Below are 111,729 nucleotides of genomic sequence, written 5' to 3' on the forward strand. Positions count from 1 at the left end.
ATGGACTCCATTGGGACCCTCCCTTCAATTCTGAATATTCGTGCTGCATTGCTTTCCTTAGTTTGGTAGAGGCTTATTAACTTTACTCATGAACATAGTGGAGCATGTGTCCTTATTGCATGCTGGGGAATCCTCTGGGTATATGCCCAGGAGTGGTATAGCAGGGTCCTCAGGAAGTGTCATGCTCAGTTTTCTGAGGAACTGCCAGACTGATTTCCAAAGTGGTTGCACCATCTTGCAATCCTACCAGCAGTGGAGGAGTGTTCCTCTTTCTCCACATCCTCGCCAACACCTGCTGTCTCCTGAGTTTTTGACCTTAGCCATTCTGACTGGTGTGAGGTGAAATCTCAGGGTTGTTTTGATTTGCATTTCCCTAATGATTAATGATGTTGGACATTTCTTAAGGTGTTTCTCAGCTCTCCGAAGTTCTTCATGTGAAAATTCTTTTTTAGCTCCATACCCCACTTTTTAATGGGGTTATTTGGTTCTCTGGGTTCTACTTTCTTGAGTTCTTTGTATATATTAGATATTAGCCCTCTGTCGGATTTAGGGTTGGTGAAGATCCTTTCCCAGTCTGTTGGTTGACATTTTGTCCTTTTGATGGTGTCCTTTGCCTTACAGAAACTTTGTAGTTTTATGAGGTCCCATTTGTCAATTCTTGATCTTAGAGCATAAGCTATTGGTGTTCTATTCAGGAACTTTTCCCCCTGTGCCCATGCCCTCAAGGGTCTTCCCCAGTTTCTTTTCGATTAGTTTCAGTGTGTCAGGTTTTATGTGGAGGTCCTTGAGCCATTTGGAGTTGAGCTTGGTACAAGGAGATAAGAATGGATCAATTCACATTCTTCTGCATGCTGACCTCCAATTGAACCAGCACCATTTGTTGAAAAGACTATCTTTTTCCACTGGATGCTTTCAGCTTCTTTGTCGAAGACCAAGTGACCATAGGTGTGTTGGTTCATTTCTGTGTCTTCAATCCTATTCCATTGATCCGCTTGCCTGATATTGTAACAATACCATGCAGTTTTTATCACTATTGCTCTGTAGTAAAGTTTAAAGTCTGGGATACTGAATCCCCCTGAAGTTCTTTTACTGTTGAGAATAGTTTTAGCTATCCTGGGTTTTTTGTTATTCCAGATGAATTTGAGAATTGCTCTTTCTAGCTCTATGAAGAACTGGGTTGGGATTTTTATGGGGATAGCATTGAATCTGTAGATTGCCTTTGGCAAGATGGCCATTTTAACTATATTAATCCTGCCAATCCACGAGCATGGAAGATTTTTCCATTTTCTGAGATCTTCTTCAATTTCCTTCTTTAGAGATCTGAAGTTCTTGTCATATAGGTCTTTCACTTGTTTGGTTAGAGTCACCCCAAGATACTTTATGCTGTTTGTAGCTATTATAGCAGCCCTATTTGTAGTAGCCAGAAGCTGGAAAGAACCTAGGTGTCCTTCAATGGAGGAATGGATACAAAAAATGTGGTATATTTACACAATGGAGTAGTATTCAGCCATTAGAAACAATGAATTCATGAAATTCTTAGACAAATGGATGGAGCTGGAGAACATCATACTAAGTGAGGTAACCCAGTCTCAAAAGATCAATCATGGTATGCACTCACTGATAAGTGGATATTAGCCTAGAAACTTTTAATACCCAGGACATAATCCACAAATTAAATGATGTCCAAAAAGAATGGAGGAGTGGCCCCTGGTTCTGGAAAGACTCAGTGCAAGAGTATAGGGGAACTCAAGCAAGCCAGTAAGAAACATCCCTCCATGGCCTCTGCATCAGCTCCTGCTTCCTGACCTGCTTGAGTTCCAGTCCTGACTTCCTTTAGTGATGAACTGCAACGTGGAAGTGTAAGCTCAATAAACCCTTTCCTCCCCAACTTGCTTCTTGGTCATGATGTTTGTGCAGGAATAGAAACCCTGACTAAGACAAATTGCTACCAGCATAGTGGTGTATTCCTGTGACAACCTGACCATGATTTGGGGAGGACAGTGGAAGGATTTTGGAACTTTGAGCTAGAAAAGCCATTAGAATATTAAGAGCTTGGTGGGAAGTTCTGTAGGAGCTTGGAAGACAATGTTAAGAACAGTGCAAAAGATGGAGGCCTGGCTTGTGAAATTTCAGAGGGAAGATTAAAAACTCTTACAGTGGCCATGTTTCGATTGTGAAGATTCTGTGGATTTTGTTAGCTGGGGCTGAAGAATCAGCTGGGAGTAACAAGATACCAGAACCACTAAAGCAAACCTTTGTGTTACTAGGACTATTGATGTTGGTTAGCTGGAGCTAAGAAATTAGCAGTGATGAAGAAGAGACCAGCATCACTGAGATGAAATCTTCTTGGAAGTGTTTTCTGAGAGCACAGAGAGTGTGTTCCAGAGATAGCCACAGTTTTATTTTGTGCTGTGGCTGGACTTGGTACTGTGTAAGAGTCACCCAGATGGTACTCTGGTTTTGAAGGCATGAAGGGGTCATGAAGAGCAGCTGAGGCTCTTGGCATAGTGAGAGGCCACGAAAGGTGAAGGTGCAGCCTCAGTTGCAATTGATGGCCCAGGACTTGAAGGGGTCATGCATAGGAGCAGAGGCTTGTCACCCTGATGAGATCCTATGAGCGGCTTTGGTGAAGCCTAATTACAGTGGAAGATAGCAGCGTTTTGGAGATGCCAGTACTATGTGATGACCACCATGAACAGCAGCAGCAGTGGAGTACAAGCAGCTGGAGCATAGAAGACAAGCTGTGTGCTACAAAGGGCAGAGCTGGAGAAGTGACCCAAGCCTTGGAGGAGCCCAGAAGATTGTGAGTTGGATCCCAGACATTGAACCATTGGAGTTTTGAGTTTTGCTTTTGGTTGTGACTGTGCCCTGATATGTTTCCCTCTTGAAGGAAGAAAGTATTTTAGTGGAGCCCACAGTTGAGAGACTTTGAATTTTTAAAAGACTTTGAATTTTAAAGATATTGGACATTTTAAGGTGATTGAACTTTTAATATGTAAAGACTGTGGGACTTTCAAAGTAATTTAGATCTTGGGGATGAATAAGAAAGTAAGGGTTGAGGCTTAATAGTGATGTGTTTGTGTGTCAAGTTGACAAGGGGTCAATTGTTCTGGCTGGTTTTGAGTGTCAACTTGACACAGGCTGGAGTTATCACAGAGAAAGGAGTTTCAGTTGGGGAAGTGCCTCCATGAGATCCAACTGTGAGGCATTTTCTCAATTAGTGATCAGGGGGGAGAGCCCCTTGTGAGTGGTACCATCTCTGGGCTGTATTCTTGGGTTCTATAAGAGAGCAGGCCGAGCAAGCCAGGGGAAGCAAGCCAGTAAGAAACATCCTTCCATGGCCTCTGCATCAGCTCCTGCTTCCTGACCTGCTTGAGTTCCAGTCCTGACTTCTTTAGTGATGAACTGCAACGTGGAAGTGTAAGCTTAAGAAACCCTTTCCTCCCCAACTTGCTTCTTGGTCATGATGTTTGTGCAGGAATAGAAACCCTGACTAAGACACCGCCCTACACCACTTTTTTACCTTTAGTTTGTTTGCTCGTTTGTTTGTTTTAAGACTGAGTCACTTTATGTATCTCTGGGTGTCCTAGAATTGACTGCATTGTACTTTTAACTTCTCCTAGCATATTTTAAGTTTCTGAGATATATGTTTGCCATGTGTACATGTGTATGAATGTGTACATGTGTGCATGTACACACATGCGGGGAAGCCAGCAGTTAATGTTAAGAGTCTCCCACGATTGCTCTCCACTTAAATTTATTGGGGCAAGTTCTCTCAATCAAACCCAGAGCTTGCCAATACTGCTAGTCTATAGCTAGCTTTCTATGCAAGCAAAGGGAAACAACTCCAGGCCCAGCCCTGGCTCAGTGGTTGTGTGTTTCCAATGAAATATAACTGTTAGTTTTGAAACATCACTAAAAGGATAACAATAAGGACTTCTCAGATAATCAGCAGTTTTAAAGTTCATGTTGTATTCTAATAAATTACAAAACAAGCTGGTATCTTCATTTTGTCTCTAGTGCAACCTTAATGTGTTAAAAATGTTTATTCTTTTTTAAAGGAGCTCTTGTAAAGTCATTATTATACACAATTGAATTAATGTCTGCATGGTTAAACAGTACATAAAATAAATATTATACCACAAAAATTCCCCATAATTTTCCATTAGAGAACTACAAAATGTAGAGCCTAATTCCATGCCTTTTCAAATTTTTTAAAATTCATTTTTAAAATTTTGAACATGGGTTCTAGAACTTCAAACCATAGAACCAAAAATCCTGACCCCAGACAGGTTTGTGGAGATGGCGTGGGCTGACGGAAGGCACGTTGTATCACCAGCTTCCCCCACGCTGCTTGGATGTTAACAACACCATCACTGTTTTAATCCAATACCTCCTTGGCCTGTGCTTGGACCTCATTTGTGTATAGATGCTCTTCCAACCTTGTACCTTAACACTGAAGGGCAGAGATTCACTGAATACAAGAATCAAATAATGACTGTCCTTCAGAGCCAAGCATCCCACCTGCAGCTGTGGTGGGGCTCTCTCTATTGTTCTGCCTTCATTTAAGGATAGACTCTAAGATACAATGGTGTCCGATGTGGAATAATTATCCCGACTCTTGGAGAGGACGCTGGGTTGTCCACAGTTGCTGAGAGGCCAAAGCTTGTTTTTCAGGGCAGGCACAAGGCGTGCTGTGTGGTAAAGGGGGTTAGAAAACACACTTAAGAGCTACAGCGACTAAGACCCATTGACTTCCCTCATCAAATCAATCATTTTAAAAATGCTAATGTAAGCAGAATGTGAGACATTAAATATTTTCAAAAGAATATAAACAGGTCTTGCTTAAGTTAACTGAGTTAACTCAGAATACTAGTATCTGAACATACTGTTGCGTGATCACAGATAATCCATATTGTCTCTGACTCAGCCACACACGATATCTTCCTCCCAAGCAGTTACTTTTTGCAGCAGCAGAATAAAGAACCAGGGGGGTCATCTTCTAGTCTGTATTTTCCAGAGTTGGGGAGGTCTTTGCATTCCGCTATAAACTTGCGAAGTTCCGTCTCTGGGAAGCCATCTTGCTGGTAGTGCTACACAGAAGAATGGGAACGTCCTGGTTACCAAGGCCCTCTCCAGACACTTTCCAGACTCAGAGTGGGGCATTTGGCAGTGGGGGGGGGGGATGTCTCCAGCGAGAGCTTGGCACTCCAAGCATTTCCGGGTCGTGCCACTCTGAAGCCACCCAGGCTAGATGGGCCTGGGACTCGGCGGTAGTCCTTCTGTGCTCCGTCCTCCCAGTCTGCCTGTACCCACAGAGCCATGTGGATCTTGTCCGTAACGCTCTCATGGGAAATACTTGGCCAAGATGCATCTTAAATCCTACAGTGTCTGCTCCCAGTCTGCCTATAACCCCATGATTCCCAGACACTGTGAAGGAAGCTCCTTGGGCAAAACTGGTTCAGGCAGACAGAATCCCATGCGATTTAGAACAGCAGAGCCTGGCTGGGATCTAAGCAGTAAGCATTCCTCATCTCCCATAGGTGCTCAGTGAGCATCCCTCATCCCTCATCTCCCACAGGTGCTCAGTGAGCATCCCTCATCCCTCATCTCCCACAGGTGCTCAGTGAGCATCCCTCATCCCTCATCTCCCATAGGTGCTCTCAGTGAGCATCCTTCATCCCTCATTTCCCACAGGTGCTCAGTGAGCATCCTTCATCCCTCATCTCCCACAGGTGCTCAGTGAGCATCCCTCATCCCTCATCTCCCACAGGTGCTCAGTGAGTGTTCCTCTTCCCTCTTCTCCCACAGGTGCTCTCAGTGAGCATCCCTCATCCCTCATCTCCCACAGGTGCTCAGTGAGCATCCCTCATCCCTCATCTCCCACAGGTGCTCAGTGAGTGTTCCTCTTCCCTCTTCTCCCACAGGTGCTCTCAGTGAGCATCCCTCATCCCTCATCTCCCACAGGTGCTCAGTGAGCATCCCTCATCCCTCATCTCCTACAGGTGCTCAGTGAGTGTTCCTCTTCCCTCATCTCCCACAGGTGCTCTCACAGAACTTTGCCTCTCTCAAATGTCATCTACTTTATACACCCAATACCAACTGACAGGTATTAGTCTAATAAGAGATTTTAAAAAATGTACTTGGGGCTGGAGAGATGACTCAGCAGTTAAGGGCACTGATTGCTCTTCTGGAGGTCCTCAGTTCAGATCCCAGCACCCACATGGTGGCTCACAACCATCTGTAATGAGATTTGATGCCCTCTTCTGGAGTGTCTGAAGACAGATACACTGTACTCACATATAACAAACAAATAAATAAATAAATAAATAAATACATCTTTAAAAGAACATGTACTTAATGGTTAAGGATATAGAGTTCAAAGGCTCAGGGATTGCCTGGCAAATGCCAGGCCCTGGGATTGATCCTTAGTACAACTAGCAATGAATAAAAAAGAACACAAATACTGAGAAACAAGACGCTCAACATTCTAGAAATTCCACTTCTCCCTCCCTCTTTTCTTTTCCCAATTATTATAATTTAGTTGTGTGTCTCTACCTCATCAGTGTCCTCAGAACTCAGCTGTGCTGCTGTCACACACTCGTTCTACATGGGCGGTGCCTCCGGCTGCTGACAAACCTACCTTAATTGTTTCGTACGTGTCTGTGATCAGCGCGATGAAAAGGCTCAGAATCATGTATATGAAGAGGCTAATGAATGAGTACAGGTAGACTCGGCTGAACAGCCAGACCAGGTAACTTTTCTGCTGCATTTTCGCAAATGTGGAAAACATGTCATCTCCGTTTATCAGCGAGAATAGGCACTCGGAGACCCTGTTCAGAGAACGGAACTGGGGGAGGGTAGAGAAAAGTTCATTTTCTTCTGTGTTCCTTCATGTGGGAGACTGTCATTCATGACATCACCCTGACCTGGTATGCCAGGTGCCCCTTTCCCAGCAACCAACCCCAGAGAGCCACCAGCCTCTGCTTTGGGGCATACGCCATGTCTGGTCTGCTGCTTTGTCAAGTAGCTCTTGTCATGCCTCTGAGCTGCAGCAACCTGAGCTAGAGCAGAAAGGACGGTTCTGCTCTCTCAGGGCTCTCAGAGTCAAGCGTCCCCTTCCCTCCCCTCCCTCCTCCCCTCCCCCCTTCCCTTCCCTCCCCTTCCCCCTCCCCTCCCAGCCCTTTGTCTCTTTCCCTTCCACAGAAAGAGCCCCTTGAAATGATCTGAAGGCTTCCGCAGAGACACCCAGGATCCAGACGCAAATGGTCCTTCATCTCATCTTGAAGCTCATCCAACTCAAGATAACGTCTAGCAGTCAAGATGGTTCTCACAGCAAACTTTTCAAATATTCCAACAGGTTTTTTTTTTTATAGTTTTACAGATATATATGGGTGAATTTAAATGGACTGAATAACTTCACTGGTGATAAAAGGAACATACTTATCTAATATATTCCAAACAGGATGTCAGGCAATGGAGCAGATTAATAATTCTCACAAGGTGTTCACACTTGACTGATTATAAATAGAGATATACTTGTTATTGGATCTATACGTGGATATAGATATGTTCCATATTTTAAGGCTGAATTAACAGATCAAAGGAGTTCATGTAAGAAGAATAAACACTGCGTTTGATGGCTGCTGGGTGGAGGTAGTCAGAGTTGACCACACTCCACTGGATGGCCCCCCACCTGTGTGGATATGGGCAGCATTAACTACACCCAATGGGTTACAAGAAAAGAGAACATGAAGTTAAGGGGATGTAAGGGAGGATATGGAAGGAGATGGAGTAATAGTGAATAATTTTGAACATGAAAATGATCAAAATATGTGCATGTGTAAAATTCTCAAAGAATAAATAAAAGTATTAATATTTTACAAAGGGTAAAACATCGAATTAGGCGTGTTAGCACACCTGCTATCCCAGCACTTGGGCGATAGAAGCAAGAGGGACCAGGACTTCAAGGTCATCCTTCACTACAGACATGAGTTCAAGGCCAACCTGAACACAAAATTATAAATGAATAAATAATAGTAGTCATAAAAATAGAAGCCACTGGCCTTGTCATATGAGCCTAGTAATGTCAGGAAGTGAGTTGGCTCTCAGTATCTATGGCAGTTTGACTAGGAATGGCCCCCATTCACACAAGTGTCTGAATGATTGGCCATAGGGAGTGGCACTATTAAGAGGTGTGGCCTTGCCGGTTGGTGGTGGTGCACGCCTTTAATCCTAGCACTTGGGAGGCAGAGGCAGATGGATTTCTGAGTTCAAGGCTAGCCTGGTCTACAAAGTGAGTTTAGGACAGCCAGGGCTACACAGAGAGACCCTGTCTCGAAAAAACAAACCAAAAAAAACCCAACAACAACAAAAAAGGAGGTGTGGCCTTGATGGAGGAGGTGTGGCCCTTTGGAGTGGGTGTGGCCCTTTGGAGTGGGTGTGGCCTTATTGGGTGGGTGTGGCCCTATTAGAGTGGGTGTGGCCCTGTTTGTTAAAAGGGTATGACCTTGTTGGAGGAAGTGTGTCACTGTCAGGACAGACTTTGAAGTCTCAGAGGCTCAAGCCCAGGCTCAGTGGTACACAATTCTTGCTGCCTATGGGTATAGAACTCTCAGCTCCTTCTCCAGCACCATGTCTGCCTGCACACTGCCCTGCTTCCCGCCATGACAATAATAGACTGAACCTCTGAAACTGTAAGCCAGTCCCAGTTCAATGTTTTCCTTTGTAAGAGTTGCCATAGTTATGGTATCTCTCCACAGAAACAGAAACCTGACACAGTACCTTCTCATGGTAAGGGCCCAGCACAATCCATCCGCAAAAGCAGTATCCTAGATAGATCATAGCAGCGCAGCAACAGAACCGCATGACGTTGGGCAGCGCAGCCTGAAGGGTCAGAATGAGGAGCTGCGGGAAGAAGAGAGGGTGTTAGGCCCCTCCGCCCTTTAGTCAAAGTGGTGAATAGAATAGTTCAAGTGGACTCTGTGCGATTCCTTACGTTGTACTTCGCAAAGAAACCCAGGTATCGGATAACGCCAAGCCACACGAGCATGGTCGAAGTCCCAAGAAGTATGCTACAAACATCGTAGCTTGTGAGACTCTAGATAGAATAGGAAAAGCTGGTTACATTGCAATATGTCAGTTCGGCAAGAAATAGTAAATAGCTGTATGCCTGGAGCTGTTCTAGGTGTGAAGAATAAAGCAAGGGAGAAATAGCTTGTTTTCATAAAGCTTACACTCTAGTGGGATATATGGAGCAAAAACCAGCGATGGATTAATGCAGCCTTCCGTACTCTCACTGATGGCAAATGCTGAGGAGGAAGGCCACTGGTGTGGGGAGAGGTCAGCAGTGGGTGTGAGCTTGCGATTTGGAATAGGATGAGCAGGGAAAATCTCAATGAATAAGCGACATTCAGGAGGCAAAGACCTGAAGCAAGGACATCAGGAAGAACGGTAGCCAGAAACCTAGAAGAGCCTTGGGCACTAGAGCAGCAGAGACAAAGGACTAGAGGACCAGGGAGCCTGGCAGGAAGGAGCAGAGGCTAGAGTAGGGGGAGGGGAGGGGGTAGTGCAAGGCCTCATGGGTACTTAGCATTGTTTTTGTCAGAAAGGGTCAGGGAAGTTTGAGAGCCTTGAAGAGGAGCAGTGTGAGCACCTGTTGGGGGCGAGGCTGACAGGCTGACAGCAGAGGGCTGGGGGAATATGAGGGTCACTGTGAGAGCCCGTGAGGACTGGGTCCAGGCTGGAACTGTAAAGGTGGCTGGCTCCTTCTCAAAAGCACAACACATAAATTCCCTCTAGGATTAGGCATAGGAGAGGGGAGTTTTTAAAAGGGGAGAGTTTCGTTGGGCGCATTGTTTGAGGCATGCACACACAGAGAGGTGCCTTTCAAGGACCGGAAAGGCAGTGGGAGAGGAGGACTTGAATTGAGGAGGGCTGGGGAGTTCTGAGTTAGGTATGTTATCCCTGAGAAGATGAGGAGACAGTCAAGATGTAAGGTTGACACTTGGCTGGGCAGCCTGAAGCACAGAGATTTCTAAGGTGCAGATTTGACACATGTTGGTACAGAGGCACCAAGATATCTATTTGGGTCAGGATGGCAATACCAAGGCAGTGACAGAAAAAAGCTGCCCAAACAGGATGCCTCAAAACATCCTCACACTGCTTCGCTTAAAAGCAAAGCAGCAAGGAAAACTCTGACAGATCTGGAAGAAACCTGGTAAGAGTCACCTCAGCAGAAAGGCAACACACGCTAACCAGACCGACAGTGGCAAACTACCAATGCGTCAGGACACAGAGTAAGGATCGAAGGACAACAGCAGACAGGGATTTCCATGGCAACATGACACAGCCAGATTGGAAGACATACTGGAAGAACAGGTAGTAGGGGATCAGACTTATCAGCAAGGTTAGGCACTACTTCGATATCTTGTATCCTATAAACTGGAGCGGAGGCTTGGGGAAATAGTTGGATAAAGGACCTGGAAATTTAATTTTGCAGGCATGAAAATATAGTATGGGGGACTTACAGGAGACAGAGTTGCCAGAGAGAAGAAAGAACCTGCGGCCAGCTCCTGAGAAGCAAGCGAAGGAGCTGGCTTTGGACAGCAGCCTAAATCATTCACAGAATCAGAATGGACAGACACTGGAGCCAAGTAAGGGGTCTCTTTTACTGCTGTGAAACAGGAAGTGAGGTGAGGCAGGAGGTAAGCGCCAGTGGTTTCAGAAGGGAAGAGGGTGTCCAGAAAAATGAAGACAATGCTGGATACTGTGAAGGCTCACTGAAGGAAATGATAGCTGATTAAAAGAAAAAAAAATGTCATGCATGGAGAGTCCCTGTAACCCCAGAATAGGAGACGTGGAGGCAGGAAGATGGGAGTTCAAGGCCAGCCTCAGCTACATGGAGAGTTTGAAAAGAACCCAGGCTGCATGCGATACTCTCTTAAAACTAATAAATAAATATTAACTATAAATCCACCATAATTATTTTTTTTGGTTCCCTAAAGCTAAACTACACAAAAATACAGCCACATTATGGTAGCAGCTAGCCCATGGTGGGTACTGTCTGGCCCCTGACTTCCTCTCAGCCATCTGTCCTTCTTCCCCACAGCTCCTTGCAGGTGGGTTTGACTAATGTCACTCTAGAGCATGTGAACAGGAATGAAATCTGCTACTCCTGAGCCGTGACCACGTGACACCTGAAAGCAGCCACCATCTGGTATTTTCACTTCCCACAGGCTGGAACCAGTTCATGAGGCAACCCTGTGTCAATCGTGAAGTCAGGATGAGCCCTTAGCATCTGGCAAGGAACAAGATACAGAGATCTTAGATCCCCAAAGGACCTGCAACCTAGAGCCCCACCCTGACTGCTTCAGATGAGACAAGCAAGCTGCCCTTTGACCCAGCCCCTGTGTTTGGAGACAGCCTCAGTTTATAACCAGGGTCCTGGATGATGTGTAGTTCATTATGACAAGACTAGGAAAGTATAAAGCTTTCAAGATTCATTTGAACACTGTTAATTTTTTTTTTCATTTTTGTTTGGCTAGAAAGACTAGTTCTAGACTAGATTAATCTTATTTCAGGAGAATATCATCAATGGGAAAATAAAATTAATATATTTTTACATTGAAAGAACAGAGGAAGCAAAGGTAGAATTGTACAAGGTAGTACCTTGACCTCATTCCCCTCCTCCCACCCTCCTCCTCCCACCCTCTTCCTCCCACCCTCCTCCTCCTCCTCTTCTCTTTTTCTTATGTTTTGGTTGGATATTTTAACTTTAACATTTTCTGTGAGAACTCTTGACCACTCTTAACATAATTTCCTTGGTGTGTATACAACTTTTGATGTATGTGGTCTGGAGACTTTGAACTCTCTCAATCTAGCTCACAGCATTTTCTGGCCACTCGGATAAACTAACCTATCAGTTTGTGGATTATGCTTTTTAAAACTCTGCTTGGGAGACTTCTAGTAGCTGAGCGGTGGTAGTGTACACTTTAATCCTCTGCAGAGGCAGGCAGAGCTGTGAGAAAGAGTTCCGAGACGGTCAAGGCTCCATAGAGACCCTGTCTCAAAAACCAAGAGAGTGAAAGAGAGAGAGAGAGAGAGAGAGAGAGACAGACAGACAGACAGACAGACAGACAGACAGACTTCTAGATTCAAGACTTAACTACAGTTAAGAAACCACTGTTGTCACTTTCAAGTTAACTGAATACAAACCCAAAAGAAAGCATTTTTTTCACAGTCTGGAAAAATACATTTTACCATTGTGATATTTTATCATTGTGATTGCACAGTTGGGAAGAACAGTTTTACCTTGGCTTGGATTTCCATTTTCAGAATTGATCCAATGATTGTCAATATGTCACTAATGATAATCATAATGTACCACCCGTTGATGAACTCCATCTGATCAGAGGCCGGAACTTCCTTCTTGTAGTGAAGAAGGAAAAAGCTGACAAACTCCTTTTGGGGAGAGGAGAGGCACTGTGAGCTTCGGGGTGACTGAGTGCATCAGCAGGGTCTTGGGGAGCAGCGCTTACCTGCTGAAGCTGAAGACCCCTAATCACAGACCTGGCACAGAGCACCAGTGAGGCCAAGCAGGTCAGAATGACAAAGGCATCAAAGATCATCATGTAGTGGGTGTTCTTCTGAACTGGACGACAGAGGACCAGGGAAGTGTTAATATGATGATGGGACTTCTTTCTCAACTAAGTCAGGTAATTCAAACATTTCAGAATGACAAAGACAGGAAGTCCTGAGAGCATTCTTTCCATTAGTGTTTTTTAAAAGGCTAAAGGTCCTTCTAAAAAAACCCAAAAACAAATCAAACAAATCAAAGATCTTTCATTAAGGTTTTCCTTGTGGGTGTGATATGCACACACATTATCCCAGCAGCCAGGAACAAGAAGCAGAAGGACTAACCATGAGGTCTAGGCTAACTTGGATTAAATACTAAGTTTGATGGCAACCTGGACTACATATAGTGAAATCCTCTCAAAAAAAAAAAAAAAAAAAAAAGTCAATCAATCAGTAAACAAGCCTTCCATCTTGTATGTTGCTTGATAACATACTTAGCTGGGTATAAAATGCCCACTCAGCATCCTCATGTACCTGGCACTTTTCCAGATGCTGGAACACAGTGGTAAACAAAACAGATAAGGTCCTTGAACTAACAGGAGCATCTGTGACCATGAGACAAGCAAAGGAGTGAGCAGGTACATGGGCAACAGGCCCAGATGGAGAGATAAAAGAGGCAGTAAGTCACAAGCACACTTCCTGCCTGACTCCGTCCCCCACACTCTGTGTGTACAGGGTTCTCACAACAGCCTCTGTGAAGCTGTCATGCTTACCCTCACTTTGAACTTGAGAAAACTGAAACACAAGGAGGCCACACTGGGGATAAACAGCATGGTTGGCATTCAAACATTCACAGCCTGCTTCTAGGACCATCATTCTGCACCAGGTTGTCCTGTTCTGTTTGTTTTCAGTCTTGTTAGAGGATGTCCTCAGCTCTTGCCATAAAACTACTGAATCAGAAGTCATGTGTCCCTGAACCCTCCAGACAAGGCTACATTTCAGAGCCATCACTCCCCACTGGAGAAGGTAGCCAGGAAAGAGACCTCACCGGGGCTTTAACTGAGCCCTAGGTGACAAGAAATGAGCAGTTTCTGCCAGGTGTAGTAGCTCACACTTAAAGTCCCAGCACTTGTAGACCAAGGTAGGAAGATCGTGAGTTTGAGGATAGCCTAGGCAATATAGAGAGACCCTGTCTAAGCAATGGAAGAGGAAGAGAAAAGAGGAAAAGAAGAGAAAGTAAGAAAAGAAAGAAGAAAGGAATAGAAAAAGAGAGAAAATGGAGGAGGAAGAGGAATTGGGGGAGGAGGGGAGACCATATTTTTCAGCCATATTGAAATCCTGGAGAGTCCTAAATGCCATCGTGGCCCGCATGCTAGTGCCATTAAAAGAAGGCAGAGGCAGCAGCCACAGAGTCCACCGAGTTTATCTCTACCAGGCTGCTGTGAGGAGGTAATTTCAGAAATAGCTGTAATAAAGCATGCTGTTTTGCCTGGAGGCTTCTAATGGCTGCCCAAACATCTAACACTGCCTTAGAAAGACTTAAAAAACCAAAAGTAAGTGTTTGAGATGCAGCCTCTGTGCTGGGCACTGTGGACACTCTGTGCTGGGCACTGTGGACACTCTGTGCTGGGCACTGTGGATACTCTGTGCTGGGCACTCTAGACACCACCATTTTCCCTATGTGCAATGCTGCTTACCAGGGGCAAAACAAGTTTGCACTCCACATAGGTAAGTCCGTGACAACAGTGAGGCTTGTGATTCCAGAGCCCCCATACACTCATACACAAACCACCCTCACACTGGTGTGACACCTTCACAGTCCAGACCCAGCTCAGATCTACCAGCTCTCTGGCATCAAGCAGAGGAAAGCATGTCTTAGCAGGTGTCAGAGATTCTTCCTCTTCTCAGCAGAACCCGTGTAATCTCTTGCGTTGTGCAATCATGAGCAAAGTGCAGAACAGCCCACCATCTGGGCTACTAAAGAGGACCTAGATAACGGCTCAGGGAAATTCTTTCCTGGCAGTGTTTTCCCCTTCCGGACAGGACTCGTTCTAATCTGAATTTTTGTTTGTGTTTCTAGAACAGATTTTTCTTCCCATATCACTCCGCTTCTTAAGCCAGATGAAAGACCTCTACAACATGTCATAGATTCAAGGTCAAATCCTCGCTTCTCCTTCAATGTAAGACCATAAGTCACTACACATTGCTCCTGAGCCTCAGTTTCTTCATCTGTGAACATACCGATTCTGCTGCTCGTTGAGATATTGGAAGATATTAAAATGAGGAAAATAGGTATGTGTATGCTTCGAGTGCAGAACTGTGAGTATACAGTTGGTAAGGAGGAGGCAGGTAAGGACTGTGGAGAAGGTAAGGAGCTGTTGGATGCTACCAGACATCTACAGCAATCCAATTTGCCTTCAGAATGTCAAGGGCTTGGGACTAGGCTGTCTTTTACTTAGTGGTCACTACATCCTGTGGGCAGTAATGTATGCCTAATGATTTAATTACCATCCTGAGAATGAGGAGAGCTTATGGCTTACTTGATCCAGACACGTGCCAATCTTTGCATTCTCTGATAGAAATGTCATTGTCTAAGCTGATTTTGATTCTTCCACTGTGAGCCTTGTTGTCGAATGTTATCTGTAAAGACAGGAAAAGAGGTCTGGGATGTGTGACTGGGTTTGGGAGTCAACATAGGTGTCTAAATCCACCGGGAGGCAGTTCATCAAAGGATACAAGACATGCTGATTCTCACTTCTGACCAGCTAGTTCTGGTCTCTGTTAATCCCTGAGGAGTGCCCCTTCATTTCTCTGTGAGGTGATAACATTGAATTAGATCTGCTGTAGAGAGATTTTAGCATGTAAACCCTATGTTTCTAGGATACATCCTAGCCTTGGACACCTGAGCTAACAAGAGTGTTCTCCCCCCTGTTCTAGGTACTTGACTTGTGCGCTGAATTTGTACAGGTTTCCTCTGCCCACCTTCCATCAGACCTTAGCAACAGATAGCATTTGGTGTTCAGGCAAATCATATAAACAGAGAAACGCAAGCACAGGGACACATCACTCCTGTCCTTAGACACCAGGGGGTGAGGGTGAGGTGGGGGGTGTTTTTGCTTTATTTTTCTCCATCACTCTGACATCCCAGGTATTACAAAGGGCTTGGTGACAGAGTTGCTAGCACGACTTGCTTCTGAGATAACCAGCTGAAGATGCTCCGAGCAAGCAGCTCAAAGCTACAGAGCAACGCTTTGTGTGATCCTCCTGTGTCTCTGTCTAACTCTCTTGCTTCTTCCATGCAGAGAGAAGGAAGGAAAGGCAAGAAAATCCACTTATATTTTTCTACCCCTTTTCCCACCCAAAAATGGGCAATGTTCACTGAAAGTCCTTCATTTATAGCTTAGTCCTGCATGAATATCTACCTTACTCCACTCCAGCCCTCTGCTCAGGGAATATCACAGAAGGGGCAGAGCAGCAAGACTGTAAGTCAGAGAGGGTGGCGAGGACTGCTGCAAGTGGAGTCTTCTGGACATAACAGGGTGACTGCACCCACGAACTCACAGCAGCACAGATCAAGTCAGCTGACTTTACAGCGTCGAAGGACAAAAATATGAGACTACACTCTTAGCTAAGGAGCTTTTGGCATCTAATGTCTACTGGAAGAGGAAACCATTTTTTGTTCTGATGTGTGGCCTCTGATAAGTTGTTCATGCCCTGGGGAACCACTCCTACCTGTGCATACTCAGACAGCCTCAACTGGACTAAGTGGGAAGGTTATAGAACAGGGTCGGGGAAGAGTTGGAGGTGGGCAGTGCTGATGAATATGATCGAAATACATTTATTATACTCATCTATGAAATTCTTGAAGGACTTTTAAGAATGCTCAAAATCCCCTGCTGTTGGGTTTCATTGAAGTTTCTCTACACAGAGAAGGCAGGCGGAACTTCATGTATGAGATTCTAAGTGACTTCGAAGAGTCCAGTCACTGCGTCCCTTTGAGATGCCGTATCACCTTCTTTCCCTGCACGAGCCACTGCCATTGCCTGTCTTCCTCGCTGTAGCTGAGAACACAGCCTACACCTCACACAAGGAGAGGCCAGTGTCATTTGATGGGGTGAAAGTCCTTACAAATAAGAAATTATTCTTTTCCACATAAAGAGCCTCGAGGCCTGAGGGGGACTCAGCAGATATCTTGGGTTCTATTTCAATAAGCTTCAGCAGATGCTGATTCCCCCTGAGAAGCAAGCATGCTAGATGGTATTTTATAAGAGTGTCATGGAGGAGGAAAAAAGGTTACTATATTTGAAGACCTGTGCACTCATTATGCAAGCATGAGAGCGCCCCAGGATCTGTGTGAAAGCCAGGCACACATGGTGGCCGCCTCTAACACTTGAGAAGCTGAGACAAGGGATCTCCTAGGCAAGTGGGCAGCCAGAGTGGCCAGAACTGGTGAGCTGTGGGTTCAGTGAGGGGCCTCTCTCAATGCACAAAGGGATAAGCAATCAAGGAAGCCCGTCAATGTTAACTGTGGGCTGGTATACAGATGTGCATGTGCATACACACACACACACACACACGCACACACATGCACACGTGCATGCATACATATACTCAAACATGTACAAACACACAAATATAAGTATACACACTATACACATCATGTGTCATACACATGTGAACATAGGGAAGTTGAGGGCAATGATCCAAAGGCTGGAACCATCCATGATGAGGGAGCTCAACAAAGACCCCTTGGAAACTATGGAATGTAACTATCTATCTATCTATCTATCTATCTATCTATCTATCTATCTATCATCTATCTATCTATCTATCTATCTATCATCTATCTATCTATCATCTATCTATCTATCTGTATATCTATCTATCATCTATCTATCTATATATCTATCTATGTATCTATCTATCATCTATCTATCATCTATCTATCTATCTGTGTATCTATCATCTATCTATCTATCTATCATCTATCTATCTGTGTATCTATCTATCTATCATCTATCTATCTATCTGTGTATCTATCTATCTATCATCTATCTATCATCTATCTATCTGTGTATCTATCTATCTATCATCTATCTGTGTATCTATCTATCTATCATCTATCTATCTATCATCTATCTATCTGTGTATCTATCTATCTATCATCTATCTATCTATGTATCTATCTGTGTATCTATCTATCTCTCTATCACCTATCTATCATCTATCTATCTATCTATCATCTATCTATCTGTGTATCTATCTATCTCTCTATCATCTATCTATGTATCTATCTGTGTATCTATCATCTATCTATCTATCATCTATCATCTATCTATCATTTATCTATCTATCTATCATCTATCTGTCTATCCTATCTACCCATCTACCTATCTACAAGTATGTATCTATGTGTCTATGTATCTAACTATGTATCTGTCTATGTATCTACATATGTATGTATGTATCTATCTATCTATCTTTATTTCCCTATCTATCTGTCTATCTATCATTTATCTATCTATCTATCTATCTATCTATCTATCTATCTATCTATCTATCATTTATCTATCTATCATCTATCTATCTATCATCTATTTATCTATCTATGTATCTGTGTATCTATCATCTATCTATGTATCTATCTGTGTATCCATGTATCTATGTATCTATATATCTATGTATCTATCCCATCTACCCCTCTACCTATGTATGTATCTATGTATCTATGTATGTATGTATGTATGTATGTATGTATGTATGTATCTATCTATCTATCTATCTATCTATCTATCTATCTGTCTATCCTATCTACCCATCTACCTATCTACATATGTATCTATGTGTCTATATATCTAACTATGTATCTGTCTATGTATCTACATATGTATGTATGTATGTATGTATGTATGTATCTATCTATCTATCTATCTATCTATCTATCTATCTTTATTTCCCTCTCCCTCTCCCTCTGCCCCTCATCATACTGATCCTTTGGTACTTGGTCATCCGCTGTGCACCAGGCTCCATACTGGAGACAGTAACACACAGGTGAGTCCCTGCCTTACAGAACATGCACCAAGGTACAGAAGACAAAGAGCAAGTTAGCCACAAGCAGAGAATAGAGCTGGTCGGAGCAATGCCCCCGGGCACACTCGGGTGGAGCATCCTGTATTTCTGACAGTGCCTTAGCACCAGTATATGAAGCATACAGCTAGTTAAAATAATTTTTCTCTAGGCAGGAGCCACATCGAGCACAACACACACTTACAGTCAGAGTAAAGTCGTAACAGTCAGGAAGTTCCTGGTGGCGAACTGTCTGCAGATTGATGGCTTTGAGCTTAAACTGGAGCTCTACCGTCAGGAGTCTGGAAAGCAGAGTATGCTTCGGATGAGGGTCACATGCTGGGCGGTGGTGGCGCACGCCTGTAATCCCAGCACTTGGGAGGCAGAGGCAGGCGGATTTCTGAATTTGAGGCCAGCCTGGTCTACAGAGTGAGTTCCAGGACAGCAAGGGCTACACAGAGAAACCCTGTCTCGAGAAAACAAAAAACAAAAACAAAAAAACCGGTGGGGTCACAAACTGGGCTGAGTTGTGTGCCTCTCCAGAGGGTGCTTCAGTTGAGGGTCACACACTGTGCTGAGCTGTGTGCCTCTCCATTTTCCTCACCTGTGGAAGTCCAGGCTCAGGTTGAGTTTTTTTTCTCCAGGCATTCCGATGTGGAAAGCTTCATCTGGCTCTATAAGGAAACATTCTGCCACAGAAAGGAACAAAGCCATAAATAAAACTGCATTTCCAAAGGACGGTGGTTAAGATATGTTGTTAATGTTGATTTGAGAATCAAGATTATAAAAACTCAATATCGACGCCCTTGTCCTGTGTCTCCTGTCTTTAAGACGGTGAGACATTTCTGGAGTGGTCGATGGTTTAGAAAGACTCAAACTCCGTCTCAGAATGTCATTGCTCACACACACACACACAGTTCCCCAATGCTTTACCTGCTTGCTTTCCTTTTGAATTCATGAGTTTTATAACAAAGAGTTCACAATAGTTCACTATACTTCTGTATAGTTCTTCTTATGCCACAAGGGCACCGCCCACCAATGTTTACAGAGATGAAGTTATCCCGGGGCTTAGGTATACATCAAGGAGTTAAAAACAGAAGTTGGAGGTTATAGGGGATCATCACCTGTTTCGACTTCTGGGTCGATGTCAAAGGTATCGTTGCCGGGGCAGATGGTTCCTTGCCTGTAGAAGTACTGACAGATCGCCATAGCCGACTGCTTCGCCCCCTTGTTCTCATAGGCATGGTTGCCGACAGAGATGTTTCGAAGCTGCGAATACTTCATCCAAAAAGAGAGACAGGAATGGAACACCAACCAGGGCCAAAGGGATGCCAGCCAGGGCAGAAGCAAAGTCATGGTAACCTTTCCTGGCCATGTCTCCCCTGGGGGTGCAGACATTCAGGAAACACACTCTTGGATGCTGCATCTGAGAGACGGGCTCTAAAGAAGAGTAGTGGAAGTCAGAAGGGGCAGCTGCTGAGTTCAGTGAAATGCCCGCAGAGGCCTTGAGTGCTCGAATGCTTTGTACAGTCTACCCAGGAATTCTCTGGGGCAGCTGCCTCTCTACCCACAGTCTTGCCCACACTCCTGCTCCAGAATCTTCTGGTTTGGTTAGAGCCTCTCACCCAGATGCAGCGTGCCAGGTCATTCTTTGACTGGTAAAGTAAAAACAAATGAAAGATTTGCAGCCGAACGCTGCAGCTACAAGAAGTAAAGCAATTACATATTGCTCGTTTGTGGTGGTCCTTCCCTGCCTTCAGACCACACACGATAAGGATTTTGAACCGATTAACAAACCTTTCTGTGTCTGTCTGATATTTCTGTCTTCATGGAGTAATTACATCAAATGCTATGGCCGTGAACGCCGACAGGGTTTAGATGCATTTGTGGGCACTGACAGAATACGAGTCTCTGTTAGATGTATGCACGGACGTGGACAGAACATGCGTCTCTCTATCGCGTAATATGAGCTGTAATTTTTGGTGGATTCTTTAGAAAGCAGAGGTGCTGAGGTCACTGAGTGGGGAATAGGAGAAAACAGCCAGATGCAGGAATGAACCCCCTATGTCTGATCTGTTAGACCAACCAGCGCCAACATAACAGGGCTGGAGAGACTAGGTGAGCCCTTTGCCCATCTGCATCCCTTTCGTGATGGAGGCCACAGCAAGGAGCTACAAGAGCTGAGCGTGTAGACCTTGACCTTAGCCTCTCAGAACTGTGAGAAGGAAGAGGCTTTCACTTATCGTCCTGCAGATATTTTCCTATAGTAGCAGAAAGAGATGTGGCAGCTTAGATAAGGACTCCCCGTGGAAAGAACACAGAGACCTGGCAAGCTCCAGTACCAGGTACAGCTCTTGAAGATTGAGGTTAGTCCTACTGATAGAGGTAATGATGTTTTACAAAGAATTTACCAGTCCTTTAGTCAGGCAGAGTGATTGCTTTCCAGCGGTGGAGGCAGCAGGGTCAAGAGACCTCTGCTTCAGAGTGTTTGAAGTCACCTCGGGTTACGTGAGGCTCCCGTCTCAAAACAACAAAATGCAATGGATTGTTTACTTCCTGCCTCTATGTGCCCATTAAGACACATACGCATCTAGCACAATGTTTTACAGATACTTAATACATTTAAAAGTTAAATCTAAGGAATCGCCAGACTGATTTCCAAAGTGGTTGTGCCATCTTACACTCCCACCAGCAGTGGAGGAATGTTCCTCTTTCCCCACATCCTCGCCAACACCTGCTGTCTCCTAAGTTTTTAACCTTAGCCATTCTGACTGGTGTGAGGTGAAATCTCAGGGTTGTTTTGATTTGCATTTCCCTAATGACTAGTGATGTTGAGCATTTCTGGTGATTCCTCAGAAAACTGGACATGACACTTCCAGAGGACCTGGCTATACCACTCCTGGGCATCTACCCAGAGGACTCCCCTGCATGCAAAAGGACACATGCTCCACTATGTTCATAGCAGTCCTATTTGTAATAGCCAGAAGCTGGAAAGAACCCAGATGTCCCTCAATGGAGGAATGGATACAGAAAATGTGGTATATTTACACAATGGAATACTACTCAGCAATTAAAAACAATGAATTCATGAAATTTTTAGGCAAATGGTTGGAACTGGAAAATATCATCCTAAGTGAGGTAACCCAATCACAAAAGAATACACACGGAATGCATTCACTGATAAGTGGATATTAATTAGCCCAGAAGCCCTGAATACCCAAGACACAGTTAGCATATCAAATTACTCCCATGAAGAAGTAAGGAGAGGCCCCTGATCCTAGATAGGCTTGATCCAGCATTGTAGGGGAGTACCAGGACAGAGAAAAGGGAGGGGGATGATTGGAGAATGGGTGGAGAGAAGAGGACCTATGGGACATATGGGGAGGGGGAAACCAGGAAAGGGGAAAGCATTTGGAATGTAAACAAAGAATTTAGAAAATAAATTTAAAAAAAAAAAGTTAAATCTAGGGTGGAGAGATGGCTGAGTGTGTAAAGTGCTTACCATCAAATCCATGAGGACTTGAGTTCTAATCCCCTAAACCCATGGAAAGCCAGGCACAGTAGCATGCATCTGTAAGTCTAGCATCCCTCTGATAAGACAGGGGCAGAGACAGGAGCATTCCCTAGAAGCTCACAGGCCATCCAGCTTAGGATGTGTAATGATGACCAAGGTGGAGGCTGAGGACAGCCAACCAAGGCTGTCCTCTGGGCTTCACACAAATGCCACATCAAGTCCTGCACAAACATCAAACCCTCTCTCCCTCTCTCCCTCTCCCTCCCTCCCTCTCTCCCTCCCTCTCTCCCTCTCCCTTACCCTCTCCCTCCCTCCCTCCTCTCTCTCTCTCTCTCTCTCTCTCTCTCTCTCTCTCTCTCTCTCTCACACACACACACACACACACACATACTGTGATGGTTTGCATGTTTGGCCCAGGAAGTAGTACTGCCTGTTGGAGTGGGTGTGTCACTGTGGGAATGGACTTTAAGACCCTCATCCTAGCTCCCTGGAAGCCAGTATTCTGCTAGCAGCTTCCAGATAAGGGTGTAGAACTCTCAGCTCCTCCCCTACCAGGCCTGCCTGCACGCTGCCATGCTCCCACCTTGATGATAATGGACTGAATCTCTGAACTTATTAGCCTGCCTGTAGAGAGCCTTATTGGGGTGCCGTGCTGCCTGACAGGAACTTGACATTGGCCAAGGATGAGGGCTTTAAGCAGGAATCTGACTTTAGGGCAGAATAGGGAAGTAGGAATTTTTATCTTAGGCTAGAATGAGAGAAGCAAGCTTCAGGGAAGATTCTGGGCTTGGACAAGGAAACAGGCTCAGGTATTTTGGTCATCCTTACACACCCTTGGAAACAACTGTCACTGAAGTGATTGTGGGACTTTGCTTATTGCCTTGACAATTTTGTGTTTACTGTCTTACTTGTTCCTCATTGTACTGCTATTGATCTTAATCCCTGCATGTAATTAAATTGGTATAAAAATGGATTGGAAGCTATTAAACCCGCCTTCAGTCTCAGGATTGACTGGGGTCGTGCTGCAGTTTTGTCTAATTGTCTCTTTCTTTTCAATCCTCACTCCTGTGCTGGAGAACCCGTTGACTGACTGAGTGGGCTTGGTCACGTGCCCCAGTTAAATGTTGTCCTAATAAGAGTTGCCTTGGTCATGGGTGTCTGTTCACAGCAGTAAAAAACCCTAACTAAGAAACATACTCTATCTCTCACATGCGTAGGATCATACACACACCAAATGTACTCTCTCTCTTATATACACACACATATAGTCATACATACACACATACTCCCTCACATATACACATAAACACACACACATACCACACACATACATTCATACATGCACACACATACTCTCTCACACACACTCATACACACAAACACACACTCATACACATACTCACACACATACTCACACATATACACATCCACACATGCACACACACACTCTCACTCACACACACCCTCACACATGCACACACACACTCTCACTCACACACACCCTCACACATGCACACACACCTTTTTTTAACGTCTCTAAACTTATCTTTATCAATGAGCTACTTGCTATTTTCCCTCTAAAATCATGCAGTGTGATTCTGTTTATCAACCCCAGGCAGCGGCTGTCTCTGACTAGGCTTCCTATTCGCGTGGCTCGCCAGGATCCTGGCTCCATCCTGGCCGCTCATGGCCTCTGTCTGAATAAGCTGCCTCCAGAAATGAGGAGTCCTGGCGACTCGGGGCCGTATTTAAAGAAGGGATTTCATGGCTTTGAAATGTGGTCTGTAGCTAACCTGGGTCAAAAATGCTGACCTCAAAAGCACTTTTATGTAACCCCTTCAAAAGAAGTGACTTGGGACCTTGAGAAAGCACTAATTATAGCAGGAATAACCCAGAATGAAAACTTGAGCCTTGAAGATAAAAACAAGCTTATTTTCAGTCAGGCAGATGTCAGCGTTACAGAGTAATCACCAGCATGGCATAAAAGCCTTGCTTTTACATGAGCTTGAGGACCTTGCTTGTTACACAAACTGCAAAATTAATATTCTTGTTGCTTATTATGAGTCTCCAAGAGCATGAGCTTTGAAGACTTAATGACTACCTTATGTTAGTAATTTCGAATATTGAAGCTTTCACATCAAGTCCTATCCCTGATTCTTTTAAATGAGTCATTGAAATTCTACCTTTCTGTTGATGGGAAACATAAGCTTTCTTATCAATATTTACTTGTATATGAGCATAGCAATATTTTTCAAATGATTTTTAAATATTTGTTTTTACGTGTGTGTGTGTGTGTGTGTGTGTGTGTGTGTGTGTGTGTGTTTGTGTATGTGAAGGGTTACCTGTGGAAGCCAGAAAGACAATAGATTGTCCTGAAGTTGGAGTTACAGGTGGTTTTGAGCTGCCCAATAAGGATGCCAGGAAGCAAACTCAAGTCCTCTGAAAGAGTAACAATGCTCCTAACTGCTGAGCCACCTCTTCAGCCCTTAAACTATATTTAAATAGTTTATTCATAAGTCATCTCGAAGCAGAACTGTTCAATTCTTGAGTGTTGGTTTCTACATAATCCATTGCTACCATTTCTCCAGCCCGTTCTGTCTCCCAAGAATGCACACACCGTCTGGGTATCTCACTATTAGAATACTTGCCTAGCTTGTGCAAGGCACAGAGTTCGACCCCTGATACCTAAGACAAACGGACAAGATCAACACCTGCTGCACACAGTTGCCCTACCTGGGTCACTGCAAAGATGATCTGGTCATACACATCATCCTGTGTGTACACTGCATAGGTGTCATCCATTCGATCCATGTATCCTTTTAGGAAGAGGTGTTTGAAGGCTATGGTGTTCTCCTCTTTGAAAGCTACAACCATCTGGTTACTTAGTCCAAACAGGACCAGCTTTAAAGAAGAAAAGAAACACCATGAGGATGAAAAATCTGAACGGAAAAGAGACAGAGGCGTGTGGTTTAGGGGCTTGACTAGCAAGGATCTAAGAGGGATTCCACAGGATATCCAGAGGGCTCTCAGCGTGGGGGCTGGGAGATGGCTCCACTGATGAGAGCACTTTTCTTACAAGTGTGAGGACCTGAGTTTGAATCCCCAGAGCCAAGCTCATGAGCCAGGTAGCCTGGTGTACACCGTGGGAAACAACAGATTCTATTAGAAGGTAAAGGAGTGAGACTTGGATGTTCTCAGAGCATTACATGTATGTCATGTGCACGTGCACACATACACACACACACACACCACATAGACAAAGACAGACACACACAAAGCGATACAGAGGGAGGGGAAGGGGGAGGGGTGTGAAAGCTCCTGCCTCTAATTCCAGCACTTAGAAGTCTAAGGTAGTAGGACTGCACTGAATTTGCAGCCAGTCTAGCCTCCATGATTTCCAAACTAGCCAGGGTAATGGATTGAGACCTCATCTCAAAAACAAACAAACCATATGTTCCTTTTAAAACACTTACTTAAACACTTTTGTGTGTTTCTTATTAAAGGGCTTAAACCACTGACTAACTTTCCTCTGGACCACTCTAGTAATTATTGGGAGATCAGATGAATCCTCTAAAAGACAAGTTGTAATTCAGGACATGAACTGAGAGTGTGCAGCTCTGAGGGTGTACAGCTCTGCGGGTGTGCAACTCTGAGCATGTGCAGCTCTGAGCCTGTGCAGCTCTGAGTGTGCAGCTCTGAGAGTGTGCAGCTCCAAGTGTGCAGCTCCGAGAGTGTGCAGCTCTGAGCCTGTGCATCACTTTCTCTGCTCCGGTCTCCTGTGTCCCACAGGGATGCACACTAAGCCTGCTCACTGTCCCTGAGGCAGAGATGCACGCTCAGGTCTAGTTAAGACTTGAGCATGAACACACACGTATACAGCACTGAGCTTGGCACCCAGTCACCACCCAAACGTAGCTGGTATTACTCTAAACAAATAGCGTTCTTGCCCAGCTGGTACAGGCTCTGCCACTGAAATGGCACAAATAAGCTTTTCAGTGCTGTGACATATTGCATTATCACTTGGAAATTAAGAATTTCAAGTGCAAGTTGCCAAGTATTATACTGAGAACTGAGCATGTTTTCATGGTGATTTATTCAAGTGAAACTGTGCCTGCTTCCATGGGATAACATATGAACTACATGGCCTTTTAAACCTGTAAGCATCAATATCCTTCTCTGTAAGGCAGAGACTGGGATTCCCCCAATAGGAGGGTGGTGACAATGACATGAACTGCTGGGCCAGGAAGCGGGGGTCACCCAAGTCCAGATAAGAATTCCGCCAAACTGTCTTGGTCTACTAGTCCTAAGAACTTGCTTCCAATACACAATTAAGATTAGCAATCTCAATATTAAAAAACATGAAATCAAAAAAACCCTTTCAATAGCAGGTGTTCACCAAGCACTGAAAATAAAAATGCAAACCTAAACGTTGCCTTCATTTTTTTCTTTCTGCTTTTAACAAGAGACTTCCTCTCACCAGCTGGAAAAACCACCTCCTTTTTTCTTTCTTTCTTTCTTTCTTTCTTTCTTTCTTTCTTTCTTTCTTTCTTTCTTTCTTTCTTTCTTTCTTTCTTTCTTTCTTTCGACATTTTTTCCTTTGTGAGCACACCCGTGTATGGAGGTCAGAGGACAGTTGGCAAGAGTCAGCTCACATCTTCTACCGCTTGGGTTCTAGAAATCAAGTACTGGTTGCCAGGCTTGGTGACAACAAGCACCTTACCAGCAGAGGCACCCCCCACCCCACGCCACCCCCACCCCCCTCACCCCAGATATGTTTTAATAATAAACCACACCTGCATATGCAACTATCACAAAAACATGATTCCTCAAAAAAATTTAAAGAAGTTATGGAAAATAGATTGACATTTTCCTTTCTAACAAAAATGAAGGCACAGGTTTCACAGGCCAACCTGCTGCCAACGGCTACACAGCCTTCCTGACTCGGGCCTGTAGGAATCCAAGAGATCGACCACAGCAAAACTCCATGCAGTTTCTAGAGAAAGAAATGTTCACAATATTAGGAATAAAAGAAAACCTCGTGTTGGGACTCAGCTAATATCTGTGCAAGATGTAGATACCTCTTAAGATAGGTCTTCATTAGGACCCAAATGCTAAAAAAAAAAAAAAATGTTTGTTCCTGAAAAATATTGTGGCATTAAAATTATAATAATGAAAAAATTAGAAAGAGCCAGGTGTCCTGGCACACACTTTACCAACACTGAAAAGGCAGAGGTAAGTTGGTCTCTGTGAGTTCGAGACCAGCCTGGTCTACATAGGGAGTTCAAGGCCAATTTAACCTAAATAGTGAGCCTGTCTCAAAAAAAAATTTTTTTTTGAAAAGAATCAAGAGGGAGAAAGAAAGGAGAAACAAACAAAGAAACAAAGTCGAAGGGAGAAGGGTTTAAGTTTGTATCTTTATTTATTGTCCATCCTTACAGGTGCAGTTAAAAGTTGTTTGATGAACCAGTCCCGCCTTCTCTGATAAGCAAAGAGGCTCCACCTAACTCGTGCGGGCAGATGCTTACCTGGATAGTCACCATGGCGATTTTCAGAATCTGTATGGCAAGTTTCCATGGCTTCCTACCCCGAGCCCAGAACTTCTCACAAGGATTCATAAAAAAGAATTTGAGTTTCCGCCTCATCTGGTCTTCTAAGAGAAGCTGCTTGGACGGGGACGAGCTCGGGTGGAAAGTGCAGGGACTTTCATCCTGGCGCGAGCTGCAGCTGCTCACCACCACCACCTCGGGAGCTGCCATCTCTAGGGAAGGAAGCAAACACCTCCACTCAGCTGGGAGAAGCACAGCCCAGGGTGTTTGCTACTGCAGACTCACGGAAGCCTGAACAAAAGGTCACAGTCCGGGGTGGCGGGGTAGAGTAGAAAGACAGGGGGAGGGGGGGGATGGGGGCGGGGCGCGGGGATGAGGGGCGGGGCAAGAGAAAGGAATGTGATCCACTCCTCACGCTGTGCGGTGTCCAGTTCAAGCCTCTCATTAGCAGAGTCAAACATTCAGCCATTAAGGAATGCTTAAGGCTTTTCTCCCTTTCTGACCGTAAACCTGCCGTTTTCCACAAGGCTAACTAGGAGGTACTTCTAGGACAATGCCATGTCATGAGCCCCTTGGGCAACCGCGGTGGCTGTCGGTTTTCCTTTGTTAGATTATAATTCCATTAAAGATATCGCTGCAGGCTTCTAGCACCATCCTTTATCAGAAGGAGAGAAAGAAAAGAAGTTTCTTAGCAGCGCTTTGCGGTGTGACTTGAAATCCACCAAGCTGGTACCTGCAGCTAACGCTAAGGCACTTGGCGGGCACGCGTGACCCTCTCTTGAGAAGTCCATGCCCACGCATGGACTTAGTCTTCCTTCTGGGGCCCCTCTCCCTTTTTACCCACATGCTCAAAAAAAAAAAAAAAAAAACTGTGTTAATATGTCCTTAATGAACTTCGCCTCTGCCTCATGTTGGCTTGTCTGGGATTTTTTTTTTTTTTCCATATTAATGTCTACGGACCTGGGTTTTACCCAAATGGAAGTCCCTGAAAAATTATGAGTGCTTAGGCTGCTGCAGGTGACAGTGGCAGAGCTGTGCTCCCCAGACATAAAATCTACTTTTATGGGGCTGTTAGTTACTTTGTCCAAGGAATCCTGCATGGCTGCCCCAGTGTCCATAGGTGCGGCTGTCCTGGATGCCTATTAGGTAGGCACTAGCACAGAGGATCGCCAGAGAAACCAGTTCACCACTGGTTTCAACTGCTTAAGTGAATTCTTGCCTGGGTGAAAGTTAGTAAGTTCAAGGACTGCCACGATCAGTTTAAAAAATTACATGTTTACACATATGGCTGTATACCATATAAGTGTGGTGACTTATCTGTGACTGTATCTTCCCAGCTCAATGGGTAACAGATACAGTCACGGCCAAGATTGGACGCCTGAGAGGCTGAGAAAGGACCTTAGAGAGTAAACAGACCCTGAAATGATGCACAGATTTTTTTTTTTAGGTGGATATGGTCACTCATTACCCTCTGTTGGGAGAAACAAAAACATCCGTAGATTTTACACAGAGCCAAGAACCAGTTTGGGTCTTGATACGTCTGTGACTTGAGTCAGCCCCCTCAGCCTACATCGGGCCTCAGTCCTGCAAAATGGTCATGATTTTGCATGGACTATCCTCCTAAGATTGTAGGACACGTTAAATGAAGGCCTTTATGTAGAGGGTAAGCAGGCAGCCTACCCTCTGCCTTCATTGGTCAGACATGCTTTCTAATACCAGTGTTACGTCGAGGGGCAGTGACAGCCTCCAGAACTGTGCTCTGCTACACCAGGGAGGGCAGTTCTCAACTGCAGTCCAGTTCCCAAGTGACCCACCACTTGAACTTCCTTATATTTACCAACACACTTTACCCTTTGAAGCGCGAGTGCCTACCCTTTGGTATACCTCTTTGAAAGGGGTATACCCAATAGTAGGCTTTTTCAGACTGAGGAAGAAGTTTCTCCAGAGAATGGGAATTATCCAGGATTTTCCCCTTAGGCTAGCATTGATACCATGGAAACCCATTCAAATAAAATAACCCCACACTCAACCAAGACAATAGAGTCCTTCCACACAGAACAGAAAGCCCTTCTGAGTTTTCATAAAGTTTTCATAAAGATTTACACTGAGCAACAAAAGAAGAATTTAGCCTACAATTATACGACATCTGAGAGATCGTGTCTACAGCTTTCCAAGCCTGGAATCACACATTTGAAATGGATTACGACATTCTCGGCAAACCCAGCATTCCTGAAATGTAGATTTGGGCTATAAAAACCAGCCATGAGGGACAGTCTAAATTCCTGATTAATAAAAAGATTAATAAGACCACTGCTGAGTGAAGAAAATAATGCACAACGCACGTTAGTATGCAAAAAATGCACTGGGTTCCTTCCAAATAAAACCACAATGGCAGACATTAAAGTCCGGCTCTGTCCTGGTGCCACAGCGCATCTCAAAGCATGAGTATATATAATCTCCTTGGGGAAAGGCATAAAGGCGCGCGGGGGGGGGGGGGGGGGGGCATTAATCCTTAGGGGGTTGCTCAATGTCTCAGTCCCTCCCAGAGTAGAGCCTGAAGGGCTGGGCATATGACTGAGGAAAAGAGAGCTGGTCTTATGAACAAAGCTGTGGTCTCTCTCCTCAGCATGGCAAAAATGAAAATGTGGGATATTTTAGACAGCATTGGAGGAGACTGTGTGTGCGACTGTGTGCTGGTTGGTTTTTTTGTTTGTCAACCAACTTGACACAAACTAGACATACCTTGGAAGAGGGGATCTTAACTGAGAAAAGATCTCTGTAAGGTTGACCAGTAGGCAAAATTGTAGGTGTTTCCTTTGATTAATATTAATATGGGAGGGCTCAGCCCACTGCGGGTGGTGGCGCCATCCCTGGGTGGGTGGACTTAACTGGTGTAAGAAAGCAAGCTGAGGAAGACCTAATGCGCAAGTCAGTCCTGTGTCCCTGTCCTGACTTCTAGTGATGGACTGTGACCTGAACATTGCAAGCTGATATAAACTTTCCTGCCCAGTTACTTTTGTTCACATGTTTTATCACAGCAATAGAAACCCTCACGAAGACGGACTTAAAGCAAGTTCTGTTGGTTACTACATTATGGATTACTGCAATGTTGATTTTGTTAAGAGTAAAGTGTTTGTGAATTACTGATTTGAAATCCCACCGACCCCTTTTCCATTATATTACAGAGAAAATTAAACTTTAAGCACACTAGATAGACATGCACTATGTAACTGTAACCTAGAGGAACAAAGAGAAAACAGCCAGCTACCGTTAATTTATTCAAAACGCTGCTCAAGTTGTCCTGGAAGGCCAGCCCTCAGTCCTGAGCTGACAGCAGAAATTTTCAGAGAGCCTCACGGGGCTGACCAGGTACTGACAGCTGCTCTTTGAAGTCAAGGCATGCAGGGGTTCAGCAGAAGTCTACCTCAGGTGTCAGGGTGCCGGCCCTAGACAGACAGTTACTTAAAGCAGCCAGAAGTTAAACTGGGTTGAGCTGCAGAAAGGGACCAATAGAGAGGGAAGGAGTAATTGGAGAGAGCGCGACAAACTACCACAAGGCCTCTTCAGCCTAGTCTCCCCTCACCAGACAATACTTAAGCCCCTCCTTTCTATCCTCCCTTCCTCCCTAGTCTCCTCTGCAATTTGATAAATCTTTGACTTCAGGCAACCCACTGGGCCCACATGGAACCTCCATCTTTGCTCCTGCAAAATGAGAACAGTGCTATTCTCTCTGCAAGGCGCGCCTCCTTCCTCTTCCTCTCCCACGCCCTGGGACTACCTCTATGGTGATGGCTCCTAGCCAGAAAGCAAGGTCTGGCCTGCTGCTGGAGTCTGACAAGCGCAGAACCCAGGCTGCCGCCCCCATCTCTACCCCTGACCAAGGGCCTGTAATAAAGATTGGGAGTCCAAGTTTAGAGCAAACAGAGAGCCGTCGAGGGTTATCTCTGAGACGCTAGTGGGATGCAGCCCAGTTAGACGCCTATATATGCAACCTCCGGGATCAAAGGCTTCCCAGAGAGAACGAACACTCGGGGTTGAGGGTGGCATCCGGCAGTGTATTCTTACAGCCTGGGAAACAAAACTGGCATAGACGGTAGGACTCTGCCGTCACCTCCAAACCTTGCCGAGTGACAGAGTGTTCCCACCCCATCAGGCGCCCCACTGACCTGTGGTCCGTGGCGGAGCCCCGGTTGTGCCAAACCGGTGCATCTCGCACTCCTCTCCCCTCTGCATGCCCTCCATAGCTCAGAGGTCCTGGGTCCCTCCCCTGCTTCTTTGTGTCACCCACCGCTGGAGACACAAGGCTCCCTCCCCGAGCGAGCGCAACAGGCGACGTTCCCAGGACACCTGATGCCCCGGGGCGGCGCCCGGCTAGGCTCACCTGAGGCCCAAGTCACACCGACGGGGCACCGGCGGGAACAGCGGGGACCTGTGGGGAGGCTGCAGGTCCTGCTAGCCGCCGAGGGACAGGACACATCAGAGCCAAGCCCCACAGACTCCGGCCATCCTCCTTCCTCCCGGGCTCAGCCTCGTGACCCTCCTCCCCAAGGCTCGGGTTCCCTGCCACGCCCTTTGTAGGGCGGCCTTTCTCAGAGACAGGTGGGGAGGGGAGGCCATCTGAAGGAGTGTGGCTGTGGCTTTGTCTTCTATCTCCCACACTCCCAACAGGCCATTCCCTGCGCTTCCACAGAACGTCCCCACTGGCTTTCTCTGCGCTGGAAAACGACTGGTGAGGTGGACCACTCAGGGGCCGTTCCAACGGAAGGACGGCATGGAGTTGTAAACTCGATGTCAGATACACAGTGCAGCTCACCCACGAGCGAGCATTTACTTGGCTCCCAGGATTGCCACGCTGATCTTTGCAGACAAGGTGAACTCAGAAAAAACATAAGAGCCTTGGACCATCAGTCAAAGGATGGGAAATGAGTGCTGTTGACTCTCCCGGGACTAGGGCACAGGTAGAGAAAGCCCTCGGGAGTCCTGTGATACAATGAAACTAAGTATGTCAGGCAGGGCTACAAGGGTGCTTAGTCAGAAAAACACTTGCCTTGTACACTTGAGGAACGGAGTTAATCCCTCAAATCCATGTGGCACCCACAATCTGAGTCCTGGGGGAGGTCAGAAAGAGGGGGATCTCTGAGTTCATCGGCCAGCATTCCTAGTCTGATTGGTGACGCTGTCTCACTGGATTCTTGTGAATGGCACACCATAGGGCATCCTGTGGATCTCACAGCCACGCATGCGCACCAGCTTGGCGGTACATATGTGCATCTCCTCACACAAACTGGCACACACTTGCACATGCTATTTCTAAGTGCCTGGCTGGAGGAATGGATCAGCCACTAGGAGCACTGACTGCTCTGGCAGAGGACCCAAGTTTGGTTCCTAGAATCCAGTAGTAGCTTACAACATCTGTAACTCCAGTTCCAGGGTACTAGGTGCTGTATTCTGGCCTCTGAGGACATCAGGTAGACACTCGGGTGAACATCCAAACAGAAAGTCAAAGCACTTACACGTGTAAAGTAAAATTAAATCCTTAATACAAATGCTTGGGAACAGACTTTTAAACCAACTCCTTTTCTTCACGAATTCTCTTGAAATGTAGAAGACTGGGTCTACTACACACCAGGAACAGCAAGAACTTTAGCTAATTTTAATTACAAACATTTGAGATTTGTTTTAATTTATTGTTTTGTTTTTATTTATCTTGGGGCATGAATACTTACTTGGAAGGGAAGACACCATAACCAAGAAGGAGGTCTTCCCAGGGTGAGGCTTATCCACTGTATGTCAGATATCCTGATCCTCGTGACTTCCCCAAATGTGGGAAAATGCATAATTTGTGGTAGTTGGCAATTGTGCTCAAGCCTTCCTCTAAAAATCATAAATGATTTTTTTATTGTAAAATAAGTAGAATTTTCTAATGGAATATTCTACAAAATATATCCAGAGCAGACAGACCACTTTGCAAACTTGTTTTTTCAACTCCTAGATCAGTTCACACAGGCAATTTCTAAATGGAACCATCCTCTTCTGTGTCTTTTTTAGTATGGAAGTGTTTTTAGACTTGTTTTGTGATGGAGTACAAGAAGTTTGTTCTGTTCATTAACCTGAATCCCAAGGGTGATGTACAGACAAGTTAGATACTCGGAGGATATAATTGGCACACTCTATTCTCAAGTGAAATTTGGAAGAATAATTTAATCTCTAATGCCCCTGTGTCTCCACACAGTCTAACACTATCTTCTTACTTACTGTAGCTGTAAGTTACTTACTGTAACTTATCTTTAAAGCAAGTATTCAAAATGCACAATTATTCAGATGCAATCTGAATTTTGGAGAGGTTTGCAGAAATAAGCAATGGCTTTCCCTCAGCCCTAGTGCAGCCAAGCTCTGTACTAACTAGGGAACCAAAAAACACTAGGTTTTAGAGTCAGTTAGGTGAGGGCCCAAGTTCTTCTGTGTCACTTACTGACTTATGTGTAATAAATCATTTATTCTCTCTTGCCCTCCAGGGTCTTTCATGTCCAATCTGCCCAATGAAAGGAACGGTGACCGTTAACTAGTATGACACACGTAAAGCACTCATACTTTATGTGCTTAGAGGTGTTTGCCTTGGTTTTTGGACAATCAAAGTGAATGGAAAATTTGACCATGTTCATGAATTGTTAAGACTCAATATCGTTAAGATGTCAGTTTTGGCTCAGTTCATTTATAGGTTGGCTCCTATCTGAATGGGAATTCCAATAAACTGTTCTTAGAACTCATGTGTCAATGCAAAGAACATAGAGTAACAGAACAATTTTTATAAGAACAAAACTAAAGTATTTGCCAAACTGAATACCAGGACTCTTAAAGCTGCCCTGGGAAAACTGTTGCATAATATACAAAAAAGGCTAAACACTGGAACAGGGTCCAGTATTGCATTCTTGGGCATGCATCTGGTCTGTTGGCTTTTGATAAAATTGTCACAGTAATACACAGGGGGAAATTAACCTCAATATTCAGTTATTGGTTTGATAGAACATACTGATGGGAGATGGCTCAGTGGATAAGAGAGTTTACTGCCCTTGTAGAGGAGCTGGAGCCAGTTCTCAACACCCACACAGCAGCTCCCAACCAACCAACTCTAACTCCAGCACTAGAGGATACCACACCATTTACTGGTTCTCCATGTGCCTACACATATGCAATACAATGCATTCATGCCTGCACACATGCAGTACACATGTACTCATGCCTGTACACATGCAGTACATATATACTTATGCCTGTACACATGCAGTATACATGTACCCATGCCTGCACACATGTAGTACACATGTACTTATGCCTGCACACATGTAGTGCACATGTACTTATGCCTGCACACATGCAGTACACATGTACCCATGCCTGCACACATGTAGTGCACATGTACTCATGCCTGCACACATGCAGTACACATGTACTCATGCCTGCACACATGTAGTACACATGTACCCATGCCTGCACACATGCAGTACACATGTACCCATGCCTGCACACATGCAGTACACATGTACCCATGCCTGCACACATGTAGTGCACATATACTCATGCCTGCACACATGTATGCATGCACTTATGCCTGCACTCATGCAGTATTCATGTATTCATGCTTGCACACATGCAGTACACATGCACTCATGCATGCACACATATACTATGCATATACTCATGACTGCACTCATGTAATACACATGTACTCATGCTTGCACACATGTAGTGCACATGCACTCATTTTGTGTGTGTGTGTGCTCACACACACACATACACACACACACATGAATAAAGACAAAGCTTTAAAAACAGTCAGAATACACTGATATGAAGCCTAGAGAAAGACAATATTAGTATCAGAGTCAAATGTTTGGGAGACATCTCTGAAAAACGGCCAAAGTAAGAAAGAGAAGCGGCAGTCAAGCCAATCAGTCAGTCTTGCTTTTAACCTTTACCATGTTATAAGCATGTGTTCCCGGACCAGCTGGTACTTCACTCTCAATCAAGTAAATATGAATACACTCATACGTGAAACATATACTATTAACCCTATGAATGGCTATTCCAAAGAGTAAGTTTTGGAAGTAATGTAAATCTCTAAATTGCTATTTTAACTTGAGATTTTGTGTCAGCGTTGCTAGGAATGCAACGTTTTGCAGTCGACTCCATCTTTGAGGTACATATTGCATGGGGATAATCTGGTCAACTACAGATGACATGGAAGACAGTGGTCCACGAGATGAAGGTAGAGCTGGAGTATTCCCATGACCTAGTGATGCAGCCATCACAGCATCTTATCTCTACATGCCTTTGGGATGATGCATGTCAACACGTTGGCTGTGTTACAGTCATACAAAGCATCATCACACTCATGGACACATAATGCACAGTGTGACTGAGACAGTCTACCAGAAGCTCCTGTACTTGAACACAGCTGGTCCCCAGCTGGTGGCACTCTTTGGGGGGAGATTTATGAGGTATGGCCTTGCTAAAGGACATCTGCCAGTGGGGGCGGGCTTTAAGAGTTAGAGCCTTGAACCACTTCCGGTTTGCTCCTTCTGCTTCATGTTTGCAGCTCAGACGTGAGCTCTCTTAGCTTCCTTCCAAAGCTACCATGTCTAACTGCTACTCCACCCTGCTGTTATGGAATCTAACCTTCTGGAGCCGTAGGAAAAAGTAAATTCTTCTACAAGTCTCCTTGGTCATGCTGGGTTTTTTTTTTTTTCTTTTGCGTGCCCAGTCATTTTTATTCCATTTTAAACAAAAAGGCCAAACTTAAATACAGGTTTCTATACTGCCAAGTATGGATAGAAATTGACAGGAACAGCCCCAAGCCAGGTAGTACCTTTCCAGCAAACTTGAAGATTTTCCACAATTTTCCCTGGGTAAGGAGGGAGTTCATGTGTGTTTATGCTTACCACAGGAAGGTCATGTTCACCTGAAGAACTTCTGATGGCTGAGAAGCACCTTAAGAAATGTTCAACATCATTAATCATTAGGGAAATGCAAATCAAAACAACCCTGAGATTTCACCTCACACCAGTCAGAATGGCTCAGATTAAAAACTCAGGAGACAGCAGGTGTTGGCGAGGATGTGGAGAAAGAGGAACACTCCTCCACTACTGGTGGGGTTGCAAGCTAGTACAACCACTTTGGAAATCAGTCTGGCAGTTCCTCAGAAAACTGGGCATGACACTTCTGGAGGATCCTGCTATACCACTCCTGGGCATATACCCAGAGGATTCCCCAGCATGTAATAAGGATACATGCTCCACTATGTTCATAGCAGCCCTATTTATACTAGCCAGAAGCTGGAAAGAACCCAAATGCCCCTCAATGGAGGAATGGATACAGAAAATGTGGTATATTTACACAATGGAGTACTATTCAGCAATTAAAAACAATGAATTCATGAAATTCTTAGACAAATGGATGGAGTTGGAGAACATCATCCTAAGTGAGGTACCCCAGTCTCAAAAGAACACTCATGGTATATACTCACTAATAAGTGGATATTAGCCTAGAAACTTGGAATATCCAAGACACAATCCACATATCAAATGATGTCCAAGAGGAATGGAGGAGTGGCCCCTGGTTCTGGAAAGGTTCAGTGCAGCAGTGTAGGGCAATACCAGAACAGGGAAGTAGGAAGGGGTGGATGGGGGAACAAGGGGAGGGAAGAGGGATTATGGGACTTTAGGGGAGTGGGGAGCCAGGAAAGGGGAAATCATTTGAAATGTAAATAAAGAATATATCGAATTTAAAAAAAAAAAAAAGAAAACCAGATTAAAAAAAAAAAGTACATTTAGCTGGGCGGTGGTGGCGCACGCCTGTAATCACAGCACTCTGGGAGGCAGAGGCAGGCAGATTTCTGAGTTCAAGGCCAGCCTGGTCTACAGAGTGAGTTCCAGGACAGCCAGAGCTATACAGAGAAACCCTGTCTTGAAAAAACCAAATCCAAAAAAAAAAAAAAAGTACATTTGAATTCTGAAATGTAGTTGCTGGACTGTAATATAGTACATGGTCATACATTTTTTATCGCAGCAACAGAAAAGCAACTAATAGAACATCCGAGAGTGAAAAATGACATGTTTTCATCATTTCCTGTGTTTTCAAGTGTACTATGTTTATGAAGAAAAGGTAACTGTTGTTGTGTTTGAAAGAGATAGAGATAGAGGGGGAGAGAGAGAGAGAAAGAGAGAGAGAGAGAGAGAGAGAGAGAGAGAGAGAATGAGAGAATATGTTTGGTAGATGTGTAGTCAGATGTGGGGGAAGGGGGTGACCCCTTGGGCATTCTGAGGCATCCCTTCCCCCTGAGGTATAGTAAAGAATAGAGTGCTAGAAAGGGGGAAATCATATGAAATGTAAATAAATTATATCGAATAAAAAAAAGGAAAAAAAAACAAAATAAACAAGCAAACAAAAAAAAAAGAATAGAGTTTATTCAGGGCATGGGGAGGGGAGTTGAGAGGGTAGTAGAGACAGAAAAAGGCAGAGAGAGAGTAGAGAAGTAGAGGCCGGCCATGAGTGAGTGGAGAGAGGGGGGAGGGGACATGGGAGGGGAGAGAGAGAGAGAGAGAGAGAGAGAGAGAGAGAGAGAGAGAGAGAGAGAGGAGGGAGAGGGAGGGAGGAGAGGACAGAGCAAGAGTAAGAAGGGGAGAGAGGGAGGAGGGGCAAGCAGCCCCTTTTATAGTGAGTCAGGCACACCTGGCTGTTGCCAGGTAACTGTGTGGCAGCGGAGCCTAGACAAAATGCTAACAACTGTAACAGACCCCTGTAGGAGCACCCCTTTTGGAAGGCTTTACACAGAGAGCATCAACACCAGAGGAGACTGCCCCTCAGTGCAGGGGCATCGCCCTTGCAAGCCCTCTGGTAGGACAAGGTTTCCAAATAAAGTAGAAGAAAATAATCTTAACTTTGTATGGTCCTGGGTTCATGTGTGGTTTTGTCTTCATTTTTAAGAAAAAAACAAGCAAAGACAACAAACATGAAGTATATTTTAGAACAAGAATATAAAGAATGTATTTTCTACAGCTGCACAGTCTGCTGATGTGTTTATTTTACTATTATTGAGAATTTATTTTCCTTTGCTCCTTTCTTTTAATTACTATTATTACAAAATGACTACAAAATAGTAATTACTGTATGTGATTGAAATAAAGTGTTTTTGTATACTATTTTGATTTATTCTTTGAGAATATCATGTGTATACAATATATTTACATATTTGTACTGGCTGGTTTTGTGTGTCAACTTGACAAAGCTGGAGTTATCACAGAGAAAGGAGCTTCAGTTGGGGAAATACCTCCATGAGATCCAGCTGTGGGGCATTTTCTCAATTAGTGATCAAGGTGGAAGGGCCCAGTGTGGGTGGCGCCATCCCTGGGCTGATAGTCTTGGGTTCTATAAGAAAGCAAGCTGAGCAAGTCAGGGGAAGCAAGCCAGTAAGAAACATCCCTCCATGGCCTCTGCTTCGGCTCCTGCTTCCTGACCTACTTGAGTTCCAATCCTGACTTCCTTTGGTGATGAACAGCAATGTGGAAGTGTAAACTTCAAAAACCCTTTCCTCCCCAACTTGCTTCTTGGTCATGATGTTTTGTGCAGGAATAGAAGCCCTGACTAAGGCAATATTCATCCCTTCTCTTCCTCCTGCTCCCACTAACTTCATGTTCTCTTTTCTATCTTTCTAAGTCATGGAGCCTGATTAGTGCTATCTATAATGTGTATAGGTGAGGGACCATGCACTGGAGCCATGAACACAAACATACTCTCCCTCCACTATCATCAGGGACCCGGAGCTCCCCAGCTGGGACAGGACCCCCTGAGCTTCCCCCTCTCGGTGGGACCACACACCTGCAGTCCTAAGAGATGGGAAGCCAAAAGATTTGGAGTTTGAGACCACTCTGGAATAAATAGCAAGAAGCTGTCTAAAACCATTATCAGTTATAAGCAATAACTCTAACGCTTATGCTGAGCAGTCAAGAAGATAAAATCATTCCCTTGGGGATGAGAACTGCAGGGAGAGAAACAGTCAGCAGACCCAGGAGGCCTGGCTGGAGTGTGCACCTGAGATGCTGGAATGGGCTTCTTGTGTTGTTTAAGGACTTGTTTTCATTTCCTTCACCAGTGGATTATGCTAGCTGCAATACAAGCTGCTGTTCATACAGTACAGATCACACACGGACAGTCGGGGCATGAGTCATTCTGAGTCCCCACTGGGCTCAGCCACGCTGGAAAGGCAGTGAGGATGCCTCTCTCCTAAGGAACTGAGATACAGGCATTTGGTAAAGGAACCTCAGCTTTGTTCAAATATAGTTACCCTCAAATTTCTATAAAGTTATTTTTAACACTTTCAATACTTCTTACATGGCATGAGTAACAAAAATTTCACGGACCAGAGACAAATACCCTTAGGTGGCAGTGACCTAAAGGCCCTATTTTGGATAAGTGTTTGTTATCTTGGAGAAACACCTAGTAAAGGTGGGGTTTGACATTCAAATTTTCATTTAATCATCACCAAAGAATTCACTTCGAACAGAATTTAAGATTATGATTGACAATACATTTACTGTGAAAAGCCACAGAGAGATGTTGAGCTTCCCGTGGAATGTCAGGCAAGAAGGGAACAGATTAAGGTCTACCAGAAGTCTAGAAAGGCTAATATTTTGGCATCTGGTCTTCCTAATACTATAAAAACACATTCGCTATTTGAGAACATTCAGACTAGGTAACTTTGGGGACAGCACACCAAACTGTTCAAGAGGGGGAGAGTAACATTGGCTAGCCTCAGGGGGTGAGAAATCATCTTTTGATTGAACCTTATGACTTGTTCCCTCACATGACAAAACTGTTTAACACAGATTTTATTTTAAATTTGAAGCTGTCTACTTGGGGGAGAGAAGAATCGGTTCATTTTCCCTCTGACTCCCTCCAACTCCCTCTCCGTCTTCTCCCCTCCCTTTCTCCAATAGAAAGTTCTTTGTGGGAACCAGGACTAACTGAGGAGCCTGCCTGTGATCTGCAGGAAAGGCTCACTCATCTGATCTTTCACTAGGTTCCTCTGAGAGAAGCACAGTCACCCCCCTTGCTGAGATCTGGAAAGTTTAGCTTGTCAATGGCACTTTTTCAGATAATAACAATTTTGGCTTAAACATAATTTTCTTACTTTAAAGGCAGTATTATTACTTTTAAAACGTTCAAAATGCCCTAAGGGTTAAAAAAAAATAGACTTATCTTGGTGATGACTCACCACCGCTCAATGCCTGCAAACACCACAGGTCTTCACACACATCAGCATGCAGTCTCTCTCTCTCTCTCTCTCTCTCTCTCTCTCTCTCTCTCTCTCTCTGTCTCTCTCTCTCTCCCCCTCTCTCCCTCTCTCTCTGCCATTTCTGAGAGTTTGAAGACCTATACAGCACAGTGTGCTTCATTTCCATAGGAAGTTGTTTGCTCCTGGGCTCCCACACTGGCCTCTCTGAAGACACCTGCCACCCATACAAGGCAGATCTCATGCTCAAGGGCAGACAGGGTGTGAGTCATTCTGAGTCCCCACTGAGTCATTCTGAGTCCCCACTGGGCTCAGCTACACTGCAAAGGCGGTGAGAATGCCTCCATTTTAGTTTTTGTAGTTTTACTCGTTATAATCACCACACCTAAAATAAGGCCAGGCATGTGGCATGCAAGCATGTGTATGTGTATACACATAACTATTGGTGGAAAGAGCCAATTCTAATAAATATGGTGTGTGTATGATAAACACCCATGTGTGTGTGTGTGTGTGTGTGTGTGTGTGTGTGTGTGAGAGAGAGAGAGAGAGAGAGAGAGAGAGAGAGAGAGAGAGAGAGAGAGAGATCCTGGTGTTGAGAAGGCAGAGGTGAGTGGATTCCTAGTGCATTACAGCCAGCCAGTGTAATCTACTTGGTGAGCTTCAGGCAAGGCTGTCTCAAAAACCTCTATAGATGGCTTGTGAGGAACAAGATTGGAGACCGTCCTCTGTACATGTATGCATATGCATGGACACACACACATGCACACACAGGAACTTGCTTGCACACATGGGTGTTTATACATGCACACACCATATTTATTAGAATTGGCTCTTTCCACCAATAGCTACAGCTTTGTCACCAGGTCGGGCCTCTCTGACTGATTTTTCTCATTGCTGAGAAAGAATGCTGAGAATTCCCTGGGGGATGTTCCCATGTTCCCTCTGTCACAGGCTAAGACAGTTTCCCAGGAACCCAGAAGTGATCTCAGAGCTCAAACAAGGCCCCTCCTCTCCTTCTCCCCTGCCCTCTCTCTCAAGCAAACCCATGCAAACAATGGCACAGAGATGCCTAGTCACAGCCCTCCCTTCCAAGCTCTTTAAAAAATAAAATCAGTAAAAATCAATCTTACCTCTGACTTACCAGATTTTCTGCAGTAAACTCGACTTGAAATGTCTCTAGCCACTATTTCCCATTGTTATTCTGTGGTTCACTACCTCTTTCCTTAACTAACAAAGCTAAAACTAATTTTGAATCTATTCAAGTTTGACGCAAATTTAATCCACGTCCTCTGAGAGTGCATAGGTGTTCACCAGTTATCCTGGCCCCGTCTTCTGGCCACTCCCACCAAAGAAGATGTCAATCATGAGTTTTCAACGTGAAGAAATCACTCAGCACTTCCCGTTTCTTTTTTTTACTTTCTTGGTATTGTGACTTGTGACTCATTTCTTGGGGTGTGTCTAAAGGAAAGATGACAGCAAACCCCATGTCTCAGCCAAATCACAAGATTACGGTCATCCTGAAATCTAACAGGATTGTTGGGAATTTTTTCCAAAGGAAAATATATCATTTGAGGAATACAAAAAAAGCCTTTGTTAATTTCTCTTGCATTTATCAGAATAAGAATCTAAGCAATTATATATTTACATATAATGCATATAATATATCATTGTCTATTATATGTAATATATTATACATTTGTATTTATGTATCTATTATATATTTAACATGTATATATATACTTATATATATATATATGAATGTGTCAGGAACAGAGTTGGATGGTATCAATTTAAGCTAATGAGGTATTACCCCAGCCTTAAAGCCAAGAGTGGAGATATCATGTAAAAGGGCCTCAGAGACAGTGTGTCAGTCAAATGGAAAAGTTTATGTGGTTTTACAGGGGTTTACGAGGCTTTGCATTTGAGCTGAGCCCAGAGAGATGAAGCCCTTACAGGGTAGTGAAGGTGGAGAGAAGTGGCCCCAACTGAGGCAGAAAAAGAAGCAAGACCTTGGTTTCAAGAGGAAGAGGCATGGGAGGGGGGGCGGGGCAGCAGGGGCCACTACTGCACGCTGCAGGCCACGCTGTCTCCCGAGTCAGAGTGTCAGGGCTGCAGAAAACCAACACAGGAGTGTGCCGTGGCTGCCTGTGCTTCGTTTTCATTCAATCTTATGTCTATTTTAGTTAATGGTGATTTTACACACTTTAAAAATCGACATCAACGTGAATATACGCTGTGGAGCAGAATGTCAAACCCTTTGTGAGAGGGGATCACATACCAAGTGCCCATGTGCAGACCGGAGGACGTCGAGGCCTTCGCCTCTCACTCGCTGCGTGAGTACAAGGATGTTGGAAACTGAGGAAGAGAGGTGCCTGGCACCTGCCAGCCGTCTTCAGGTCATGTTCAGGGTTTTGCACGAGTTTTTACACACAACCCTAACACATGCAGACAGAGTGATCACGGGCTTGAATCCCTGATTCAGATGACTCAGGGCAACTTAGAGGGGATTGGAGGGAAGAGGGTGGCCGTGCCCAGGCACTGTTGTTAGCTAGGTGACAGATGAGGGCATCAGAAATAAGGAAAAGGCAGAAGGCATGCATTATCAGTGACGTCTTCAGGGAGGAAAACGGTAAAACTTAGTAATAGGTTGGCACTGGGCAGAGCAACAGGAATCGGGTGGCTCTCAGATTTCTAGTTTTGCCAACAGAAGGACTGGGACGCTACCACCTCAGGGAGGACCCTGAAAGACATCTGAAAGATGGGACTGTGAGATGCTTTAGCATCTTGCAAGTATTAGGAACTGTGCTGGAATCCCCAAGGACCTGTATACAGCTGGGTGTGGTGGTGCATATCTGTAATCTCATGTTCCTACACACAAAAACGACAGGTGTAAGGCAAGGACTAATACCTGAGGTTTTCTTCTGACCTCCACATATACATGGTGGTTCTTGCCTACATAATACATACATACACACACACATACACACATACACGCGGGGGGGGGGGGGGAAGAAGGAGAAAAAAAGAGAGAGAGATAGAAATTTGAAAAGATATCTAAAGACAGTAAGTTAATCTTGGCTCTGTTAAGCTGTGGCAGTATCCATCCATCCATTCATCCACCCACCCACCCATCCATCCACCAATCCATCCATCCATCCACCCACCCACCCATCCATCCATCCATCCATCCACCCATCCATCCATCCACCCACCCATCCACCCACCCACCCACCCATCCATCCATCTATCCACCTATCCATCCATCCATCCATCCACCCACCCATCCATTCATCCATCCACCATCCATCCATCCATCCATCCTACAGAGGGAGTTCTAGGGCAGTAAGATCCTGTCTTAAATCAAATTCTTTAAATATTGTTGTGGTCAACTGCATTCCCTTACTAAATTAAGCCATATCACAAATTAGCAGTTTTAATTTGTATTTTTAAAGAAAAGAAGGAAAGCTGGCAAGGGGCGCCTCACTCTAACAATCCCAGAGGGTCCATAGTCAACGATCCTTACAATAAACAGCAACCCTTCAGGCAGTTCCTCTGAGACTTGTAGTTCCGGCTTGAGTCAAACTCTATACAAAATTCTTTGAAAAACAAAATGCCCCGCAGTAGTCAAGGACGTCCAGGACAACCTGAATGCAACCTCCACTCCACTCTCCACCTTTGACCAGGTCCCTAGGAGCATCCTGCAACAGGGAAGTCAGGTGGCTGGCCTAGGAATTGCCCACCTGCACCCCCACGAGAACTTCCCTTTACTAATGCTGCAGTGGGTGCAAGGCAAGGCATGGACCTGGGTCAAGAGGGGCCGCTGCGACAAACAGAGACCCAAATCACTAGCGCTTTCCTTGCTAGTGGGAATTTGGGCTTCTCTGGGATTACGTTGGGTGACGTCACAGCACAACAACCAATCATTAGCCTTCTATGAGAGACACTGTTGGGTAGCGGATACGGTATTGGTGAAGGCGGTCTGTCAATCTCTACACAAGGGACTTTTTTATCTTAGCAACGGACGCGTCCTAGCAACAACCGCCAGCCCGCTGTTGCTGGAGATTTGAGATTTATTTTTCTGAGCAAAAAGAGTCAGGCTCCCATCTCCTACTCTCGAAGGAGCGTTTCTCCCGGGATTTGCCAAGAGGCTGCTTTCTTTTCCCTTTAGTGATTCCAGGTAAGGCGGTTCAGAACAGGAAAGGAGGCTTGGGAAAACTAAATATCTCACTACCACCTCAAGGGTGTTTGGAAACTTCCCAGAAAGTGCTAGTGGAGGCGAAGTCTACGAAATAAAGAAATACTTTTTTCACTACTTTCGACAAGTTTGCAGCCCAAGCCAGTGAAACAAAAATGGCTATGAGAGAGCAGTTAACGGAGATCTAAGAATATGAGGAAACGAGGGGCGGGTACTGTCTTGCTCCTGCTCTCGCGTTGCCTGGCACGCAGTGGGAGCTCAATACATTCATTATGCATAAGTGAATTTGGGAACGGCGTGATCCTGGTTAGTCATCAACACAGTAGAGGACTGATGTGGACTGAGGCGTATCATTGGGGGATAGGGGAGGGCTAACCAAGAGGATGGAACAGGAGAGCATAAACTCTTTGAAGGAGGTTCTTGTCTTACTCCCCTAGTGATTAGCTTATCAAGGACTTAACTGCTGCTCAGAACGACCTCTCTTCCCCTTGAGGCACTGTATGCTGAACGCTGAGGGAATCCACAGCTACCCTTCAGGCAGCCTTGGGTTCGAGGCCCTGTGCCAGAACCTGTCAGCACCACTGGAGTAAGTCAGAACAAGGCTGGTTGTGGCAGAGTGAGAAAGCGGACCCCCAGAGCAGCAGCACCTTCTGATAAATGCTTCTAAGATTGCAAAATCCACTCCTCGGGAGTAAAAGGGGGCTGGAAGTGCATGTCTTTGTATAGAGAAGAAATTTGATCATTTTATTTATATGCATATATAAATAACAGTATTCATTGTATAAAATATGCCATTAACAGTAATGGTAGTAGCATTAGTGTGTGTGTGTGTGTGTGTGTGTGTGTGTGTGTGTGTGTGTGTGTGCAGTTGTATGAAGCTGGGTGATGTTTACAGTGTTGCTGAGTACTTTTGGCCAAATGAAACTGGAATAGAAAACGGAGAGGAATAAACTGAGGAGAATGAGGTCCACCACCTGAATCTGTGATTCTGAAGAATGGGGTGAAGAATACTCTGTCTGAAAAGCTGACACAGCCATTTATTGCACTATTTCTATTTAAAAAGTAGAAATTTGGACTGACAGGTGGCTCAGCAGGTAAAGGTAGGAGCCTGCCACCAAGCCTAATGGCCCGGCTTTGATACCAAGACCTCCAGGGTAGAAGGAGAGAACCAACTCCAGTACATTGTCCTCTGACCTACACACACATACACACACACACACACACACACAAATAAACAAATAAATGTAACTTTTAAAAATTTTAAATAGAAAGTTCAGGGCTGAGAGAACTTCTGTTGGCTAAACGCCTGCCTTGCAGCTGTGAGCACCTGTCTTAGTTAGGGTTTTACAGACACGATGACCGAGGCAAGTGTTATAAGGACAACATTTAATTGGGGCTGGCTCACAGGTTCAGAGGTTCAGTCCATTATCATCAAGGCAGGAGCGTGGCAGCATCCAGGCAGGCATGGTGCAGGCAGAGCTGAGAGTTCTACATCTTCATCTGAAGGCAACTACTGGAAGACTGACTTCCAGGCCTTAAACCCATGCCCACGGTGACACACCTACTCCGACAAGGCCACACCTCCAAATAGTGCCAATCCCTGGGCCAAGCATATTCAAACTATGACAGCACCTGAGTTTGACCGCCAAAAATCAAGTTAAAAAAGTTGTGCATACACACAGGGCAGCGGTGGCAGGAGTGGGGCATAGAAAGGGAGAGAGACTGAATAGAAATTTCCAGAAATGTCAGAATCGTAAAATACTAATCAAAGCATCGATTATACCTGTCATCCAAGACCATTGTTTTAAATAGTTCCATTTGCCAGCTAGATAGTTGTGTGTGTGTGTGTGTGTGTGTGTGTGTGCTGGATAGTTTTGTGTCAACTTGGCACAAGCTAGAGTCATCTGAGAGAAGGAAACCTCAGCTGAGAGAATTCCCCAGTGAGATCCAGCCGAAGGGCACTTCCTTATTTAGTGGTTGATGTAGAAGGGTCCAGACCACTGTGGGTGGGGCCATCCCTGTGCTTGTGGTTCTGGGTTCTATAAGAAACCAAGCTGAGCAGTCCAGCAAGCAGCATCCCTCCGTGGCCTCTGCATCAGCTCCAGCTTCCTGCCCTGAGGTCCTTCAGTGAAGGACTATGGTGTGGAAGTGTAAGCCAAATGAACCCTTTCCTCCTCAACTTGCCTTTGGTCATGCATGGTGTTTCAGCACAGCAATAGAAGCCCTGCTGTGGTATATTTATAATAAAACATAATAATAGTAATAATAATAATAATATCATCTGAGGGATGCTGTGGTGTGGAGATTAAGAGTATGTCCACTGCTCTCCAAGCCCCCACATCAGTGACCGAACCTTATAAAGTGAGGGTGAAAAAAAAGCCCATAATAACAACATGTGACCAAGGTTAAGCTCACAGAACAGCTGAGGCAGAACTATCCTAAATTCAAAGCCAACGTCAGTAGGTAAATAACGAAATCCCACCTCAGACCAAAAAACAACAAACAAACAAACAAACAAAAACAAAAAACAACCAAGCAAAAACAAACAAAAAAATTCACTGAACTTAAAATGCACACAAAATCATGAAATTCTTCAGACCGCCTGACATAAACACCTGTAAGTGTGATTTGTGATTACTGATATTTAAAACGCACACGCTGGACTTCCCAGGCTCAGCATGAGAAGCACTTGCCCCGCAAGCCTGACGGGTTGCTTCCCCAGAGCCCACATAACAGCGGAAGGAGAGAAATGACTCCCAATGTTGTCCTTTGAGTGTCTCACAAGCACAATAGCACAGGCGGCAACACCCCTCCCCCCACTTCATGCAGTTACACACATGCACAATGGTGATAATAATGGTTTCAATGCATGCAAGAGAGATGGAAAAGTGTGATAAAACAAAATGGGGAGAGAGAGAGAGAGAGAGAGAGAGAGAGAGAGAGAGAGAGAGAGAGAGAGAGAGAGAGAGAGAGAGAGAGAGAGGATTTATAGGCAAACACACCAACACCCATGCTTTGGTCAAGATTTTGCAATGAACCTGAACCGACTAAACAGTAACAACCACAAGACCTTGTGATGTTTTAGCCATCAACTATAAAATAACACTCATTCTGTCTTGATGTTAATTTGCTAAAATAAAACAAACTCCATCTGTGGAGACTTAATGATGATGTGATTTTTTTTTAGCATAGATTAGAGCTTATTCCGGGCATGGGGAGGAGAGTTAAGGGGGTAGTAGAGGCAGAGAAAGGGAGAGAGAGGGAGGAGCAGAGAAGCAGAGGCCGCCATGACCTTGTGGAGAGAGGGGGGAGGGGAGGAGGAGAGAGAAGAGCCAAGGAGGGCGCAAGAGAAACTGAGAGCGAGAGAATTTTTTTTATTATTATTTTTATTGAACCTTCATAGCCACCTTGTGAGGTAGACGTTATTATCTCCACGAAACAAAGAAATAAACAGAAACTAAGAAGATCTGTAGTTTGCCCAGGACCATTCAGCTAAAAGCAGAGACTGGTACATAGACTCATAAAACCACAGGTCTCATACTGTAGCCCAGGCTGGCCTCAGATGCATGGCAATCCCCCTGCTTCAGCCTCTCAAGTGCTCTAATTTTAGATATGGCCACTGTCTCTGACTCTGAAATTATACTTTTGACCATTTAATAGGATGGGCATCGTGACAGGGATTCAAATGTCATGCAGATGACCTTGTCCATTGTTAACATTCTGTCAAAGCACCCTGGAATGTCACAGTTGAGCTCTTAATGGTTATACATGATCACATGCTAAGACCTATATGACTTTTATGCTCATTTAAAAATGATGTCCAGATGTGCCTATTGTGGATGCACATGTTAAGATTACATTCAGATGTGTGTGCTATAGGCTGGATCCATCCCAAGGACTTTAAGTGCATCTGTGCAGCTGAAACACCTATGAGGAGACAAAGACAAGGTAGCACTGAGCATCTGCAGAGACGTGGACCCCTGTGAAACAGAGGTGGTGATGATACACCTCAGCCAACAGCTTCGTAGAAACAGGATCAGATCAATCACACTGTTGTCGCATTAAAACCTTTAGTCACAGAACATGAGTTCCTGATGAAAATGGATTGTTGATCTAGTCCAGGCCCACCTAGGAAACATTATGTTCACTAAATAGGAATGCTTCATACCTGGCAGCATAAACGAGGATTTACTAATGATTTCTCATTTTGCAGCCTACATCAGAACCATGGCACCAAAACCACAGAAGAGCCCCAAGGTCGAGAAAAGGGGCAGAAAGAAGACGAAGCCACAATTACTTGGTAGGATTGTTGTTGTTGTTGTTGCTGTGGTTGTTGTTGTATACTATGTAATGTATACCGTGGCTCGACCTATCAAGTAAAATGAAACACTTTTGCTTCTATGAAGTCAGACACTGCAGTATTGAATGTTCAGAGTCTAGCCTTTCCCCACTTGCCTCACTACAGTATCAGTGAAATGCCACAGCGCGTGTGATACTGCAGATGACCCTGTGAGAAAGACCATTGCCTGCTTCGTCTTAGCTGGTCACATGGTACTTGAGTTCTCCAGCCCATGTCTGTATTTGCATGCAATGTTCTGATGATTTACAATTTTATAACCAAGTGAAAGACGTTATTCGAAAGGTGAAGTTGGTGTTTCTTTGTGTTTTAGTTGCTGAGGAAGAGGAGCCAATGAACATGGAGAGCATGGGTAAGTGGAAATAACAAAGTTAGTTATCTAGAGTCTCACTTTGCAGCCCGGACAAGCCCCCAAACTCAGCTCTGCCTGTCTTTCCGTCTCCTGACTGTTTGGATTGTATCTCCACTTGGCCTGGAATTTTTAAAGCGAAGAATTTAAAAAACAAACAAACAAAAACAAAAAGCAGGAAGCAGAATATAAACTGAGAACTAGATTTGGACAACAGTCCTTTAAAAAATAAATCTACTGAGTATTAAGGAGTTGGCAATATTGCTCTGTAAATACAGCACTTTCTAGACAAGTCTGACAGCCTGAGTTTGATCCCCAGAACCCCCCCCCAAAAAAAAGTGAATGGGGAGGCCAGAGAGATGGCTCCGTGTTTAAGAGCACCAGCCGCTCTTCTAAAAGACCTGGATTTGATTCCCAGGATCCGCATGGTGGCTCATGACCATCTGTAATGCCAGTTGCAGAGGGGTCTGATGCCCTCTTCTGGCCTCTGAGGGAACCAGATGAACTTGGTGCACCGCGTGGTATACATCACCCGCGTGGGTATACATGCACCCGCGTGGGTACAGGCAAAACACCTGTACACATAAAATAAAAATAAATAATCTTTAAAATATTAAAAAATTGTAAGATAGCCGGGCAGTGGTGGTGCACGCCTGTAATCCCAGCACTCTGGGAGGCAGAGGCTGGGAGATTTCTGAGTTTGAGGCCAGCCTGGTCTACAGAGTGAGTTCCAGGACAGCCAGGGCTACATAGAGAAACCCTGTCTCAAAAAACCAAAACCAAAACCAAAAAACAAAAAAAAACAAACAAAAAAAAAACCCAAAAACAAAAACAAAAAAATTATAAAATAATGTGGAAGGAGAGAAAGCTTGCTGTGTACTCTTACCTACATACATACATCATACACTGCTGTGCATTCACACTCACACACATACATCATATACTGCTGTGTACCCATGACCACACACATACATCATACACTGCTGTGCATTCACACTCAGACACATATATCATACACTGCTGTGCATTCACACCCACCTATATACATCATACACTGCTGTGCATTCACACTCACACACATACATCATACACTGCTGTGCACCCATAACCACACACATACATCATACACTGCTGTGCACCCATGACCACACACATACATCATACACTGCTGTGCACCCATGACCACACACATACATCATACACTGCTGTGCACCCATGACCACACTGACCACACACATACATCATACACTGCTGTGTACCCATGACCACACACATACATCATACACTGCTGTGCACTCAGACACATACATCATACACTGCTGTGCACTCAGACACATATATCATACACTGCTGTGCATTCACACCCACATATATACATCATACACTACTATACCCCCACACTCAAGCACATACATCATACACTGCTGTGCATTCACACACACACACATAAATCATACACTGCCGTGTACTCATACATCACACACATACCTAGTAATAAATCCTACCCTAACATGAGAGTATTGAAAGATCTTTTGTTGGATGCCTGCAAATTATGGCTTCCATCAGAATAGCATCTTTCAAACTGTAGCTCAAAGGCTGTATTCCTCTGCTACCAGTTCATTCTTATTGAGTTCATGGCCAACAGCCCTGTAGCTGACACCTGAGTGAGGTCCTGGCATCCTCCTCTGTCCCCGGACCTTCCTCAGTCTTTTGGAAGCAGACATCATGTCACTAGGCTCAAGTGAGTGACTCTCATTGCTGATCCCACAGCTCATGGCACCTAAAGAGCATTCAGTTTCACCACAGACCCTGAGGGCTGGCAGCAGCATCCTTTGGCCTTGCTCCATTCACTCTGTTATGCTGAACCACAGAGGGCCTGGACTAGAGGATGCACATTCAGCCCAGCCACCTTTGTTCACAGTGATCACCACTAGCCTACCACAGCTACAAATAGCCTATAACGTTCACTGACTTCTACAAAAGGAAGTGTTAAATCCTATTTTTAAATTGCCTTTAAAAATGTCCAACCAGTGAAAATGAACCATTGTTATGAAAAACACCAAGCCAGTAGAATCAGGAACCTGTGTCTGGTGGGAGCAGGAAACATGAAACACAATCTTGAGTAGGGGGAATCACCTCAAATTCAAGGCCAACATGGTTAACATAGTGAGTTCTAGGTCAGCCTGGAATCTTGCAGCTTGAGAGCTTGCCTGCTTCAGATCTTATTTTTGTTGCCGAGATAAAATAATCAGGCACAAAAAAAAAAAATGGGGGTGGGGGATAGGTTTATTTGGCTCACTCTTCCAGGCTAGCCCTTCAGTGAAGAGGAAGTAAGGGTGAACATCAAGCAGCTGCTTCCCTCACATCCACGGTTGCTGGCATTACACGGGTATCCCACCATGCCTACCTTCTTCACGGGTGCTGCAGATAGAACTCAGGTCCTCCGGTTTTCAAGGCAAGAGAATGATTGACTGAGCCATCTTTACAGCCTGTGGTTCAGATGTTCATAGCAAATGTAATTGCTTGAAACATAAGAACAATAAATGTAGAGTCTCATTTTTTTCTGAACAGCAAGGAAGGCCTTTATTCTGGGGTCTCAGGGAGCCCCATTCTGATGGCATTTGCATAGAGAAGACCAAGGGAAGGACAGGTGGGGCTGCCTGAGGAACCACCAGGTTGGAGGACAGGGGTGGGGGGTGAGAGATGGGGGTGCGGGGGTGGGGGACAGAAATGCTGACTCGGCAGCATTTGTGCTGAGTGGTGGCTGACTCCTGCTTTTCTCTTTCCTGATGTTTGAGAGAGATGCTCCTATAGTGTAGGCATGGTGCCCCCCCTCCGGGCGCTGGCATCAAGAGCCATCACAGGACATCTTCACAAAGCCTTCCGGATAAAAAGTTCTTAGAGAAGAAAGCAGAGAGAAAACAGGCAGTGTGGGTAGGCCTGTCACTCTGAAGTGAGGTGTACCACGGAGGAGTATGGGGGAGCACTGAAAACTCAGCAGAGAAGAGAGCCGATGTCGCAGAGCTTTGATGGAGCTTTGGGAGCCTTGGGAGAAAGGCCTCCTGGGACCATCTACTGCGAAGCCCTGTGCTGTGGCTGGAAGAAAGCTTTGGCTGTTTCTTCCGTATCAGAAGACACAACTTCTGATACTTCTTAGATGTGGTGATACCATTTTCTTAACTCAAATCCTTCTAGAAAGTTCTCACAGGGTGCCGAACAGGAGAAAACATGTCAAGGAATGAAACCACTCAGCCCATCTTGAGCCCCAGGTAGAGATGGAGATGGAAGTTCTCACACCCTTTCTTGGCCTAGAGCAGCATCCCTAAAGGCTCCAAACCACAAGGAACTAAAGCCCTGAGCCACCCTGACTCTCAGAGAAAGCTGCCTGCCCAGTGTCTTGGGATTACATTTCCTTTGTTGAAGTCTTGCTTCCGGGGAATGTGTAACCCCAACAGGACCCTCCCTCCCGCACATGGGCAGCACAGCACAACCATGTCCCAAAATTCTTGGTCTTCTTCAACAAGGCCAGAATCACAACAAGGCCACAGAGGTTAGTCTCTCAATAGTGAGAGAGAGAGGGAGGAGGGGGAGACAAGAGATGATGGGAGAGAGATGAGAGAGATTGAAGAGACAGGAGAGACAGGAGAGATGGGGGAGACAGGAGTGGGGAGATGGCGGAAACAAGGAAGACAGGGGAAGGTGAGGGAGAAAAGGAAAGAGGGAGAAAGAGAGGAGGAGACCGGAGAGAGGGAGACGGAGACAAAGGTGGTTTTGTCTGCTAGTTATCTGTCACTCTGCCTATCATCTATCTATCTATCTATCTATCTATCTATCTATCATCTATCTATCTATCTATCCTCTATCTATCTATCTATCTATCTACCTACCTACTTCCTTATTTTAGGAATGAAAGTTTTGTTTTATCCATGGTCTGAGGACTACAGAAACCTGGGTGAGGGGAACGCACAGCAGGAAGATGGGTCACATGGCATCTGTGGTCAACAAGCAAAGAGAGATAAAGCTAGGTCTTTTCCTTTGTAATCAGTCCAGGACCATTCAGGAACGGATGGTGCCACCCGCATTCTGGATGGCTCTTTGCTCTTCAGTGAGATCTCTCCAAAGACACCTCACAGACAGACAGCCTCTGGGTACAGAGGCGTGCATGCTGGGTGATTCCAAACCCAGTCATGTCAACACTGAAGATTAGTCATTGTGCAATCCTCCCATGAGCTGCGGTGCTACCTGCTTCTCTCTGTGTGTCTCTGTCTGTCATTCTGTCTGTCTGTCTGTCTGTCTGTCTGTCTCTCTCTCTCTCTCTCTCTCTCTCTGGCAGTGATGTGGAGTGTGGTCCTTCCTGAGTGATGCTCCTCAGTCCTGAGACTTCACCATGCTCAGGATCTTTCTCAACGAACCTTTGTTTAAACTTTTTTGTTTTTTGATTCTTCATGAGTTTCACATCATGCACCCAATCCCACTCAGCTCTCTGTCCCTTCATACCCACCCTCTGCCCTTGCAACCTCCCCACAAAAGAAAACAAAAATTAAAATAAGCAACAAATAAAACCAGCTAATCTGGCTGCGGATGCTGCCGTGCGCCTCACAGTATGCTCACTTGCCCAAATAGCTTTACTTGCAAACGCTCATTGCGATGAGTCCTTGGTCTGGTTCAGGGCCCCTGGCGTCTGTTACACCATCAATCCTAAATCCTCACCAGGACTCTCTCTGACATCCTGTTGTTGTCCTGAGTCATGGAGGTCCTGCAGCTTTGGATCTGCAGGACCAGCCCTTCACACGCCCCGCAGCTCACAGATGGGTTAACTGTCATGGTGGGCCAACCTGAAGTCCTGGATCTGGGTCTGAGTGGAAGCTGACTTGGTCAGCCTGCTGGCTCTCCTCTGACCACGCCACCAGGGCCAGCTCTCCCAAGTGCTGCATCTGGCAAAGAATGGGGGCCAGGTCTCCACCCTCCCATCCTCAGGGCCGGCTCATCTGCCTGCTGCGGGGCTCACCTCTCTCACACCCATGGCAGACAAGAGGCTTGGAGTGCCACAGCCAGAGTGGGGCAAGCTCTCCCACCACAGACAAGGGGCTGGGCCACCTCAGTACAACACTAACACATCAGCATGGCCTCAGGCAGCTGCCCAGACCACACACTTTCCTCCTGGTGTCAGGTGGTAACACAGGGCCTCAGACATCAAGAAGATCCTGCCTGTGACAGGAACAAGAACTCAGACATGGCTGGCAGCAGCCCAGACCCAGACATCACCATGCCTCAGATGGTTGTGCCAGCGTCTCCATGGTGTCTCCAGTCCCACCTCTCTCCACAGTACATGAGCTACTTTGCTTTCTCCCTCATCTCTCTACCGCTCGCTCTGCCTTTCCCTCTCCTCCATCACACACCCGTTCATCATGGCGGCGCCCACCTTGGGCACTTGGGTGTCTTTCTTCTGAGTCTCAAATTTTTAGCCAAGAAAACTATTTAAAATTAAACAATCAAGCATTTCCTGCTGCTAGTAGTTTAAGTTGTACTTAATGCTCACACTCTACTTTGTGTTCACAGGCCATCCAGAAATTTACCCATTAGTATTAACTACCAAGACCCAGGAAATATTCAACTGCCGAGTAGAAGAAGATATGACAGACGAGCAAACGTACAAGCTCATCAAGAAGGAAGATATCTTGGCAGACCTGCAAAACCGAGCCGCGGTGTCTGACTTCCACCCAGTCAAAAAAATCGTCCGGGTAAATACAAGCTTTGTGTTTTGCTCTCAGTCCTAACTCAAGAATTTCCCAGAGTACAACACGAGTTAGGAAGATTTTGCATTCAACACTGTCACCTCTTTACCTCAGTCCCTGGGAGTCTGGTGTGAGGACCACACGAAAGGGTCATTCTTACCCCGTTAGAATACCAATCTCACTGGGCATGGTGGTACTTGGGAGGCTGAGGCAGGAGAATCACAAGTTTGAGGCCAAGATGGGATATTTAACAATTTCAAGGCACCCTGAGCTACAAAGACCCTGTCTCAAAATATTTTTCTTATACTACTTTAAATTTTTTAGTTCATTGTTTGATCCTATTTTGCATCCTTGCATATAGATTACACCACCAAACAATACTCACCCTTCCTTATTTTCTCTCTCTCTCTCTCTCTCTCTCTCTCTCTCTCTCTCTCTCTGTGTGTGTGTGTGTGTGTGTGTGTGTAGTGGGTGCATACACCTTTCTGAGTGCAGGTGCCAACCTCAGGCGTCTTCCTCAACAGCACTCCACTTTTTTCTTTTTTCTTTTTTTTTGTTTGGTTTTTTGGATTTGATTTTTTCAAGACAGGGTTTCTCTGTATAGCCCTAGCTGTCCTGGAACTCACTCTTTAAACCAGGCTGGCCTCGAACTCAGAAATCTGCCGGCCTCTGCCTCCCAAGTGCTGGGATTAAAGGCATGGGCCACTACTGCCCGTCTCCATTTTGTTTTTCTACCCAAGGCCACTCACTGAACCTGGAATGCATCAATTATTCGGGATTGGCTGTCCAGTGAGTTTAGAGAATCCACCTGTCTCCCCGACCCAGCACTGAAATCACTGAGACTGGGAATCTGAGTTCAGGTCCTCAGGCTTGCACAGCAGCTCCTCTCTGTCCGGTTGATGCTCGGTAGCTCCTCCCCCTTCTTCCTGCCCAACCAATGGCTCAAGCCTTTATTTAAAAAGTTAAGGTGAGGAGAAGGTTCACAACGCAACTGCTCATCTGCAGGCCCTCTGAGGAGTGGAATTAGCAACAAAATACAAACCCAGGGCTGTCCACAACATTCTTCCTTTATCTCATGGTCCTTCCTCTGACCCAAACCCACAAAACCTCAAGCCCACCTGCGTCTCTTCTGCCCCGCTATTGGCTGTTGACATCTTCATTTACCAATCATAATTAACTGGGGAGAAGAAGCAGCTAGCATCTATGTGAACTCTCTCGTCTCTGGGGCCACTAGTTCTGGGGGCTCAAATTAGCCTTAGAATATAAACAGCTCCAGGCCAACCCACTTACACCATTTTCCTCAAACCTGGTGTTTCCCTCTTTCTGTTAAAAATAAAGTCATATGGTCACAGGCTGGAGAGCTGACTTGGCTGTTCAGAACACTGACTGCTCTTCCAAAGAAGGTCGGTTCCCACTGTCCTCATGGTGACTCACAACAGGATAACTCCAGTTCCAGAGGATCCAGCTCTGTCTTCTGACTGTCATGGAAACCAGACATGTCCACGGTGCATAAAAATTCGTCCAAACAAAACACTTATACCTATAAAATAAAATAAAAATCAATAAATCTGTTTTTTTAATCATATGGTAAATTTTTCCCTGGATCCGTTGTGGTTTTAACCGAATAGTTAGGGAGTTGGGACTAGAAGGCAGATTATCAGTATGTTTACCTTTCAGACTGTCGATCTGAAGGAGCACTAACTCTTGCCCACTGCTGGTGTCCCCACAGGAGTACCCAGGGGAGGAACTTCTCCTCGTTTACGACAAAGACTTCAAATATGGACTTAACTTTTACCTCATTGGAACAGAGGAAGGCAAGGAAAACTTCTTAAAGGTCAGTAAATCGGAAGGCCCTGCAGGCTGGCTGCTGGAGGGAGCAGTACAACTGTGGTATCCCTCGGCCCCTCGCCCCCCCCCTCGGCCATCCTCCCCTCCCCCTCGCGTGGCTCTGCTCCCTGAGCACTCGCTTCCCTTCAGAATGCTGAGGTCTGTCCTGAGTAAAGGAACTCAGGAGTACAAATTTACACAACCCTGGGTTCTTCCTAATAGAATGCACCTCCTAACACACACACAGACACACAGAGACACAGACACACACACACACAGAAACACAAACACAGACACACACACACATACCACAAACAAACAGACACACACACACTACACAAACAGATACACCCACACACATACACACTTATATACACGTATACATTTTTTTCTTTTATCAAATAACCCCATCATAAACTCAAGGAAACTGAGCTTCACATTTTAACCATCTAACTCAGCTACCTGTGTTGGGTGCAAAGGCATTCCGTAAATGCTGCTTTCAGAATGTGGGGTGTTCTCCTCTTCCCCGTCCATCTTCGTCTTACCTTGTCACCTCCCTGTATCCTGATGTCTGTCTTTTTAATTCTTCTTCTCCAACCCCTCCCCCTTTGTGGCTTAGTTCACTTCTGAGCGCATAAGATGACAAGGACACGGGAAGCGCCCCGTGCCACCCACACAAAAGCCACGCTCATGGTGAGAGACTCACACGGAGCGTACGAGAGGCCACATGTGTGCCCCAGCACAACCTTTTGTTCTGCTCTAGACGCCAGAAGTGCCAGAGGAACAGGAAGAACTCAAGGAGTACGTTCAGGAAGAAGTGTACATCTACAAGCCACCGGTCTCCAAGCCGTGGCTATCTCTGGGCAGCGAAAAAGAAATTGAGGAAGAATCTGTCCAAGAATCGGAGAAGCGGGTTAGCATCTTCACAGTGCTTTCCAGTCTTTACCTTCCTCTAACTGGGTATCGTTCTTTCCAGAAAGACCCCAAACTTTGCTGTATGTGGTACTGGAAAGTGCAAGGTTTTTTTCTCTTTGTTTTGTTTTGTTTAGGGGCTGAGGTATTGATTGTCCTTGTTGTTTTCTAGTAGAAGATTGGTCTCTTTCTTTAGTAGGTGTCATGGATTGAATCTGTTTCCCAAGAAAGGATATCTTAAAGCCTCTTGGCCCCTAGTACCCCAGAGTGTGACACGGCTGGTATGGAGAGTGTCTTTGCAAATATAGTTAGCTATAATGAGGTCACAAACAGAACAAGGCCCTAAACTGCTTTTATTGCTTTTATCCATGAGGAACTGATTACACGTAGACATAGACAAGGATGCCTAAAGAAAGAGACCGAGAATGCGACCTCCAGCCCTCAGAGCCCTGGCATCAATGCCCACACAGGGGCTTGCTCAGAGACTGTAGAGCCCTGAGGGGAGCACACCTGTGGTCAAGGAAAGAGTCAAGGCCAAGTTCTCCACTGCCCCTCAACAGGAATCCTCCCCACAATCTCAGGTGTTTTGCCTCCACAGCTGTAAGACTGGAATCCCTTGTTTTAGGTCACCCCAGCTGAGGTAGTTGGTTATAGCAACAGTAGGAAATGAACACATCGGGGTTCTCTAACTGTAAGCAACTCCTGAGGGGAGGGAGGATCTTGAACAAATGGCTTGGGAAGGTGCTGGACGGGAAGGAAAGAAGCCCTCAAAGGGGACAAGTTGGCCATAGTCTCTAGAAGGAAGGCTTTGTCCCAAGTCCCTAGAGGAGCTCAGAAACACAGATTACACTCAGGGTTGTCCCAAGCAGGAGGTGGGCCTCCACATGCCTCTTATCTGCCTCCTCCGGGACCAGATGTAAAATCCCTATCACCTCTGTCAGGGTAAGCATAGCTTCACTGAGGCATAGTGGCTGCAGGCTGTGGGGACAAAGGCCACAAGGAGGTGGAACGGACAGCAAGGGTCCAAGGACCTCTTAGAGGGCCTGAGCTTACGCACACCGTGTTGCACACCCACTTTTCTCCATGGACTTCGTGAGGTTTCCTTTGCTGCTTACGTGTGTTTCAGGTGACCTACATGATTTCTAGAAAACGGTGTGAATTCGGCGCACCGGTAACTTTCAGTGACCAGAATGCCTCTAGCATAAAAGATGCCTACATTGAGTGCACATCTTACCCAGACAAAAATTACACCCTCACACAAGTTGAGAGAGATGCGGCCTTGCAAGTCATTGCGGAAGTCAAGGACACAAGCACACAGACAAAATGGTATGAGATTATTATATACCAGACACGAGCATGCGTCCGGTTGGGGAAGACTGGCTGGTGCCCACTAACGCTCTTCTTTAAAACCTCAGAGAACAAGATACAAATGCATGCTAAAACCCACAGAGGAGGAAAATGAAAAATGGTGTCAATAGTCATAGTGCCGGCTGACTCACGCCTGCAATCTTACTGTTGTCTTCTAGGAACTCTGCTCTTCCTGCTCAAAGACTTTGTTTATGACAGGAATCTCACTATTTAGCCCAGGCTACCCTGGAACTTGCCATGTATTTCAAGTTGACCCCCCAGTTGCCTAAGACACACAGGACACTGGGCTATGTCCCACTCACCACAGACACAATAAAGTCTACACACACACACACACACAAAACGTTTATAACATTTTAAACTGAAGTACTAATGGTTTTACTGAAAAGCAAAAGAACAAACCACTTTGAAGAATAAGAATGACTCCTAATTGCCTTGCTACTTTCATAACACCACAAACAAGCATATTTTTTTTTTATTTCTGCCTGGAGGTCCAAAACCCAAGTCTCTCAGGTTTCAGAATCAACATTCCTCCTCACCTCTATTCCGTGTGCTACCACAGATGCCCACTCAGGTAGACAACACCAAGAGCATGCTGTTCTATTTAAAGCATCCTCCAAACTCTCTGTACTTTGCTGCCTGGTTGCTGTTTAATCCATTCGCAACTCACAGCAGCGATTTACTGATCCTTTTCAATAAACATGGATTGAATACCCCAGACTCTACTGGGCACTCTCTCTTAAACTCTCTTCAAGGCTCTGCACACACTCACAGAACACACTCCGACAGCGACTTGGGGATGCCTTAAAGACGTCTATTCACAGACAAGAAAACAGGCTCAGACTAGTTAGATAATTAGCCAAGGGTCACATGGCGACTGAACCAGGCTTTCAAGATAGATAATCTGTCCTCAGAGTCCAAACTGATGATTGGGCCATCCTCCATTTCCTGGCTCAGTGACCTAGGATCTAAGGCTCACCCAGTGAGTCAGACTGAGGATGAAGCTCAGTATAGTGTGATGACGAGGTTACAGAGGAGGCAAGCCAAGTAGATAAAAACATGTCTCTACTGACGTGGATTCCGCTGCTGCCCCATCGTAGCCAGCCCCAGCTTCATGCTCTGAGAGCAGGCTCTCCCATCGATGGGCACTGGAAGCCAAGTATGTCTCTGCAACTAGAGGGTTTTATTGTGCTTCCCAGGGTGTGTACCAGTCTCTGGACTCTACTAGACTTTAACAGCATTTGCCGAACGTCCCTTGAGGATGTGGAATCCACCATGCTTGGTTAAATACACAGACCCAGAGTGAGGACTTGCTGTGCAAGTACCGGGACCTAGATTCCAAACCCAACACCCACGCAAAAAGCCCTGCACAGCAGCACCCCCACCCAAAACTAGGACTCAGGAGGGCAGTGATAGGAGTGTGACTGGAGCTGGCTGGCTGGCCAGCCTAGCTGAACAACACTGATCCCCAGATGGAGGGGTAGACACGATCTCAGGGGGGTAAGGCACGTAAGGGCAGAGCGTCCGCTCTGCACTCACATGCACCTTCACATACAAGCCTGTACCTGGTCACATCCTTATACCATCCACATACAGCAGAGAGAGAGAGAGAGAGAGAGAGAGAGAGAGAGAGAGAGAGAGAGAGAGACTGATGAAAGAGGAGAGAGAAAAGAAGGAGAATGGGGTAAATACTACAAATATCGACTTAAAGAGGAAGACAGTTAAGTAAACTTGACAAATATTCATTATAGAATCTGGGTAAAGGACATATAGAAATTTCTTTATAGTTATATCCTTCTTACAACTTTTCTATATTTTTAAATAATTTCTAAATCAGATTTTATGACCTAAGACCCCCTTTAAGGCCATTTTTAATGCAAGTACACTGTCCACAGATCTGGGTTTCAATAGGATGCAATTACTTTGACCATGTTCTCTTCTTAGCTGATTTTCCATACCTCCTGTTAGCTCCCAGGTTTTTTATATTATTACTATTATTATTATTATCATCATCATCATCATCATCATCATCATGTTGGAGAAACATACATGTAGACTTTGGTAATCAATATTGATTTTTTGATAAAAAAATATTAAAGGTAAAATATTTTGATGGAAGTATTCTGACACCACTGCCATGGAAATAGATTTTTGACCCGGTGTAACTTATACTTGATTTTCTCTGATTCAAGTTTTGGTGTTCAACTTTTTTTATATATATATTAGGGCATTTCCAAAAAATGCTACCACACAGTATTATCCAAGAGAATTCTCAGAAGAGGAAAAAGACATCATCAGAGAATCAAAATCTTTCGCCGACTTCTTCAACAGTGTGTCCACAAGGTAAGAAAGGACATGTGAAGAACTTTAAACACAGTACGCACACACTTACTTTTAATATTGGCTGACTTTTTCATAGCCTTTCAGGGGTAAAGGGACATTTCGCATCACGTGACTTAGTTCCGCCTAGAATGTAGAAAAAGGACTGCGGAGCAGGTGGATGCTATAAACTGAGAGTTAGTCAGCCACAGCACAGACAGCGTCTTAACTGTTCCAGAGAGAGAAGCAGGCAAGCGTGGTCTGACTGAGGCTCTGAGGTCAGCAGGTACAGGCCCATGTTCTAACAAGAAGGGGCTTCTGTAGTTCTTTCCCTGTTATAAAGGAAAGAGAACACAGACCCAAAAGAAAGAGGAAAACTTATGTAAGAGCTGTAACAGCACTGGTCAGAGTAAATAAGAAACCCAGAGTAATATTAGTTTTCCTTCCAACTTTAAAACTGTTTAACATTATTTGTGTTTTCAAGTCTGTTTAAATGGGATTTCGGGCTGGGAACAAGCACTTTTAAAGAAGTGAGTTCCTTTTCTCTCAGAATTTTATCTAAAATAAACTGAGTGTGGCATCATTTCCCAAAGAAGATTGTGAGCGAGACTTCTGAGGGGTTCACACGGCGCCAGCTTTGGGGTTATAAGCAGTAATGGTCCTCATGTATACGCATCAACCCTCTGACATAGTGACAATCTCACTGGATACTAACATCCAGCCCGCGGGATGCTTCTTTCTTTAAAAAATAAAACAGCGTCGAAATAGCCCTGCAGCAAAACGAGATCATGAACACTTTTATCGATGACTGGAAGAACCTCGCCGAGGAGGAGAGCGCCTTTGGGGACAAGACGGACACCCATCTGAAGGAGTACCAGTCCTTTACAGACCTTCACAGCACCATGGAGAAAATGATTACCTGTGTCTCGTGGCACCCAACCATCTACGGTGAGGAAGAAATGCCGGGGGTGGGGAGGGCGTATAAGACTTGCCAAGTTCCAGCCCCTCTCTACACCTGCACCTGGGGCAGCTCCAGCTTAGGTCAAGGAACAGCAAACAAAGAACTGCCCTTTCCAGTGGCTTGCCAGACCCCGGGGCTGAGTTCTCTGCCCCTAGCGCTCTGGAGAGACCCCTATAGAGAGCTCAACAGCTAAGGTTAAAGCAATGTGTCCAGGTACAGCCAGGAAAAGAGAAGCCCCCACTCTTTCGCCCTTCCAACCCTCCTCACCGGCATTTCTCTTATTAAAAATACTTCTTGCAGGCTGGAGAGATGGCTCAGTGGTTGGGAACATGTGGTTAGACCAGCGTCCATACCCAGCATCCACATTGGGTGACTCACAGCTACCCACAACTCCATCTCTGCAGGATCCAGCATCTCCTACTGCCCCCATGGTCCCTACACTCATGCTGCACTTCAGCACACAGTCACATGGACCAACACACATGCACACACAAAGATAAAATAAAATCCTGAGTTGTTTTTTTTTAATTACCAAACTTCACAAGTACACCGTGTATGCTAACCACACATCCCAGTGGGAACCAGCTACATTTTCAGGGCTGAGTGATGTTGGCCTCACACATGAAATCTGCTACAATGACAAGCACCAGCTGGAAGTCTCTCTGTGGCCAGCAACTGCTGCCTGCTTTGTACCCGTGTTCACCCAGGGCTCATAGTGGTGTCGGTGGCCGTGCGCCTCTCCTGCGAAGAAAGAGTGCACTTTTCAGGCAAACTCCTGCTTCAGCCGTCACTGATCCTCTTCTGGAGTTTCTCCGACCCCATCCACCCTCAGGTAATTGATGGAAGCTACACCAGGTGCCTAATTTTTCAAATACCACATTATCACGTCCCTAGGAAAAAAAACGTTAGCTGCGAATTACTGTATGATCTCCTAACATCGTAAACTCTTAGAAAATAGGATCTCTCTGGTCACAGCCTGCCGTCATTTAATCCGAACAATGTAAAACTTTATGCTTACTTTATGGAGCGTGTATTGGGCGAGTCGATTTTTTTAAAACATGAAGAAGCTGTTGCGTCTGGGGAGATGTCTCAGTCCACAAAGTGCCTGCCAGGGAAGCTTGAGGCCTTGACGTCAGATCCTCGCAAGCCGGACTGTTGTCACATCTGTATCCACAGTGCTTGGGGCAGGGGGCAGAAGGATCTCTGGGGCTCATTAGCCAGTCAGTTCAGGCCAACAAGTGACCTTCAGGTTCAGTGAATCAGAAAATAAGGTGGAAAAGTAACTGAAGAAGACAACAGACCTCTAGCCTACACATATACACACATACAACTGCATATATATGTACACGCATGCAGATGCATGCTTGGGCACACACACACACACACACACACACACACACGCACATACCTCTTTAAAGGACTATTTGAATATGGCGGTATTCAAATGCATATAGATTTTTAGTTTCCTAAGAATTTGCTCAATTCTAAGGATTGCCAGGAGGGGGTGGTAGAGAGTAAAAGCGACTGTGTGGGAGCCTATGGGAACTATGATCCCAAAGGTGAAGGGCCCTTTCTTCAGCTCTCTGCACAGCCACCCATCATCACGGGAGTCTGAACTGGGTTGTAACTGGGTATCTGACTCTCCAAATTTTAAACAGCCTAACTAAAACACACTCACACTCACATGTACACCTACACACACACACACACACACACACACACACACACTCAAACCAAATCCCATGTCAAGCCACATAAAACAAGACAGAGCTAGATTCACTTCTTGTTTCGATTTTTTTCTGCTCAGTAAGAGTTCTTACTTCGAGGTGCTATTAGTGTTATATTAATTCAATGCTCTTAAATGTAATAATACCCCATTCCTCTGAGATTCTTAATTATTGCAGAACCAAGACTTTCCCCTAAGGGCCATTTTGTCCTAGTGGGTGGAATGTGTTTTACTGTAGATGCAGAGATCCGAATGGTAGTTATTTAGCCCCACACCCTTTTTTTTTTTAACCACAAACTAGTACAACCCTCCCTCTCTCTCCCAGAGAGAGCACCTCCTGGTGCCACTGCCCTGGGGGCTACTCCATTCACCATTCACTCTGCCAAGGAAGTGCGGCCAGATGCCTAGTCTGTTAGGATGCTAAAAACAAACAAAACAAACAAACAAACAAAAAACCTTTCTTTTCCTCTGTTTTAAAGACAAGCTTTTAAAAGACAAGCATGAGCTATGGAGACGGGCCTGTGGGTAAAGCAGGTGTGTGAAGGTGAAGAACTGAATCCTGGTGCTTTGGAGGCAGAGGCAGGGGCCTGTGGGGCTTGCTGGGTAACTAATGATAACAAGCTAGCTGAACTAGCTGGCTTTGAGTTCAAGTGAGAGACCCTGTCTGAAAAGGTAAAGTGGAGAAGGATCAAGATGGTGTTTGACATCACCCTCTGACCTACACAAACATGTGTGTACACATACACAACTTACAAGTGCACACACACACATGCACACACAAACATGCACACCCATACTTATGAGCATACGTACATAGGGACACATATACACACATGCACATACACAAATACTTACAAACACACACACATACACATGCTTATAAACATATACACATATGCATGCACATACACACTTAAGAACACACATACATGCACATACACCCATATTTACAAACATACACACATACGCATACTTATAAATATACACACACATGCACACATATAAACATACATACAAACGCATACACACAAACTTACAAAGACACATACCACTCACACATACATTCACACACACATACACATTCTACACACATGTGTACACACACACATGTGCACATACACACAAAAAGAAAATACTTTTTAAGAGATAATATGCATGATCTACATTTCCTAATCAAAATCATGATTATCATTAGTATTTTTACTTTCAAAAGTAAAGCTCTCTCTAAAATCCATAGAGTGCTATAAACTAAAATAATTCACCCAAGCCCAGTTAAAAAATCAAGTTGAACCAGGACGGGGAGAGGTGTCACACACCTTTAATCCCAGAGCCCAGGAGCAAGGGGCAGGTGGATCTCTGAGTTCTCCCCCAGCCTGGTCTACACAGTTAGTTCCTATACAGCCAAAAGTATATAGAGCACTCAGGAGGTAGAGGCAGATGGATTTCTGGGTTCAAGACTAGCTGGCTCTTCAGAGTGAGTTCCTGTATAGGCAGGGTTACACAGAAAAACCCTGTCTGGAAGAACCTTGAAATATTTATCACCATTACGTCCAGATTCTCCCACCCAGTGAATTTTCTATTCCACTGCCCACTATATGCCTGAGGAGATACATGAAGAAGAAAGACAAATATCCTCCTCCTCCCTCAGAGTTTATCTTCTTCATTCCTCAGAAACACCAACTTCATATTCTTCTGTTTGACATAGGACAGCATGTCCCCAATAATTATGTAATCCTTGGGCAGTGATGGAAGGACCCAAATCCTGAGAGAGACCACCAGTCTCATAGGTGGAACCAATGTCCATGGTAAAATTCAACAAAAAGACCTTCCACCCCAGAGGTCTGACTCTAAAGACTGCCTCTGATGTGTGCTGCCTATAGACAGCTACAAAATCAGACTTCTTCCCATCTCAATATTATTTAATACCTTTTTTTTTATTGGTGGGGTTGACTTCAGTTGATGCTGGAGAGCCCCGACGACATCTTCTGCTTCGAGTTCTGCCCAAGTGACCCCAATATCATCGCTGGAGGCTGCATCAATGGACAGGTACTTGGGGATCGTCTTTAGATATTCATTAAGGCTGGACAACACTTTGATGTTGGTAGATTTAGAACTTAAGTGTTCAGTGTGGCACAGGGGAGTCATGTTGGCCATGTGTTTGAGTAGAAAGTAATGTCAGACATGGGGTTGGAACTGGAGGTGATTACAGGATAATTCAGTCAGAATAACACAGCTCAGTCTACTCTACTTCTTTCATTTACACAGCCCAGACCCATGTGGCTAGAGTGGGACCTCCCACAGTGGGAACAGCCATTTTATAACAATCAAAAAATGCCCATAGGCACATCCACGGGCCACTCTGACCTAAGCAACTCCTAGGTTCCCTCTTCCCCGATGATTCTAGTTTACATCAAACTGACAAACAGTAACCAATGTAGCAAGCCATAAACTCCATTACCTCTCATAAAAGACCATTGCTGCAATTCCCCTGAAGCTATTAATGAGTTATGAAATAATACAGAATTCAAATAGAAGTTCATTGAAAAATACACATCATTGAAGTTGTATGTGCTTGGTACCACATCTGCTTTGTTTTTCTTCTTCTTTTTTTTTTTTTCTGTTGTTATTGTTTTGTTTTTGTTTTCTGACACAGGGTTTCTCTGTATAACCCTGGCTATCCTAGAACTTACTCTGTAGATAAGGCTGGCCTTGAATTCAGAAATTTGCCCGCCTCTGCCTCCCAAGTGCTAGGATTAAAGGCCTGCACCACCACTGCCCAACGTTTTTCTTCTAAGATATATAACTTCTACCACATTGAGATTCTGTCCTCCAATACTGTTGTATTAGGGAAGCAAACCTCTAAAGTTGTTCTATGATCTAAGCTTAAGGTGCAGGATGAAGCTACAGAGGTCCCAGCACGGGCAAAGTTTGTTCTCCAGCACTTCCTAAACAGAGCATGCAGGCACACCCCTCTACCCCAGCACTTGGGAGGTAGAGGCACCAGGGTTTTAAGGTCATCTGTCTTAGTCAGGGTTTCCATTCCTGCACAAACATCATGACCAAGAAGCAACTTGGGGAGGAAAAGGTTTATTCAGCTTACACTTCCACATTGCTGTTCATCAACAAAGGAAGTCAGGACTGGAACTCAAGCAGGTCAGGAAGCAGGAGCTGATGCACAGGCCATGCAGGGATGTTTCTTACTGGCTTGCTTCCCCTGGCTTGCTCAGCTTGCTTTCTTATAGAACCCAAGACTACCAGCCCAAGGATGGCACCACCCACGATGGGTCCTCCCCCCCTTGATCACTAATTGAAAAAATGCCTTACAGCTGGATCTCATGGAGGTACTTCCCCAACTGACACTCCTTTCTATGTGATAACTCCAGCCTGTGTCAAGTTGACACACAAAACCAGCCCAGTATAATCATCCTTGGCAACATAGATAGTTCAAGATCTACATGACACCTTGTCCCAGTTAATAAAATAAAATAAAGGTCTTTCTGTGTGTGGCTAAAAAAGCTTCCTAAGCTGAGATCCAGAAAGGAGAAGCTTCTAGTTTCATTTCTCCACAACAGCAGGAAAATTAGGTAAACAAATGTCTCCATGGATTTTGTTCAACAGTGACTGAGGTCATAGTAATGACTCAGAGCCAAGAACACCCGAAGTGCCTTTGCCTTTGTCATAAGAATGGTCTGACTGTTGTAGAGTATTTTGGGAAAGGGCACGATAAAATAGTCACCCATGGCTCTCCCATATTGGCCTTCGTTAACATTTTCTTTTTGTTCGGACATGCTGTTTAGCCACTGCCAACTGCCCTGGCTTCCTGTTGTATATTCTACTTTGTTCTTGTTTTTAAAAGAGGGATCATCAGACAATAGCAGTTAGAGACAATTACGATCATTTGTCTGCCTTTCTTCCCCCCTGATTGGATGTTTGTACTTCATTCTTGAGAATTTGGGTAAAGTGTGTTCCTCCCCAGGTCTGAAGCAAGCTGTACCTATATCCAGAGCAGAACAAACAAAATCTCCCTAAAGCACCGGGAAGTGCACAATATTTATCTTGCATTTATTTGCTCAGTAATAGCATTTATTAACACAAATACATTGAGTAAGGGATAGGAAAAAGAGATGAAAATATTCTCCTCAATTTCTGATCTAAAGGATACTGAGTTACTTTGGCTACAAGCTAGGTCAGATTACGCCCTAAGGCAAGGGCTGGTTATGTAATTGATCAGGTTGTACACCACCGACTTCCTAACAAGCAGTCTTTCAGAACCAGTTCTCTGTGTCTTGAAAGTGCTATGCTGACACCTCTCTCCATTTTAGATCGTCATGTGGGATATCACGGCACACGCGGACCGCATAGAAAACATCAAGACAGGAAGCAGCAGAAGTAAAAAGGCCTCTCTCAAGGTTTGCTCTCTAGAGGTTCTCCATCTGAGAGTTTCTCCAAAACATACATAAAAGACCTGCCTTGTTTATAAAGACTCAGAGTAAGAAGCACAGTGATCATTTTCTTTTTGCCACCCTTCACATCTGTTTGTAAGCGTGTCCTGAGTAACTTTTTATGGAATCATTCACTAAGCTCACAACAACAAGCTTCACGGGCCAGCACAGGAGTTTGCAGGGTTTGGTTGCTGTATTTATTATTAAGGGAAATGAAGGGAGCAAACACTTTGTCTAAAGTGATTTTGTGGAAGGCCTCCAGGATGGAAGGATGGACAATCAGGGTACCAAGAAAAACTGCCTTACAGGTATTGGACGGGCTACCTAGCCTCTCCAACAGACAGTTCCTGTGTATGAGATGGAAGAATGACACTTCTTTCTGATGAAAATATGCTGCCAATGGGCTGGCAGGATGGTTCAGTGGGTAAACATACCTGTCACCATGCCCACTGACCTGAGTTCAATCCCTGAGACCCAAACAGTGGGAGGAGAGATCTACTCCCACAAGTTAGTTTTCGACCCTGCCCCCATATACATATGTATATATACAAAACAGTAACAAAAACTTTAAGTTAAAAAATAATATGTTATGGTTCTGTGAGGCCGTGGATTCCAGTAAGAACACTGGGAAGAGCAGCCAGCATCTAGGTGAGTGTTACCCTCCGTATCACAGATCCCCCTCCAGCCCCAGTCCTCCAGCCTTGCCATCCATAAGTCTCTCCCCAAGGAACGGCAGGATGTATACATCCCTGGACCCATGGGAACACTCCTTCATGAATAGTTTAGGTTCATAATTCTTGTGAAATGCTGTTGTATGTAATAATTAAGAACAAAAACAAAAAACAAATCTATGCTATCACGGGCTACTCTTCTGCTCCAGTGGTCTCCTCCTCCCCCACCCACCCGAGGTTCACTTGCCACTGAAGAGCTGTTTTCTCAGTCATCCGCCCCCTGTGGCTAGCTGTCACAAATCCCTGTAACCCAGTAAAATCAAAACTCCAGAGGCCACTAAATTATCAGTCAGATTTATATCAATAAATTCTCAACCTACAAAACACCCACATAATGAACTCAGAGGCGATTGATATTGATACAAGCTGCCCACCGAGATTGGACAAATCACCCTATATTATTCTATTGCTCTTCTGTGATAACCACAGATACTTGTGGCTATTTCAGGCCTCGTGAATCGGGTTAGTTCTCTTTCTCCATCTTCTCTCATCCTTCTGTCCTCTGTCCCCAGTCCTGTATCTCTGAAAAACTTAGCCCCGCCTACCTTTTTCATCGTCCAGTCACAAACTCTAAACCTACCTGCCCTTACCTGTTTATCAACAGCAATCCACAAAATGTAGATATTATACTACTTTTTTAAAAAAGACTTATTTATTTTATGTAAATGAGTACACTTATAGCTGTCTTCAGACACACCAGGAGAAGGCATCAGATCCCATTACAGATGGTTGTGAGCCACCATGTGGCTGCTGGGATTTGAACTCAGGACCTTTGAAAGAGCAGTCAAGTGCTCTTAACCACTGAGCCATTTTTCCAGCCCAATATAATACTTTGAAAGGGAAAGTTGTTAAATCTGTTACTAAATATGTAGTATAGGGAAACACTAATTTGTGCTTTACCTTAACTGGTAAACTCTGGGTTTTTACATTTTAACTGGAATGGCCAGTGAAGTTGCCTGTCAGCTCTCTAAAATGTAACTTTCTTTCCACCTTTATCCAGCCGATGTTTCTCCTTGAACCAGACAGCAACAAAGAAACAATGTACATCAGACACTGTGCGGTGTCTTCAATTGAAAACGGTCATAGGAAAGTAATCACAGACATACACTGGCTGCCAGACTCATTCGAGGTAAGTTTTGATGGCAGTGTCGGTGAAGGGAATCAAACCTGGGTTCTCTAGAAGAGCAAACAGTAATCTTAACCACCAAGCCATCTCACCAATATGGATTCTGTTAGATTTGTTTGTTTTGTTTCGTTTTTTAGACAATGTTTCCTGGATCACAGTCTGGCTTTAACTTACTAAGTAGCCAAGGACAGCCTTGGGTTTCTGATTGTCCTGTCTCCACCTCCCAAGTGTTGGGCTTACAGATGTGGGTACCTTATCCAGTGCATGTGGTGCTGCTGGAGATCAAACCCAGTGACAAGCACTGTACCAACTGAGCTACCCTCAGTCCCTGTTTAATTTATGAAATGTGGGGTTTTTTTGAGTTTCTGAAATAATATTGTGGCTTTAGGGGTTCACTCTAGCTTCATTTCTATTGTTGTGATAAAATGATTTGACCAGAAGCATCTTAGGAGAGGCAAGGGCATATTGGCTGCACTTCCAAGTCCATCCTTGAGGGAAGATGAGGCAGGAACTTGAAGCAGAAACCACAGAGGAACACTACTCGCTGGCTGCATCTTTAGACACTTCTCAAGCTCAGGTTTAGCCTGCTTTTCTTACACAGCTCAGAATCGCCTACCTCGGGATGGTTCTCCCACAATGTGATGGGCCCTCGGGCCCCAAGTAATAGGGCCATTTCCCACAGACATGCCCACAGGCCAGTTGGATGCTGGCAATTCCTCAACCAAGGCTTTCTTTTCCTTGGACAGAGTTCTAAATCTTTAAAATGTAAAGCCTTGGATCGCTGAATCTGTGAGAACCTAGGGGTGTCCTCTGGAGAGGGAGAGATTCTTAAACTGTCCTCCAACGGAAGTCAGCATCCAGCACACGGCCAGCTGGTGGTGAAAAACGGAGTCTGAATTTCTAAAACTAGTGAATAATGAGATGATATATATCATCAGCATTGTATAAAACAATTTAAAATAATCTGTGCATATGCAGATAAAATTCGGGTCATGTAAACTGAAAAATCTGAGAATCAACATTTACATGCATCCTAACTAAAACTCTATAAAAACATTTCTGTAAACAAAGAATAAGAATGGGTAAAAATTCTGAGTGGTGTTGGATCCTAAAACCCAGATTCCAAACTTCTATGATAGTGTTAACAATTTAACAAAACTTATTAGAAGAAAAAAATTTAAAGGAAAATAGCTGTAAGAAAAAAATCAATTCTAGCTACTTAGAAATTTCCTTTCTCTAATAATAGTTTCTGTGCTTTGAGACTCTTATGTACATATTTCTGATAAAATGCCCCATGGCTAGGGAGGTCAGAAGCAGCATTAGAGGGAACCTGCTATCGTTAGTTTACAGAATTTTCTTCTCTTAAACAATTTCAAACAGATTAACAGGATGGGATCTGTCTTTGAGAACCGAAGTGGAATAAATTGCCAACTCGTCACATGCTCAGCAGATTGGTACGTCTCACTGCAAACACTACCCGAAGCCCATGCCACGCTGTGTTCTCCTGGCGTCCCTGTTCCTAACACCTATATCTCCCTTCACTCTCCCATAATTGTTATTACAACGATTAAGCTAAAGTGACAGAAGGAGAGCTGCATAGATTGTCGCTGGTCTGGGTGTGGCTGACATTTCAAACAAAGCCAGGGTCTGACCTGGAGCAGGCCACGCCCTGATCCCAGCACACAGAAGGCTGGAGCCAAGTTCTATGAGGATGAGGCCACACGGTCTACAAAGCAAACTCCAGGCCAACCAGGGTTACATAGTGAGATCCTGTCTCCAAAGAAAACAACCAAGTCTTTTTATGGGAATACATTTGGAGATGATAAGAAAATGGGAGCTAGAGAGAAGTCTCGGCTGATTAAAAACCATTGGCAGCCAAGCCAGACAACCCGAGTTGGACTCCCAGATCCCAGGGTGGAAGGAGAGAGAGCCACTCTCCAATGTTGTCCTCTGTCTGTCACACATACACCACAGCGTGCTAGGGACCATGCCACACATGCACCACAGCGTGCTAGCAACCGTGCTCAGACATGCACCCCAGCATGCCAGGGACCGTGCTCAGACATATCATGTACACAGCAATAATGATAATAATAATAGTAAATAAAATACTTTTGAAACAAAGTGGTAACTAGGCGAGGTATCCATGCATAGCATTAGCCTCCAATACTCTGCTTCTTCACACCCCACACTCGGAACTTTATGGTATATGTTGTTTCCATTCAGTTTATCTCACAGGTAACGAGGGGTGTCACACGTAGCAGGAAGGTTTCTTAAAAGCAGAAGAGCGGCCGCTTTTCTTACGCACATCTATATAGAACGTTGTTATAATACAACAGCTATGTTGAAGGCTGCTCATTTAAATGAGATCATAGCTGCCGGATTATAGAATTAACTCACAACAATGTAGGACATGTAATCCTAACGAGAATGCTTACTCCAAAACTTGGAAATGTTGCCACTAAAAGCAGCTTTGAAGCTCCTAATCAAAGCACTCAAAACACTGAAGTCTGAGAGTCATGGATTAAGGCCAGCCTGAGCTGTATGGAGAGGTCCTGTTTTGTTTAGTTTTTTTAAGATTTATTTATTATTATTTGTAAGTACATTGTAGCTGTCTTCAGACAACTGGAAGAGGGTGTCAGATCTCATTATGGATGGTTGTGAGTCACCATGTGGTTACTGGGATTTGAACTCAGGTCCTTTGGAAGAGTAGTCAGTGCTCTTAACTGCTGAGCCACCTCTCCAGCCCCAGATCCTATGTTTAAAAAAAAAATCTTTGAAGTTGGATGTGATGGTGCAAACTTTTCATCCTTTAAAAACCTTTGCACTTGGGAGCAAAGGCAGGATGGTCTCTGTGAGTTTGAGGCTAGCCCAGTCTACATACTGAGTTCCAGACTCAAAAATAAACAAACACAAAACAAAAACAAAAATTCTTTGATCCCAATAGAAATAATGGCACCTTGTGCTAGAGGAGCAGATAGGAGCAGGGGCTGTGAGGTCCAGGAAGAGAGTCTGGTTGCTTTAACAACCTCCATCAGAACTATACATCTTTTTTTTTCTTTTTTTTTTTATTGTTATTTTTTTTCATTCGATATAATTTATTTACATTTCAAATGATTTCCCCTTTTCTAGCCCCCCCACTCCCCGAAAGTCCCGTAAGCCCCCTTCTCTTTCCCTGTCCTCCCTCCCACCCCTTCCCAGTTCCCCGTTCTGGTTTTGCCAAATACTGTTTCACTGAGTCTTTCCAGAACCAGGGACCACTCCTGCTTTCTTCTTGTATCTCATTTGATGTGTGGATTATGTTTTGGGTATTCCAGTTTTCTAGGTTAATAACCACTTATTAGTGAGTGCATACCATGATTCACCTTTTGAGTCTGGGTTACCTCACTTAGTATGATGTTCTCTATATAGATGAACTTATTATACATGAGTCACATCTTAATAAAGCACTTATATGCTCTTTTAAAGTTATCAGTTACAAACTGATAACATGTTACCATCAAGACAAAGTAAATCGTCAAACATCCACAAACGTGGTGTGATTCTGTAAAATATGAAGCACTGTGCTGGCTGGAGGGGTTAGTGTACTGGCTGCTCTTACAGAGGTCCCAAGTTCAGTTCCCAGCACCCACATGAGACAGCTCCCCCTCTGGGAATCCCAGCTCTCAGAGATCTGAGGTTTTCTTCTGGCCTCTGTGGATATTACATTCCCACACACCAAGTCATACACAGACACGTACAAATGCAGATAGTTAAAAATCAAATCTTTGAGAAAGCAAAATGCAGAAAGGCCTTGTTTCATAAAAGCTCAGTTTCAGAAACCTTAAGGTGTTGCCATTGTCTCCCGTGGTATCTGGACACTGTGCCTCTTACTTGGTCTTAATTAAAAAAAAGAATAACATGAGCTCTCTTTTAGCACAATTTGTTTTTGGGACATCCGACCCCAAAAACCTGCAGTCACAACTGCAGCTGCAGCAGCCTCAGCAGCCACAGGCACCAACAACGCAAACCCCCCACAACCACCGGCAGAGAAGAAGAAAGATGAGAACATTGAGATTCCTTTTGATGTGCCCTCGACTTTCCTGCACCTAGATCTCTCCTGGAAACCCCTGTCTAGGGTAAGTAACATGGGCTTGGCTCCACCCTATCACCACACGAGTGACATAAATCACACTCATTTACCTACCCTCCAAATGAAGAATGGCTTGAGTTAACACAGGACCACAAGATCTGTGAATTCATACATACATACATACATACATACATACATACATACATACATCCTACAAACCCCTTAACTGATGGTACTGATGGTTGCCGATACCAAACCAGACACCCAAACCACAGTGACCTTGGCTGGGTTGATACTTGTTGTGTAAGTGAGCCACAATTTACAAATGGCTGTGTGATGATTCTTCAGCTGCACACTGACTCCTTGAAGATTGGCAGCTCTGGGTGGTACCAGGAAAGTTAATTTTCCCCACTTCCACAGAAAAAAAAATAAGCTGTGCCCATTTTGAATATCTGTAGTAAGAAGTGATACTATAATATTCCTGACCAAACAGAACTAGGAAAGCATTGAATTTAGCCTGAGTCAGCCATTCGACTTCAGAATAATATGACTGCAGCTAAGGATGGATACTGTGGATGGTGCGAACGGGCCTCTTCTTTAGAATGTGTAATTCTTTTTTTTTTTAATTTATTTATTATTATATGTAAGTACACTATAGCTGTCTTCAGACACACCAGAAGATCTCATTACAGATGGTTGTGAGTCACCCTGTGGTTACTGGGATTTGAACTCAGGACCTTCGGAAGAGCAGTCGGTGATCTTAACCACTGAGCCATCTCCCCAGTGAATGTGTAATTCTAATCCCAAACTTAATATCTATCTTTTCTTTTGATTTATGAATAAATTTCAGCATTCTCTCCCTCACAGAGAAGGAGGTTGTAGGGGTGAGAATATTTTTGAAGTAACTAGGAAAGAACAGGAAAGAGAATGTTAGAAATTGTCTGGGGTCGAGAGCTGGAGAGATGACTCCGTGATTAAGAGCAGTTGCTGCTCTTGCAGAGGACCTCGGTTCAATTCTCAGCACTCACCTGGTGGCTTCCAAGCCTCCCTTACTCCAGTCCCAGAGCATCTGATGTCCTCTTCAGACCTCTGTGAGCACCTCTTAACCGCTGCACACTGTGCACAGACATGCATACAAGCCAAACACTCATACACATAAAATAAATCTTAAGAGAACTTTTTACAAGGAAAGGAAGAAAAGAAGTTGGTGGGGGTGGGGTGGGGGTGGGGGTGGGGGTGGGGGGAAAGGTTTACTGAGTTGTTAATAGTTGACACAAAACAAATGAATACGTAAATGTACCAAAGAATAATTGCATAGCAAGTGGATAAACATCCAGAAGGAGAAAACTGGGGAGACTGGCAGAGGGGAAGAAACCGAAGGGTCGCTTATCATTCTAGCCAGGAATACATGATGCGGGCAAGGGGCTACAATTGTCATTCAGGGTAAAGTATGTCCCTGAAGGGACCTGCAGTCATCCAGGTAAAAGCCAGGTCCCTTCCTGAACCTGTGTCCGGCCGAAAACCTTAGGGAAGAAGGGTAGTAGCCCCTTGTTCATTATCTTACACTACAACTCAAAAAGATGCATTTTGGAATACAGTATAAAACACATAAAGAAAGAAAAGAGCCCTTTGGGATTGGGAAACATTTCCCCAGGCAGGCTTCCTTTGGTAGCTTGGTTATAGAAATGGATTGGGTGATTGTCATGGGGGGAAAAACTGGGATAAAGGAGCGGGTGGGGTGTACAAGGTCGGTTTCCAATGATGTAGGAGCAGAAGGGACAGGCCAAAAAAAAAAAAAAAATCCAAGGGTTTTCTAAGAATATGTCTTTCTTTTATTTTCTTCCAAAAGATAAAACTGTCGAAGGGCGATACAAGTTTAGACCACTGTCCAACCAAGCTGAGCCTGGGCGAAGACCCCTTCCTTTGCAAAATACAAGGTAACTAAAGCGCTGCTGTCTATGACAAGGGTATCTTGGAGCACTGTTATCCACTGATGTCTAAGGTGGGTTTCCTGCTAGAACTGTCTGACTCATAAAAAGAGTGCACCTAATGGAACCTCCAGGATGGAAGTTTATAATGAAAGTTTATATCTCCTCATGAGAGAGACAGCTTGTACTGAAACCATCACACAGAATCCTGATTCAGTCCTGTAAGCACTGAACATTTGGGTCTGTGCATCTGTTCTGTCTCCTGCTTTAGCTGGTCTTGAACTCCTAGACCTGAGTAGAACTTCTTCCTCAGCCTCTGCCATGGGTGCGTGCCTCCAAGGCACCTTCTGTAGGTTTTGAAGCCTCGAGCCATTGGCTGCTGAGGAGGAGAGAGTTTTCCTTAGGGGTATGTCTCTTATGTTGCCCACGCCCTGGTGGATGGTCCTATAGCATCCTCTACACCCATGTGGGTAGCACTAACTGGAATCAGTGTGTGATAAAGAGGAAAGGACACAGCATAAGGTTGGGAGGTGCTAGAAGCTGAGGGATGGGTGATGCGCTGGCTAATTCCAAGTCATTTTGACACAGCTTAGAGTCATCAGAGAAGAGGGAGCCCCAACTGAGAAGACACCTCCATAAGACAGAGCTGCAGGCAAGCCTAGAGGACATTTTTTAAAATTAGTGATTGGTTGGGGAGGGTCCGTCCCTATAGGTGTAGTGCCACTCCTGGGCTGGTGGTCCGGGCTTCTATAAGAAAACAGGCTAAGCAAGCCAGTGGGCAGCACCCTCTGCAGCCTCTGTATGATCCTCTCCCTTCAGGATGTTGCCTGTTTCACTTATTTTCCTAACGCTTTAGGTGATGAACTATTACATACAAGTGTGAATGAAATGAGCCCTTTCCTCCCAAGTTGCCTTTGGCTGTGGCATTTTATCCCAGAAACAGTAACAGACAGGCAGATACTTTGTATACATGTATGACATGTCCAAAGGACCTATTTTAAAATTAAAAGTAAAATTTTAAATGAAGGAAGCCCAGTTAAGGAATGTGTAGTGTTCAAAGAATAATTTTTCTGAATGGAACTTACCTCAGGCATAACAAGATACAATATGAAACACAAAGAAACAAATTTCCATAAGTTAAAATTTCTAATTAATAGTTTCACAGTGTAGGGAAAACGAGTGGGGCCCAGTACCCATGTAGGGATGGAAAAGGAAAAACGGTCTTTTTTAAATCTAGCTTAACTCAGTCCATCCTCCTTTGGAACATGACTGAAGGGTGCACTCAACCTCTCCAAAAGGTTTGCTAAGTGATCCGACAGAGAGCAGAGCACACTGAAAAAGTGCAAAAATTTAGAAGCTAAGTAGCAATTGAGGTATTTTTAGACACTTACCTTGTCTCCAAAGATTTCTGTTATAAAATTTCCAAAGTTGTGTGCATGTGCGTGTTTACATGGTCAATTATATTAATTTTTAAAAATCTACTTATAGGCCAAGTGGTGGTGGCGCATGCCTTTAATCCCAGCACTTGGGAGGCAGAGGCAGGCGGATTTCTGAGTTTGAGCCTGGTCCACAGAGTGAATTTCAGGACAGTCAGGGATATACAGAGAAACCCTGTCTCGAAAAAACCAAATCCAAAAAACAAACAAAAAAAATCTACTTATATACATAAAGGGTTTCCCTGGATGTATATAAGAATGACCTGGTTTCCTTACAGGTCAGAAGGGAACAATTGTTTTTACTTATGATCCTTTTTCACCCAAGAAACTTTTACACAGTCATATATATAGACACAGACAGACAGAGACAGATAGACAGACAGACATATATATGTATAAAATTGATATGCAAATCAAGTATTTACTAATAATAAAACATAAAGAAATATTTTTGCAACAAGTCTTTGTCGTGTTTGTAGGTGAGTGCGCACGTCTAAAATGTAGTTTATCAAAGATGAGAACAGAATTATGAAGATGGATGTGTGTGTTGGTTCACACAACACAAACAGTTGAGTATTGTCAGTAGTGAAGTCCTGGAATTCTTTAAATCCACAACCAAACCATTGTGCTCACACCAAAGCAGAAAACGCTGTATGCACAGTAAAAACACTGTCATTCACAACATACAACAGTCTCAAATCAGAGCCCAGGTGTTTGGTGTCAAGCAGCAGGGCAGCGTTGGAAGTACAAAGTGTCACAGCTGTGTAGTGGGGACCAAGGCTGCACCGAGGCAACACAGCTATAGTGACTATTCCTGGTTGTCAACTTGACTATATCTGGAATGAACTACAATCCGGAATTGGAAAGCTCACCTATGATCCTAATTTAGAGGCTCAGAGATACAAGTTTCTGACCTGGATCTTGACGTGGAGATCTTGAAGCATAGTGGCTATGAATTCCAGAAGATTAAGACAGGGAGATCTCAGAGTTCAAGATCATCTGGGGTTAAAGGCACTGCTTTCCACGCCTTTAATCTGAGCTGCTGGAGACCTCTATAAGGACATTGGAAGAAGGAAAACTCACTCTTCCTTACCCGCTTGCCTCGTGGGACTGAACAACTGCTAGATCCTTGGACTTCCATCCACAGCTGCTGCTGAGCATTGTTGGGGAGTTGGACTATAGGCTGTAAGTTATCAACAAATTCCCTAAGTATATAGAGACTGCCCATACGTTCTGTGACCCTAGAGAACCCCGACTAATACAGAAGTGAAGGCTCAAATTTCATTACGTGTTTGATTTTGAATTGCATTTTGCTCAGTTCTCATTCAAAAGCCCTTTTTTGGGTGGGAGGTTGAAACAGAATCCCCGTTGTGTATTCTTGTCTGTCCCTGTGTAGATCAGCTCACAGAGATCCACCTGCCTCTGCCTCCAGGGTGCTGATTCCAGGTGTGTGCCACCACGGCCAGGATCAGAGACTTTTACCGAATTTTACTAGTACCTACCCCAGGCTCAGATGTGATGCGGGTCATGACCTCAACTTCAAGAAACTGCGAAACTGTATCCCAATCAGCAGGGATATACCCATCTGTGAGAGACACATTCCAATGCCTACTCTACCTGATTCAAACCACAAAAGCACAGATTTATTCCAAAAATGAGACAAAGTTGACAAAGTCAACAGTTCTCTAAATAAAATACAGTTCTGTCTTTAGACACATAAATCCTAAAATTAAAATGTTTTCTTTCCTTCCTTCCTTCTCTTTAATTTTTTCCTTTCGTGAACGTAGGGTCACGTGCATTCTACATTCAGCCAAGTGTTTCTTAAACTCCCACAAAGTCCCAGGCTCTAAGAACACCATATTGAAAAACCAGGTCTTGGGGCTGGAGAGACGGCATGGCTCTCAGGAGCACTGAGGCTCCTCTGTAGGCTCGGGGTTCCGCTCACAGCGCCTGCCCGTGTCAGGTGGCTCACAACTTGCCGACTCCTGCTCCAGGCCTCTCACACTCTTTTGGATGTGCACGTGTTCATACACACATAATTTAAAATCATAATTTTTTTCTAATTTTATTTTACTATTATATCTAAGTACACTGTAGTTGTCTTCAGACGCACCAGAAGAGGGCATCAGATCTCATTATGGATGGTTGTGAGCCACCATGTGGTTGCTGGGATTTGAACTCAGGACCTTCGGAAGAACACTCAGTGCTCTTAACCGCTGAGCCATCTCTCCAGCCCCATAAATATTTTTTTAAAGATAAGTCTTTTCACAGACCTAATATTCTCATGGGACTGATAGAAAATACACTTACACGCACTTAAGGAAAAGCCTTTTATTAAAATAAGCAGCTTATAGAACACTTTTATGTCGTCAAACATGAAAACACATCATCCAAATATTTTCTTTCTGCGTGATGTTATATATTACTCTTTGGGGGGGGGGATTTGGGTTTTTTTCGAGACAGGGTTTCTCTGTATAGCCCTGGCTATCCTGGAACTCACTCTGTAGACCAGGCTGGCCTTGAACTCAGAAATCCGCCTGCCTCTGCCTCCCAGAGTGCTGGGGTTACAGGCGTGTGCCACCACTGCCCGGTGTCATATATTTCATATGTTACTCTTACAGACAAGCATCTGGGATAAACCATCATAGAAGGAATAGACATCCAGAAATTCATGTTGCAGGCAGTGCCGTGGGTTCAGAAAGGATCTGGGGGTTCCTGCCTCCTGTGTGAATAACCAGCTTTAATAATTTTACTAGACACCTCCTGATGTTTGGACACACTGCCAGCCCAGCATCTATTCTGGCCAGTCTCCGATCTGTTCAGTAGAATTCACACATGGCTTCCCTGGGACATTTTGCCTATTGATCTAACACCCTATTCCTTGGACCGTGAATCACAAGCCCCTGCCGAACCTGCCCAGTCTTTCTGGTACTCTGCCGCCATCTACTGATCAAGGACTTCCCCCGCTCCCCCATCATTTTAGATTTCAAAGAGTTCATCGTCTGTGGACATAATCTAGTAATTTTTTTTAATTCTGAGTGTATTTTTAATTAAAAATATTCTTCATATAATATCATGGGTTTCCCTGCCCCAGATCCTTCAAGATACCTCCCACCTCCAAACCCTCCAAATCCAATCTCTTTCTTTCCCATCTCATTAAAAACAAAAAGACAACTAGAACAAACCAGAATATGAAACAAATGAACAGAAAAAAAAGGCTCCAGGCTGGGGGGGGGGCGGTTTGGGGTGAGGGGTGGGGAATACAGGCATAGAGACACACACAGAAATCCCATAAAAACACAAAATCAGAACCGATATAAGAAGACCTTTAATGTTAAAAAAACAAACAAACAAAAGCCAAAAAAAAAAAAAAAAAACCACCACAACTAGACAAAAAGAGCCTTTCAAATATCCAGTAATACTCCACTGGAGATTGGAGAAAACTTTTTTTTTCATTTATGAGCAGTCATCAATTGGAAAGAGCTTCTGGGCTGGGGATGGGAGCTTGTGTGTACTTCCTTCTCTGCACTGGGATCCCATTTGGTTTAGACTTCCCCAGCCCCTGTGTGCTGCCTCAGTCTCTGTGAGTCCACACGTGCATCAGCCCTGCTGTATTTAGAAGGCCTTGCTTCCTTGGGATTGAATGAGGAATTCCACTAGGATTGGGTGTCCCAAGGTCTCACACTCTGCACACTGTCCAGTGAGGGCCTCTGTATGCGTTGCCACCTTCTACAGGAGGAAGCTTCTCAAACCCCTGACTGAGCAAGACAGTCATCTGTGGGTATGGCAGATATGGGTATAGCCATCACGAGTGATTCTTCTACTGCTGTGTTCCTTTAGCAGAGCAATAGTATTCAGTTTTCCCCTATACCCCTGGCCTATCCAGTCTCAGGTTCTTGGACAACCGAGCAGTGTCGGACATGGGTTCCACCTCACGAGGTCAGTCAGACAGTGACTGGGCACTACACAGTCAGACAGTGACTGGGCACTACCACAACATTTGTGCTACCACCGCACCAGCGCACTGTGCAGGAGGCCGTCACCGATTGAATGGTTTCTAGCTGGGTTGGTGTTTACCTTTCTCCTCTTGTAGCATTCAGAGCATCTTCCGGTACCATGAAATCAGTCAGTAGGGACGAAGGCTGTGGGTGGACACCAGCTCGACTTGTCCATGAGAATACTGCGTGTGTTTTAATGCGGAAGGCTTTGGTCTGATAGCGTTTGAATTCTTGTAGGGTAGCCTTCAGAGTCTGCCATTTTCTGTTTAAACAGCAGCATGGTGGTTAAGAGTGGATTCTGGTGTTGATGGCCTGTGTTTAAAAATCAGTTTATTATTTGGCCAAGTAAATGGCTGTGTCTCTTTATGCCTTGACTTATCTCTATCCTGTCTGGGGAAAAGTGAGAAGATGAAAGGAATAGAGAACAGAGGTAGCTACCTCAAGGGACACTGTGCAGATCCAGTAATATAGGAATATACACAATTTAGTGCCTGGCTTGCAATTCGTTGCAGGAATTCCTAGCACCAAAGACTGAGGCTCCGTGGTGCATACTGATAGCTTTGAAGTCATTAGATATCCAAGGCTGTCCCGCTGACGTCGGAGTAAATGCAATTGATGGAAATATTTCTCTCTGGCCTCTTCGACTCCATAGCATGAAACTGTTTCACTGAGCCACCGAGACAGCACAGTGTCATAGCACAAGCCCGAAGACCTGAGCTCGATCCCTGGAACTAACGTGTGCATGAAGGAGAGAGAAGATGTTTAAAGTTGCTCCTGATTTCACACTAGCTATGCAATGTGCGAGCACATACACACCCAGACTTTACAAACACCCCACTATTTCCTTGACGCCTACGCCTTCCTAAGTATTCCTGTGTCTCCTATCTTCCCCTCTTTGATTCCTCCTTGCCTGACTCTAAGAGAACAAAGGAGCAGCACATCAGGTTGAAAAAGAACATGATTCCACGTGGGTGTTTTGCTTGCGTGTGTGTATGTGCACCACATGTGTGCCGGGTGCCCCAGAAGCTGACTTCCCTGGCACTGGAGAGACAAATGATGGTTAAATGCCACGTGGGTGCTGGGAACCAGGCCCAGGTCCTATGGAAGAATAGCAAGTGCTCTTAGGCACAGAGCCACCCCTCCAGTCCCAGGACACAACACACTTACTACAAAGCCTGTTTTATGTGTAGCCGCAGAAATCTCCCCATGGAGAGGCACAGCCGCTCTTCAGCGGTGCCTGTCTTTGAAAGCCATAGCCTTGAATATTCTTGTTGTTTGAGTCCCATTTTTCTCCATTCTCCAAAGCTTAACAAGATTTATAAATTGTCTGTCAGGAAAACTTTTCTCTAAAATAAAATTATAGCGAATATTTGGAAGAAAAGTCCTGGTATTTCGGCCTTGGCTTTAATATGTAATATATATTATGATACCGTTGGTGGTGGTCTAAAAAGGGTGAAGCTTCCTGCTAAACCGACTCAGTCACTGCCACGTTGGAAAAGAATGCATGGAAAAGACGTGTGTGGAAAGCAACAGAAGATACAATGTGTGTTTTTAAAGACCTCTCTCTAAACAGGTACGTCTTCCATCCATATTCTTCTGAAAGACAAGATGTTAAGTCAGATCAAGATGGTAAAGACAGCAGAAATTAACCCTTACCAAAACCTGGAATCGGGGACAGCCAATATCCTCAAGCCCATAGAGGACTTCTGCACAAAATTCTTCGTGGGAACAGAGGTAAAAGAGAACTGTCAGGTTCTTAAATTACATTCCCCTGTTGTGTTTTAAGATCTCTGTTGCACATGTCTGTTCTTTGAAGGCTTCCAATACGCATTTTCATGTTTTAATACGTTCCTTTGCATTTAAGATGTTTAACTTAGATGTCTCATAGACTCTCATTTGAAAGTTTCTTAACAGGGGAGGGGCTGGGGATGTAACCCCGTCAGCCCAGTGCTTGATAGTACGTGTCTATAATCTCAGCACTCCAAAAGGGGGCAGGGGGCAGGAGGTAGGAGGTGGGGAGGGCAGGAGGGGGAGGAGGGGGCCGGCAGGGGGCAGGGGGCAGGAGGGAGAGGCACATGATCAAGGTAACCTGAAACAGGTGACCTGGAGTAGGTTGACAAGGAGCCTCCACGTTTTCTTTTTTGTTTTGTTTTGTTTTTTTGTTTGTTTGGTTTTGGTTTTGGTTTTTTGGATTCGGTTTTGTTTTTGTTTTTGTTTTTGTTTTTCCGAGACAGGGTTTCTCTGTATAGCCCTGACTGTCCCGGAACTCACTCTGTAGACCAGGCTGGCCTTGAACTCAGAAATCCGCCTGCCTCTGCCTCCCAGTGTGCTGGGATCACAGGCGAGCACCACCACCGCCCAGCGCCTCCACGTTTTTGTGCCACTAGACTGCAGCTTCTCTGCCTGCGTCACCCGCTGCCTCACTGCTTTGTCTCTTCCCCATTTAAGTGGCTTTGCTTCATGTCGGATCCTTCTGCCTCCCTGCTCCTTACGATGGCCAAAGGTTAGCACTAGACTCTGCAATGCCCAAGTCTGAGTTGAGATTGCACTTCCTCTTCTAGACTTGAAAAGGTAAAGCCTAGGCTGTGTCTCCCTCTCCATCTTGTTCCAGGTCTTTATTAAGTCCTGACTTGGCTAAATGCTGAGGGCAAATCACCAACGGACCCCAAACCTGCTCTTGTCCCAAAGCCAGCAGTCACGCATTCAGTCTCCACAGCCTGCAGTGTTACTCAAGTGTCAATGTGTGTTCATAAAGCAAACTCATTCGAAATCAAAGCCATCTTGAAATAAAACACAGCAGCAACTTTGAGCCTTTCTTCCCTCCTGGTTTACTGAATTCTCCTGTCCCTAGACTCACTTGTTGCTTTGGTCTTCAACCCCTCAGTCCCAGGACAGGAGCACCAGGTCTCTTGCCCCTGAACTGCATTCATCCAGACCCTGTTCTCTCTCTAGGAAGGTGAGGTGATATACACAGACTGGAAAATGGAGAGGGACTCTGAAACTGGACGACTTATGGGTAAGTCTGACAGGCTAACCCTGTTGTTACTAGAAAGACTGCCTTTTGTTTTAAGTTTTATTAGCATATGTTAATTATATGCTAATGAGATCTCAACTGGCATTTTTAACACACACATAAATGTAAAATGCATTCGTCACCTTCATGCCCCCTGCTGTCTCCTTCTAGCTCCCTCTGTTGCCCTCTCCTCTCTCACCTACTAATTTATTTAGTTAGTGGCCACTGGGCTTGCTCAACAGCAGGGCTCCAGGTTGAGGGTCATTTGCAGGTCATGGGCTCCTTTGCCAGTGTCTACATCACTGAGGAGATGTTGCAGCTCCTGCAGCCACCATTAGCTGTCTATAGATGCTCAGGAAATGGTGGGGCCTGTTGAACCCCACCTGACTAAAAATCATCATATGCCTATAGACCCTCAGGGCCACCGGGGCCTCCTGGGTCATGTCTCCCTTGTCCCTGTTACAGTATATCAACAGGTCCAGTCTTGCCCAGACGTTATGCCAGTAATCACAAGTGTTGTGAGATCCAGTGTGCAATCACGACGTCTGTTGTGAAGACAGCCTTCTGCCTCATGGCACTCCTTCCTCAGACCCTCACAGGCCTTCCGTCAAGTTCCGGGGCCTTGAGAGTGTTGCTGTGTTTCTTAGATAATGGATGGATATTCACTGTGGGCGTGTGTATGCTGCATGTCAGACTCTAGGTAGCATGGCTGTAGTCTCCGCTCCTCTGATGCACAGTAGAGCGGATGCCTTGGCAAACATAGATCTCGTGTGATCGCAGACATTTTCTTGAGGTCCTGTCTCCTCTGACAGCCAGCTTTTGAAACGATTTTCTTGAGTAGGATTGTCTTAGTCAGGGTTTCTATTCCTGCACAGACATCATGACCAAGAAGCAAGTTGGGAAGGAAAGGGTTTATTCCGCTTACACTTTCACATTGCTGTTCGTCACCAAAGAGAGTCAGGACTGGAACTCAAGCAGGTCAGGAAGCAGGAGCTGATGCAGAGGCCATGGAGGGATGTTTCTTACTGACTTGCTTCCGCTGGCTTGCTCAGCCTGCTCTCTGATAGAACCCAGAACTGCCAGCCCAGGGATGGCACCACCCACAATAGGCCCCTCCCCCTTGGTCACTAATTGAGAAAAACGCCCCACAGCTGGATCTCATGGAGGCATTTCCTCAACTAAAGCTCCTTCCTCTGTGATAACTCCAGGTTGTGTCAAGTTGACACACAGAACCAGCCAGTACAAGGGTCATTTTTTTTTAAAAAAGTCATTTATTTTAAATAAATCCTATTCCATTTTTTATGCGATGGGCCAGACACTGTTGACAATAGATGAGGGTGAAGCGCCCCCTTCTGGCCTGTTGGGAAAGGCAAGCAAAGGGCAGCCTTGTGGTTGTAGGCAAACAGAAAATGACACAGAACTCCAGAGAGGGACTGTCTCTTTTTTTATAACCACAGTTCAGCTGGCTGAGTCCTAAAGGATGGACTGGAAACTCTTCAGATAGATTTGATGGAGAAAAACCTTCCTTGTCAAAAGAGCATCAAGGCGGAGCACATCGTAACCCAGAAGAGCAGTGAGCCCACAGGGAGAGGGAGAACTCAGGGCCAAAGCATACCTGTCTAGAGACCAGTCACAGCAGGACGCAGCCAGCCCTCTGAGTGCAGGTGGCGAAAGGCTGTGACGGTCTCAATGACAGTTTCAGAGCACCATATTCCGAAATGGAGCCTGTCCAGGGAGCAGGGGCTGGGTCAGCGGTGCTGGCTGTTGTCAGAGGACTCCAATGGAAGCAAGCTGAGCAGTCATAGCCACCTAGTGAAGGCGAGTGGGGACTGGCAGGCTGGTGTGGGCACAAGGATAGAGCAGGGAAACGTAGATGTGAGGGTGCGTAAGCCAGGACTTCGTGGCCTATAAGATATGGGTGAAAAGGACTTGCTTTTCATCTCTTGGCATTTAGTCCTTCCCAACAAAAAGGGGAGCTTTCACTCCAGGGCTGCAAACACCCTCGAAGCCACCGGCCACGCCCTACAGCAGTTCCTACTGAATACTGCTTGCAGGGTGGGAGACCTGGAACACAGCCACACTGGGCTGTCACCTATGTGCCCTATTCACAGTCTGTGGGCTGCAGGTGGTTTCCTTGTGAGCTCCTACCCAGCATCCTTCATAAACACCAGGGATGTTTCCTGAGGCAGAGGAGGCAGAGGGCAGAGGGCAGAGGCAGAGAGAAGGGAAGAAGTGAGGTAGAGAAGTAGAGAGGCAGGGGCAGAGAAGACAGAGGCAGGAGACTGAGACAGAGAGGACAGAGGTAGAGGCAGCTACTACAATTTGACCCTACCCCCACCCCCTGGCCTGCATAACCCTACTTAACCAGGCAAGAGAGAATTCCATCCTCTTAAGAAACAAGCAAGCAAACAAACAAAAAAGACTTCTGAAAGGCATTTACCTCAAATGAAATGAGTGTGCGAGTGGGGTCCCAGGGAAGCCACATCAAATATTTCCACCTGACCTATGAGGCAAGCAGATTCGAATGGTGATGGTTGACATAACAGTTCCATGTAGTAGACTCTTAAACTGTACAACCAGAACACAGCCATGCCGGGCACTGTGCCAAGTTCTTCTCACCGATAAACTCCTAGCAGCCCTGCGGGACCACTGCCTTGGGCACCAGCGACAGCCTTTGAGCCCAGGCAGTCTGCCACCAATCGGTGCCTTCTGGTTTATTATAATTTTCTTTTAACAACATGGCCCAGAGGCTCTGGCACTCCATCTAACCACTTGGGGACAGTCCCCTTCATTGTAGAAAGTCACGCAGGTCTTCCAAAGGAGAAGATCACCACGGGATGTTATTAAAACAGAACAGGACAAAACAAAACAAAACACCAGACCTTACCATTGTGGAAGATGCTGTCGCTGATCACACCCTTCTGAGAGGGTTTCCAGCCCCGAGGACAGCCCCACTCACCGCTCAGAGACCACATGGAGGGAAACTTCCCCAGGGGCAACCCCAAAGAAAGAAACAAAAGCATCCACCAAACAAAGTCACTAGTGTCTGGGAGTGTTTTCTGCCTTACCAGGAACTTTGTAGGCCACTCAAGAAAGTCTGAGAAATAAATGATCCGTGATCTCTTCAAGATGCAGTCTTAGAAAGTGGTTCTCTTGCTTCCAATCTAGAAGAGCTACCTTTTTGTTTGTTTGTTTGTTTGTTGAGATCAATCTGTGCCTTACTCTATATTGTGTGAAACAACGAATCTTCAGACTCTGCCCTAATCTAAGAGACTCCATCTTTTTTTTTCTTTTCTTTCTTTTTTTTTTTTTTTTTTTGAGACAGGGTTTCTCTGAGTAGCCCTGGCTGCCCTGGAACTCACTCTGTAGACCAGGATAGCCTCAAACTCAGAAATCCACCTGCCTCTGCCTTCCAAGTGCTGGGAATAAAGGTGTGGCCACCACTGCCTGGTCTAAGAGACTCCCTCTTACAAGCAGCCCGAGATTGATTGCATCTTGATGATGAAGAGTGACTTTTACAGCTTGGGGGACATTCTAATGGCATCATCTGCTTGGTACCACGTGGCACAGGCAGATAAGTGATTATCATTGAGACTAGAAATGGTACCACTCCATCAATATACCAGGGTGACTTGGGACAGTAGGGAAATAAAGGCCAATTAAAATAAGATCAGGGAAACTAGACCCATGGATTTATCAGGCTGTCCAGACCTAGGAAGGTCTATAACTCCCTTACCTGGACCCCATAAAAAAGGTGGGCACTTAGCATGCTAGAGTGCATGGCTCCCACAAGACTAGTTAAGGGCCCACAGACAGAGCACGCTGGCTGTCCCTGGGACTTTAGCTCAGCTCAGTTTCCTCGGCCGATGTGGCCGACCAGAACCAGTGCCTGTGGGTCCTGTCCATCCACTGGGCAGGCTTCCATCCTTGACTGCCCTTTGGCCTCTGCAACTGGGGCTCAACCCTCACCCCGCAACCTGAATCTACAGCCAGCAAGCCAGAGCATCTTCTCCGACTTGGTTTGGTTAGCCAACTCAGCCCCATAGGCTGCATCTTCCTCAGCCTCCCTGCTTTTCAGAGCTTTTGAAGCCTCTGCAACCCCACCTCTCAGCCCCTGTAGTCACCCTGAAGCCTGCTGTTAATGTAAAAGCTGCTCTTACCTCAAAGGCCATTCCAGAGCCAAATGATCACGTTCTGAAAACACAGACATGAGTTACCCAGAGTCCACATTCAAATGTGGTTTTAAAAAAGTTCTCAAAATGTTTATAGTCACAAAGTAAAGAAAGTCATAAATCCAAACGCTTCAATCAGATACACTGTTGGAAACAGCAGGTAGGTGTGTCGTAGCCAAGTGAGGGAACCTCTGTCGTGTGTGTGTGTGTGTGTGTGTGTGTGTGTGTGTGTCTGTCTCAGATGCTGACTCGCTTAGCTCCTGGGTCAGAGGAAGCCTGTAACCTGTTAAGGTAGTGACGAGGGCCCTGTTAGTCAGTTTAGAAGCAAGGACCTTGAAAGTGAACAATTCCATTTTTGTCCCTGGCCAGAAGCAGGAAATGTCCTTATTCCCCAGGCCCTGAGGTCAGGTCAGTGAGAACTCGGGTTTCTTATCACTTTTGGAATGAACGCCTCTGCCTAGAAGCTATACCTGAGCCTATGACTAAGACTCTAGTGCAGACACTCATGCCTTCTGGCGAGTAGGTTTGGGGTTAGATTTCTGGATTTTCATGGTAGAAATAAATGGGTTATATGGGTTCCCCAATTACAACTTTTCTTCTAAGTGGTTTTAGAGTCTGCACTCTTGAGGGGGGGAGACTATGACAGAAGAAACCTCAGAGGTTTTGAAGATTAAAGATGGACCCTTTCATAACAGACTATTTCTGCCCCCAAATAAAGCCACAGTTTTCTGATCCACTCTAAATCTGGGAATCACACCCAGAAGAGCAGCCAGTGTACACGGAGACACCTCAACCACCTGGGTTGAAGAGTATCACACGGTGTATCTATACCACATCGTGTTTAACCACTCATCCATGGGTTCTTCCACCTCTCTTCTGTGGCAAGTGACATTGTGTGAATGCAGACGGACCCAGAGCCTTTCAAAGCCCTACTTTATAATGTCCTTACAAATGTAAGGAGGTCTCATTCTCCTCAGTATCCCATCAGCATTTGGGCAGGGGGCGACTCGGCCCTCACAGAGCAGCAGAGAGTCGAGGTACGGCGTCAGTTTGCGGCTGTAGTGTAGAGACACTGCGCCTTTGGCGCCACCAGCACATGCTCCCACGTCTGTCCCTGGAGTCTGGAGCAAAGAATGAGCGTTCAGGTCATGAGCCAACCCTGGCGGGCGGAAGGAAACTGCAGCTCAAACCCAGATGTGCTCTGTGCAGAGACCAGAGAGGCAGGAAGAGCCTGGGGCTGGGGCAGAGGCTCAGGAGGGCTCCAGTCTCAGCATCTGAACTTTGCCCTTCTTAGCTGCAACCAAGGAAGTTGCATCAAGACAGTGCTCTTGTCAGAAACCAGGCTGTTCTCAGCATTTCATCGCGCTCACCCCGCCTAGCCACGCGGGTCTCCATATCACAAATATGTCCTGATTATCTATTCCTCTACAGGACTTCATTCAAGTCACCACTGCCTCACACACCTACAGGACCACAGGACTCCTCACTGGGGTCCCCACCTCACTTCTACCTGCTTCCCACCCATTCTCCCCACGACAAGCCAGAGTACCTTTGGAATCATCAGTGGGTTTGAACTAGACTCATAAGAAGACATCGCGCTGTGGGCTTGGCCTGAACTCTTTTGCTTGCAGGGTCCTCCATGGTCTGATTCTAGTCCTCCTTTCGCGTCTCAAGCCTATGGTTCCAGCTTCCACAAAGATAAAGACCCTTACTGAAGGCCTCTTTCCAGGACTTCACGGTGTCCTTCTATCTGTACTGCTCCTCAGCACCAGAAACTTCCCAGGCTCAGCTACACTCAGACCTAAATAATTCAATAATCCCCTGACGAGTCAGTAAGTTAGGAGTGTCCCCTGTCCTCTTCCTTGTAATGGCTTGTCTTTGGTCTGCACATAGGTGGGTTTCAATTACTCCCCTCGGAATTTATTTACTAGGTATCTTTCCTTCCCACTAGATTGCCAGACACTTGAGGGCAGGGTCATGTCAGGCTACTGGGTACCCGTTGTCTAGTCATGCACATGAAGACCTTTGCACACATAAACAATCCACAAATATCTGTAACTCCCATACTGGACTTTTAAACAGGTGAATGAAGGAGACCAGGGCACTGCCAAGGGCTTGAAAAGTGGCCCTGGGGGTGGGTGGGGCAGGCCTCTGTGGCAGATCATGCACCCAAGCTTGGCCTTGTCCACTCCCACAGCCAAGAAGCCTGTGAACCTCTACACTGTCCACGACGGGGCTGTCCACACTGTGCAGAGGTCACCTTTCTTCAACGACATCATCCTCACTGTTGGGGGATGGAACGTGGCCATCTGGAAGGAAGAGGTTATGGTGAGTTGCCTGCAGGGCCGAGCGAGCGGGTGGGTGTGCCTTTGCCTCCCAGAAAGGCAACAGAACACAGGCTGTTCCGGGATATTGTGCCTATTGGGCTCTCTGTAGAGGAACAAGAACAGATGGTCTGGCTGCAGCGTGTCAGCAGAACCACTGGGAACCTCTGAAAACACAACCACGTGCCTTTCTTTCCAGAGAGGAAGTGAACAACACAACAAGGCCCTTGTTCCCTGAAACCTAACCGTAGTTTTTCTTGGAAATATGCACTGTGGGCAGTCCACCTGACTTGAACTCTGCTCCCTGAGGTTCAGAAGATGGATTCTGGGGATGAGATGAAGTCCAGGGGCTGCCCGGCCTGTCCGCATCTCTTCTGCAACAGGAGCATGTTGGCAGGTTCAGGAAGGTGGCAGTCGCCAAGGGCCCAGGGCTGGCAGTGCACACACACACACAGACACACATACACAGACACAGACACACAGACACACACACACACACACAGACACACACAGACACACACACACACACACACACACACGTGAGCACCCAGAAGATTTATTTGGTCAGGATTAAGACCGGTCTTGCCAGATAGGAACTAGCCTGCCAAGATAAACAAACAAAAATACTGGAAAAAAATTAAATCCAGTGAAGCGGGGGGGGGGGGGGGGGGGGGGGGGGGGGCAGAGCAAACCAGTACTTTTGGGGGGAATCTAAATTACTATGCCCCTTTGGTGAGGAATGATGAGACTGTGAAGAACCTGGTAGGAGAGAGACAGAGGCAGAGAGCACGTGTGGGTCACAACCGGGACATACATGTTCTTTCGCCAAATAACAGCCCCCTCCAGATCCCTAATTTTTACAAAGAATTTTAAAGAAAGAAATGTGTATCAACACAGGGTGCTGTTGGCTGAAAGCTGCTTTTCCAGCAGACTTTCAAACAATACACTCTGTAGGTGTTGTCTTGTTCTTGTTTGTTTTCCAATAAGGAAGTTTTGTAGTTAGAGCAAAGAAACCCAGCATGATTCACAGATGACTTGCAGGACCAAGATCCGGGTTTCCCTAGAGTCTGGAAGAACTTAAAGAATGGGCACAGGAACTGAAGAGAGGGCTCAGCGGTTAAGAGCACTGCCTGCTCTTCCAAAGGTCCTGAGTTCAACTCCCAGCAACCGCATCGTGGCTCACAACAGTCTGTAATGGAATCCGATGCCCTCTTCTGATGTGTCTGTAGACAGCAACAGTGTACTCATATAAATAAAATAAATCTTTAAAGAAAAAAAAAAAAAGAATGGGCACAAAAAGCCTTGGAGGTCACACAGCAGGGGTGGGGTGGGGGTGGGGGTGGGGGTAGGGTGGGGTGGGGAGACAGCAGCCCAGGCCTGGGCAGTCTTCTTGCCTCACAAGATGCTTCCTATGTCTGGGTTGACTTGTGGAAGAGAACTGTAATGCAGCCAATTTAAGCTTACCCCCAACTAGCTCCCTAATAAATGAGACTCGGGCTGTGGTTGTTTTATTTGGCTTTGACAATTGCTGGGGGGTCGGTCACCCCATCTACTCTTCTAACTGCTGGCCTGGCTACCTCCCCGTGGTATACTTGATGTTTCTCCTGGCCATGTGCTCACGGTCCATCTCCCTATCAGTGAGATTTGGGTGACATTAATAATGAAGGCAACCGTTGCTTATAAAATAACTGGAAGAGAAAATAACGCGTCCACTGTAAATCCCACAGCGCGGCAGGCGAGATGGCTCAGTGGGTAAAGCCGTTCAGGGCTTATGAAGTCCGTTTGATCCCCAGAAACTGTGTAAACAGTGGGAAGGGGAGAAGCGACTCCACAGAGCTGCCCTCTTCTCCCTTACACACGGGCGACGAGACATGTGGAAATCTCTGTCTCTCTCTGTCCCTGTGTCTCTGTCTCTTCTCTCTCTCCCGCTCTCATTTAAAAGCTAAAAAAACGAAACCCCAGAACAAAAGGAAAAAAGACTTCCCAGTGGAATAAACATAGGGTTGGGTAACTAGCCATGGCCAACCGAGCTGTGCTTAAAAGTAAAAAGCATCGTCAGGTTCTCTGGGGTCACAGTAAGGAAAAAGAAAAGAAAAGCCTTCAATGTGCCCTTTAAACTTGTGTTTAGACCGGACCGCTCCTCCAAACGTGCTGCGCACCGAAAAGGTACACGGCCGGGCACTGGTCCCTGACGAGGCCTGGGGTATTCTACATCGGCCGAGAGGACGGATACGTCGATATCTGGGACCTCCTGGAGAAAACTCATGAACCAGCCCAGTCCCAGAATATCTGCATCACCATGATCACCTACATCAAACCCTGGACCTTCTCCTGTATGTTCATTCTAGACCGTGGAGCAACGTGTTTGGGTGAAAAAGGAATGCTCTGGCGGTGCCCTGGAAACCCTCCGTGTTTACCCCCACCCATCCTTCCTCCCCTCCTCCTGTCTCCCTTCTCTCCCTCCCTCTCCCTCCAGCTCTCCACTCTTCCCCTTGTTTCTCCATCAACATTCTCACCCTTTCCCTTCGCCCTTGCTCCCAAACTCTGGAAGCCCCTTTGCGCCCCTCGGTGTTCGGGTTCCTAAGCCGCGGTCCCCCAGACTGCTGATGAGGTCAGACTGAGGCTGACTTTGAACCACGGCAGGGAGAGAAAGCGTCCATCTTGTCTTAACCTGACAGAGTGGACCTAAACCTTTGCTGCTTTGGGGGATATTTGTTTTCCAGAAATACTGAGTTCTGTTTCTTTGCCAAGTTTTTTTTTTTTTTTTTTTTTTTTTTTTTTTTTTTTTGCTTGTTTTTGTTTTTTAATATTGTGTACTTTAGTGATTCCCGCCCTGGTCACACCAACAAGCAACTTGCCTCCCGGGATCACATGGTTCTCCGGGTTGTGTGTTTATGTAAGCCTTAGACTCTGAGTTAAATACGTGTAAATAGCAATATGCCACCAAACAAGCAGAATGTTCGGGGATATGTCTTCAGAAAAAGAATTTATTTCCTTTGTTTTTTGGTTTGTTTGTTTGTTTGATTGATTGGTTTTTGTTTGGGGTTCCCACCCCCACCCTGTTTGGCCCAATTAATATTTTCTGTGTAACTCCAGTATGCCTGCCTTTACTGAAGAAATGTCCTTTCCTTTCCTAAAGTCCATAGATATAAGATTGACTGTACGATTTTTCCTAGAAACTCCCGACCCAGACACCCGGGCTCCTGGGTCTCTAGAATGTCTCGGTGCGGCTTCCGGTTAGCCACAAGGCACAACCAAAGTGTGTTATCCTATCTTTGGTTTAAAAGACTGACTTTGAATCTGCAGGGTTCTGAGAGTAGGACCCAGCAATTTGAACCAGACCTTGTGAACCTGGGAGGAGAGCGCATCGGGGAAGTGGCGGAGTGCGAGCATCCCCACTCACAGCCCAGGAAAACCGTGGTTGGGGCTGAGTCTCTGAAACCCACCCACACAGCAGCTCTGAAGTGTGTGCAGAGTATGCTCTCTGCTCAGAACCTGCCCCGGGGCCATCCCCCCCTCCTTAAGACCGCAGGAAGATGATCTGCCTGGCTCCTTATGTAGACTCTTATGAGAGCGAGGTTCAAGGTTCGAGGCTCCGGGTAGTGGGAGCTGCAGAGACTCAGAGTCTGACTCTCACCAACAGCTGGAAAGAATGGCCGGTGCATAGTGGTCCAGTCATGAGCATCTGACCACGTTGCCAAGGGGCGGAAACCGCAGCAGGCCTTCCGGAAAACAAATTGTGTCTAAGCTCTTGAGATGACTTTCCCTTTGTTAAATTCCCCCCACCCCCACCACACACACTATTATTGTTATATTATATTATATTATATTATATTATATTATATTATATTATATTATATTATATTATATTATTATTATTGTCTTTCAGCTAAGCAGCAGTTTATAGCCATAGCTGACTATTATGGAACACTGCATATCTTAGAAATCCCTTGGACCTTAAGTCATCCTTCCTCTAACGAGGTCAGTAAGGTTGCGACTTTGCAAGTTTAATGTTTCTTTTTAAAAATGTATACTTGTTAATTTATTTGCGGTGTGGTGGGGTGCATGCCACGGCTCACTTGTGGAAGACAAGGGACAGCTTGGTTCCTGCCTCCTGCCATGCGGGGTACCGGGAATTAACTCGGGCCATCACACTTAGCAACACCCTAACCTGCCAAATCATCTAGCCAGCCTTTGGGGGCATATCCTAAAAGTGTGTTTTAAATGTTGGCACTTTTGCTTTTCAAGAGAATGAGAGATTTATTTTAAATAGTATTTTATTTTAGATAATATTTTAAATATTAAATAATAAAACTGTTATTATTTTATTATTACTTATATTTATTGTTTATTCATTATATTTATTTTTATTTTCAATAATAAAAGAATATGTTGTTATCATATGAATTAGATAGTTTGACTCTAAAGAAAATAACCAAACACGAGATAGGAAGGAGGTCAAGCAAATGAAGTGCAGACTGGGCAGATACTGATGAGGGGAGTTGGTATTTTCAAACCGTAGCTGAGTTTTAGCTCCGATGGCGTATTCACACACCTCTCCGCCATCCTCCCCAACCCCGGCATATTGCTAGCCTCACATCTGAACTGGCAATACTCTGCCCACCCCAGCCTTACCCAGGCCACCCAAGCATTCAGAGCAATGCCGAGAATGAGGGTTTAAAGGGACCAATGAGGAAAAAAACATAAATATCCATGCCACTTAAATCCACAGACTGCAATCCAGTGCGAGTCCCAGAACCAGCCTAGCTCCTCCCGGGCAGCTGGCTTGCCTGGATCACCTTCCCCAAGTAGATCTCTAAGGGTTCCTTTGGTAATGTCCACATGACCCAGTGCTATGCCCTCCGGGGACCAGAATTCAGCTCTGCTTTTAGTCCCTCTAAAGGAGCTGCAGAGAAGGCTCAACCATGGAAGGCTAGACTCACAAGTCTCTATAAATATCTTCATCCGAGTTTACGAAGCTCAGTGGAGGGTTTGCAACTTCAGTCTCCTAAGCAAGAAGAAAGAAAAGGGGGAGAAGCAAATTCCCATATTTCTACTATAAAAACAGCAGGGCTCTGCAGCTCTTGTCTCCCAACTGTAAGTCACAGGGACCTAAATGTAACCACAGGAGCCTGAGCTTGGAACAACCTTCAAACCACATTCCCCTAAAGCAACGGCTCTCAACCTGGGCGGCTGTAACGCCTGTGGAGGTTAAAGAGCCCTTTCCCAGGGATCACCCAAGACTTCCAGAAAACACTGATTTTACGTTATGATTCATAACAGTGGCAATATAATAGTTGTAAAGTCACAACGAAAATAACCGTATGGTTGGGGGTCACCACAACGTGAGGAACTAGATTAAAGGGCCACAGTGTTAGGAAGGCGGAGGACCACAGGCCTAGAGGATGAGAAGTGGTACATCACTATCCTTCCACCTTACGGTTAAGAAGGTGGGAACTGTCATCAGGGGGCTGAGGGAGACGGTGTGGGGAAATCCTAGTTGCAGAGCAGCAGCCTTTTTTAACAGAGCCTCGTAAAGGCCACGGGCGCCCCTGTGGGGTGAGCTCACCGTGGGCCGAGCTCACCGTGGGCCCTCGTTTCTGACAGGTATCAAGTGTGAACTACTACTTTGAAAGAGAAGTCAGGCATCTGGAATATGTCCAGCAGCGCAAGGAAATCCGTGAGCAAGAAAAGAAAGATATGGCCATGGAGCTGGTGAGGAAGAAAGCGGTGAGTGGAGTCCCCGGATGAGAGCTGCCATGGGCTCCCACCATGGCGGTGCCCCTGGGCTCAGCCCACGAGAGTCCTGTGCGCTCCTCAGCCTCGTGCTTTTCTCCCGGGCACGTCTCTTTGGATTCTCTACACGACCGTGAGTGAGAACCACCTGTTGCTCACATAGCGAGAGAGTATCACATTTCTGTCTGCTTTATCACGTGGAGGTGTGTTCTGGGTGCTAGGGCCCGTACACAGCTCACAAGTGGAGTTCAGAGGGCAATTTCCAGGAGTCAGTGTTCTCCTTCTATCAGTAAGTCCCAGGGAAGAAACTCGGGTCCTTGGGTTGGCAGCAGGCACCATAACCACTGAGCCATCTCGCCAGCCCTGACGCATACTAAGATTCTACATTTCCAAAGTCCTTTAGTATAGATGTCGTGGGCAATAATTACTAAGAGTACCGCCCCACCAGGCCTCTGCATCACTCTTTCCAAGTACCCAGTAAAGCATGACTCTTGAACTTGAATACTTAACCAAGTAACTTTATATATATAAAACTCCCAATTACATAATGCCAATTTAAAAATGATAAAGTCTTATCCCAATTATCCAACCTCTCCAAAACACCAGAAATACATCTGAAGCCATTTGGATATCCGGGTCATGTCTCCTTCCCTGCTCGGAGGGTCTCCACTGGTTCACCGAGCCTCTCCCTCTCTCCGCCCCTCACTTCCCTTAGCTCCTCCTCCTCTCTCCCCTCCAATCAGACCTCTCACTGCCTCAGTGTGGGATGGGAAATATCTTGCAACATATAGATACAAAGATTCACAGATGAATGCTTTCATCCTGTGGAGTTTTTGTCTGGTGAGTGATGTATTGTAACCGGCTATACGAAAAGGACCAAACAGAGAGCTCAAGACGTCCCCACTCCCCTCTCCTCAGCCTCTCTGTGGGTCATCCACCAGAATTGGGGACTTTTAAATACTCTATAAACAGTTCTTCTCAAGTTCTCACCCGACTCTCCCGGGTCTGGATTTCTGTTCCTCATTGACGCATCTCCCCCCTTGCCTCTTTGTCGCTACTGTTTCCTGACCGGCCCTACCTGTGGTCCCTTCACAGCCAAGCACAAGGCACCCTTCAAAGTAAACTTCCAAGGGAGAGAGCCCAGCTCTCTCCATGACAAGTGCCAACGTGTGGATACTGTAACATTCTACACACCTCACCTGCCGACAGACACAAACTCCCACAATCAAAGCAGAAGGCTCATTTCGAAAGCCACCACTGGGGGTGACAAAGGATACAGAGATCCCAGTAAACTAACTGTCTAGTACTGCTGCCGCTGCAGCTGCCGGGACTTAGCTAAGTCTTAGCTTTGCTCCTCCGGACACTTACAAATGCTGGTGTAAGTGCTCTGCTTGGAGACACTCCACGCCAGCAGTTTACCCATTGTTGCTAGAAGTCTAAGCACACAGCAGTCCTGCAAGCCATCGACCGCCCTCCAGCCACACAAAGAAGGCAGGACACTTGAGAAAGAGGGGAGGAGGGGTTTGCTTGTTGGTCAATAGCAGCGGTTCTCAGCCTATGAGTCAGGATCCCTTTGGGGTTGGGGGACATGTAGAATGACCCTTTCACAGGGGTCACCTAAGACCATCAGAAAACACAGATATTTAAATAATGATTCATAACAGTAGCAAAATTATAATTATAACGTAGCAACAAAAAAATAATTGTATTTAATTTCTTTTTATCCACAACATGAGGAACTGTGGGATATAGAGAAGCAGTGAAGGGCAGGGTTTTCACTGTCCCTACTTCTCCAGCACATGGGACTGCCCCTCCTGTCCTGTCCCTGTCTTCTACCCTCACACAAGCCCACAAGCCCCTTCTAGAGCGCAGCCGTATCAGCTGTTCAAAAAACAAAAACAAAAACAAAAAACAAAAAACAAAAAACCAGCTCCTTCTCATTCCCTCTTGGTTTTTAAGCTTATAGAGTTGTCTTGCTTGTTCCTGCCTAGAAAATCTATCAAAAGACAAAAGAACAAATGGAGGCCGAGCTGAAGTTGGAGTACGAGAGCTATCTGGATCTTGAGAAGTCTGTTCTCTTCGCCCTCGGCCTAGGCAAGGTCTCAGAGAAGATGTCGTACTTGGATTTGCATTAGCCAAGATTCTTAAAGATGGTTCCTAGGAGACACCGTTGGTCTTCCCTCTGTCTTTACTGATTGCATGTTTTGTTTTATGTAAGGTAAAAGAGCAAACTGATCGTATATAGGTTTATCCGTAAATGCAGGCTCTTATTTAACTGGTATTAAAGCAATTAAATCCTATCAAGTTTCTTCCAGTCTTATGCTGGGCATTGTTGAACTGTAGGCAGAGTATGGGCTTTGCAAATAAGGACATGCATGTCCTCTAGTAGTATCACACAGCTGCAGACACCATCTCCTCCCTACACTCAGGTCATGCAGACATCCCCTAAACCCAGGCAGAAGCAGAAATCAAACTCTGTTTTTTTTTTTCCATCACCATTGCTTTTGGTCATCTCTCCAGAAAGGAACGCTTCCCCTGAGTCAGTGCACAGGTGGTGGGGCCATGTTCTAAACACAATACTCACCAACTGAAACAAGAAGTGTATTTTCAAAAGGATAATACTTGGGTGGATTCAAAAGGAAGACCTGGGTGGGTTTATCCAGAAAAAAAAACAAAAAAACAAAACTGATCAACAGTAGAAAAGTGAGTCAGAAGCCGGGCGATGGTGGCACACACCTGTGATCCCAGCACTCTGGGAGGCAGAGGCAGGTGGATTTCTGAGTTCGAGGCCAGCCTGGTCTACAAAATGAATTCCAGGACAGCCAGGGCTACACAGAGAAACCCTGTCTCGGGGGGAAAAAAAGTGAGTCAGAGATTGACCAGACAGAGAAATTGTAATAGCGACGTGTACAGGAAACATTTGATAAAATATAACGTTCAGGGCAATGACACATTCTTAGCAGCTACAAAGAAGACTTTCTTTACCTGAGGAAGGGCGTCAAAAATACTGCTGTGATAAGACACCATGACCAAGGCAGCTTATTAAAAGAATTCATTGAATTTGGGTCTCACAGCTTCAGGGGTTTAGAGTCTACGAGCACCCCACCATGGCAGGTAGCAGTAGCTGAGAGCGTACCTCTTGAGACACAACCATGAGATGCCGCACTTCCTCCCACAAACCACGCCTCCTAATCCTTCATAAACAGTTCCACCAACCAGGGACCTAGTTACTCAAACATCAGAGCCTATAGGGGCCATTCTCATTCAAACCACTACACTGGCAAAGAGCTAAGGGTTTTCCTCTCAGATGTGAAAGGACTCTGTACTCATTTAACCAACGCAGGAAACGTCAGTGCAGGAGAACAAGGATGGTGCTCCTGTCACCCAGTTTGTGGAGAGATTAACAGAAGGGCTAAGCAGGAAGTCAACACAACTTCTCTGTGAGAAGATTAGGAACAGATTAGAACGAAGAGCCACCTGGCCAGAAATCCTCTTAAGAGGTCAAGAAATCCTCTTAAGAGGCCGTGGTACCTGCCCAAGGTGAAAACTGAGAAGGTCCTGGATGTAGAGGGTGGAGCAGAGAGACTCACTGAACAGGAAAGGGAAGACAGAGAATGAAGCAGCAGCTCCGTACCAGAGGAAAGGAAACTTTGAAGTCCATATGACTGAGATGGGCACTCCCCCAGCTGCGTGCTCCTTGACAGTGCCTGAGCTCTGTGAGGGTGTCATCCAGCCAGGCCGAAGCCACCTATCACACAACATTCTGGAGGTCAGGGTCTATTGTCACTTAGAACAGCAACCCCCTAGGCTGGTCTTGAACTCTCAACCATCTGCCTTGAACTTCATCCAGGGAGCTTGAATTACTGGGTGAGCACCAGAAAGAAGTGACACGGATCTGAGGCAGAGCTGTACCTGCGGAGGGAGAGAGGAAAAGATGGAAGAAGATAGGCCGCCCCCCAGACACCTGGCATCATCTCAGTTATACCCTCTGCCTCACTTGGACGCCACAGACAAAGCCAGCGCTGTCACCTCCTTCAGTAGGGCAAGTTCTCTCCGAAGCTGTCCGACCCCACGAGCTGACGTCCTTTTCTCTGGGCCAGACCCTTCATTTGGCAGGTGACAGACCTGCTGAACCCCAGCAAAGAACTCAGCTGAGCTGAGGCTCAAACTAGGCAGTGAAAATACAGGGAGGCTCCCCTCGGTCCCCACGGCTCTGCCCTGTCCCCTGCCATCCTTTCCTCCCACACCCTCCACCTGGATTTTAGATCGCTTCAAATCTTCTTTTTGTTTGTTTGTTTTGTTTTGTTTCGTTTCAAGACAGGGTTTCTCTGTGTAGCCCTGGCTGTCCTGGACTTCACCCTGTAGATCAGGCTGGCCTTGAACTCAGACATCCACCTGCCTCCAGTTCAAATCTTCTTTTTCTGCCCTCTACTCGTCTGGTCTGCCTTACTATGTAGTATAAAGAAAGATCCCAGCAGACTGACCTCAAAGCTCAGCCTCATCTCCTGGGACAAGCTAGGTTGTCCTCCAGTGTTAGAGGTCTCATGTTAAAGGGACATTCTCTGTCTCTGTCTCTCTGTCTCTGTGTCTCTCTCTCTCTCTGTGTATCTCAGTCTCTCTCCCTCCCTCCCTCTCTCTCTCTCTCTCTCTCTCTCTCTCTCTCTCTCTCTCTCTCTCTCTCTCGTGTGTGTGTGTGTGTGTGTGCCTCAGTCTCTCTGTCTCGTGTGTGCGTATATATGTGTGCATGTGTGTGTATGTGTGCATGTACATGTGGCATCCAGAAGAGGACACCAGGTTCCTGTTCTCTCTCTTTACATAGTCTATCTCTTCTTGTTTTTTTTTTTCTTTTAGAGCACCACACCCTACCCATCCAGTCACTCAATATTTGATCATTTGGATTAAATGTAACTATCATTCAGCTTCACATACTGATTTCTGCTCACCAAGAAATGTGTAATCAAGCCACGATATATTCGGGCCCACAGATAAGCCCATCTGTGTGCGTTTTAGATGAAAAAGCAATTAACTTCAGAGGACGGTGGCCACGCCCTCCACAGGTCTGCAAACCACCATAGTAAATAATTAACGGCTCCCTGTGTCCTTCCGCCCCCGCTCAAGCAGGGGGTGGGCGACATCCTACATTGTTGCTAGGCTGCTACTGCCAGGGCAGGTACTAGGTGACTGAGCTGCATCCCCATCAGGAAATTGAATCTCAGCGAAGGTCAGATGAAAGCCTGTCTGATGAATCCACTCCTTGCACAGCCCGTGAGCTGTGGATAGAGGATCACAGTGGACAGAAATCCACGCACCAGCTAAACCAACCTGGGAAGCTCACTAAGGGAAAGACCGTGAAGGGCGGGTGCAGCTGTTTCCAGATGTCCTGTCTGTTACAATGTGGCTTGATATTAACAAATACTATTGTCAGGTTTCCTTCCACCCCACCACCTCAGAGCACTGGGGTTGGGAGGTCAGAGGGGAAAATGTCCTTCAGCCCCAACTCAAATGTGTTCAGGAATGCCTGCTACACTTCTTCCGTTCTTGAGGGGAAAGGAGAAAAGTATAAAATAAAAGTTTCATAGTTTCTTCTCAACCAGACATGCATTTTCTCAGTGTAGAGACAGGCTATCCAATTCTAGCCCCACTACTCCTAAGCCTCAGTGTTGGACAGTGTGCGCTGTGGAGTGTGTGTGTGTGTGTGTGCACATGTGTGCACTTACATGCAGTATTTGTGTTGTGTATGTGTCTGCATGTGTGCACATATATTCAGTATTTGTGGTATGTATCTGTATATGTGCACATTACATGTAGTATCTGTGGTGTGTGTCTGCGTGTGTGTGCACACACACATGCAGTATCTATGGGGGTTGTATATGTGCACATGCCGTATCTGTGGTATGTGCATGTGTTGTGCACAGGAGTGTGCATTTACTCATGTTCACGCGTGTAGAGTGAGATGAAGAGTTCTGATTCCTCCTATCACCTCCCACCTGGCTGCCTGGAGGATCTCTCATTGATGAGGTGCTCCCAGGCTGCCTTCTCTCTCAGGACTCTGCTTCCCAAGGCTGGGACCGCCAATGCTCACCACCACACCCAGGCGTTCACATGAACACCACAGATCCCAGTTCAGGCTGTCGGTCCTCTTACTCAGAGAGCATATGCTCTTCCCCACTGAGCTATCACCACCCCGTAATCAGAGTGAGCATTTCTTCATCAACACGTAGGAATAATAACCCCCACCATACGGAATTATGAAGACTCTATAAAACTTGAGACACTACTGTATAATGCTATAAAATGCGTACCATACAAGGCAATATCAACAGCACAGAAGTAATTTGAATTCTGGCATGACCAAAGAAAGATTGCCTACAATTGCTATGCTATAGATTTTGCTGTGGTGTGATTTCCTGAGAGTCAGCGTTTAACATTCAACTTAGCAAGATCTTCCATTCACACACCCAGTGGATGGACAAGCAAGCAGCATGTATTCATAGGTAATTGATTTGCCTCAGCAATTACTGGTCCCAAATGTCTGAAACTTAGAAGAAGAAAGAAAAAAAAAAAACCAAACATTTTGTTACCCCCCCCCCCCAAAAAAAGACAGCTGCTGTGTAAAGGTGGGTGTGTATTTTACATTCTCAGAGTCTTAGATGTTTGTTTACATTTCTATGGGAAGACAGAAAACACATGCTGAATATCTGGGGGACATCTCTGTTCTTCACTTCTTCACTCATAGTGAGCAATGATAAAGAAATGTGTGCACCGTGGGAATCAGAAGTCCATAAATCATCCAGGGAGATGTCATCACAATCAAAGTGCACTGGGCCCCAGTGGTACAAAGGTGTGCTTGTGTTGCCGGAGGCAGGGGCCTGCATCTCCACAGACTCAAATATAAATAATATAAATATAAATAAATATAAATATAAATAAATGCTTTTTAAGTCAGAAGAGTCACACACACACACACACACACACACACACACACATACATGCTGGGATTTTAATCAGAAAAGAGACTGTGTTCTTCTAGGTGAGAATTCAATGAATCTCCCTGAAGGTGAGAAGGAGGGAGTGGGGAGGAGAGGGAAAGGGGGAGGCAGCGGAGGCTGTGGTGTTAGCCACAGAATCTCTTGGGTACGAGAGGCAAAGGAATGGTTCCGTGAGCACATGGCCGCCTGTGCATCAGGACGAAGTACCTGTCACGACAGGTGAGGAAAGGCTCAGCTGTCTGACGTCTGCCCAATGAGCTGGGATATCTCACAGCAGCAATTGCTACTAAATGCTTGAAAACCCTTTGTTGGTTTTGGCTGGTACCACACAGCTCATTATTTCTGGTTCCTGTTCTTCTTGGGGGATTTCCCCACATTTCATCAGCCTAGAAGGAAGCAATAGGAGCAGTTGTGAGGAGACAGCTTCCTGCATTTTTCCTGTTTCCTTACAAGGGAGGAAATCTTAAACCTCAAGACAGGAAAAAATGGCTTCCCACTTTCAAAGGCTGCTGCGTGTTCTGAGTGACTGGAGGAGTCAGGCGTCCCCTCCACTGTCCCCACAGCCAGTCTGCAGCAGACTGTGTGTGTATTTCTGACAATTCTCTGCACTGTTTTTTTTTTAATTTATATATCTGAGTATGTGCATGAACATAACAGACACTCAAAGACCATAAAGTCAGAATTGGGTCCCCGGGAGCTGGAGTTATAGGAGATTCAGCCCATTCTAAGGGATTGCTAAAAACTGAACTCAGGTCATGGAAAGAGTGGTCACAAGCCAGGCGGTGGTGGCGCACGCCTGTAATCCCAGCACTCTGGAAGGCAGAGGCAGGTGGATTTCTGAGTTTGAGGCCAGCCTGGTCTACAGAGTGAGCTCCAGGACAGCCAGGGCTATATAGAGAAACCCTGTCTCGAAAAAACCAAATCCAAAAACAAAACAAAACAAAACAAAATAAAAAAGAGCGGTCACCACTGAGCCATGTCTCAGCCCTCAAAGAAGGAGGTGGTTTGTTGTCTGTCTAGCTGTTTGTTCTACACATCCAACAGGCTTTTGCAAGTGTTTATCTGGACAAGGTGTGTTCAATCCTTAAACAGGCCTGGCATTAGCTATGAGCCCTACTCTGAGCAGTTTTGATTTACAAACATGATCAAAGAGCTACAGGAAATATTTCTTTTTACACATACTACTTTTAAATGTATGTATGTATGTATGTATATATGTGCACCCAGTTCATGCATTAGACTCCCTGAAACTGGAGTTACAGACAGCTATGAGCTTCCATGTGGGTTCTGGGAAGGAAAGCTGATCTGCAAAAATCAAGTTCTGTCCATCACTGAGCCATCTCTGCAGCCTGCAATGTTTATTGTTCTAGGTGGTAAAGGGCGTTCACCAGTCCGCATTCAGCTCTACATACAAGATACTGAGGTGGAGAAAGACACAGATGCAGCCTCTCCCATGCCTGTTTGCTTGGCTTCGAGCTAACGCAGCTCACAAAGGTGCCATGCAGTTTCTTCCTCCAATAAAGCATTGCTTCCCCGGGGTTGAGGAAGATTCATACTCAAGAAGCCAAAAATGTACAGGACTCGGAGATAGGAAACTGCAAGACCAACAAGTTTGTAAGCAGGGGAACAATCAGCGACGGAGGTAGTGCTTCATGGAGCTGTGAGTCCTGTAGGGCACCCCCGGGCTGCAGCTTCCAGAGTGGCTGCGGTGGGCTCTCCGAAGCAGTGGATGCCTTGAGTCTCGCAGGCTCCTGTACACCCAGAAACCTCATAAAGCTACCGGCTGATCAGACTCCACTTGCCTGGAATCCGTTTTGTTCTGCTGTGCGCGCTACCTGGAGCGAACAGACGTTTGTTCATGTCTCCCCAGGAAAAGCCAGACAAGATCAAATGTAGATTCGCAACCTTGGACAGGCAGCAGAGTTTGCCGGCTGTTCCTTATCTGCCAGTCTAGACAAGAAGCTTTCGCTTACCTAACAACCCAAGCTCGCTCCTCCATTGCAGTGAGTGTGACCTGACCACAGGGAGAAGCTCTGACAGGACTGGACAGACAGACGGAGCTGGCAACCTGCACCTGACTTCTTGAGCGAAGGTCAAGAACAAAAGGTCGCTGTTCACTATCTGCAGCCAGGGAAAGTCCGCGAGCTACAGGTTGCTCTAGTAATGTCACGCAAACACCCTGGAGGTGAAAGGGGGTTCCCTTTCTCGACTTAACGTGAACTGTACATTTCTAAAATTGGAATTTTTAAGCCCTCCATGGAAGTTTACTTTGATGAGTGGAATTTCCACAGAAGTTTGAACGGATATGGAAGTCACCAAGATTTCACCACGCCCATATCTCCAGTAGGCAAAAACAGAAGTAAACACAGATGACTTGAATGAATATTAAGGCCTTAACAGGCAAGGATGATGATAATCCAACCCAGAGACTTAAACACTGGACAAAGAAATTAAAACTGTTGACTGTACGATCTGCTCCCTGGATGCCCTCTCCGCTACTCTATTAAGGGAGAATTTTACTCATAAGCCCCAACCATATTTATGAAGTGACTTCCTTTTAATAAAGTGGAAAATAGAATTTTGCATTTCTAGGGGGAAAAAAACCCTATTTGAACTCAAGTGAACAGGGCCCAAATCAAAAGGGCGCATTTTCCTCACCCTTGTGAAAGAGTCCATTTAAATAAAGTCTCTCTCTGACGCCTGTCTTGTGGTATAATGTACCTTTTCATAAACCGATTATTTAATCATTCTCATCTGCAGCAACTACTACCCAAAATTTACCAACTAACTTTTGTGACCAAGTCACAAAGACCACAAGACCCCAAGACCATCCTAATTCCAAAATCCCAAAGCAAAGGCACGTCTTTAAGACCAAAAGACACATGGTTTATCATGAAGGGGTATTTGCTATGTGTGTATTTGTAGGCCATGAGAGTACTAGTGTTCACGGGGGTCAAAAGAGGGCTTCAGGTCCCCTGAGGCTGGAGCTATGGGCAACTCAAAGGCAGCAAGTGTCCTTATCCACTGGGCCACCTTTCCAGCCCCAAGGAGCGGATACTTTTTAGTCACATAGAAACTGCAGCATATAACCCTTAGTTTTTGTCTTTCCTCTATAAAAAGACAACCACCCTCAAATATCTTTTCCAGCCATTTAATTTTTTATAAACACCTGATTATCTTCTAAGTTATTTCCCCTCTAGGCATATATGGTGATGAACTCGGTCCAGCTTGTGGTTGCTATGGGAACACTGTTTACATTTGAAAGGTAGAGGCAGATAAGGTAAAGAGATAAACACCTTGATCGAGACAAGCCAGGGGCAGTAGATGGGATGCAGCTTATAGTTCTTAAAAACATTTTAACGTAGTATTTAATGCCCACGAGTACATGCGTGCAAGTGTATACTACTGTGCTGCTGTTTTTAACAAAATCTCAAATGTTCAGTTTTACCAATGAAGACCCAGGGTCTGGGGTGGGGGGTAGGGGTAGGGGTAAGCCTGCTAGCTCACAGTGGCAGAGAAAGCTCCCTGCTGGCCTTCCTCCTCAGCCAACATCTCAAAAGGAAAAGGAATCCCTCCTTCTCCACGCCAAGTCAAAAACCCTTCAAACTCAATGTCCCTCCCTTCCACTTCCTGAATGTCTCTCTGCCAGTCCTCCTGACTTCCTCTCACTCTCTATGGTTTTCCCTGTCAACTGGTTGCTAGCTACGCCTCTTGACTGATGGTTGACGTTATTTAATCGTATTTACAATAAGCAGAAAGAAAGCTGTTGGATTAAAGGTGCGTGCTAAGGCTGAGCCACACCACAACTAGAAACAGGTTTTCACACAATCTCGGAGTTCACAGTGTGGTCAAATCATCCTGCAAACGTTTGCTCAGGGACGTCAGAGCAGTTCTTGTCATTTTACCACATGAATTCTTTCGATCAAACTCAGGTCCTTGGGTTCGGCAGCAAGCACCCTTTCCTGGTGAGCTACCTCAGTGGGTGACGGACAAAAGTGGCCCTCTCAGGCTCGGATGTTTGAATGCTTCACCCCCACTCGATGGTGCTGTTTGGGAAGGCTTAGGAGGTGTGGTCTTACTGGAAGAAGGACCAGTAAAGGCCATGCACCATTCCCAGCTTGCTCTCTGCTCCTGCAGAGTTAGAGGGATCAGGATGTACGCTCTCACCTTGCAGTCTCAACACCCATGCCTCCCTGCAGCACGCTGCCCATCCCCCCACCCCAACGGTTCTTGTCTTGATGGCTCTTATCCCTCAGGAACCGGGAGACCAAATACACCCTCCCTTCTATGACACCTTGGTCAAGGTGTTTTTTTATCACAGCAATTAAAAAGTAACTGATACTTGAAGTGACGTTTCTTTAGAAACAAGAATGGCTCAAAAGGATCAACCTAAGTAGCAGGTGGATCTCCATACCTGCCCAGGCAGAAGGAAGTGTGCAGAGATCTTGAAACAAAGGAGGTCCCAGAGAGGTTGGATAAGGTACAATACCCAGGAAAGGACGTACTCCATCTTTCCAGATCACGTTAGTCTCCACAGATTACAGGGATTGTGGACACAGAGGGAACAGGGGCAGCACAGATGGGAGAGAAGAAAGCACTAGACTGACATCAGTCTGGGATCTACCACACCCAGATCTTTGATGGGTGAGTATAGGGGTGGGGGAGAGAAGATTAATATGGGAGCAGCAGTGTAAGACAAACAACCGTGAAGTGTTGTGGCACTTGACAGTTCCACCTGCTCAGCATCCAGTCTTCCCTCCAAGTCAGAAAATTCACCACCATATGCTTTAGGCTGCAGTGGTTCTTGACCTGTGGGTCCCAAGCCCTTTGGGAGTTGCATATTAGACATCCTGAATATCAGATATTTACATCATGATCCATAAAAGCACCAAATTATGGTTATGATATAGCAATGAAATAATTTTATGGTTCGGAGTCACCACGACATAAGGAACTGTATTACAGTGTTGCAGCGTCAAGAAGGGTGAGACCTTCTTCTAGGGGGAGGATACAGCAAATTCCTAATGCCTGGAGACCTGGATCAAAACTGGTACCTTTATCGGGAAATCCGATCAAGAAATGATCAGAAATGGTGGCAGAGCCGTGGCGGCCACACCATAGCAGATTCAGGACCAGGCGTGGCCTTGTCTGCTATTATTGGCTGGCCTGTTTCTGCTCCTTACAAGCTTTCTTAGACTGTCATTTGTTTGTTTTTAATATATTTTAAAAACTGAAGCAAGACTTAGAAAATTCCCACATCTCACTTGTGCTTCGTGAGATAGAGCCATTTTGGGACCACTAAGAACAAGATACAAAAGTCTGTCAGCACTGTTAGAGAGCCTTGCTTCTGAAGTCTGGTTTTAAGATTCCTTTTCTGCCTGAGTTAGCCAGTTAATTTTTGGCTAAGTCCGAATGTAACCCAAGGATTCCCACTTGCATCACTCATCAACTGTGAACCTAATGGTTTTTGCAAACTGGTCAGGAAATGAAGGTCAAAGATCCTTTCTCCTTATAACTGGGGCTCAGGTGAACAGGAACCAAATTAGGATTTGCAGGAACTTTTTGCAAAAGGGTTTTACTTAATAGCCCTGGGTGGCCTTGAACCTGCGGTGATCCTCTAGCCTTAGGACTGTTAGTTTTAAGGGCACGCTAACTTCATCATTTTAAAGCACTTGCAGAATGATGGCTTGAATTATAAATTACTGTGTTTGGGAAATAAACTCCAAATTCATTTTCTTTAGGGTCCCTAACATAAAACTACCTAACCTGTTGTTTTTCCACGATGGCCATTACAAGAGATGTGGCTCCCTACAAAGGAGCAATGAGGTCTTTTGTTTCTGAAGCCTGGTGTCTGGGAATCAGCACCAGATGCAGGGGGTGCCATTACATAGCATTTAGTTCACAACTGCTAGGAATAGCATCTAACCTAAGGACCATTTTAACAGAAACTGGCTTGCTCTTTGGGAATTTTTGTTTTGTTTTAGTCAAGGTCTATGGGACCTGGCTGTCCTGGAACTAGGTATGTAGTCTAGGCTGCCCACAAACTCAGAGATCCACTAGTTTCTGACTCTCGAGTGCTGGACCTGAAGGTGTGTGCCACTATGCCTGGCCATTTTAATTTTTTGATGGCAATTCCCTTCTACTGCTAGGGCTATACTCCAAAGCCTGCGAGCGGATTCTTCTGGCTCCTACTTCAAAATATATCCATAATTCTCCCTGTAAGTTAATAAAATTACACAGGCACGCTGGCACCCACCTCTGCTGCTAGTCTCTTGTTTGAATGACTGTGTCTCTGCCTTCACTAACTACACACGGGAAACACATTACCTAACGTGAAATGCCTTCAGTGGTCTAAACTAGTTTCAACATGAGACCACAAACCCAACCCAAATGAGGGATGCAGAAGAAATGAAGGCTTGGCGAGACCCAGAGAGATTGCAAGCTCATCTCTGAAGTATCCCGCTCGTCCTCGCTCAGATGCAGGGGCCCCAGGCTCACCATGACTATACAGAAGATCCAGAGGCTGATGAATGTGGGTCTGAACACAAGGCAGTGACAACCTGCTCCAGTCAAGGACGGCTCCCTGGGAAGAAGTATTTGCTGCCCAGCATGATCCCTAAGACTTCCACACACATGCTAGGTGTCACTCAGCTCAACACACACACACACACACACACACACTCACCTCAACACAAACACACACACTCACCTCAACACAAACTCACCTCAACACACACACACACACACCTCAACACACATACACACACACCTCAACACACACACTCACCTCAACACACACATACACACATACCTCAACACACACACACTCAACACACACACACACACACACAGATAGTATAATTTTTTTAAAAAATGTTTTTAAGTAAAGGCACCTGAACTTGGCAATTCTAGAAGTGTCAAGGCCTGTAGCTATGACAGAGCTTTACTAAAAAATGCTTATCATACTCAAGGCAACAGAGACTGATCATGAACTATTCTCATCAAAAAAACAAAATAAGAATG

General features: G+C 45.4%; 2 protein-coding genes across 5 annotated transcripts; one reads left to right on the forward strand and one right to left on the reverse strand.

The window, feature by feature from the left end:
• Positions 1-3,951: 3,951 nt before the first annotated feature.
• Mcoln3 (mucolipin TRP cation channel 3) lies at positions 3,952-42,285 on the reverse strand. 4 transcript variants are annotated; one of them, XM_052179003.1, is made up of 15 exons: positions 42,132-42,284; positions 36,642-36,690; positions 33,429-33,576; positions 27,682-27,914; positions 24,890-25,057; positions 19,767-19,920; positions 19,247-19,331; positions 18,848-18,944; positions 15,117-15,216; positions 12,540-12,652; positions 12,313-12,462; positions 8,999-9,100; positions 8,785-8,907; positions 6,644-6,850; positions 3,952-5,093 (listed from the first exon to the last, which is right to left on the reverse strand). In XM_052179003.1, the coding sequence occupies exons 3-15, from the start codon at positions 33,445-33,447 to the stop codon at positions 4,959-4,961; spliced, it is 1,686 nt and encodes a 561-aa protein (XP_052034963.1). In that variant the 5' UTR covers positions 33,448-33,576; positions 36,642-36,690; positions 42,132-42,284; the 3' UTR covers positions 3,952-4,958. The 4 variants fall into 4 exon arrangements, with proteins under 4 accessions (XP_052034963.1, XP_052034967.1, XP_052034965.1 ...); XM_052179007.1 differs by lacking the exon at positions 8,999-9,100 and having other exon boundaries at positions 42,132-42,285; XM_052179005.1 differs by lacking the exon at positions 33,429-33,576.
• A 7,127-nt stretch (positions 42,286-49,412) lies between these two features.
• On the forward strand, positions 49,413-99,852 carry Dnai3 (dynein axonemal intermediate chain 3). The gene is made up of 22 exons (XM_052178476.1): positions 49,413-49,485; positions 49,856-49,894; positions 55,451-55,632; positions 57,356-57,460; positions 58,217-58,366; positions 59,492-59,691; positions 61,960-62,076; positions 62,810-63,000; positions 63,721-63,845; positions 66,696-66,785; positions 69,062-69,148; positions 70,913-71,041; positions 72,419-72,492; positions 74,955-75,156; positions 76,960-77,047; positions 84,046-84,206; positions 85,425-85,488; positions 91,855-91,985; positions 94,110-94,314; positions 95,871-95,962; positions 97,589-97,711; positions 99,709-99,852. The coding sequence occupies exons 1-22, from the start codon at positions 49,413-49,415 to the stop codon at positions 99,850-99,852; spliced, it is 2,772 nt and encodes a 923-aa protein (XP_052034436.1).
• Positions 99,853-111,729: the final 11,877 nt, after the last annotated feature.

Source organism: Apodemus sylvaticus, chromosome 4, assembly GCF_947179515.1.
Source record: "Apodemus sylvaticus chromosome 4, mApoSyl1.1, whole genome shotgun sequence".
Classification (NCBI taxonomy): domain Eukaryota; kingdom Metazoa; phylum Chordata; class Mammalia; order Rodentia; family Muridae; genus Apodemus; species Apodemus sylvaticus.

Bases quoted from the DNA above. Each gene is read 5' to 3' on its own strand.
- Mcoln3 (XM_052179003.1), bottom strand. The intron at 9,101-12,312 runs GTAAAACTGTTC...TATTCTATCTAG, and splicing joins AAATGGAAATCCAAGCCAAG to AGTCTCACAAGCTACGATGT. The intron at 8,908-8,998 runs GTAAGGAATCGC...TTCTTCCCGCAG, and splicing joins GTTTCTTTGCGAAGTACAAC to CTCCTCATTCTGACCCTTCA.
- Dnai3 (XM_052178476.1), top strand. From the start codon at position 49,413: ATGGCACCAAAACCACAGAAGAGCCCCAAGGTCGAGAAAAGGGGCAGA. The intron at 55,633-57,355 runs GTAAATACAAGC...GTGTCCCCACAG, and splicing joins CAGTCAAAAAAATCGTCCGG to GAGTACCCAGGGGAGGAACT. The intron at 71,042-72,418 runs GTAAGTTTTGAT...AATTTCAAACAG, and splicing joins GGCTGCCAGACTCATTCGAG to ATTAACAGGATGGGATCTGT.